At 40.6% G+C, this 144,179-nt stretch overlaps 5 protein-coding genes across 14 annotated transcripts; 2 read left to right on the top strand and 3 right to left on the bottom strand.

The window, feature by feature from the left end:
* Positions 1-3,604: 3,604 nt before the first annotated feature.
* Positions 3,605-19,973, bottom strand: DNAJC5B (DnaJ heat shock protein family (Hsp40) member C5 beta). 7 transcript variants are annotated; one of them, XM_083624160.1, is made up of 5 exons: positions 19,804-19,973; positions 17,636-17,766; positions 12,267-12,480; positions 9,914-10,085; positions 3,605-5,921 (listed from the first exon to the last, which is right to left on the bottom strand). In XM_083624160.1, exons 2-5 carry the CDS (start codon positions 17,740-17,742, stop codon positions 5,827-5,829), a joined length of 588 nt encoding a protein of 195 aa, XP_083480286.1. In that variant the 5' UTR covers positions 17,743-17,766; positions 19,804-19,973; the 3' UTR covers positions 3,605-5,826. The 7 variants fall into 7 exon arrangements, with proteins under 7 accessions (XP_083480286.1, XP_083480285.1, XP_083480282.1 ...); XM_083624159.1 differs by lacking the exon at positions 19,804-19,973 and adding an exon at positions 18,875-19,716; XM_083624156.1 differs by lacking the exon at positions 19,804-19,973 and adding an exon at positions 19,411-19,602.
* A 17,064-nt stretch (positions 19,974-37,037) lies between these two features.
* Positions 37,038-90,260, top strand: PDE7A (phosphodiesterase 7A). 3 transcript variants are annotated; one of them, XM_083623371.1, is made up of 13 exons: positions 37,055-37,885; positions 51,870-51,930; positions 64,947-65,030; positions 74,381-74,532; positions 76,485-76,548; positions 77,969-78,064; positions 79,513-79,613; positions 79,946-80,077; positions 81,625-81,716; positions 82,106-82,250; positions 84,322-84,418; positions 86,941-87,021; positions 88,419-90,260. In XM_083623371.1, exons 1-13 carry the CDS (start codon positions 37,748-37,750, stop codon positions 88,628-88,630), a joined length of 1,455 nt encoding a protein of 484 aa, XP_083479497.1. In that variant the 5' UTR covers positions 37,055-37,747; the 3' UTR covers positions 88,631-90,260. The 3 variants fall into 3 exon arrangements, with proteins under 3 accessions (XP_083479498.1, XP_083479497.1, XP_083479499.1); XM_083623372.1 differs by lacking the exon at positions 64,947-65,030 and having other exon boundaries at positions 37,038-37,885; XM_083623373.1 differs by lacking the exons at positions 37,055-37,885; positions 51,870-51,930; positions 64,947-65,030 and adding an exon at positions 71,712-71,733.
* Positions 90,261-96,174: 5,914 nt separating this feature from the next.
* Positions 96,175-114,703, bottom strand: MTFR1 (mitochondrial fission regulator 1). Its single transcript, XM_083623411.1, has 8 exons — positions 114,596-114,703; positions 109,266-109,407; positions 107,922-108,020; positions 101,183-101,301; positions 100,078-100,316; positions 98,786-99,038; positions 98,246-98,396; positions 96,175-96,313 (listed from the first exon to the last, which is right to left on the bottom strand). Exons 2-8 carry the CDS (start codon positions 109,329-109,331, stop codon positions 96,254-96,256), a joined length of 987 nt encoding a protein of 328 aa, XP_083479537.1. The 5' UTR covers positions 109,332-109,407; positions 114,596-114,703; the 3' UTR covers positions 96,175-96,253.
* Positions 114,659-117,359, bottom strand: LOC310766774 (uncharacterized protein; the record flags this gene model as incomplete). Its single annotated transcript, XM_083623398.1, has 2 exons — positions 114,659-115,079; positions 116,737-117,359. The coding sequence occupies 2 exons, from the start codon at positions 117,357-117,359 to the stop codon at positions 114,659-114,661; spliced, it is 1,044 nt and encodes a 347-aa protein (XP_083479524.1).
* ARMC1 (armadillo repeat containing 1) lies at positions 117,130-134,861 on the top strand. Of its 2 annotated transcripts, none has more exons than XM_083623439.1 (7): positions 117,130-117,368; positions 120,201-120,397; positions 122,721-122,812; positions 126,936-127,125; positions 131,503-131,619; positions 131,720-131,794; positions 132,553-134,861. In XM_083623439.1, exons 2-7 carry the CDS (start codon positions 120,224-120,226, stop codon positions 132,742-132,744), a joined length of 840 nt encoding a protein of 279 aa, XP_083479565.1. In that variant the 5' UTR covers positions 117,130-117,368; positions 120,201-120,223; the 3' UTR covers positions 132,745-134,861. The 2 variants fall into 2 exon arrangements, with proteins under 2 accessions (XP_083479565.1, XP_083479566.1); XM_083623440.1 differs by having other exon boundaries at positions 117,140-117,368; positions 120,198-120,397.
* Positions 134,862-144,179: the final 9,318 nt, after the last annotated feature.

Here is a 144,179-nt window from a genome sequence, read left to right as displayed (position 1 = left end):
GCACAGAGTAATTGTAGAGGAGCTGTGCTTTGCGAATTCTTTCTCCTGCACTGATCTCTCGTTCTCCCTGCAGAGAAATGCAAGGAGTACAGTCTCATCCTCAGATCCGATTTTATTATTTGCTCGTCCTAAACGAGCTTTAGCTAAACAGAGCGCTGTCCGCACCACCATAATGATCATATTTTGTTTTGCGTTGCATATCGCCTGCTCCTGAAGTTGTTGTACCTGTCAGAATGAGTAAGTGCATATGCATTGCAAAGTAAAGAATAAAAAATTTTTTTTCTTTCCAGTAGCACCTTAAAGACCAACTAAGTTAGTTCTTGGTATGGTATGAGCTTTCGTGTGCATGCACACTTCGTCAGATACGTCAGATATCAGATACGTCAGATATCTGTAAAAGTAAAGAATAACACCCTTGCTTGTTCATGGTTTCCAAAACGCTGTTATCCAGCTAACATTCTCTAAATTCTGGTTTATGTTTTTGCAAACAGCCCACCCAAGTGAGGGGCCAGTGGCGCAATGGATAACGCGTCTGACTACGGATCAGAAGATTGTAGGTTCGACTCCTGCCTGGCTCGCAGTGGTCCATTTTAATGTTGTTTTCTAAATTCAACATTGAAATGTTTAAACCTTGTTAAATACTCTTAGGTTGCTCAGAAATCCCGGGTCTTTATCATAGTTGTGATATGCTCCTTTACAGGTATGTGCGAATTTAGATAGTGGAAGACTGAATATCACGTTTTAGGCTTCTTAGGCTTCAATCTGGGAATAAAATGAACTGAATTCAACGGGCCATACTTTTCATTAGATCGCTCCGTTAGTCCTTAAACAGAACTTACTGCTCAGGTTCTGTTATAAACTATTGCCTACATTTTGATGTGCTATGTGTACTAAAATATACCAATTGTTCCCGTATACCTTACATTTCTGGAATCCCCTGGCTTTTCCTGTATGAATGAAGTCAGGGTTGAAGCTGTTTGTTAATATGCACTTTTTGCAACCATGATGCCCTTATAGTAATTTCGAAATTGTATTAGCGAACATTTTATTATAATTCATTATTTACATCTTCTTTGGCTTCTTAAAGAGCATCATGTACTGAGTTACCATCTAGTGGTCTTCTCACTTCAGATCCACATTTTATCTAGAGGAGAAGATTGTGCAGGGGATGGAGAACAGCCTACCAAACTCTGGCTTTTCCCTTCCATAGTACAGTATACTGTATTTTATAACATCTTAAAATACATTCAATGTTGCCGCAAAAGTGAACCACCACCGAGCCAGGCAGGAGTCGAACCTACAATCTTCTGATCCGTAGTCAGACGCGTTATCCATTGCGCCACTGGCCCAGCTTGCAAGAGGGGCTTTGTAAACAACGCCAAGCATATAAACTTAAACATTATAAATCCTCTATTTTGCATCCCCAGTCTGGTTCTCAGCACATTCCGGTCCACGTTTCACCCCCAGTTTGTTAACTCCCTGTGTGCACCCAGGGTAATAATAGGCTATTTCCTCTTTCCTTATCCGCACAAGGATCCACCCCTCTCCACCCCAGTAGGTAGCACTCGGGAGTTTCAAGTGCACGATGCCAGGGAACGCATTCAAAGCCCGCGAGCAACGCCAGCCTTTGCAACTCGTGCACGCCTGCGACTTCAAGCGCCACCTTGCGCTTCCTACATGCAGTCCTAACTTCGGCTTACAGCGAGCCACTTTAGCATGCATTCTTTAGCTTCTCCGACAAGCTGCTCGCCAAGTCCCTTCGATAGCTCAGCTGGTAGAGCGGAGGACTGTAGGAGTGCTCGGCTACTGAAATCCTTAGGTCGCTGGTTCGATTCCGGCTCGAAGGAGGCGTGTTTTTTCCCCCCTCCTCGCACAGATTAACTGTTTTATAACAAAATGCAATGGCTCCTCCATTTCGGAAAAGGTCATTGACGGAACCGGATTTACGGGTAAGTTTTGGAGAAAGAAAATAGCCTTAGCGGCAGAAATGGTCGCCGTGTTGTTTCAGTGCGTTGGATCGTAAATTGATCTCGCTTGCCAACGACGTTTAAGTCGAAGCAGAGCTAGGCCCCGGAGTAGTGAGCAATGGTGCCTCTGAGCCTGTGCAGTGAGCAGATTTCCTCAGCGCTGAGCTTACAGGTGGCAGCAAAAATTTCCACCTATGGTTCGTCCCAGCACGCACGCACCCTCTCCCAGTTAACCACGTGGTATAAATGAAAACATAACTCCAAAACGATTTATTTAAATCAATTAAGAGCTCAAGTAGGTGGCTTGTGGAATTTTATTTTATTGCGCCAGGCGCCCCATTGCTAAGGCTCAAATTTCTGGTCAAACTGGTTTATCTTTAGGCCAGAGTTATAAAACAAGCACAAGTGGGCTTGGGGGGGAAGAATGGTTTTTATTTCGCCAAATAAAGTTGGATCGGGTTTTTTCGTTCCATGCTTTTACAGGCACTGGGGAAAAAATGTGGTGTTTTGCTGCTTCCTTAAAAATGATTTTTAAAGGACATTTTTCATTTCATATGATTCATGAGCATAGCTGTCAACGTTTTCCTTTTTTAAAGGGAAATTCCCTTATTCCAAATAGGATTCCTCGCAAGAAAAGGGAAAAGTTGACAGCTATGTTCATGAGTCTTTTCATGAACTTCATGTGACCATGTATGTGGGTGGAAAGGAAATGGAGGAGAGGTTTGCCCCAATTGCACTAGCCATTTATTTTAAAAACCAGCTATGTAAAGGGAACTACTTGTCTAGTTTGGCCCTTGGGAGAAAGCAGCTAAGGTGCACCATAAACAAAAGTTCCTTAGGAGAGAATACAGTTTGAGCCAGATGTGAAACCCCTGGGGCTCAGCTAAGCTCTGAAGTTGTCCATTGCTTTTCCCAATAATACAGAAGTTAATTGTTATAGGTGAGTGATTTTTAGCTGCCCCTTAATCAACAACACTAGTCCACTGTCCACTCACCAGCCATAATTTGCACAGGGTTGAGTCTGTTTGTAAACTGGGAGCTATTTTGAGCAATTCATTGCTGCACATGGTTACCTCATTTTACAAGTTGCTCTGGCAACTACCTTCTAAAAATTGGCAGTTTGGATATTTTAGGCAGTTATTCCTCTTTTCAAATCGGTATCTTATGTAAAGCACCTAATATATGCTTGGTTCTATAGAGTTGGGGAGATGACACCCCCTCATGCATCCTTGTCTGCAAATTTAAAATTGACCTAAATTTAAAATAAGATTTGCACCAGAGGTCTTGACTGGCTCCAACATAGGAACAAAAATAATATAAGGAAGAAGACAACCAAGGCTGAGAAGCAGCAAAACAAAGAATATGAAATCAAATGAGGCCATATGAGTCTAAATGAGAAAGGGCATAACAAGAGGCAGCAGTAGACATCATAGATTGTGAGAGAAGGGATGCAAAAGGCAGCAGAGAACTGAACAGTCGAAAGCATGAAGAAGTCAAAAATGTTTTGAAACTCAAGGAGAAATAGTGTCATTAACATGAACAAGACAATGTTCTGAAACAGGTAGAGGAAGAGACCCAAGTTTATAAGTATATTTAATATGTTTCATAGCAGGGGGAAAGAACAGTTGGTGCATGTGTAACTCTTGCAATCTTTATTGTTCATGTTATATATTGGACAGCAAAAGTCAACATCAGTGTACATAGTACATTCTGAAATGAGTACAGCAACAAATTCAGAAGTATAGAGTGATGTAATGAAGACAACTTGTTTTATATTTCCAGTTATGCAAGGTTCATTTGTTATCAGTCACTTGATGTGCTTCTGAAATAGTGAACACATCAACACAGATGATTAACAAACAAGCCAAGCTATGTGATGAATGATAAATGATGTTGCCAAATAACTAACATATCAAATACTGAGTTTAGAATATCGAAAATGCATCCTATTCTTGACCTCTTACAAACAATAAGACTGCAACTGTAACAACTGATTGGTTCCATGCATATCACTACATTTGTTCTCAAGGTAGTATTCTGGCTTTTTTCCTGCTCTGGATTCCTTCCATTCTTCAAATGAATAACAAGTTTCCAGCCTAATCCTGTGCACATTTTACTTGGATGCCAGTCTCACCAAATTCACATGTAAATTATCAGGTAAGCGTGCACAAGGTTGCAGCCATGATTGTGTCTGAATTCATCAACTGAAACACTTGCTTCTATGCTCTTCTGCCATGCGTGCACAGTCCAGCTCAACTGAAACATCTGTATGTACACTGAACTACGTATTCTTCTATTGCAAAATAAATCTCAGCTATCAGTTCACAGTTAATCAGTGCTTGTTTGCATTCTTACATATAGGTCATAGAAGCAGGGCTGGTTCAACCCCATTCCCTAAGAAGTAGGATGCTCCAGGAATGGCCTCTTTACCAGGTTTCTCACTATCTCTGGGCAACTGGTTTTTTTTTTCTTTTTTCCCCTTTTCGCTATCTGAAATTTATGATATTCTAATGGCTAGAGATTTTCTTTAAGGAACATGAAGCCCTTAATTAATTAATTAATTAATTAGGTCCTAGGGTAAAACAAAACCATTGATGACATGGACTGCTCACATACATCAGATAAATTGAAATTGATAGATTATGCACAATAGGTGGATCGGGCTGTGTACTTATGAGCACTTATCTGGGAGTAAATACCATTCAACTTCTAAGTAAACACACTTCAGAATGGGCTGTATGGATGTTTCTGTGAGCACAGCTGTGTATGTGTAAATTCTGCTACTTCCCATTTGCCATGCATGCATCAAGTGTGAATACAGGGTTGAAAACTATGGATTGCTAGTTGCAATTTATTTTGCAGTAAAGATGGCTTGTGCTCAAAGGTAGCCTGCTGATCCATCAATGGACCATGCATGCCCAGAACATGGATATAGAGCAGGCTTTTCATCTGGTGAAGAGAAATAAGACAATTTTTGAACTATTTACAGTTGCCAGTGTCTACTGGGAGTCTCTAACTGGACACTAGTTGCTTAGAACTGAACCCCAGCAGACCTGAAAGCAGTTTTATGTATTACTTGAATTGGTGCCTAGTCCTTCTTCTAAGGAGCTGAATCATACAATGATCCTCCATGGATGAGAAGATCATTTAAGCCTTACATCTCACTTTACACATACATATATTCACCAAATGGAACAATGGTTCCTCTTTCCAGTAACTAAAAGGATGGGGGAAATGTACAATGGCTCTGAAAAGATTTTAGGGTTGGGGGGGAGTACACTAAGGCTCATATGGTTGAAGTCCTGTACTACAGAAAGAATCTGACAGGTCTACCAAGGGCTTGTCCACACTTCTGTTTGTTTGTTTGTTTGTTTGTTTGTTTGTTTGTTTGTTTGTTTTCCCAGGGGAAGCAGCAGGGCAAATGGAAGTGTGGACCAGCCGTAAGTTCTAACACTCCTAGGATTAAAGAAGAAACTATGTCCAACTCACCTCTGTCTAAAGCACAACTCAAGTGCAATTATGCCGAAGACTAGGGACATTTTCACACATGACACTAGAACAGCTTTCTATATCTCTGATATCTCTAGCACGCATATTCATTTTAAAAAATGGTTATTTCCCACTTTATATTCCTTGCATACATGTACAGAAACACACCTGATTTGCTCAGATAAGCTCTTACTGTGTTATCCTATGCGTGTTCTCTCAGAAGCTGGTCTCAACTGACTTCAGTGGGATTTGTTTCCACCTAAGTGTGCACAGGAATGCAGCAGTCCTAGTGCCATATATGAAAATGTTGTAACAGTACTTTACAATCCATAACTTCTTTGGTGACCGTCAGACTCCAATGGCTTCTAGTTTATGAATCGGTGTGGTAGCTGCGACGACTGTCTCCAATAAGCTGGGTTTTCTCAGTTGCATTTGTCGGCTGAAGCAGAATTGGAGTTTCCCCATCTAAAACAAAGGAGAAATCAAGCATTAGCAGTCTCTCTGATCTGTTGTCCAAGGTATGGAAAACTGACCTTCAGCCAGGAATGGCTACTTGCCCACCTATGACAGCTATCATATATAGGCACAAGTCAACCAAGGTTAGTCGTTTTAAAGTCCCATTAGGAGAGAAGTAAGCAGTTGCTTAAATTCTTACATTAAGTGAGAGGACAACAATGAAGTCCATTTCAGAAAGGCTGGAGTTTAGATGAATGAAGCCACTGAGCCTGGAAACTTATTTAGGAGCTGAAAGATCCACTCCTTCCTGGCCCTCAGTTAACCTCTAATCTCTGCTGATGTTTCCATGTACTCTCCCTTCTCCCAGATAGTCCCACAGACAGCTAGCCAGCATGTAACTTACAGCAATTATTTAGTAGCATGAAGAGCCCTATGTCTGGAAGCACTCCAAGAACAACTGTCCAGATTCAGTTTCCATTTATTTACCCACAAGCAATCTGCATCACTGCTTTCAAGCAACAATTCAGAACCTCCACAGCTTTCCCCAACCAAGACAGTAAGGAGATGGTACTATACTCCATCTGCATATCAGTGACAGGCATGACCCAGATGATCCCTCCCTGAATTTTAATGTAAATGATAATTAGCATAGAGGACAAAATGAAACCTTGAGGGATACCATAGGTGAAAGGCCAGACAGGTGTCCACCAGCACTACTCTCCATGAAGGACCAACCATACTATAAAATCTTGTACCAAGTAAAATGAGCCAGGAGGATACCATGGTTGATAGTATCAAAAGTTACTTAGAGGTTCACGAGAACCATCAGGGATCCAGTCATCATCTCTAGGAGCCCCTGCAGACATCCTTTTAATTGTACATCCATGATGCTTTATGCTCATGATGTTATTGGGGTGGTCACACACGATCTCATTTTCAAGGCTATTTGCACCTGCAAAAGTTTTGGCGCAATCACACTGCTTCATTTTCAATCAGTGCATGTCCCACAACTTCCTGCTGAAATCCTGTCATTTTTAATATTACAAATGTTCTGGTTTGTTTTTGTCCTGCTTTTCTTGAGCTATGGCTCCTCTGGACAGCAATAATGCTGTAGCATTGGGGCAACATTGTAGAACAAACTGAAGCAGAATAAACTCATTGCTAATGCACTAATGTGTCAAAAACATATTACAGAATACATTTGCAATAAAACACCAGTTTGGAAGGGCCCTACTTTGTAACATAGATTGAATATCCACTAGGTAAATCAAGATTATTCCACTGTCAAAACCAGGACAGAAGCTAGACTGAAATGGTTCAAGATGATCATTTTTATGCAGGAAATCTTGGAGTTGTGTCACCACAACGCACATTCAAGCGCATTTTCTCCAAACTGGAAAATTGAATACTGACTGGTAATTGTACAATACAGTAAGACCTCGAGGAGGTTCTTCAGCTGAAGATGAAGGACTGCAGTTTTCAAACTAGAGTGTACAGTTCCCATTCTCAAGGAAGCATTAATCAGCTTCTCTGCCCATTTGGCCAGTCCCCCTCTGGCTGTCTTGCCAGGATGGGCAAGGTTTGACCACACGTATGTCATAGCTGTCTTCCGAATCTCATGGCAGAGAACATTCCTATCCTAAAGGAATTCATCCTTGAGATTTCAGAAAGATTTGAACTTGAATTCTGAGGACATTCAAGTTTGAATTTCTCATAAATTAAAATTGCCACCTGGTCTACATTTGTTTTATCTCAGCTTCATTGTTAGGCAATTGAAATTCTGCATAAATGAATAAAACATAGATGCAAATTGGCAATGGCCAGTCCTCACACCCAGGAATAAATCCCATGGTAAAGGGATAGATCTCTTAGCATCCTGCAAAGGGTTCACCATTTTCAATCAAGTACATTGTTTCTGCCATCATCAGCCTGTATTGGTTAAAATTCATTTTCTTTCAACTCCCATTTCAGTTGAAATGACACCTCCTTCCTTACAGCAGAATCATTTGCTATTACATGTTCAGATGTAGACAAGAGTGGACAAATCTGATTTCCTGGAATAAGAAACACTGTAATTTCCATCATGTTTATGTAAATAGCCTGAGATCTGAATATGTTTGTGTTTGGGTCTTACCCCTCCTCTCCAAATTTATTATCTCAGAATCAATGCTGTGAAAGTTCTGATGGTCATTTAATTCATCCTTCTGTTAATGTTTCCACTTCCTTTTTTCTTGAAAACGTCTCTGTGCATTTAACTGCTACTTGAAATGCAGAAAGGGCAGTCCCAATATAGTTGTGAAGCTGCAGCAAATACATTTCAATATTATCAGAAGAAATGAAAGGCTCAGAGTCTCCTTGGGAATCTTTGTCACACAGCCCCATTCTTTCTTTTTTACTATGCCTGGTTCTTTCAGCCTGTTCTTCCTGTAATATGAAATATCCCAGGCAGGTGCTAGATTTTAAGTTGTGCATGTTTTCAGTTCAAAAGAGACAGCTTTAGGATAGCTATGTAGAAGAGCTCTCACTCCCCTCAGCAACATGACTGCTGAGTCGCAATGGAATAATGGTGAAAACAGAAACAAGGGGCTGACTTAGTGAAAATGTAGTCCTAACATGTTTGTTGAAATAATGGGGAACCCAGGAGGCATGTACGGCAGGGGACAGGCAGCAGTGTTGTGTAACATTTTCTGCAAGCTCTCCTGCAAATGGCCTCCTCTGCCCTAGCCAGGTTCATGTCTGTTTTTAGAGCCTGACCGGGGGTGGGGTGGGCGAGAACAGTTTTTAAAACTGCACAAGAGACACCTGCGGGGGAAGCATACGGTCAATATCCAACATTGCAGTTCCACTGGCACAACAGTTTCTTCCTCTCCTGTTCACTTCAGCACCTCCAGCGTAACGCCAAAATAAGCTCCAGGGGGTTGGGGGACCCTCCAGCACAGTTTTGAGGGCACATAGGGGGAAGAGAGGAAACAGAAGTCCTGTTCCATCAGCAGAACTATGTGTGTACAACATTAAATACAACCCTATAGGTCCTACCAGTGGAGTTTCCCTCACACTTGACCTTTCCTCAGCATGCATATTAGTATTATAAGGGAAATAATGATTTGAGAACTCAAACCCCCCCCCACATTTTCCCCTTATAATATCCAATTTGCCTCTTAGCTAGCAAAAGCAATTCTTACAAAAAATACTCCATGGTCTTTAGAAACTAACAGGTTCTATGGCATTCATTTTTAGCACTCTTGTTGGTAAGACAAAAACACTGAAAATGAGCACAGTGTTAAATGTCATCTCAAACTGGGGTGGGTGAGTGTTTCCCCTCTAATTCAGCAGCCTCCCCACAGCAATACATTACAGCAAAGCTCCTTGCTTCCAAACATTGAGAAAATCAGAGTCTGTATTCAGCTTTTTGCCTGTCAGAAACATCATGTTTTATAAGTGCATGAGGGGAATAAATTCCACAAGTGCAGCTTTTCGAGCATGAGTAGGGGAGCTGCACCTGATGAACTTTTGCTTCTCATCCATCATGTTTTGTAAGTGCATGAGGGGAATAAATTCCACAGGTACAGCTTTTCGAGCATGAGTAGGGGAGCTGCACCTGCTGAACTTTTGCTTCTCATCAACCAAGGCACAGTAACTCTCTTAAGAAAAAAGGTTATACCAGGTTGCAGTGAAAAAGTCACAAAGGCAGTGCTGCAACCTATGCCTGAAGAAATTAACATCCTCAAGATGTTTAGTTTGAAAAGAGGGACAAACACCCACAGAGATTAACAGTGACATTAACAAGCAGCCGCACACCACTGGGCACTTAAAGTAACCTGTACAGCAGGCTGAGAGGAATTCAATTAACACTTCCTTCAAGTTAGTATCCTTTCTCAAATTAACACCACCAAAGCTAAACAGCTGGAGTGAAACCCCAGGGTATGTATTTGAGAAAATAACAGTGTTTTTGTTGTTTTTGTTGTTTAATAGTATATCTACATCCCCATAATAATAAGCACCTCTTTCCATGTCTGTCTTAATTTGCTCTTCTAGATCCTCTGGAGACAAGCAGAATTCTTGATCTTCTTCTGGTGCCTTAGGCTTGCACTTTCCACAGCAGCAGTTGAAACAGCAGCACAAGCAACAGCAAAAGTAACATCCGGTCAACAGGCCACAGATTGCAAACAGGCCCTTAGAGGAAGCGGAAAAGAGGAAGGGAAATGTGTTCAGATATAGGAATGGGAACCTAATGCCCACAACTGTGTTTCACATGGTTGTTCACCTGTCTTGTGCAAATGCCCAGTGTTTGGTCTAGAGTAGCCTTGTAAATAAGTCCACAGACGGTACTAATGACTAGGCCCTAGGCTGATGAAGCCCTTGACCATGCCCTCCACCCATATTTATGTGAGTAATTTGTGACATATTTGAATATAGAGTTAGTAGGTCATTTTAAAAAAAAATTTGGCCAATTGAATTGATTTTGGCCAATTGACTAAGACAAGCGCATGTCCCAAACGAGGATAAAACAAGATACACTGGACTCTAACCTAGGCATGTAAACTGATGACTGGCTTGGATACTTATGTTATTTGAAAGCTTCTTTTTATGCTTCTTTTTGGCTAAACACCTGTCTTTACTGTGGAAAACAAAATGCTAGACTAGATGAAATTTTAGCACCGTGTGGCAGGATCTCATGGAGCTATGGAGAAAATAACCACAATGGTTTATTATTGCTTTATTATTTATGTACAAGTTTTTTTATTTATAAAAAACACATTTATGAACAAAGATACAAGGTGGAATTCAACATAGTGTTAAGGAGATTGTTCTATCAGTGCAAGCATTTCTGCTTGCTTGATGGAACAATCTCTCCTCTCCTCCCATGTGCTGTTTTGCAGATTCTCCCAATACTCCAGAATGGATTGGGGTGGGGGGAGGGGGAGCCATGTTGTGCTAGCAGACCAGGGTAGCTGAATCTGGCCCATTAAGGTATTATTCAACTTAGGTTTACTCAGAGTAGACCCACTGAAATTAATGAACATGGCTAAGTTCTGTCCATTAATTTCAATGGGTTTACTCTCCTTAGCTGAATACTACCCATATTAAACAACAAATACCCAGAATGGAAACAGGGAGAAGTGAATCCTTTTGTGCTAATAGAAAGAAGTGTCAGCTGTGACAGTTCTGGAACTGATTATATTTAGAACTTATGCCTTTTAAAGACTTTATATTTTTAATAGCTGAATAGTAGGCAGAAATTCAGCAACTCTCCCTATGACCACTTCTCAATGGTGGGGAAAGTTCTATATGCAAATAGCTAACAATCATGTGGCTATAAAAGATTGGGAGACCCATAAGGTGGAATCCCTTCATGAGAGTAATCTGGTAAAACCAAAGTGTGAGGATAGCTCATGGAAGTAAAAATAAATGTATGACATAATATTCATTTGAAAACTCATTCTTCTGCAAAATGGCAAGTCTCATGTGTCTTATGTTCTATTTAAATTAACAATTTCTTCTGGCCCAAAGACTTTGTAACTAGAAATAGCTGCAAGAATAACACATTAGGTGTGAGATCTGGCACATTTTTTAATGCCTTAGGCCTAATGTGTTTGGTCATGCCCTAATTCAAATGCTAATGTTTGTGATATGTACACCCACAAATGACAAATTCTTACAATTACATAACAAACCAAATGAGTAAGGCCTTTGATGTCATTAAAGACGCAAGATTCATTTCCCTTAGTTCAGTTTGTACTGTTATGTTCCTCTTGCTCCCCACATCTTCAACTTCCTATTTCCAGGTCCTTCACAAGGCACCCAAGGTGTGCCATAATCGTACATGGTGTTATGTATTACTATTGCTTCCACATAATCTATGCCATATATAGCCCAGAATAGGGCTAAGTTTGTACTGCAAAAACTTATTAGCTGGTTGTCACACCAAGAGGACTTTTCACTTTGAGCTATGAGTCATTTTCATTTAGTCATTACTGAAAAGAAAGTCAAAATTAACCTGGAGCTCCAGCTTCAGATATAATTAATGTCTTGAGGCGATAAAAGTGGCATGTAGCATATTTAATTAGTAAATGAAAGGGACAAGGAAACATCCTTTAATAAGCACTTTCCTGAAAGCGTGCTTCATTATACTTTTTATAATACTTGTTGAAACAGTTGAGATGCACCAGCCATTTCAACAAAGCCCGATACTGAAACCTGTTTTAGATTGACTTACCTACTAGAACTCTGCAAAGCTTGTCAGGTTCTGTGAAAGCTGCAATAGGAAGAATAGACCAAACAAAACCAAATGTTCTGTGTCTCTGAGTCAATACTCTGAGCTAAGATGAACCACCTTTGCATTCAAGTACTAACCTTTGCCCACCAGCTCGAAAGCATGAAGTATGTATTGACGTTTTCTTCACCAAATTGTTCAGCGATGTAAAGCCCTAACGATCCATATTGGTCATATATGTTTCTTTTGGAGCCGTCAGTTAGTATAGCATGAGCATTATTGATTTCTTTAAACTTCTCTGCAGCCTCTGGGTTATCAGGGTTCTTGTCAGGATGATATTTCAGGGCCAACTTCCTTAAATAGGCAAGAAATGATAAAGAAAACTTTGATGAACAGCAAGAAAAGATGAAGATAAAAAGATTACATTAGAAACTTGGAAGCAAATTTCTTTCCTGAGCAGGACATGCAGGTTACATACTCTAGATTAAGGGCTTGTCCACACTTCTGCTTCTCCGATGCTAGAAAGCATGGGTCTGAGTGCTTTGCCACTTGACCCACACTTTTTAGGCACGGATCCAAGCAGCTCAACTATGTCAAAACTGTTATTCACATATGAACAGATAATGGTAGATTGCTAGCCTAATGAAGTCTAAGAATCCTTAGAGGATAAGTGGCACATGTTAGGAAAGAGATTTCAGTAATATGAGTGAAGAACTGACCAGAAGACATAGTGAATATCTGCAAAATGCATGTATTTGTAATGTTGGAATGCATGCATGCATTTGACTGTTCCAAAGGCATTTGGACATTTCTGACAACTCGTGCCAGAATTCAATGGGATAGAAAGATCCTGCATGTGGCATCAGGATATAGAGATCATTGGAGCCCATTATGAACAAACAAAAAAGGCTTCTTATATAAGATTTGTTGTACTGTTGACATTTTTAATTTATATTTTATTAAGGATTTTCTTGTTTTACGTAAGTAAGTCTAATGCCTCGTATTTTTTCCATGTAACATTTTTACAAATCCGTTTCATTTGTTGAGACATTAGGGGGAGAAGAAAAAAAAGAAAAAAAGATTTTGGAAGGCTAATCTACCTTTTGACTTCTTGTAAACAAGTAATTACAAGGTGCCCTCTGGTGGCGATAGAAGTGATTGACTTCTCAGATCCTTGTTCTTGTGAGACACCCACACCCCAACTCACCCAAAATCCAGAATGTAGTTTGTTTTTAAGCATGAAAACAAAGACCTGCCAGGAAACCAGACAGATCAGCCACATACACCCTTTCAGGAACTTTATCCTCTCAGAACATACCTGCCAAGTAAGCCCTTGGATGGAAGAAAATATGAGCGGGACTTGTATGTTCAGGCACCCTCAGCCCTGCAGAGGGTCCAGAACTGACCTGAGACACTGGCCTGATCTCTCCCCCCCCCCCAATAGCAGAAATCAAGTTCCTGGTGGTTGTGGAACACAAGCTATCTCAGGCTCCACTTCTTATGTCAGCAAGCAGGGGGAGAGAGGAATGGTTTCACGATTAAAGGGGCCCATGGATACTCTGGGGTCAAGGTTCCACAAAAAATTACAACTAGCCTTAAATATGGAAAAATTATTCAGCCATTCAGTGAGGATGTGTTGACTAGAAGGGAGTTGAGCAATTGTGTGGTGATTGTTTGTACCTCTCTAAGAACCAACTCAGTATCCTAGTTTTGGAGAAGTGGTCAAATCTAAGGACTCCACTCCACTGAGCTACATATGATTCCATAAAACATATGGCCTTTATTCCAGATAGTGCCCCTTGTTTTAATCTGTTAGCCCTGGTGAAGAGTCTGAGGACCATAAATATGATGTGGGACAGAATGAGCTTCCAGATTTGCAAGACACCTTTTTCCAGGGTGTGTACACTATACTTTTCCTCCCTGGAGTTATTCTGTGATTATGGTTATGAATATGGATAACCATTAATATCAGTGGTGTTTAGTCTACAGTCCTAAACACCAGTTAACTGAATGTACATTTGTCAGAATTCAGCTGGTTGAATTCAGCAAAGTCATTTTGCACAAGTGGAGCAACTTCTGTTCATGCAACGGAATTTCTTCTTCCTCTTTCCCCCCGGCTTTCTGAAGGGTTGAAAGAACTTGTACAACATATTTGGGAGAGGGAGGCCCATGGGCATAGCTGGGGGGGGCAGGTGCCCCCCAATCAATACAAATAAGTACAAATCTGAGGTTCTCGCCCGCTCCAACAAAAGACTGCCCCTCTAACAAAAATCCTGGCTATGCCCATGGGGAGGAGAAGGAAGGGGAAGTTCCACTGAAGGAGTGGAAACCGTTCTGTGGGTACAATAGCTTCATTGGCTGCAACCCATTAGGATTTACTGTACAGTACTTCCAAGTACACCTATTTAGAATTAAAATGTGAGAGCTGAATTCAGATATTACTTTGTCACTTTTCCTGCACACAACAATATTAAAAATGCAATAAAAAGCAAAATGAAAATGTGTTCTTTCTGACAGAAAAGGTACTAAACAGTTAATAGCACAGATATAGAATCAAACATAAATCAAAATGAGGTTATATTTTTAAAAAGATAAATGGCTTTAAAAGGCTTTGATGAATAATTTTTTTCCCTCTGCAGTAGTGGGTGTAGTGGCATATTCTGCGGTGCAGGTACTCTTCATGAAAGCCTCCTTAGCCATGCCCTTTCTTAGACTATACAACAAAAAATATTTTTTGACCAATACATATCATATGACTTCAGCCCCAAGCCAGTTTGTTTTCTTATTCCTTGCTTCCACTTTTCTTAACATCCAGTCTGATGAAAATGTTTTGGGAACTCAAAAGTTTCCTCACTGTTTTGCAACATTTTGATCATAATAAAAGGATTTCAAAAATTTTCACAATGAAAGTGGCAGCATGCGCTACTTTAACCTCTTTCTTCTTTATTTATTAGGGTTCTCTTTGAGAAAGCTTATTTATTTGGCATGTAGAAGACTGGCAAATAGTCCCCCAAAAAATGACATCATCATCCCTGCTGTGAAATAAGTGACGCAGAAAAGACCATAAATATGGTGCCAAGTGAACCTCTCTGAAGAGACTGTCCCATAATCAGGGCACCAACACCTAGAAAGCCCTTTCCTAGCTGTCACCCACTTCACATGTTTGGAGAAGTATATATAGGAGAAGGTGATCTTGCAGATATATCAATGTGCCCCAGCAATCTACAGTAACCTATTAAACAAAGTTTGTCACTGAAAAATAATGCTAACTCTTCCTTTGGAAGAGCACCACGGTTTTGACATTTAAATAACATAGGTGGCTTTGTTCTGGCAAGAACCAAGCTAACTAATAACAATAGGAAATTTGAAGTCAGGTATTATAGAATTATTATACTGCATTGCCAACTGGTTAGTTCAGCAGCAGGTTTTTAGATTCATGAATCAAATTAGCATAAGTTAAAGGATCAATTAAATGAAATCCAAGTGTCTGACTCATCATTTTGTCTTGCAAGTATTTACAACTATTCCATTAAGTGTGAATCCCTTTGATATTTCCACTTTATTCAGAGGCAGTCTTTGTTTTTACCTGTAATTGCTAATAAAGATGGATAAAACACCACTGTTAGTTTTACCATAGATTGCTATGTAAATCATCACTATTCATGTACAACACAAAATAAAATTCAATTCACTTTGCATTCTTCCATGACAACTCTCTCCTTTAGGGATTAGAGAAACTTTGTGCCCCTCCAATGTGAAAACAACATCAAGACTAAAAAGTAGGAGTCCACAAATATGGTTACCCGTATGGTTACCTATATATGTAACTGTAGAGACCAGCAAGGAAAGCCTTCAGGATATTTTACTTTTGGAGAACAAAGTTTTTACAAATCTGCTCAAGGAACAAGAGAGTGCAGCAATTCACAGAAGAAGCAGAAAGAAAACACACCTCCTGCTGTTTTATTTAAAAAGGTCAGCCATAGTGACAGTCTATGTCTTATGTAAGTATCAAAGGTTGGAAGGGTTGCAATGCTGTACACCAGGAGTAGCCAGCATGCAGGTTAATTCTGTGTCCAGGGCAGAGGTCTACCAGCTCCATCTGGTACGCTGGCTGAGACCCTACTTGCCCGCAGACTGTCTCACCAGAGTGGTACACGCTCTGGTTATCTCCTGCTTGGACTACTGCAATGCGCTCTACGTGGGGCTACCTTTGAAGATGACCTGGAAACTGCAACTAATCCAGAATACGGCAGCTAGATTGGTGACTGGGAGTGGCCACTGAGACCATATAACACCAGTCCTGAAAGACCTACATCGGCTCCCAGTACGTTTCTGAGCACAATTCAAAGTGTTGGTGCTGAGCTTTAAAGCCCTAAACGGCCTCGGCCCAATATACCTGAAGGAGAGTGTCTCCACCCCCATCGTCTGGCCCGGACACCGAGGTCCAGCTCTGATGGCCTTCTGGCGGTTGCCTCACTGCAAGAAGCGAAGCTACAGGGAACCAGGCAGTAGTGGCGCCAAACCTGTGGAACACCCTCCCTTCAGGTATCAAAGAAATAAACAACTATCTGACTTTTAGAACACATCTGAAGGCAGCCCTGTTAAGGGAAGTTTTTATGTTTGAAGTTGTTGCTTTTTTATTATTGTTATTGGTGTTCAACTGGGAGCTGCCCAGAGTGGCTAGGGAAACCCAGCCAGATAGGCGGGGTATAAATAAATTAACAACAACAACAACAACAACAACAACAACAACAACAACAACAATACAGTGCCCTCCAGATGTTTTTGACTACAACTCCCATCTGCCTTGACCAACAATAACTGAAGGGCACATTAGCTACCCCTGCTACACACACAAGGAGCCATGTTCACGTGCCACTATAATCTTGCTGACCCAACATGGTTTATACGTACACTGCCCAATTGCTTCTGCTTCACTTCTCCCTTGTTGTGAGTGGAAGCAACAAATCCTGAAGCTGCAATTAAGCTTGGCTTATATATGTGTTAGGAAACTATTATTATTAAGCACTTGTGTTGATGCTGTGCCTTTATTTCATTTATATGTTTTATTGCAGTGGTGCCATTAAGCAACCTAGAAAATGTTGTCAATAATCACCCTTCTCTTAACAGTGGTAAGTTAATTGTTCACATTGTATGCAAGATTTGTGGGTGTGTGAAAGGGCTGTAGAGGTCACAGTGAATATCTGTTGTGGGTGGGGGCTGGAAAATGCTCAGCTGTTTTTACAGTGTAGAAGTTGCATCAGAGATAGAAAAAAAAAACTAATTTAAGCATGTGCGGGCTTCAAAGCTGAACATCCCAAGATTCCACAAAACTATAGACAGAATAGTTTGAAAACTTGGTGTCCATGAAAGAGTTCAAAAGGAAGCTATTTATGGAAATTAATTGTGATATTAAAGATGGTTGATAATAATGTATGTGAATATGTGTGTGTTGAGAGGGGAAGGTGGTGAAATGACTATCAGATTATGCTAAAAGTTTTATAAATACCTGTAACATTTCTTGATTTCTTCATGGGATGCCCCCTTCTCAAGACCCAGAAGTTCGTAGAGTGCTTGTCCCGATGTAGATAAAGCACGCTGCCTTTGTTCAGCCATCGTATTAAAGCATTTCCAAGAAATCTAATGTGCAAGAAAGAATGCCCACTGGGATAGTGTTTCTCAAGAGAAATATGAAAATTAAAAATGCACCAATACCCTGCATATGCTTTTTCACACTCCACAGTGAATGAATATAGCCAACCAATTCGCCATGTGGGGAGCTGCCCATTTTCTAAATGTGCACTAAAGTGCTTTAATACAGAGAATTTTGCCTGGTACTGAACTATTATGTGGTTGCTGCTGCTCCACACCCAGTTTGTGACTATTTCTGTTGCTGTGCAATGAAGATGCTAGTCCTACCTATCCCTCCATTCATTACTTCAATGTTTTAGCACTACTTCCTGGTTCCTTGCTTAGGGAAGTGGATTGTTGTTCTGTTCTCATGTCTAGTGTTTTTATTAACCGTTGAATACAAGCCTGCAAAGTCCCCTAATGATTTTGAGATGTAAAGTAAACATTTTTATTTTGTTTTATTGCTTTAGTTGCCTACATTGTGACTGTGATCTATGTAATTATCACATCACATTACACTTTAAAGTAAAGATTGACAATTTATACACATGCTCGGCCCAAGCCACCTTATCGCACAAGGCACACAGGAAAGTACTTCAAAGAAACGTCTGTTGTTTCTCACTAAGAGACACACCATCAAGCACACTAACATTTCATCTAATATTTTAAAATACCTCATAAAAGCTTCAGATATTTGAATGTTTCAAATGCACAAACAAAACTTGAACGTGAACTCTGAAGATCAGAAAACCATGGTGGAAAAAAGGGAAGACAAGCCATTTCTTAAAAGGCCACTCTAGCCATGAAACTCTGTAGCTTGGGTGGGGGGAATACCTTCCCCACTCAATAACACATTCCACAGATTACTATTAATTACAGGCAACAAACTTATCAGTTAGTAGCATGACCAAACCTTTACCACACTGGTCACGTGAGGGAACTTGTGACAGAAAGCGTACTCACCATGTTTGCATTAATACTGATTAGCAAGCAACCATGTGGTATAAAGCTTTATCATGTGCACGGGCATCCACAGAATTGTTTTCTGGGAGGGCAAAGCAATGCACTGTAAGGAGGGAGCAGGTTTGTTTCTCACCAGAAATTTGAAGAATGATACCTGTGTATTTAATTTCACGTTGCACAAATGCTAGAAGCTGGGAGGGGTGCCAGATCAACCTACCTCCTTCTGCTGAGGAGCACACTGCTTGCTGCCTCCTGTGCTTGTTGCTTGCCACTGCCTCCTCCTTCCCTGCCTCTTCCTCCTTCGCTGACCCTGCCACTCACTGTGGCTTCCCCAGGCTGCCTCCAGTCACCTCAGGGCAGTGGGGGCGCCATTTTCTATGTTGCCTCAAGTGGCAAAATGGTTCTAGGCTGGCCCTGATTGGGGGATATGGGCACGAGAGAGCAGGTCCTTCTCTCACCTGAACCTCCAAACTGTTAAAATGTACCTCAGGGTCAACCCATACTGAACCAGCTATGCACAGCGGTGGGAACAGGGCCTCACTCTGCTACTGCTAAATTAGCATTCTGTAAGGGAGGCAGATGTATGTGATTTTCCCTGTCTGAAAGGGAAGCCTCATTAGAAGACTTGCTGCTACCTGACAGGGCCAGTGTCAAGACTCAACCTGCCAGCACTGCCTCCATACCACCCACCTCCACTGGTAGAGAAGTGGCGCCCACATTGGCACCGATTTTTGGTGAGATCTTGCTGGAAATCGGCACAGATGCCCACACAACTTCTCTACCAGCAGTGGAGGAGATGGGGGCACCTACAAGGGCACTTCCTTGGGGGCTTCTGTCACCTGAGGTGGCTGCTTCAACCCGTTTCATGGGCGGGTTTGTCTTGTTGTTGAAGGCTAAAACCCAGCAGGAAGCCCACTAACAAGAGACCCCTAGACCTGCCTCTCCTCTTCAACATTGTGGCCTGTTTCTTTGCTTGTCTCTCACTCTGACCCAGAGGGGATGAGCAAGCAAGAAACATCTATGGTGAGAAGTAGGAGAGGACATTGTGGCCGAAGGCTGCCAAAAGCTGGAGGCGGTACTGACCGTCAATTCAGATGCAGTTGTACCAGCCTCCTCATAGAGTAAGAGCGGACCATACCCTTTTCCTGCATCTCAACACCTACCTGTGTATCATAAAGGCTCTTATGCAGTATAGTTGTACCACACTGGGTGGTGGGGGCAAAAGCTAGCACAGCAGTGGTGGACACTGCAACCAGCTTATGGCGCCAGTGCAAGGCCATTCATTGTAGCATCACACTGGTTTGGAATCCTAGGATGCAATCCTAAGAAAAACTGCTACAGAGCCTGGGATTGACTCATTAGTTTCATTTGATTCTGTTTGGACTAGCACAATAAATTACCGGTAGCATATTCTACTTTCTTTTCCACATGGAAATCAACCTGTGCTAAGCACTGTACTCCATTTCAAATAAAACTGGTGCTTAGCCTTTTTCTTCTTCTTAACTGCTCATCTAGAAATAGTATCCTGCACCAATTCATACATTATTTACTTGGCCCTGTTTTGCTAGAGATTCAGATTGTAATGATGACATTTCCTTATTGCATACAGATAATAAACCATGGTCATATGCTATCTGCTTTCTCCACAAACCAACAAATTTTACATAAGGATCACAGTAAACTAATAATTTTAAGAACAACAATTTCATTTCTACTAGGAAATAAAATGTTATTTTATAATTCATCACATCTTTCTGCATTATTGAAATAAACATATTAATGGATAACACTTGTGGCTTATTGATATATTACTTACCCAAAGGAAATAATTTTCACAAGAGATCATGCCTATTAAATTAAAATAATGTCAGTAGCATTTTCCTGTAGGGCCTGAGGGGGTCATTTCAGGTCTCTTAATAATTAAGTTGCTGGGTGCATTGCATGTTATTAAGTAAGAATTATATGTCTGCAACTTGTTTAACATGATAGTTTCAAGGGGACTAGTGTTGCACCCAACAAAACAGATGAGAACAGCATCTGCAATAAGACGAGACCAATAAAAAGTGACACAGAACAGCTTTTGTGAACTTCACAATGCCGTCTGCATGAAACTCCCTATATTTGTATTTAAAATGCAATTCTACAGTATACACTCTTACATAATGCTAATTTTACTATCTTTAAAGTAGAATTCAAATTTCTGAAGCTAGTAGGAAGTGACATGCTACTATAAGCAAGATAGACAGGTAATTACAGCTGCAATCCTAAACACAACTACCAGGGATACAATAGGATTTGCTTCTGAGTATAAACAGGCAGAGGATTGTGTTGCATGGCACTAAAGCTACAATCCTATATACACTTTTTGTCAAGCACCAGGTACACAATAATTAAAGGTTGCTGGGCTCCACTTTCCTTGGTAGGTCACCCATTTTGCAGATTTGCTGTCTGTTCTCCTGAAGGCTGCACCATCTACAGTACAATTCTATGCATCAGACGTAAATTGTATTTTAGCTATTTTGGCTTATTCCCAGATAAGTGTGCAGTGAATTGCTTGCTTTAGAGGAAGCATCATTAAACTCAGTGATATTCAGTGGCGTAGCGTGGGGGGTGCAGGGGGGGCCGGCCGCACCGGGCGCAACATCTGGGGCTTAGGGTTAGGGGGCGCAAATCCACGGGTTAGGGGGCGCAAATCCACGGGTTAGGGGGCGCAAATTGCTTGCCTTGCCCCGGGTGCTGACAACCCACGCTACGCCACTGGTGATATTTATATTTGAGTAAGCATGCATAGGTTCATGCTGTAATGCTGCACACTAATGTGGTTAAAGGTTTATTGAATACAGTGGAACTTATGTATGATCAAATTTATATAGGATTGAGCTTCACAGCACCAACCTTACACAATTTTATTTTGGTTTAAGCAACCTATGTGCAGGATTGGTTAACCATTTACCTACTTACAGAAAGATTGTTTAGCTATCTACACTAATGTAAATTATTCAGAGGAGTAAAAGCAAGAATTTGAGGTCACAATCCAGCCAAAATTAATATTGAAATCTCAAGTTCAAATTTCAGCAGGAACTAAACATATAGTTAAAGGTTCTTGGCTTTAGGTTGACTAGATCCAGTGTTATATACTCATGTAGTCTGATCCTTTGCACATTTTTTCAGAAGCAAGTCACAGACGTCAATGATGTTTATCTCCAAGTAAATGTGCATTGGAACTCAGCTTTAAAGCAGTTGCAAGAGAAATGCCCAGCACAGTAAATGGCCACATCCATTATTCTACATTTTAATACAGAAAAGGATCAAACCTAAATAATGTTAGGCCCTATTTGTACAGATTAAAAACATAAGCATCCTATTCTGATCATTTTTTGTTGAGTATACTCTGCACAAATAATTTAAAAACAAACACAAAGGTAACATCTACAGGACCAGTTACACACATCACTGTCACTTTAGTCCAAATTTATTACATTTTTAATTAAGGGCTAGAAGTACAAAAAACATACCTGTTTCTAAAATAGAGTCCAGTATATGTATGGATGCTTAATCAGAACTTGCTACATTACCTTAGCAAGTTAATGCCTTTATACAAACATTCTTATTCATACAAATAAAAAGAAGGAAAGAAAAGCAAGACAAGAGCAAAGGGGGAAATACTTCTCTAGCTGAACCACTTTTCTCTAGAAAGGATGCTGTTCTTCTCCCTTCCTTCCTTCCTTCCTTCACATATGGGGTTAAACAGGTCAGTGGGGTCTGGTTACTTTTTGTTACTCTAGCAGCCCATTGGCTATCCCTTCTGAAGGCCCATGAAATAATGAATAAAACATTAATGAGTATAAAGGTTGCTATAGCATGATAGCCAATGACGCCAAAAAGTGCAGCACATCCCAGTTTGATTAGGTTTCATCCTTCACTCTGTTTTGTCTGCCTCTAATACACTTGCTGAGCTTATTTAAAAGTAAACTTGTATCTGGTAGCATGTCCACAGCTTTCAAAGGCACTAGAGTCCTCTTTTTTTAAGATGACTAAAAAGCTTGAGAAAATGAATTGGAAACTTGGAATTTCTTCCCAGAAGACCAGGGAGATACTGAGTTAAATTAACAGTAGTATCTGCTCCACAAAGAACAGGGAGATGTGTTTCACGTCTGCTGCAATGAAATAGAATGTGAATCATTACTGGAGAATAATCTGAGTAATTGTTTCCCCAAAAAACTCATTCCTGGAACCTGTGAATTTGTAATATAAAGGAAACACTTCTGTTGATACCCACACAATGCCTTTACCTCTCTACTAGATAATCACACCCTATATCTAGGGCTAGCTGATACAATTGCCAAGTAGATTTCAGCAGTAGCACTTCAACCGCTGGCCATTGTTAGTTCTCTCCTTGGGGACGAGGAACCTGTAGTCCTCTAGATGTTGTTCGACTCCAGCTCCCATCAGCATCAGACAGCATGGCAAATTGGTCAGGGATTGTGAGAGGTGGAGTCCAACAACATATGGCAGTCCCCCGTCCCTAGAATATGCATTGCCACAATTGCAAAGCTATTTAGCAATCCGGGATGTTTATGTTCAGCTCAAGACAAAGTGGGTCAACGAGAAACCACCTCTGAACCCTACAGTTTGGGTGCTTTCTAGGGAAAGGGGTGGGGTGGAAGAATAGCCTCTAACAATTTAACCAGTACAGGGAATTTAATTTGGATATTTGCTTTCACAGAAATGAAAGCAAAAAAGAAAGCTCCAGCCTTACAGTATGTCCCTCAACTCCTTTTTTACCTCCCTTCAGCTTCCATGTTGGCTTTGACATTACAGTTCTGTTTGTCTATGTGCATTCATGATCTGCATGTACTGTAAAATTCCCTTAGAATTTATTCTGTTGTTCCAGAGATTACTGCATTGAAGGTAATTAATGGGAAAGGGAGGACCACCATGTTACACTCTATGTCATGGCTAGGCAAAATAAGACCCGGGGGTCAGATCTGGCCCAATTGCCTTCTAAATCCAGCCTGCGGACGGTCCGGGAATCAGCATGTTTTTACATGAGTAGAATGTGTCCTTTTATTTAAAATGCATCTCTGGGTTATTTGTGGGGCATAGGAATTTGTTCATTCCTCCTCCCCCCCAAAAAAATAAAGTCCAGCCCCACACAAGGTCTGAGGGACAGTGGACCAGCCCAATGCTGAAAAAGTTTGCTGATCCCTGCCTTAACAGATATGCTCCATGATCAGTAATGGAATGTTGTGCAATGTCACAAATGGTGCTTACTCACCCTATATCTACCTTTCTTTGGTGTTTCAGACCTAAATCTAGTTGGAGAGGATAAACCAGCAAAGATGCCCCATGTTGTTACAGTTCTGTGCTGCCTTATGAAACATGATGTTGTAAGGTTTGCTTATTGACCACCTGTCAAGTACATTCTGTAGGCCTACAGCTCCCTCTGGTGTCGTACAGTAGCAAATTATTTATGTCTGATGGTTACTATATCTTTGCAATGTAATGTCCAGTGTGTGTCAAAAGAAGAGAATCATGAGTGTTAACATACCACAAATTTTAACTCCTTATTATTTAGAAAGATGTAGGATCCAATGATGGATGGGGACAAGACATGGGTTTTGATATGCTACAGTCTGTGCAAACACCATACATTAAAAGTATATTTAAAGGCGCCCCCCCCCCCCGATAATCTAGGGAACTGTAGTTTCTTAATAGTGCTGGGAATTGAAGCTCTGTGGGAGCACACTAAAGTTCTCAGGATTCTTTTTGGATGGCGTGTGTTTTAAATGGGACATTCATTTTATTTCTAGACAAATCGGAGTCTATTTTGTATTGGCTTTGCTTTGTTTTAAATATGGATTTAGCCACACTGGAGTTTCCTGTATTGTTGCAACTATTTGTGTTCTTATTTAATTTGCGTAGTTCACATGACATTGCTGTCAATACCAATCTCAGTGCTTCATCCCTGTAGGTTTACCTAATACAGGGACAATATAAGAAGTTTGAGAAAATCAGGCTCCAAACCACTCCACTTAGGGTCACACATGATTTGTTTTGGTGGCTTTGCATGGGTGGATCAATTCTTCCTTTCTGTTACTCCCCGTTCCATGCCTATTACTGGTGCTTTTATTTCTTTCCCAGCTGTGCCTGTAACTAATACCAGTGTACTCCTGAATTGAGGAATATATATTTTTCTGTTGATCCCTCATATTTGCACAAAACCAGAAAACTGCAGAAGTGTGTGCTGAGAATTTACAGTTACCTGTGTGCTTTTGCACAGTTTCTGGGCAGGACTTTTTTTAAAAAACAAAACAAAAAGGGGCTTATCCACATTTGATAAATTGGTCTATTGCCTATCCTGGGTTACTTCAGAACTGGATTACTGCAGTGTGCTTTATGTAGGGCTTCCCTCTTATCTGCTTGCAGTTAGTGCGGAATATTGCAGTATGATTGCTGACAGGAGTGAGACCTTGTCAGCATATAACATCTGTTCTCATAGATCTGCACTGGTTGCCAATTGACTACTGGGCCAGGTTCAAAGTGTTGCTATTGGTATATAAAATCCATAGCAACTTTGGACCACTTTACCTAGCAGATCACCATGCCCTATATCCACCCACTTGACTACTTCGATCTGCAGAACTGGCACTGTTACAGATGCCACATAATGCCCCTCAGTGCTTTTTTTCTGGGGGGGGGGGTGCAGGGGTACGCATACCCCTAAACATTTTGTGAATCTTTGTACTTTTGTCCATTTACTGTATTTATTTTCCCCGATTTGAACTATAAAATGGTGATTTTCTTGAGTCAAAATGAGAGTACCCCTAAACATGTTTTTTTAAAAAAAGCACTGATGCCCCTTCTGCATTTGTAAAAAATCAATATTCTAGTGTCGCAGTGCCTACACTCTGTAAGTCCCTGCCTATTGATATCAGACGGGTGCTTCCACTGTACCCTCTTTGGCACCTGCTAAAAACATTTTTGGTTAGACAAGTCTACCAAGACATGCAGAATGTTCATGTACGTTTTAATTTGTTTTTAGGTTTTTACTGATTTTGTTTTTTGACTGTTTAAAGAGTTATTTTTACTGCCAATTTTATTGTTTTATTATCTTTGTTAACTGTACTGTAAATGCATTTAGAACTGCTGTTTTAAATTTGCCTTGAATACTTGCTGCTCCTTTTAAAGCACACATACAATATAAGAGCCTGCTGGATCAGGCCAATGGCCCATCTCATCCAGATCCAGCAGCCAGCAGCCAACTAGATGTTGCCTGGAAGCAAGAAACCATATACAGTGGTACCTCGGCTTAAGAACTTAATTCGTTCTGGAGGTCCGTTCTTAACCTGAAACAGTTCTTAACCTGAGGTACCACTTAAGCTAATGGGGCCTCCCACTGCTGCTGTGCCGCCACTGCATGATTTCTGTTCTCATCCTGAAGCAAAGTTCTTACCCCGAGGTACTATTTCTGGGTTAGCGGAGTCTGTAACCTGAAGCGTCTGTAATCTGAGGTACCACTGTCTTCACAAGCATACTGCTTCTGACAACAGAGTTGCAACACAGCCATCATGGTTTGTAGTCACCGATAGCATTATCCATGAATTTGTCTAACCCTCTTTGAAAGTAATCCAAAATACATACAACTGGGGTTATTTTTTAAATGCTTGGTAGATGCAATCATAGATCTCTCATAATGCTGACTGAATGCCAGATGGAGACCAGACGTTAGCTCTGCATGATGCCCAAGTGTCTTAAAACTTAGTGTCTTAAAAAAAAAAAGAATATTATAGTTTATTCGCAGCACAATCCCTATGCAGGTTTATGTAGAAGTCCCATTTAGTTCAATGAAATATACTCTCAGGTAGTTGCTTTAAACGCCATCTCCAGCATCTCCGAAAATTTTTACATATCACTTGGGAAGACAGGCAAACTAACGCCAATGTACTGGAAGAAGCAAAGATTAGCACTGTCAAAGCAATGACTCTTCAACATCAACTTCGTTGGACTGGTCATGTTGTGCAGATGCCTGATTATCGTCTTCCAAAGCAACTACTCTATTCCAAACTTAAAAATGGAAAGCGTAATGCTGGTGGTCAACAAAAGAGTTTTAAAGACTCTCTCAAGGCAAATATTTAAAAAGTAGTATAAACACCGACAACTAGGAAAAGCTGGCCTGCAAGTGCTCCAATTGGAGAACAGCCTTTACCAAAGGTGTCATGGACACCTTTACCAAAGGTGTCATGGAGTGTCTTCAAACTCAGCATGAAAGGGAGAAATGTGCTAAGAGGAAGGCACGCTTGGCAAACCCTCACCTTGATCAACTCCTGCCCGGAAACCTATGTCCCCACTGTGGAAGGACCTGTGGATCCAGAATTGGCTTCCACAGTCACTTACGGACTCACTGTTAAGGCCGTGTTCATGGAAAACAATCTTACTCGGCTACGAGTAATCACCAAAGAAGACTCTCAGGTAAGTGTGTGTAGGATGGCAAACCTAGTGACTGAGAAGACCCAGCTTCTTTACTTATATGTGAAGCATTTTTCCTTTGGGAAAAGCTGGTGTTTCTATGAAGAATAGTGAGAATTAATTATACTTTGCTGTCTGTGGTACAGTGTTCATACTGTGTCTGTTTTTCCTGAGTTTTTGCATAAGCTTTAGGATACCATTTGTTGTTTTCCGTAGTGATAGCAAATATTTGCATTTGTGGGTTTGGAAACATATCATTTCACTCAGCTGTCTAATCCTGGGTTCCTGAACAATTCTCTTTAGCTGTTAAATAAAGAAGTAGAGTGGTACCTCGGGTTAAGAACTTAATTCATTCTGGAGGTCTGTTCTTAACCTGAAACTGTTCTTAACCTGAGGTACCACTTTAGCTAATGGGGCCTCCCGCTGCCTCCGCCTCTGGTACCTCTGTAACCTGAGGTACCACTAGTAGTATCTCTAGTTATGAACTAGTTATGAACTTAATTTGTTCCGGAGGTTTGTTCTGAACCTGAAACTGTTTTTAATTAGAGGCGTGCTTTCGATAATGGGGCCTCTTGCTGCTGCTATGCCACCAGCACATGATTTCCATTCTCATCCTGAGGCAAAGTTCTCAACTCAAGGTAACTCTTCCAGGTTAGCGGAGTTTGTAACCTGAAGCGTTTGTAACCTGAGGTGTTTGTAACTTGAGGTACCACAGTATTGTTTTCTGGAGGGGCCAAAGAGTGGGGCAAAAATAAACTAGAACATTTATGGTATAAAACACAGAAGAGAAAGAGATGGCCAAAAGTGACCTGGTATTGTAAAGAAATATGGTGCACCATCAAGCAAAGCAACCTCTTCTTTTAAGTACTGTCATGTGGTAACACTGGGGAAGCATAACAAAATGAAAGGAAGCATAACAAATCTACCACCAGTACACCGTGATTGTGTCAAGAATATGTTAATGCAAACAATAACGTTTGTCTGGAGGGGCCCTTAGTCTAACCAGCAGTGTTAAAAAGTATGAAGAGATCCTAGATCCACAGAAAAACTCACTTAGGAAATTCTAATGAAGCAGGTGTCTCCTCAGCATTCAAGTTATCTTTTATTGCAAGGTATTTCTTGTTATGACTCCATTAACCAATAAAGCTAATCTAGGCATTGGCCTGTTTTCAAGGAAAATAGCTTATCCATGACAGATAAATACAATGCAGTTACAGAATCATAAAGATACAGATGTCTAATATTTAGTCCATGGTTTGGCACATTATGTGGTCTTGAATTTCTTATTTAATCACTAGAAACAAAGACAATGATTCAAAGACACATACTGAAAAACTTCAGCAGTGAAGTGCTGGGATCAGCGGTGCCAACTTGAATAAAACCGGGGGGGGGGCAGCCCAACATAATCAATAATATGACGTAGTGCACCCCCCCATTTGAATGGCAATGCCCATCAACTTGCGAGGGAGGGGAGCAAAGACCCCTCAGCCCCTAGAAGTTGGCTCCTATTCCTGGAATGCCTGTGTTTATAGGTAGAGTTTTACTATGGAAGTAACCCCCTTCTCCAAAACAGGCTTGTAGCCAGAAATATTGTTTTTTAATATTAATTATTATTATTGTGGAAAGGGAACCTTAAGGAGGTAGTGCCATATTGCAGAGCAGCCAGAACATAAATACAAGCAGCCTTGTTTGTTTGAAGTTAAGTCTTGCTGGATCAGACAAAAGGCTTGTTCAGTCCAGCATCCTATTCTCATAGTGGCCAATAGGATGCCTATGGAAAGCACTCAAAGAGCAGATTCACTTCAGTGTTCCACATGGTGGTCTAAATTGCCCTTAAAATTGATTTATGCCAGTAAAAGGGAGCTCATTCATAGATGGTATTTAATACCAAGAAAATTAGCACAAAAACACCCAGAAACTTCACCAAGATGAGGCTGGTGAGGTACATATATTCATATGTGGTGGGAGTGTGACAAAATTGTGGTTGTCAGTTTTATGTAAGATTAGCAAAATTACTAAGCAGCAAATAGAAGTGACACCATAACTAGCTTTATTTAATATATTTCAAGGTAATAACTCAAATCTGCATGATAAAGAACTCATTAGTCATCTGCTATCAGCACCTAGAAATACTATAGCTAGAAAAATTTCTCAGGGGTTTAACTTTACTATGTATGCATCCCCACCAGATTGATGTCTGTGCTTGTGAGAAACCGTTTACATGGCTGAATTGGTCTGCAAAGAGATGGCCAATAAAAATACATATAATGGAATAGGTAAAAATGACCCTAAAATGGAGGAGCTGTAATAACACCCATTCATATGCAACCAGGGCCTTCCTAAAATCTCAGTATTTGTCTAAAAGCCTGTTGAAAAACGAAGATTTTAACACCTGCCCCTGAAAACTTGAGGGGTTGAAGTACAATGAGGTTTATTGGAAGGAAGTTTCAGAGTTGAAAGTCATGGAAGAGGAGCGTTCATAGTTCCCAGTAGTCTCATCTCTCAGCTAAATGCGGAGCCAGGAACATCATCATAATCTCAGATCCAAAGCTGGAATTTAAGCCCAACTAGAATGGATTGAGAAAATCAACTTTACAGATAAATGGTGGTGTACTAAATTTAATAATAATAATAATAATAATAATAATAATAATAATAATAATAATAATAATATCCAGTAATGCCCAAAGCTTGAGCAGCAACCATCTGATTACTATAATGAGTTATGTGTGGAGCTACCTTTGAAGATGGTTTGAAAGTTCCAACTAGTGAAGAACTGTGCTCCGAGAGTTCCAACTGGTTTATCTAAGTGGGGCTATATTACCCTTATTCAGAAGGAATTATATTTACAGCATATTATATTAATTTCTGAGCCCAGTTCAAGGTGTTGTTTTTGCCTTAAAAACAACAACGGTTGAGATGGTTGAGAATCTAAACATCTGATGGACCTCCTTCTCCCATACCAACCTGTGCATGTATTAAGATCTTCAGCTGAGACTTCCATCTCTTGGTCAGGTATATCTGTAGAACATGGAGGAGAGCAATTTTAGCAATTTTCTAGTTTGGGAATACTCTCCCAAAGGAGTTAATGCCCCATCTGCACTATAAACAGTATATTTTCACTGAAAACAGTCAAAGCTTTCCCCAAAGAATATTGGGAACTATGGTTTGTTGAGGGTGCTGAGAGTTAGGAGACCACTATTGCCCTTACAAAGCCATAATCAGCTTAATAATCAATCCCTCTTCCCAGAGAATTGTGTTGTAGTCCAACAACATCTGGAGGGTCACAGGTTCCTCATCGCTGACCTAGCCCATGCAGACTGAAATCTGGCCGTAAACCTGAATTGGCCTCTTTACCTCATCTCCAGTGCCTAGCACTCCTCTGGTGTCAAATAAATGCTAAATACCAACAGTAAATGGAAGCATACTGTTGCCCCAATTAACTGTATCTCTTCCCTTCCAACTTACAAATGATCTGATTCAGGCTTTAAGATATCTATTATTTCTAAGAGGGTTACAATTCAAATGGTTTATTACAGTGCAGATCAAGAAAAATGAACAGCAGTGAAAACTGCTCATGTAGAAAATAAGGAGGTTTCAAGACAAGGCTATAACAAAGAGGGTGCTTTTAAAAAATGTTATCTGTCAGCTTTTGAGTAAGATTTAAAAGCTTGGTAAGCAACTTTTCTTGACAGGCATTACTATATAACCCACATTTAAGCTGTCTTTAAAACACTGTTTCAAAGCAAATTGAAAGTAGACACCTTGTTTGCAGTGACAACATTGTTTTCATATGAAAGCTGCGGGGCTGGAATTTGAGCCATACATTTCGGCCACTCAGATTTTATGTGTTTTCTAAACCTGGCTGCTAGTCAAACATTAGGTGAAACAAATTTTCTGACCAATCTTAAAGAGAAGACAATTCCTAAGATACGTATTTAGAAGAAAAGGACATTGAAAATATGATACAGTGGTACCTCAGGTTACATACGCTGCAGGTTACAGACTCCGCTAACGCAGAAATATTACCTCGGGTTAAGAACTTTGCTTCAGGATGAGAACAGAAATCGTGCTCCGGTGGCTCAGCGGCAGCAGCGGGAGGCCCCATTAGCTAAAGTGGTGCTTCAGGTTAAGAACAGTTTCAGGTTAAGAACGGACCTCCGGAACGAATTAAGTACTTAACCCGAGGTACCACTGTACAGATTTAATAGAACAATCATTCAGGCTGGATCTAGACACATCAAAGAGGTGTTTCAGTTAAACGCGTTGCAAACTTTGTATGAGAAATCGGGTTAGGAAAAATGGAACTCCATAGCGCCATCTGGTGTCACAGTGTCGTAATGCATATGCAACACATATAAAGCGCTTTTTCTTTGCCAATGTAGCTGAGTCCACATTCAGAGTTGTGCTGGTAAAGGCAGGCAGAGTTACCTCTCTAGAGTGCACATGGCATCCAAGCAGTACCTTGGGAGGTGGTGGGAATTGAGTCTTATTATATTTTTTTCTAACTTGGTATAGATTCCTGGTGAGTTTGCTGGCACACCAATGAAATGAAGGGGTTTAGGGTCTGGGATAGTCTGCACTTCTCCAGTGTGTTGACCATAACCCACCCATGACTCTATCCTATTTTAGTGATCCAACGGTGGGTCACCTTAGCCAGCACAGCCATCCTGCAGCATGTGGAGGCATTTCCATAGGTGTGTGGTTGGTAGAGGTGGAAGATTTGCACTTCCAATGGCATTGGGAGCCTTCGTCTCATCCTAATTGCTATGGCTCATCTGTACCAGGTATTCCAATGGACAAGACAGCCCAGAAAGTTCCAACTGGGCAACTTGCTCCAACAAAGGCTGAAGGTAAGGCTGGAAATGAACCCGAAGCCTTGAGTCACTTCACCCAGTCTACCTTTCCCAAGCTCCTCTTCCTTGGTTTGAAGGATGTGGCTCTTATAACACTAATCTATAACACCCATATTCTGTTGGGAGCTGTCCAGAGTGGCTGTGGAAACCCAGCCAGATGGGCAGGGTATAAAAAATTATTTATTATTTTTATTATTATAACCTTCTGGCCAACAGGCAAGCTTGTCTGAGCCTTTCTGCAGCCTCTTGCCTGACACATTTTCTGTGCTGCTAGGCAGGTGTGGTAGAATGGGAAGTATTTGATTCCTCTAAGTCAAACTTGGGGGTGGCATGTGCGAGGGTCCTGGATTAGGCTCTGCAAGTTCCAGAATGTTAGCCTCAGGTTCTGTGGGCTCCAAACCATCAGTCTTTGGCCTCTGTTGACTCAGAAATACCAGTGCCAAGAGCCTGACCTGATTCTCCAGTTGGTGGTACAGTCACCTCAGACTTGTTTGGCTTATTCTCTTTCGTGACCCCATGGACCAGAGCACGCCAGGCACTCCTGTCTTCCACTGCGTCCCACAGTTTGGTCAAACTCATGCTGGTAGCTTCGAGAACACTCTCCAACCATCTCGTCCTCTGTCGTCTCCTTCTCCTTGTGCCCTCCATCTTTCCCAACCTCAGGGTCTTTTCCAGGGAGTCTTCTCTTCTCATGAGGTGGCCAAAGTATTGGAGCCTCAACTTCACGATCTGTCCTTCCAGTGAGCACTCAGGGCTGATTTCCTTAAGAATGGAGAGGTTTGATCTTCTTGCAGTCCATGGGACTCTCAAAAGTCTCCTCCAGCACCATAATTCAAAAGCATAAATTCTTCGGCGATCAGCCTTCTTTATGGTCCAGCTTTCACTTCCATACATCACTACTGGTTAGTCAAATAGTAAATTCCTGTATCGTGGGAAACACCTCTTATTTGCACTCTGCTTGCAGTTTCTGTAAAATTAATTGGCTGAAAATAAGAGTTCTAATTGCACTTTTAAAAGGTTGCTAATTAATTTTAGTAAAGAACAAGATTTGATTTCATATAAATGATGCTACCTCCATTGTGAAATGTGAACCACATTCTAAAATGTTTTGAACCAAAATTGTAATAGCCACTCACAATTAGCATGTTATTTTAAATATTAGACTTGCACATAGTGAGATGTCATTTCCTCCCCACAGTTGTACATGAGTTGCATGGGTTCTGCACTCATGTGCAAATTAAACTCATCCAATAAACACTACAAGCATTGTAGTTAATTAAAACAAATATTATTGTTTGAAAATAAGAACTTTGAAATGTATTTAGCTTCTGATTTTTCTAGGCTTGTATCATAATGTTGTGTAGATATTGGTAATGTACTCACACAGGCTGTCTGTACAGCTGCATGTGAAGTAATGGATAGAAGAATGTAAGTTGCCACAAACTGGTATGGACATACACTTTATGTATTGTAGGTTTACCTGTGGGCTCTCAGCATCCTCAAGCAAACCATAGTTTACTGTATGTTTGCCTATATTTGCATTCCCATTTAGTGTCTTGGGCCCAGACAGAAAAACACCTGCTTTCTCTTTCTACATTGTTCTTTGCTGAACCCAACAAATCCCATGGCTTTCAGTATCACCCATATGGTTATGATTTTGAGATGATGTAGAGATATCAGAGAGATATAGCAAAGGGTCAAATGTCAAATTTGCATAATCATTAACCATACTGTTGACCAGGTACATATAGATGGCTTTATTTTTATTCCTCCGTCTCCTTTGCTTTTAATCCCTTACCAGATAATATTACTTTGCTCTACACAAATGGGAAAAATGGTGAAAAATTTCACAAATGGTAATCATTCTCTGGTAATCATCTCCTTGATACCTTCCTAACCCCATGAGGCTCTGGTAACAGGTGCATCCCAGCCTGGAAAATTCATATCATAAATCACAATTATTACCTGATAATATCAATACTGTGGCCTATCAGTTTACCAATCCATTTTTGCTACAGGGCTAGAGTTCTATATGTCATAGCAAGTGTAAGGTGACAAGCAGAGACAAGCTGAGAAGAGGAAACAAAAGAGGGTGGAGAAAGAGGCGCAGTAAGCTGAGGAAATATTTTCCTTTATCACGGTGCTCTCAAATTTCAAAGAAAAATTATCAGGAACTCTGTTTTCTCTCTCCTTCTCATACTTCCACACCTTCCATTGTGCAATCTTGGATCTTGCATTATACTCCACCTGCGTATTTGCTTTGGCAGCAGGAGCAGGAAGTGGCTAGAGTTCAATGGGTTTGGTGCTTTTGGTGCTTTCAATTGTTTATGTTTCTTCTGGGAATTCTCCCCCTCCCTTTACATATATAATGTTATAGTCTGGCACGTGGGGTTTGTTTGGAGGGATGTTATTACATCAGTTCAGTTGCCCTTTAAACACACGCATACTAATATGGGAGCTATTTCAGCATGATGCAATCTATGTGGTCAGGGTTGTTTTTGAGGGTCTTTTCTGCAGTATTGTTATCCAGAATTGCCAGCAGGGAAGCTTCCAATTCAGTGTGAAAGGCCCATGTGATTGGCCTCCTGGTCATACTATTGACATGTATATCCCTGCAGAGCAGGAGTAAACAATTTTGGAAAATGTCCCACACTACTGGATGTTTGTGTGGAAAGTACTGTACCTTAAAAAAGTAAATATAAAATCCATTATAAACAACCTAATAGCATGTCCAGACATACAATCTTGTTCTTGCTCATTCTTAAGATGCTTTATGAAGGAACATGCATTCTAGGCATTTATAATGTGCCAGTGATTTAGCATTATGTCTCAGTCTGATTAAAAGCCTGGAAATTAATTGGTGGCACCCTTGGATTCAGTAATTCCTCTATATAACTAAAAAACCATGACCACATCATTTGGAGAATAATTATGGTTCCTCAACTACTAGATGGGAATACCTTCTTATATGAATCACAATTCCCCTTTAGGAAGAATGTTGCTTTTTGATAGTTTTCAAGCGATGGCAAAATTGCATATCTTCAATAAGTTGTGTTCTGGCTGCCACTCTTTTAAACTTTTATATTAATGATTTGCTGCCATAATTAATGAAAAAAAAACCCTTTTCTGGTAATTAGGAACGGAAAGATCTCAGTCTTGATGTATGCCGATGATTTAGTGCTCCTCTCTTTCCCGATTGGGCCTCAAAATCTATTTGAGGTATTCAGCACATACTGTAATCAAGTCTATCTATAAAATACTCTCAAGGCCAATATTATGATTTGGGGCAAACATAGTCCTAGGTATAAATGATGCTCAAATCAGCAAGCTTTAGAACAAACATAATTGTTTAGACACCTGGTGTTCTCTTTAGTGAAACCCTCTCTTGGAAGTGTCATATATGTGATGTATACACTGCTAAGAAGGTAACTGGGGTATCTGAAGAAGTGTGCATGCACACGAAAGCTCATACCAATAACAAACTTAGTTGGTCTCTAAGGTGCTACTGGAAGGATTTTTTTTATTTTGTTTTGACTACGGCAGACGAACACGGCTACCTACCTGTAACTAGAACTGGGGGAAATGAGTAAGTTCTTAGGTATTAGGGATGTCTGAAGTGTACCAGTGATTAAGGGCCAACAGCACGCCAGGAGTGCTGGAGTTTCTTCCCAGAAGGCTTACATTGTACTATGTTGTTGTTTAGTCGTTTAGTCGTGTCCGACTCTTCGTGACCCCATGGACCTGAGCACACCAGGCACTCCTGTCTTCCACTGCCTCCCGCAATTTGGTCAGACTCATGTTTGTAGCTTCGAGAACACTCTCCAACCATCTCGTCCTCTGTCATCCCCTTCTCCTTGTGCCCTCAATCTTTCCCAACATCAGGGTCTTTTCCAGGGAGTCTTCTCTTCTCATGAGGTGGCCAAAGTATTGGACCCTCAGCTTCACGATCTGTCCTTCCAGTGAGCATTCAGGGCTGATTTCCTTAAGAATGGAGAGGTTTGATCTTCTTGCAGTCCATGGGACTCTCAAGAGTCTCCTCCAGCACCATTGTACTATACAAAGCTGTATATAACACTAATTTATTTACTTATTTTTATACCCAGATTTTCTTATTTCATGGAACCCATGGTGGCATTCATGTGGTTCTCAAGACAGTCCCAGACTAGACCCAGCCCTGCTTAGCTTCAGCAAGGCTGTGGTTTCATGTGCTTTCTTCACATATACCCTGCAACCTATCATTTTTGAGAGCTGAAGCAGTATGATAAGAGCCATTGTTTTCCATAGCTTACAACACAATTCTTTTCTCATGCTAATCCTTTTTGGGCGAACAGGTTTTGTAGGTAATTGAAGCACTACAAAAACATGCAAACAAAGGCGAGAGTGCAATGAAAGTGAGCAATTGTCAACAATGACTCTTATCATGTCACCTTGAGTCCTTCATCTCCTGCCATCTCGCAGAGAACAGGCTAGAAATTGACAAGGCAGTCGTAGGATGGGTTGAGGGTAGAGGAAAGAAGGCAAGTGGAGCTGGAGCCACATTGCAAAGCGAGGCAGAGGTTGCCTAGGGCGGGCTGAGCCTGAGAAGTGTGGTTTTGAGTGCTGCTGCTGCTGCACCAGTAGCAGCAGCAAACAAAAGAGCCGAGTGCCACATGAATCCCTTCAAAATGTAACTCAATTTATGTGAGATTCTGTAGGTAAGATAATTAAAACAGGGGCGAGGAGGGGGAGGAAAAGTCGGTTGGATGTTGCGGCCATCAAGTCTGCATTTAGCCAGAACATCAGTAGAGATTTTCTCCTCGCGAGGTGCTGGAGAACGAAGAAGATCGAAGCTGAAGAGATATAAGGGGCCTCTAGGGAAAGAAAAAGAAGATCCTATATACTGAGCAGGGAAACAGAAACGATTGTGAAGAAAGCACCCGCCCTCCCTTTACTCTCCCTTAGCAAAAGCAACGGGGGGGGGGGTAAGCCAGGCAGGAGGAATGACGTCACGACGCACAAGCTCCGTCGGCGTCCCCGCTGCGCATAGGCGCGCCGACACACAGCCTGCCCGCCCGGCCGCCCTGGCTGGTGCTTCCCTGGGCGCGTGCGCTCGCCTTCGCTTGGGGCTTGCGCCTGACTGCGGGCGCGGGAGAGGCAAAGGCGGCCTCTCGCTCCTGCACGCGCAGCTGCTCTCCCCCCCCCCCCGCCCGCTGACGCTTCCGTCGCCTCCACCACAGCTGCGGCATCACCAACCGCCACTACCTGGCCCCTCCCCTCGCGCGGGGCCGCGCCTCGTGCCGGACAATAGCGGCGCTGCCGCAGCCGAGTTGTGTCTCACCCAAATCAGCCCGCCGCCGTCGCTGCAGCCACCCGGGCCCGCTCGCCGGCACCCATGAGCGGCGGCACGCGGCCGTCCCGGCTGCGGAGCTGACCGGGGGACTCGAGACGGGACTTGCCGTGGCTGCTGCTTCTTCTCGTCCTTCTCCTTCCTCCTCGGCACTTGCTTCCCCCTCAGCCTTCCCTAGGGCTGCGTCGGCGGGCGCGGAGCGGGGTGGGCCGGGGTGCGGGGAAAGCCCCCTCAGCGCGGCTTCTCCTTTGACCGACCCGTTTCCGGCGCGTGGGGCAGGTGAGGGCGGCGGGCCTGGCCTCGCTTCGCTCCGGGAGCCTGGCCTGGCTTTTGTGGGCGCTCCAGAAGACGAAGCGGCGGCGGCGCCTCCGTTTCAATGGAAGTATGTTACCAGCTGCCGGTGCTGCCTCTGGACAGGCCGGTCCCGCAGCATGTCCTCAGCCGCAGAGGAGCCATCAGCTTCAGCTCCAGCTCCGCGCTCTTCGGCTGCCCCAACCCCAGGCAGCTCTCTCAGGTGAGGCGGCCCCGAAACCCCCCTCCCACGCGCTTCTCCCTTCCCCTGCAGAAATGGGGTGCTGGGGTTGGTGGAGGAGTCCGTGGAATTGGGGAGTTTGCAAAACACACGAGATCAGAAGCAAATATGCCGAAGAGGCGCTTGCCTCTGCGGAATACGCTCTTTGCTCTCTGTCGGTCAAGTTTTGTCATTTGTAATGCTGGGTAGAAATGCACTCCAGAGTACACAGCGATGCCTTTGAGGTGCTTCACTGTACATTTATATTGTCCTGCTTTTGTCGACACGTTTCTTCAAGGAAAGCTAGGGTAGCTTCTGCTTTTATGGTTGTCTTCTATTAAATGTTCCTGGGCTAAATAATACTGCTGAGAATCTGGAGGGGGAGCTACCAGCTGGCTATTGCCAATACACTTGCATTTTTATTTTGCAAGACAGCTGTAGTGACATCTTTTAAAGACTTTTTTTTTACCCTTCATGTCGGAGTAGTTATAAAACTTACACAGGGTGTGATTCAGTCAAGGTTTTAGAGGGAGAATTAGTTGTTTACATTTGACTGGATTGCGCCCAGTCTCTTAAATGTTTTGTGAAATATTGGATTCCTTCCCTAACACCACATGGACTAATGTATATAATGTTCTTCCTTTATCAACCACTGAAAGCTTTTAGACAGAACTGTGCTAGATTTGCAGTGGTTTCTAAAAAAAACCCATTGTTGTCTGTGCAGTTCACATTGATGTATCCCATTGTGATTATAACAGTAACAAATTTATCCATAATAAATGTAGGTGGAGTGTGGAAAAATAGATCTTGTTGCCATTTTTGGCTCTCTTCTCTTCAAATGTTTTCAGAATTCATTTGCCAATCTGTTGTTGCCCCGATGCAGTCTGCTGAGATTTCCCTGCAAATGATAACAAATCTCTGAACTTTAAAGCATCTGCCCAGAATAAGATATAATGTACTTGTTTTATTGTCTGATTTGTGAGTATTCTCAAATAGCATAATCCCATGTAAGTTTACTCAGAAGTAATCGAGTTTTATTTCTTTATTTGTAAAACTATATACTGCAATAGAATATTGTACAACAGCTACAAAGGTCTGTGGTTATAAACAGTACAGTGGGGCTTACTTCAAAGAGGTGGGTACATGATTGAGGTCTAAACTGAGTATTTTCTAAACTTATTTAGGCTTCAGTTTTATACCCACTACCCTGGAAATAGGCCCCATTGAACTCATGCTGAGGTGATATGTATAAGATTGAACTGTTGGGTATCTACTGGCGGAAATCAATCAATCAATCGATTGACTGATTGATTGATTGTATACCACCCTTCATCCAAGGATCACACAAAATGCATAATAACAAAAACAAACACATTTAAAAGGTCATGGAATTTTGTCCTGTCTTTGACATATGTGTTTAAATCTCTTATTAAGAGAAGAGGAAATCATCTAATGTTTTGCTTCTTCCTCTGGTGCATAATAATAGCACCTCAGAGTTTGTTATAGAATATGTTTGTTAGGGAATATTCATTTTAATAGAGAGAACATACATAGTTGGCCCAATGTTTTAAGTGCTAGCATATAGGAATACAGTGGTACCTTGGGTTAAGAACTTAATTCGTTCCAGAGGTCTGTTCTTAACCTGAAGCACCACTTTAGCTAATGGGGCCCCCTGCTGCCGCCGTGTCGCCGCTGCACAATTTCTGTTCTCATCCTGAAGCAAAGTTCTTAACCCGAGATACTATTTCTGGGTTAGCGAGTCTGTAACCTGAAGCGTATGTAACCTGAAGCGTATGTAACCCGAGGTACCACTGTACTTTTATGAACATTGCCTTAAGAGTAGAATGAAAAGTATGCATCATCTAGTTATTCAGAAGAAGTACAGATTTTGTTTTGTGAAGATTCTCTTATTGGGAACTACATGCTATGCATTAACACTTAACTGTTAACTGGGGTCTTTGTAAAGAAAATTAGCTTTAAGGTTGAACGGTGAAACTGTGGGAAGAAGGTGGTTACTTCTTTTCCTGTCTGCCATTTTTCTTTGCTAATCCCCCCCACAACAGGATGCAGGTAGACATTCAGAGGTATTAGCCTCTGTTGCAACATCTGCAAATAGTGTGGTGTTAGTGCTTCAATGACAACATGAAAATGTCCTGTTCTAGCTCTAGTCTAAAATAATTCATATGCTGTGTTTTACTCCTAAAAAGGGTTCATGTAAGAATTCAGGAAAAATTAAATTAAATACCTGCAGTTCCTGCCACAGGAAGTGATATGCTCATGGATCTCCTTGTCTGGATTGTGGGGTGTGTGTGTGTGTGTTGGCACTAGTACATTAGCCCTACATGCTTTTATGCTTTGAACATGTTTGCATGTACAGGCATATCTCAGAGATATTGCAGGTTCAGTTCCAGACCACCACAATAAAGCAAACATTGCAATAAAGTGGATCACTATTATTTTGTGTTTCTCCGTGTGTATAAAAGTTATTTTAAGCTATACTGTAGTCTGTTAAGCCAGGCCCTCCTGGCTGCAGGGGTGGGAAGGGAAAACTTGGTTCCAGCCCTAGCCAGCTCTGCTCCTGTGGCAGAGCTGTAGGGGGGGAGGGGCTAGCCAGTTTTTTTGCCTCTGGAGGGGGCATCATTTAAGCTTCCAGCCTCTGTGTGTGTGTGTGTATGCAAATGCATGTAGGGTGTGTGTGACAAACTGGGTCTTTGACCCAGGTGAAATAAAGCCTAGTTTTGCTCCTGCCAGTGGCCAGAAGAGGGGCAGCGGGGTGTATGTGTGTGCGTGCGTGCGTGCATGCATGCGTGTTTTCTTCCCCTGAGAGTGGCCAGGCTGCCTGCAGCTTCACCCACATCTTAGCACAGAGCAATATCTGAGCACAATAAAATGAGGTATGCCTGTATACACATTTTTTCTGAAGGTTAGTGAAACTTTGAAGTTTAGGCCTGAGGATCATAGTATTGCTTGGCTCTGATGTTTTTAGCCGAAGCTGCTATCCCTATTATATATATATATATATATATATATATATATATATATATATATATATATATAAAATGTCTGTGTACTAAACGTTATTTCTGCCTCGGTCCAGGTATCTATTACATAAAAGCAAAAGGCCTTCAAATGTCTTTTGTTTAACAGTTTTAACTATTGTAGTGTGAATTGAATGCCTTGTTATTACCAGTGAAAACCTTAACCTGAAATGCTGATTTAGAATTCCCCTGAATAACTTCACTGAAGGAGGAGGGTGAGATCTTTTATTTTACAAGTCAGGCAAACCTCTTTACCACATAATTTTTATTGTTATGAAGTCCCCTTCTCAGTTTAGACCTTAAACTTTAAAGACTGTAGAGTTTGTCATTTGCATCACAAGAAGTGTTCTCCATAAACAGCCAGTTTGAGAGCCTGAAATAGAGATAAAAGTATTGCATTCAGAATCTTTTTCCATTTATGCTACCCAAAACAGAAGAACGTACCAATAGATTATGATGAACCTTTTGTAACTTGTTTTACAATTGACAAATCAGTTCTAGTAACCAATCAGGTTTAAACAACGTGCAATATTCAGGAGGGTTCATAAATAGTTCTAGTATTGTGTTTATTGTACATATGCTGGTCTTGGATGGTGTAGCAGGGCAAGGTCTTATCTTTAAAAGAAAGCATACTTTTAGACACATTGTGCTAGTGTGGTTAGAATCTTCTTCAAGAGCACTTTCAGCCCCCTCACAGCTGTATCAAAACAAAAGTGAAATACCGTATTTTTCCGTGTATAACACCCCCCCCGTATATAAGACACCCCCTATTTTTGGGGACTCAAAATTAAGAAAATGGGGGGAGATTGTCCCTGTGTATAAGACTACCCCCTATAACTCAATTTTAAAGTAAAAAAACCCTAGTCTTATGCACGGAAAAGTATGGTAATATTAGCAAACAAAAAAGGCAGAGCTTTCCCCACAATCACTCTGTTTTTAAAGTCACAGTTTCTTTGATAGGCAATATGCAAACACAGGGTAGATGGATTTCTTTGAACTCAAGCAGGCAATGAGATTGGATCAGTTGAAATAACTTTGATAATATCTCGGTTCCTTGACTGTACTGTTGTGTTCTATTGTCAGCTAATCTGCACGTCCTGACTGTTTCTGTTTTATAGGGATAATGACATCTTTGGGTTCCTTTCCTTCTGTGTTTCAGAAGTAACCTGTGCTTTCACATGTTCCTTGGTAATGGATCAAAGTAGCTGTCAAATGTTATAGAAGCTTCAACTTCCTTCTGCACTGAAGCTTTGCAGGTTTGGGGGGGTTTTTTTGCTCCCCTAAATTTTATACAACAGTATTTTTCTACCCTGGCCATTTTGAAGTTCTGATGCAGGGAACATTTGCAGCCATTTAAGTTTGTACTTTGGGCTGTTAACATTATGCCTGTGGGTAACCTTGGTCTGAGTGTGAGAAGTTTTGTGACTGATCAGCACCACTATGCTGCTTTAATAGTTTATTTTTGCAGTGATAACTAGGGAGTCTGAAGTTGAGGCTTCAGTAGATAAACATGCTTACTAAATTTTCAAGATGAATTGTACTACAGTTTCATACTGAACCACTGTATTTGAGTCTAACCAATAATTTTGGCAGGCTTTTTCTTGAATGATAAATTGTGGCAGGTTTGGTGGTGGTGTTTTGTTAAAGACAACAATAAGGAGACAGTGGGTTAATTAGTGTGTTTAAGTTAGCAGTGGATTAGTGTTGAAATATTTTGTATATTCTTAATGTTGAGGAGCATTCTAAGGTCAGATAGTAGAGAAAATAAGCAGACATAACCTTCAGCCTCTTCGTTTGATCTGGCTTCATAGTCTGATTTTGTGTTAGTGAAACATTAGACCACCTAGTTTTAGAAAGAGTGCAAGCTTTTAAATTGCATGTTCTTAATCAAGCTCGGGGTATTTAGAGAGGGAATGAATCTTGTATGTGGAAGCTGATAAGTGATTAGTTTTTCTAAATTCTTGATTAGAATTTAGAATGAAGTTGATGAGAGTAGGCTATATCTTGTGCAGTAGTAGTATTTTGTGCAGTAGTAGTATTTTTCTGAAATTTTTAGTAGCTACCTCATAGACTTGCACACTGTTTGTTCTCCCATGAACATTTCATCTTCCATCCTGGCCCCGGGAAAGGTGGATGTGGTTTGCCCGAAAGAGCCCGGCAGGCCTAATTACACCCATGTGCCAGAGGTTCCCCACAATTGAGCTAGAGCTAATTATGGTTAACATTAGGGTAAATGTAACCTTACATCATGGTTAATGTAGGGAATGTAGGATGGAATTTGTGTGGAAACAAGGAAGATGGAAGGGAGAGAAGTTTGTGTGGCTCTACATTTTTGATCTTCAAAGAATGAAAGCTAAGAAAGGTTGGTCTCAGCTGTAGCTCCTCCCATTTGCTTCAAACATTCAACCTGTTTCCACAACACTTTTGAAAACTGCTCCCAAAATACTTTGCTCTATACAAGTACAGTAGTACCTCTGGTTAGGTAACCCTCTGGTTACGTAAACTTGAGGATGCGAAAGCGGCAAACCTGGAAGTATTTGATCAGTTTTGCCACACGTGCATGCGCAATGGAAACCTTGGGATCCGACCGGACCTCTGGAACAGATCCCTTCTGCAACCGGAGGTACCACTGTAATGAGGCATTCCAAATGTCGCTAAATTTTTGATACAGTCTTTGCAAACAATAAATGGAATTCTGATACTGAGCTGCTAGTGAATTGCAACTAATTGACTAGAATAGTCTGTTCTTCCTGGGTTGCACAATTTTACTGCTGCCCTATGCACAATACTTAACTTATACTCACAGTCCTTTGGTAGTTATTGCTGATTAGTTTCCAAAATCATCAACACTTCTATCAGGAAGTCAGGAACCTGCTATTTCCTGAACTGCCAGTATGCTGCTGCCAGTATGGAAGGTGTCCTGTGAACTGTAAGCACACTGTATACATTTTGGTTTATTTATTTCACAAAATTTATATACTGCTTGATCATAGTAAAATCTCTAAGCAGTTTACAAGAAATATTAAAATTATTATTATTTTATTGTCAGCAGTGAAAAAGATTAAAATGTGTCAACAATTATGTGTCTGGATAAAGGTAAAGGGACCCCTGACCATTAGTTCCTGACTCTGAGGTTGCTGTGCTCATCTTGCTTTATTGGCCGAGGGAGCCAGCGTACAGCTTCCGGGTCATGTGGCCAGCATGACTAAGCTGCTTCTGGCAAACCAGATCCCTGAGTAGAGGTGTTATATGCTGACAGGATCATACTTACTGTGCCAGCATATTGCAGCAGTGTTCTGCACTAACTAGAGTTTCCATGTCAAGTGCAAGAGACGATCTACACAGAGTGCATTATATTAATGCAGTCTTGAGTCCCCAGTGCCTGAACTGCTGTGGTCAGGCTCTCCTAGTTCAGGGATCTTTGAAATTGTTGTACTGTAACAACTTGTAAAAGGCACTTCTAGCCATGGAAGCTACCTGGGCCTCCAGAAATGGGTAATATTACTGAAAATTATATTATTATTTAATAATGTTTAGCGTGCTTCAAAAATATTGTTGATGGTTTGAAAAAAACAGTTTGACTCCACATTTAGGTGATCAGCTCAGTTTGTATTCTGGCCATATAACAACATTGATAAACAATGGGTACAAAAATATTAACTTGAAGTAGTCCTTATTGGCTTCCTTGATAACCTATAAATGGTTATTTATATTTTTACACATTTCTTCTGAGAAAGTATTTCAGTTCTTAGCATAAACATTTAGCTGCTTGAATAACTAGGAACCCATAATTTTTTCAGACTTGATACAATACTGTTGTTGCCCAAATCAGGTTACATACTACACCCACAGCCTGCTTCCTGATACGATACTGATTCCGATATTTTTATTATCTTAGTGGTAGGAGATTAGATTAGCAGGATTCTTAAGAAACATTTTCCAGTTGGTCAGAGTTAAGTGTTGTAACAGTGGGAACACAAATGAGGATTGGGAAAGTTATTTCTCCATTGACAGTTGCCTCCATCTAAGCAAAGATGGAGGAACTTTTTTCTAAGTTTGATACACACATAAAGAGAGGTTACTTTCTCTATCTCCCCCGTACCCTGCAGCAAGAGTAAAACTTGCAGCAATCAATAGGAAGATCACATGTTTTTGTTGATCCCAACCAATCGCATGCCTGTAAGTTTCCATCAATATCCTCTGATATTCTTAATAGAACCAACACCCCCTCCTTTGCCATTAATTATCCAGTATCAATTATCTCCTTTAAGAGTCCCTCACAAAGTTCTGTAGATGCAGACCTCAGTAGGCAGTTGTACCTCTTGTAGATATTGCCTGTGAAAGCCATTTTCATTTTACAGGATATGTAATTTTTTGAGGTAGTGACATAGTGTATTCATTAGAACACTAGACTTCTGGGAAATCTTATAACAATTACAGAGCATTATTTGTCTCATTAGAGATAACTTCATAATGAACCAGTACTGTACTTTGATAGGATTGGAATTTGTGTCTCCTTTCCCAAATGATTCAAAACATGAATTTTTAAAGCAGATTTTTTAGTTGGCTTTTGCAGGCATCTCTTACATTCGTTTAAAAGGAAACTTAGTGGATAATTCCTGTTAATGTATAAAAACAGCATGTAGCCTTTAAAATTATATCGCATTAGAATAGAATTAAAATATGATATTCTAATCTAACCAAAAATTCTTTTAATAATAATATAAAAAGTACACCATAAATAACAGCTTGGATCCAAAGATCCTGCTGAACATGGATCATAGATTTTGTGTTTGTGTGTTTGTGTTTGTCTCCTCCCCCCCCCCACCTCTGCTTTTGAAGTTCTTTGATCTGCAGGATATTGTTGTGTGGGTGGGGTGCAGACAGGAAAATTTGGTGACTCTTCCCATTGTGAATGGATGTACCACTTGAGTAGTCAGATTCTTCCTGTTTTCTGAAGTAGTGGGATATTGTGCTGAAATATGAATAATAATAATAATAATAATAAACAGAATAAAACTTCAAACATTAAAAACTTCCCTAAACAGGGCTGCCTTCAGATGTCTTCTAAAAGTCAGATAGTTGTTTATTTCCTTGACATCCCTTGACATCTGATGGGAGGGCGTTCCACAGGACAGGCGCCACTACCGAGAAGACCCTCTGCCTGGTTCCCTGTAATCTCACTTCTCGCAGTGAGGGAACTGCCAGAAGGCCCTTGGTGCTGGACCTCAGTGTCTGGGCTGAATGATGGGGGTGGAGACACTCCTTCAGGTATACTGGGCTGAGGCCGTTTAATAAAAACAGTGGAAGCTGGAACATTTGTGCTTTCATTTTGCACTAGTACAGATAGCACTCTCTTTGAAGCAATTCAATTTAAACAAATTAAAGACTAGATATAAGTTGCTTGTAATCAAATCCCAGTGTTAAAAAAAAAATGCCCAGTATTGCAAATACTTATGTCTGTATTTTCTAAGCTAGTGTTGAGTAATCTGTGAGCCTCTTATTATTATTATACTCTACTTTTCACATAACCTGGGTCTCAAAGTTGCCTAATTGTCTAGTTGCCATTCCTGACTCTTGGTCACGCTTTGCATTACAGTCATACCTTGAGTTGAATGTGCTTCGGGTTGAGCGTGTTTGACTTGTGCTCCACGGCAACCCGGAAGTAATGGAACGTGTTACTTCCGGGTTTCGCCGCTCGCGCATGCGCAGACACTCAAAATGACGTCACGCACATGAGTGGAAGTGGCGAAATGCGGCCCGCGCAGACGCGCCGTCGCGTCTTGCGTTCCGTTCGGGATGTGAACGGGGCTCCGGAACGGATCCCGTTCACATCCCGAGGTACCACTGTATATTAAGAAGGTGGACGTCCTCTTAAATTATTGAATCTTATACTGTATTAATATTTGTACATATTATTTTCGTGGTTGCATGGTTTTGGTTTTCGTGTGGAAAATGTAGTGATTGGTATTTGTTCCCTGTCATTCAACAAATATCATATTATAGAGAAATCCCTACTAGGATACCACTATGATATCTGATATTTAGGAAAAGAGAGTTAGGGTTTATGTGTCCCTAAGAAATTAAAAGACGCCTGCTTCTTGGGAGAAAAGCAATGACAAACCTAAACAGCATCTTCAAAAGCAGAGACATCACCTTGCCAAGAAAGGTCTGTATAGTTAAAGCTATGGTTTTCCCAGTAGTGATGTATGGAAGTGAGAGCTGGACCATCAAGAAGGCTGATCGCCGAAGAATTGATGCTTTTGAATTATGGTGCTGGAGGAGACTCTTGAGAGTCCCATGGACTGCAAGAAGATCAAACCTCTCCATTCTTAAGGAAATCAGCCCTGAGCGCTCACTGGAAGGACAGATCGTGAAGCTGAGGCTCCAATACTTTGGCCACCTCATGAGAAGAGAAGACTCCCTGGAAAAGACCCTGATGTTGGGAAAGATGGAGGGCACAAGGAGAAGGAGACGACAGAGGACGAGATGGTTGGAGAGTGTTCTTGAAGCTACCAGCATGAGTTTGACCAAACTGCGGGAGGCAGTGGAAGACAGAAGTGCCTGGCGTGCTCTGGTCCATGGGGTCACGAAGAGTCGGACACGACTAAACAACAACAAAATGTGATGAAGTAGTATGTTAAAGAAACTAAGTCATAGTTCATATTCTGAATAGTTTTGTGTGTGTGTGTGTGTGTGTATGTATCTATATCCTATTTATCTATATCTACCGGTATATTGGGAGTGGTAGAGAGAGAATATAATCATGATGCTTGTGATGATTTGCAAAAGGAAAAAGTTGTGACAAAATTTGAAGTGCCATGATTTCCAAGGTAGCATTTGGTAGGTAATAAGTTGGCATGTTTCATTTATATAGGTAACTCCCCATTTGCACACATTCAATATGTGTGTGACCACACATACACACATTGCGCAGAACTCAGAAGTGACCCAAAAATGTCACAAAAAGGGGCATGGCAGAACAGAACAGGGTGTTTGCTGGCTTTTTCAATGGTCTTTCAAATATATGCAATTTCACTGATGTGTACGATGCCTTGGAACATAACCCCACATAAAGTGGGGTTGCCTGTATATCCAATAATTAATGGGCGATCATCCATTAAAATCAGTGGCCATCCATTAAAATCAGTGGACTTAATTTTGTCCCACTTGGGCTTTCTGAATCTGCACAGAGCTACTTTAGGAACTTTCTAGAGCAAGGCAAGTATTTTGGTGAGAAGCCTGCGCTCTTGAGTCTTGCTCGTGTGCATGATCAAGGGGTGTGACTTTTGCTTAGACTGCCATAGCCATGTGCATCCTGGTGAATTTTCACTTGTTCATTTCTCCTTAGAGCATGAGCTGGGCCTCTCTCCTTCTTTCACTTCTCTTTACTTTTCTTTCTAGTATTTACTTTTTTATTTTTTTGTTTTAGTTGTTTCCTTCAGTTTCTCTGTGCTGTTGCCACCCTTATGAATGAGACTATTGCTCAGAGAACATCATTTTGGAAGTGTTTGGGCTTGCAGCAGCAAGTACCTCACCACACTGATGGGTGCTGCCTGTATCCCCTGTTTGATTGACATGTGGATACCTTCCTTAGTAATTAGTAGTTTCCTCAGGGTTTTTCATCAACTTGGGGTCAAAATTCCCCATAGGATTCAATGGAAATTTTTGGCTCGTTTTGGGATAGCAAGACCTGTGTGTATTACTTTTTCTGTGTTTGAGAAGTCTCTCTTTTGATAAAATTATTAGTCATTATACCAGTCCCCATCTTATTATTCTCCTGTTTGCTTGCCTTAGCAACCAACATACCTCACACTAAGCGAAAGGAGTGAAGAGGACTTGGGACCAAACAGGCATGGAAAAATAACTTTCAAGAATTAATGCAGACATACAGAAGTGAGCAAAGACAGTAGTGCTGCTGTCTAGGCTAGCCAACCTAGCGCTCGTTAGATGTTGTTGGATTCCATGTCCCATCAGTCTCAGCCAGCAAGGCCAATAGTCGGGAATAGTTGGAGTTGTACTTCAGCAACATCTAGAGGACACTACATTGGCTTCTTCAGGTCTAGAAACACAACTATGTCACAGTTTAAGTTTTGGGAAGCTGGGACACAAATCTTGGCAAACTTGGCCAGCATCTTACTAATATAGTCAAAGAGATGGACTTAAGCCAAATTGCGGGGTGGGGTGGGGAAATACGGAAAACAGTTAAAGAGATGTAGCTGTAGCCACAGACATGTACAATGGTCCCAAGGAATGGGGAGAAGGAAGCAGGAGCCAATGGAAAGAGAGAGGATAGAAAGCAGTTGGCTTAGAGAAATGCCAGGTTACTAGTACAGTGGTACCTTGGGTTACATATGCTTCAGGTTACAGACTCCGCTAACCCAGAAATATTACCTCAGGTTAAGAACTTTGCTTCAGGATGAGAACAGAAATCATGTAGCAGCGGCGCAGCAGGAGGCCCCATTAGCTAAAGTGGTGCTTCAGGTTAAGAACAGTTTCAGGTTAAGAACAGACCTCCAGAACGAATTAAGTTCTTAACCCGAGGTACCACTGTACAGTATATTTTAAAGATGCTTGATTATGATTGGTTCTTAGTTAAGAATGGGACTTTCCTATCACATGGAGTTTGATTCCATATTTGTGTCATTATTGCTGGAAAGCTCTGGTACATATGCCTACTTCAGCACCACAATGGGAATTTAGACACAGGTGTTCAGGTACAGGCAGATTCAAATCCAGGAGGTCCTTTAGGTAACTTGCTTTAGGTAAGGGCTATAATGGTAATCACAAGCACTTTAAATTGGCACAGTTGAGTGGCATATTGCAGTGATAAGCGTTTTGCGTATAGAGCAGGTTAATAGTGCTCTACTAATTAGCAATCTCTTTCTACAATAGTTCACAGTGTTTCATCGCTGTTAGTCGTGAGCCCATCCTGTATATGCCGGATGGACTTCACTATTGTGGGCTTGGGAGGAAGAAAGCTTCCTATACACATTTGGAGGTCACTCTTCCATAGCTAGCAGTAGGAGACTTGAATGTACATAGCACTCCGGTTTTTAAAGAAAGACTTTAAAGTAAACCTTTAATTAAAATCTAGACACAAGCTTTAGTTCTGTCATGCCAGCATTCTTTTTATATAAGCTCACTGGGAAAAAATGACTAAAAGGAATACTTATTCTTTATATGTAGAAAATGGTTACCAAGAGAACAGGTGAGAATGGATGATGATTGTCATTCAGCTAATTCTATGCATGTAAAATGCAAATTCATGTCTTGCATTCACTACATGAATAACTGTAGTAGGATTACATTCCTAGTGTTTAAAGGTCTCTTTGGGTGATGTAGACTTTAATTTTCTCCAACCATTAACGATAGTTAAGGGATTATTATTACTTATATTCTACTTTCCCATACAAAATAGTTCAAAGCAGTTCAGAAGGACAGAGGTTGTAAAGATTGGGTTTCAGCACTGTGTGAACTTGCACAATAGAACACTGACCTCTCCCTCTTGCTGTAGCCTTGGTTAACAGCTACATCAGTGCTGACATTAACTGTAATTGACTTACAAGTGTATGGGTAACCATGTTAGTGTCCTATAGATGGGAGATATGTTGGGAGAAGTATGCTTCAAGTATCTAGCGTGGATAACTGACTAGCTCTGGTAAAAAGCACTCCTAATTAGCACTGCCACTGGAACCTCTGCAAACACTGCCAGTCAAAAGTAACCCTATACAGTGGTACCTCAGGTTACAGACACCTCAGGTTACAAATTCAGCTAACCCGGAAGTAGTACCTTGGGTTGAGAACTTTGCCCCAGGATGAGAACAGAAATTGCGAGGCAGTGGCACGACGGCAGCAGGAGGCCCCATTAGCGAAAGCATTCCTCAGGTTAAGAACAGACCTCCAGAACGAATTAAGTTTGTAACCTGAGGTACCACTGTACTACAGTGGTTCCCAATTAGCTAAGTACTGCAGAACCCCTGTTTTTAAAAAGCCAAGCCATGGACCCCCTACTTTGAAAATTTTGATAGTTTTCTTCAGGTGAATGGTGCTATGGACCTCCGGGGGTCTGCGGATTACCAATCTGGAACTACTGCCATACTGCAAACTTGATCAAACTTGATCAAAGAGAGCGGACTCTGTCCAAAGCAGGCTAAACCTCAATTTCTTTTAATACCAGTACAGTCATACCTTAGTACTTGAATGGAATCCATTCTGGAAATCTGTTCAACTTCCGAAAACGTTTGAAAACCAAGGCACAGCTTCTGATTGGCTGCAGGAGCTTACTGCACTCAGTTGGAAGCTGTGTAAGGTACGTCAGATGTTCAGGTTCCAAATAATGTTCGCAAACTGGAACACTCACTTCTGGGTTTGCGGCGTTCGGGTGTCAAAACGTTCAAGTTGCAAGTTGTTTGAGAACCAAGGTACAACTGTAGTTATACAGATAGTAATGAAAGCATCAAACAGCACTTCAGATAGATTTGTTTGGGATCCTGGTAGCGTGCTGCTAATCACTGAAACCATTTATTTATTAAAGTGACTATAACCAATTTTAAATTCTTATAGCAAAATATTTGGTCTTCCATCTTCATCAGTTGCTCTGATAAAGCAAATAGTGAATAAGATATAAATATCTCACTATCACTATCTCACATCTTTTAGAGCATAACAACTATGTGGTTACATTCTAGAAACATATCAGTGGTTAGAAACATAAGAATCCAGAAGCATAAGTAAGCACTAAGTCTCAAGAACCAGCAGTCTAAAAACATTCTTAAAGAAAGGCAGATTGGAGCAAATAAGCCTCTAACCATGGTTAAGGTGTGTGTGGGGGTAGAGGTGGGATCGTGCAGTCTGCTGACCCACTCCTTTAAACATGATTAATGGAGGTAAACCATCCAAAGCCTAATTTCAGAAATAATAATTTTTTCTGTTTTTTTTGTTTCCAGAGACGTGGGGCAATATCCTATGACAGTTCTGATCAAACTGCATTGTACATTCGCATGCTAGGTAAGTGTGGTTGTTTGTTTCAACACCCAGATGTATGTATATACGTGTGGCTGTCTGCTGTTAATTAGATGGTGTACACTACTGCATTTTAAAACCTTTCTGGTTTTTATTCCTCCCTCTTCAGCTTTTCACAACGTGTGTTGCTGTTGCTTGCTGTTTGGCTCTTAGTATTTCAATATTGTTTAGCACAAATTTCACACATTCGGGCACTGAGCAAATGCATAAGGTAAAGGTTATCACAAAATAGGAGATCACAGGCTCCCCAGCAATGCAGATTTAACAGAGAAGCGATGAAGGCATTGGGGTGGGTGCAACTATTAGAGAAAATATTATATTTCAACATTTCATATTGCACATTTTATGTATTAAGGCTGATATATTTGAGTAGTAACAACCTTTGCTTGCTTTAAAGGTTAGTTCTTGTAGCCGTGTTTCTTATTTCAAATGCACAAAGAGACTAGCAGAAACTTGGCACATATGAGATTAAGAATTTGTTTTCTTAAAGTTGAAGTTGAATGACTCATCCAAGCAAATATTTGTATAGGAAAGTTTCAGCTTAAACTGTAAACTGAATATTATTATGTGATAGCAATCTTGAAATAGCACAATGGTGACTGATGGGAAATGGATGAGTGGGAGGAGTTTCAATTAAAAACATTTAAATTGCTTGCTATAAATATTAAGTAAATGTTGGAGAAAATTCCAGCATAATATGTAATCAGTGTTCTGTGCCTCTTAAAAAAACAAAACAAAAAAGCAACAATTTTTGCTTAGGTCGTTGGCTTATTTATGTTTGGCAGGGACTTGTTAATAGGATTTTAGCTTTGAGATCATTGGATCATGAAGTTGCTATTGCTGAACTGTTAAATATCCTAACAGTAGTAGAAATTGATGGCCATCAGTAAGTTACACATTTTTTACCTTTATATTCTTGTAGCCTTTCTGAGCATCTCTCATTTTAATCATTCTCACAAGTAGAATAATATGTCCATTTGTGTCCATGCATTTATCTTTGTCACTCTTTGCGCTTTACAGTCCAGCCTTGGAAAATTAGCTGCTCTTTCCAGGACTCCATATGGGATACCTTCATCAGACATAGCTAGTTTTCAGCTGCACTGCAGCCATTGGTGTTTCTGCTCATTCTCCTTTTAAAAGGAATGTAATTGTTGGTGTCTGTGCTTCCATGGATCTCCTAGTGTTTACATTTGTGGAGTCAGCTTTTCCTTACCATTCAATGTAAACCAGTTAGCTTCTGTTTGGATTATTATATACTCTTTCACAGAGTTATTTTGAGCTATTTGGATAAAATTCAGTAGCCTTATGTACTATTAATTAAATATGTACATGTAATATCAATGAGTATCAGATCTTTAGCACTAATAGTCATTTACGATCTTTTAATTTTGAAGTTAAAGTTTATGGAGATAAATCATATTATAAAGGGGGGATTAAACCATTCCATAGTCATTATACATTATATGATACAAGGGAAAATTATGGATTTTCTTAGAGACTAACATCAAATCCAGTTATTTTATTAACAGAATTATATATCATTAAATGATATTTTATTGGGGCTACACTATGAATTACACAAAAGTTTGAAGGGGCAGCAACATTGGTTTAGCTTGCTGATAACACCCTTGTGTATTGCGATGTAAGCAAAGGGGTCTTTAGCCCACCAACTTCCTTCTGTGTGAGCTGAAGGGTGGTCTTTAAGTCAGAGTAGATCCACTGAAAGCAAGTATTTTCTGAGTATGATTTGGTTGGATGTCCCTGTTAAGAGTTGTCTCCCAGAACTTCTGTTTTGTGTCTGAGTTTAGATATAGTCAAATAGAGGTTTAAACTCATATGCAGAAGAGCTCTGCCAAAGCCTCTGTTGCTGCTCACAGTGGCAAAGAGGCTGTTTAAATAGCCCCATAGGAGTAAATTTTTGAGTGCTTAATAAAAGGGGGCCTTGGGATTTGGGGCTGGGCTGGGCTCATATAGCTTCAAGGGAATGAGCTTGCAGGTCACCAGTTGCCTACTCCTATTATAATTGACTTAGGTGTTCTATTTTGTGATGGTACTGATGTTTGAAAGTCATTTTAAAAACTTTTCCTTTCCATCCAGACTACATAGCCCATGAGGGGATTGTTAATTGTGTAGCAAAAGCAACTTTCCTTATTCTATTTATCTTTAGTGACTGTGGAGGTATATTTGCACAGCAGCCTATTTAATTTATATGTGTCAGGAGATAACATAGAAAGTTTTAAACTGTATTGTGGAATTGTTTGTACCCTGCCCTGGAGCTTATGATAAAGGGTGGGTAATAAATTGCAACTAAATAAATAGAGATAGTTTATATACTCCAGTTTAACTAAGGATTTGTTCAGTCAGAATTCGTTCTCAAAGTTATACTAACAGTGAAATCAGAAATGGGTCATAGGGCTTGCCTGACTCTTCCACTTCTGTGCTAACTGGGAGAGCTTGTATCAGTTGGACTATGCAGTCTCTAGTTCAAAGAAACAGAGAAGTTAATCTGAAACCAGTGTATAATAGAGAATCTATTGGTCCAAAATGCTGATGAAATTTTGATAAATAACTTGGGGGCAACTGTAGATTTTAAAAAATGCAGACTAAACTAACACATGCAAATGCTATTCTATGAAATAACTAGATTACTCTCGTAAAAACATTGGCGTTCAAAGCAGGTAGAATGAGGAAAGAACATTATGCAAGTCATAACTGCTATAAATGCATAACTGCATAACTGTCTATAATCTTGGATAATTCTTGGACAACAGGTGAGGTCCCTGCAGATTGGAGGTAGGCAAATGTTGTCCCCATCTTTTTAAATATAATTTTTATTAACAATTTCTTAGTTTACAAAAACATGTGCATTGTCTCTTTGGGTAGCGGGGGGTGGGGTGGGGAGACCCAGGTAACTACCAACCAGTGGTGAGCTTGACATTGATACCTGGAAGGTTCATAGAACAGATAATGAAACAATTGGTCTGTGAGCACTTAGAAAAGGATGTTGTGATTACCAAGATCCAGCATGGGTTTCTCAAAAACAAGTCATGCCATTTCTTGTTTTGATAGCATTACAAACTGGGTGGATCAGGGGACTGCTGTGGACATAGTGTATCTTGATTTCAGTTAGGCATTTGACAAAGCCCTTCATGATATTCTTGTGGAGAAGCTGGTAAAATGTGGATTGGACAAGGTAACTGTTAGGTGGATTTGTAGCTGGTTGATAGACTGAAACCAAAGAGTGATCACTAATAGTTCCTTGTCATCCTGGAAAAAAAAGGGACAAATGGGGTGTTATTCAACAGTGGAAGAAACTCCCATGAGAGGTGGTGGACTCTCCTTCCTTGGAGGTTTGATGGTCATGTGTCATGTATGATGTAGCTGAGATTCATGCATTGCAGGGGGTTGGACTAGCTGACCCTCTGGGTCCCTTCCAACTCTAAAATTCTATGATAATATATTGTTATATTGATCAATTATAAAAGATAAGTGCAAGTTAATTGTCTTCAATCTATCCACTTTGAATGCTGACTTATTTTTTTAAAAAGATATCTAACATATCATAGAATGGCATTGTTAAATACTGATTTTATTCTGCATTTGTTGGTGTTCAATCTCTCACACATTTATTGCATGATTGGATAATCTGTATAGATCCTTCTTTGGAGTCCAGTTTACTTCCATTCTCTTTCAGTTTTGATGCTGCTGTCCTTCTGTTTTTTGGATCTATAGTATGGCCATTATGATTAAATTTTATTTATCACTACATGTGCAAGTTGAGGAGTGAGTATTGTCTGAAGAAGTCCTAAGTAAGCCCTTATGTCTATATTTTATTTAGTCAATAATCTGTTGTGGAATAAATGTAATTTGTGAATGCTATTAAAAGAAATACATACCTTACTTTATATCTAACAGTTGATAGCTACTCAGTTGCAGTTTAATTATTTTTCACAGGACATAATCCCTGGTATAAGTAAACAAATGGGCACATGCTACTTTAAGTGGTCTACTAACAGTTTTGCTTATTAAAAACCCTCTCTTCTGTTTGATAGCATGGTATTTTGCAGAATCTTGTAAAACCTTTTAAAATGTAATAAAAATTATTTAAAAGAAGTACCCACTCTCTCCCAATTTATTCACTTGATATTCCAAGAGGAAAACTGTATACTGTAATAGACATCCTTAGTTATCCTTTCCTTACTTGAGGTTGCATCTGTTACCAAGGAAAGTGCCCATTCTCTCTCTATTGCTTGGTATTTCAGTTATTTCTGGTGTGTTTTTTTTTAAACATTTTCTCTGTTCCTTCTGTGCTAGATATATAGGGTGATACCAAGTCCTAGTCATACTCAGTCTATTCATTGAATCAAATGGATTTAGGTTACTTAACTCAGCAGGTTTCAGTGGATCTACTCCGAATATGATTTAGTTGGCTATAATCTACCCCCCCTCCATTATATGAGCTACTTAGATACAACTTGTGCAAAATTATATCCTGGATAGATATTTAATTATGTCCTCTCATTCTAAAGTCCTTTATCTTGTGGATTTTCCCTCCCCCACTCTGGAAAAGTAAACAAGTTGGAGGAATAATTGTGTTGGTCTAGTTTGCTGTTCTTTGGTTTTTTCCAGGATTTACCATTTAAGTTTTTTTTAAATTCCCTTTGTCTTTGTCTTCCCTGCAGTTCAAACTTTTTTTTTTAAAGGTCATGGGAATTGAACGTATTCTGAATGGAAGCTGGGTTCTCTACTATTGGGAACCTGGAATTCTCACTATTTAAATAGGTAATGGTACAATAATTACTAGAGCAGGGCAAAGGTATATGCAAATCCTCCTAGCTCGCTGGTGTTCCAACAAGTGCTACTATGCAGCTCAATCATCTGTCCTGGTACTGACTGTTGAAGCAGCTGGATTAGTCTGTCATAGGCCAATACTTCTTCACTTGGGTGGTGGCATCTGCTACTGTCTTTTACAGGAGGCAAATTCCCTTCCAGTCCTCAAGTACACTAACTCTCAAACTTTAGAGAGCTAACAATTAAAAAAGAAGGATAACACTTCTAAACTTAAAGAGTAACAGAAAGAAACACAGATGCCAACAGCAGCACTACTGTTGCCAATTCAGAAATATATGCAAATATATGCAAAACTTTTTATTAAGCCAGGAGAGATGGTTTTTTTCCTGGTATACTTCGTATCTTGGGGCAGTGACTTTTAAAGGCCTCCACTTCCTACTCATAGATATCCTTAACTTCAGTGAGGGGAACTCTGAGCAGGACCTGCCCAGAATATCTTATTAGAAGGAGGTATTTGTCATATAGAAAGTGCACTGGAATGAAAACCTCCCAAAAACTGAGGTAAAAGACATGTAGGTTGTTTTAAAACAATAAAAGGAAAATTACCATATTTTTCGCCCTATAGGACGCACTTTTTCCCCTCCAAAAATGAAGGGGAAATGTGTGTGCGTCCTATGGGGAGAATGCAGGCTTTCGCTGAAGCCTGGAGAGTGAGAGGCGTCGGTGTGCACCGACCCCTCTCGCTCTCCAGGCTTCAGGAAGCTATCCGCAAGCCTCGCGGGCAGCCTTGCGGGCAAGGCTCGCGCAAGGCTTGCGGGCAGCAGTCTGCAGCCCGAAGCATGGGGCACGTTGCGTAGCACGCCCCGTGCTTCGGACAGATGTCAGCAAGCCTTGCGCGCCCGGCAGGAGGTCCCGCCGGGCGTGCAAGGCTTGGGCTGGCAGCCTGCAGCCCGAAGCAGGGGGCGAGCTGCGGAGCCTGCCCCCTCCTTCGGCCAGATGTCCGCAAGCCTCGCGTCCCCGGCGGGAGGTCCTGCCGGGCGCAAGGCTTGGGGCGGCAGCCTGCAGCCCGAAGCAGGGGGCCAGCTGCGGAGCCCGCCCCCTGCTTCGGGCAGATGTCCGCAAGCCTCACGCGCCCGGCGGGAGGTCCCGCCGGGCGCGCAAGGATTGGGGCGGCAGCCTGTTCTGGGGGCTGGGTCGGGGGAAGCTCAGGCTTCCCCCGCGCCAGCCCCTGCGCCTGGGGGGGAAATAAATTTTTTTCCCTTTAGTTCCCCCCAAAAAACTAGGTGCGTCCTATGGGGCGGTGCATCCTATGGGGCGAAAAATACGGTAGGTGAACTGGCTATGTCTAGACAATAAACGTAGGTGGTGTAGTATATTTTACTGCTAATGAGTGGGACAACCTGATTAAGTGATACTACTTAAACATGCACCACGTAATTTGCTCTAATTACCAATTGCTGAGGGTGATGCTAGCAGAGTGAGTGATTTGTCCTGGGACAGTGTGTCTTACTAGGCAGTAGTAGTACACTGATCAGCTTTAGCTAAGTACGTAAATGGAAGTGGTCCTTGAACTTGAGAAAGCATATCCTTCGTGAAGCACTGCTTTTTGAAGAGCTCAAACATAGGGAGAAAAAGAACATTCTGACTTTTGAAACCAAGCAGTGGAATAAGCAAATAATGAGTGGAAAAAGCAAAATATTTAAGACAATGACTCTGAAATTCAGACCTTTTAAAAATCCCAAGTAAGTTTTTGTAGGAACATCTTATTTGTAATTGAGTTCATTATCTGTTTAGGGTCAACTTAGATGCAACACTGTGGTGAACAGTTAGTGCACAAACACTCTGGCATTCTTTCCTTATATCTGATACTAAAATGCTTGATCAGTGCCTTCCCTGGTTCCACTCGCATTTGAATTTCCAAAATTTTGGTAACAGGCTTAGATGCCATGGTGAAAATTATTAATATTAACACTTAACATTTTAAGCACTTTGTATGTTAAGATAATAAAAGTATAAGACTCCTGTCTACTAGCTCACAATCTCAAGAGGCGCAAGACAGAAGGAAAAAGGAAGGGGGGGAGCATTGGAACAGCTGTTATTTCACTAGTTAGTAGAAGGGACCAAGTTGGTTACTCTCACTTGCCATGATGATCTCCTTGGAATAGGGCTGCCCAAGACATTTTGTGTGAATGAATATCTACACCAGGAACAAGCAGGGAATAAAGATGTACATTGGGAGCAAGGCAGGGAATCAAATCAACATTACTTGACAGTTGAAGCGGGAATCAAAGTCTGTCGTGGAGGACAGGGCTCCTTCTCTGAATCACACTGGGCAGGTGTGGATCCCAGGAGACCCCAGAGGGCAGTGCCTGTCATTTCCTCCCAAGTGTGAGAAGAGACCAGAATCACCTCCTATTTGCCAAGAGTCCACTGTATAGGGGGCATGGGGTGGGGAGCCTGCCAAGGACGCAGCAGATCTGGCCTCCAAGGAGTGTGTTGCAGCAGCAGCAGCAGCAGCAGCAGGCGGCAATGTATTTGTTGGCGGCCAGATCTGCTGCCCCTTGTGGATCCTGCCACCCGAGGCAGTTGTCCCACCTTGCCTTAAGGGTGGGCAGGGCTGGCCCCACCCTGGAAGACAGGACATACAGTCCATGGTCTGCTGGCTGGTGACAGAGGTTAGAGTTATATCTATTACTGTGAAATTGTGACAACATCCTCCTGAGGATATGTTTTTATAACTGGTGCTTGCAAAACTCGGGGTGCTTAAATTTGATGCAGTGTTATATAAAATGCTACATTTGAGGTTGCTTTTTGTCTTTGAACGTGTCTTCTGTGTAAAGCAGAGCAAAACTTTTAAGATAACAATATAAGTAACAAAAACATTTTATTGAGTTGGAAAAAGATGGATCCAAAATAGTCTATGCTTTGTAAGAAGGAACAATTTTCACTTCCAGCTGCAGCACTGAATGTGAATTGTAGGGGAAGGCAAGGGGGTAGCACAGTGGGCTGAAGTAGTTGGTGGCTCCTGAAAGCCCATGTACATGCCCAAGCCATCAGATGCAAATGTAATGTGGAATCCACAATTCAGTGTTGTAGCCATTTATAGTAATAGTTTATTATCAATGTTACAAATTTTTTTTTGTTCTCAATACAGATTGTATCTTGTCTGTATTGTAATCTGAAATCTAGCTTTAATTCTATTTCTCGGAGAGTTTAATAAAACTCAGCTTAAACACATTCAGTAGCCAAAGTTTGATTTCTCACTGTATATTTGCCAATTTCCATGCTGAGCATAATGGCGTGCTCTTTAATGTTGCAGTAAATGGTAATAAATCTGACAGATAAGTGTATATTGTGGCTACAGTAAAACACACAGAATTGAATCAGTGCTTATGATTGAAATATGCTATATTTACCAACATTAAATTTTGTACCAATAGAACAGAGGTGGGGAAACACATGCATGGGGGCCAAATGCAGACTTCCAAACCTCTCTATTGGGTCATTGGCACTCTTCACATGCCACACCCGTCACCAGCTTTTTTTCACTCTCTCCTTGCGTGTTTTTGCTTAACTGGAATGTGTTCTTGAACTCTTAATAATAAGCTTAATAATGAGCTCTTAATTGAGTATGTGTGTTTGTGTAGAACCTAGCCAACTGTACAAAGGTAATTTTTTCTTGGTCATCCTGATAAATAATGTTTATTGGGGAAAGGACAGGGGAATGTGACCCTGTTATTCTTCCTAGGTCTCTCAGTTGCTTTTGATACCATTGATCATAGCAGCCTTCTGAGCCAACAGTGGGATTGGTATTGGAGGCATTGCGTTACAGTGGTGATGGTCTTTTGGCTCCCTGGTAGTTGTGATGTGGGCTGCTGCAGGGTATAATCCTGTCCCCAATGCTGTTTAACATCCATATGAAGCCATTGGGAGTGGTCAGTAGGAAATGAGGATTGAGGTATGCTGATGATATCCAGCTTTACTTCTCTGTAGCATCTGAACCAGGAGATGCCAGGCAAGCCCTGGACTGGTGCCTGGGTTCAGTGGTGGGATGGATGAGGGCCAATAAACTAACTCTGAATCCTGGTGAGACAAAGGCACTGTGAGTGGCTCCCAAGTCCAGATAATTGGTCAATTGCCTGTTGTAGATGAGGTCATAGGTCCCCTGAAAGAGCAGCCTAGTAGTCTGGGGGTGCTCCTGGATCCATCTTCATTGCCAGAGGTCCAGGTGACCTCAATGGCGAGGAGTGCTGCCTTTTAAGACCGCTAGCTGCAGCTGGTGCAAAATACTGTATGGTTACTGGGACAGGATGTAGCCAACACACCCCACTGTTGAAAAAATTACATTGGCTACCAAGTAGCTGCAGGGCTACATTCAAGGTTTTAGTTTTGGTGCATAAAGCCCTATACAGTCATACCTCGGGATAAATATGCTTCAGGATAAGTATTTTTGGGTTGCGCTCTGCGGCGACTTGGAAGTAACGGAGCGTGTTACTTCCGGGTTTCGCTGCTCGTGCATGCGCAGATGGTCAAAATGACGTCAATCGCATGTGCGGAAGTGGCGAAAGGTGACCTGCACAGATGTGCTGTCGCGTCTTACTTTCTATTCAGGATACGAATGGGGCTCCGGAATGGATCCCGTTCACATCCCAAGGTACCACTGTACAGCTTAGGTATAGAATACCTGGCAAAATAATATTATCCTATATATGCCTAATCAGTCACTGCACTCTGCAGGTGAGGGCCTCCAACAGGTACCATCTCATCAGGATATCTGTTCTACACAGCGTAACAATTGGGCCGTTAATGTTGTGGCACCTACCATTTAAAATCTCTCCCCTTTGACAGCTGCTGTTTGTTTTCTTTTTGTCCTTCCTTTCTTAAAGAAGCATTTTAAGTTGAGATCTTCCCCAGTCTTCAGCTGTATTGGAATTGTTTTAAATATCACTCGTTTCATCACACGTTTGCTGCCCTGGTCTCCTTTGGGAGGAAGGGTGGGATATCAATTTAATAAATAAGTAAATAATTTGTTTAGATTTTACCAGTGCCATTTAATGCATAGATAGAGTTTGGCATAACATGAGCTAGCCTTAAACCTCAATCAATAGACGTGTCAAATGCACAGTGCTAAAAGTTCATAAAATGCTTATGTAAATGTCTCACAACTCCAGTTCCAGATACTCCTTAGCCATTATGACATTTTGATTTCCATGTGGTGTTTTAGTGCCCCTATACTTTGAATCAAGTGAAATACAGATTTTTTTTTTTATTATAAAAGTATGTGGAGTCAGTTTTACCACTACAGTGGTGCCTCGCAAGACGAAATTAATTCGTTCCGCGAGTCTTTTCGTCTTGTGATGTTTTTCGTCTTGCGAAGCACGGTCCATCGCAACTGCGCCTCTTCAAGCGGCTTTAAGAAAAAAGGGAACAAACTCGCAAGACGTTTTCGTCTTGCGAAGCAAGCCCATAGGGAAAATCGTCTTGCGAAGCATCGCAAAAAACGAAAAACCCTTTCGTCTTGCGCGTTTTTCGTCTTGCGAGGCATTCGTCTTGCGAGGTACCACTGTACAGTGATACCTTGGGTTGCAAACACCTCACGTTACAAACATATCGGGTTACAGACTCTGTTACCCAGAAATAGTACCTTGGGTTAAGAACTTGGCTCCAGGATGAGAACAGAAATTGTGCAGCGGCAGCAGGAGGCCCCATTAGTTAAAGTGGTACCTCAGGTTAAGAATGGCTTCAGATGAAGAACGGACCTCTGGAATGAATTAAGTTCGTAACCAGAGGTACCGCTGTATTGTGGTGACTGACAGAACTTAAAAATACACCCACATAAAATCCTAGGGATTGAAGTGTCCATGAAAAATGCTGCTCAGTTTCTTTTCATGGATGGGATCCAGTGTTATGCCTGCTCACACCATGGGTCTACTACTTCTCCTTCCCCTATAGTCCCTCTCATCTACCGCAGTGATGTAGGAAACCCGTTGGAGCAGATTTTGAGGGCTTGTAGGGTGCTGGAATATGGGGATAAGAGAAACCAGAAGACCTGCTGTGCAAGCAGATTTCTGTAGTGGATGCAGACAAACATAACTACAGATGCTTAGCCCAGAATTTGCTCTTTTCATATTTTGTAAGAAAAGAGAAAATGGGTTATTTGAAAACAATATTTTCATAATCATAATCAATGGACTTTAGGTGATCCCTTTACTCCTATAGGAATGAATTTCCAAAATACGTTGTTGAAGGTTTCTTCAGGTATTTTTATAACCAGCCAGCTCTAGCAGCTAAAAACATACACCAGGCAGTGGCTAAGAAATGAACACATTTGCGGAGAATGGAATGTAACAACTGCTGACTTTGTCATTAATGTGCCACTAGCCAGTGGACAAAGTAAGGAAAACTGTGGCCCGTTGCAAGGAGGGAGACTGACAAGAAATTCCCTCAAGATTCTTTACTGACAAATTCTGGAATATCAATACCAACTAGCATTTTTGGTTCTTAAGAGAGAAAGAAGATGATTCTCCCTTTTTTAAAAAAATGCTGTAGTGAAGTTTTGGCTCATAGGCCTAAATAGGTCTGCCAGGGTCAAAGCGTAAGCAGCATTTCTCTTACACTAAATCTTAGCACTAAGATTAAAGATAAGCTTTTTTCTGCTCTGACTAGTTGAATTTTGAATCAGATGATATATAATGTCAGGTAACTGACAGCTGAGCAATCCTGCCCACCAGTCAAAATAGCCTGTAGAGTGTTGGCCAGTTCTGAATTTGACCCTCTGTGCAGATTAGATTATTCACCCTTGCTTTAATGCAGAATGTTGCAGCAATCTTAGGCCACAAGTTCAAGCCTGAGATCATCATTATAACAAAAATGCTTGAGATCATTTCTTTCATTATAATGAAAGTAAAAGTGGTATGGATACTTGTGAAGTGATGAGTCTCTATACCACATTAAAACACTTAATGAAATGGGGGCCACTAATGTATTTTTTCAAATGTAGTAGACATTACCTGTTTAAATGCCAGTACTGTTTAGAAGCTAACAGCCACAATGGAGTGAGTTTGGAGTTGGTTATACTGTACTCTGAGATGAATACAGAAACATAGTCATATTGTCTGAGATGTCAAGGGAGGAAGCTTCAGAATTGGTAGGGCCTTCCACCAGGACAGCATAAAAGAGGAAGCTATTGCTTCTGTTGTTAATGCAGCAACAGAAAATTGCAGCAACAATGTGCTTCATGTAACCATTTTGTCTGTTCTACTCACGCAGTTGTGAAATGTGCTGCTTGAGTAATGTGTGCTATGGTTGCAAGGTCTGTAAGATTTGTTGTTGCAGGTAATTCACAACTCATGATTATTGCACAGTTATACTTGTGTAACTGTTATAATATGTATGTTAAAAGCGCAGTATGTTTTATGTTTTAAAAACTGTGGGGTCAGTTAGATCCTACAAACTGTTCTTGTAGCTTTATGTACTTTGAGTTGTGGGGTATTGTTGACCCTGATAATTTATCAGCAGGTTTTTTTTTATACTGAAAATAAAGTTCTCAATGAAGGCATACTTTAGCTTGCAAATGGTGTCATGCTTAATATAGTTTTATTGGGGCACATTTGACTCAAAGATTGTAATTTGAGGGTTTTTTTATGTTGACAGCGCTAAGCTCACATAGACCCTCCCCAACTTCCCTTGTCAAAGCAAATAATAATTTGCCATTATGGCTGATCAAACTATGATTTGTGCAAGCCAAATTAAAATTTAAAACAAATGAGGAAGTTGGGGTAGGAGTGAGTGTGTTGGTCAAAGGCTAGTTCACATAACATGGTTTGCTGCTATTTCCAAACTGGATAATACCGTGAGCTGTTCAGTTGTAGCAAGAAGCAAAATAAAATTCTATGTTCTCGTTTAGTTATTTTCACCTCATTATGGTGATAAAGCATAGCAGATGCAACTTCATCTATGTACTTATGGCTAGATTTGATGAGGTCGGAAAATTTTATGGAGAGCATGCAATTGCATGTTTGAAAGATTTTAAAGACTTTGTTTTGAACTATCATCTTTAAAATAAAAGGCATTGATCAGGGCATTTAGTAGGTTCACTGTATGACTGTTACACTACATACAGAAACATCTACACCTTGCAACTGTGCTTGGTTGCAATTTTCTCTGTAGCTCTTCGACACGGTGTATTTCACTTTTGACCCTATTTCTAGGAGATGTACGAGTAAGAAGTCGGGCAGGATTTGAAACAGAGAGAAGAGGTTCTCATCCATACATTGATTTCCGTATTTTTCACTGTAAGTATTTAAATAATAGCAGAACAGTAATAAAGGGTTCCATTTGTGTTTGGCTGTGGGGCTTCAAATAATTGATGGCTGATTTAAAATGGAAATTTACATAATTTTTTTCATTTCCCTGCAAATAATACAGTATCTGTTTGGAGAAATTAAGAATTTACACAGTAATATATATATATATATATATATATATATATATATATATATATATATATATATATCTCCATGTGCTACAGAGGTGAAAATAAACTGTTTCTTTTAAATTAATGAATAAAAGGTCCATATTCTCCACGGTGCTATGCAGTCAGCTTGATATGAAGCTGGTCTGTTTCATATTCTTATTCCCAAGTATGTAACCAATACACCAACAATACCTGTGCACCAATAACTTCTTTCTGTATAACTGATAGAAGAAAATTCTTATGTAGCTATGCATGCTGAATATTAAAAGTAGGTTGGATTCCAGAGATGCAATTACTCAGCTAACTGGACACTGTTGGAAGATATTGACTTTTTCTAATTCCCCCTGCTGCCTCCCCTGAAAATTTCCTCTGAAAATCTGCTGTGGTAAGGGGGAATCCTTCAAAACAACATGGGAGATGACATGGGGAAAGGTGAAATTGTTAATTGTCTCCCCTTCACCTCTCTTGGATCAGACTTGCTTTTGTGAATAGAGTGAGCCCTCTGTGGAGGGGCAAGTCTGTATTCACTCCATTGCCTATGCTGTTGTAATTCATTTGGTAGAGCTTTCTTGTTTAATTGAAAATTCCAATGGTAAAACTTCTCAGCAATACAGCTTTTGGTTTCTAGCAGAATCTTGCTCCCAGTAATTCAGGTTTCCTGAAGTTTAGCTTATCTATTTTTTCTGCAACATGAAGCCTGTTTCAATAAATACTCAAAAAACAGAGCTGAACCTAACTGCAGTGCATGGAGTCTTCATCTACAATGTCAGGTGTTAAATTTTTATTTTATTTTCCCATTTTGTGTTGATTGTTTTATGTACACCACTTAGAAATGCACATAATTAACCTGTATGCCAATGTATTGAATAAAAGAAGAGAAAGTAGTTTAAATTGCAAAATAACCTCCTCTTTGTGATATTCTTCTCTCCCCCCTCTCCCTAAAGTTAAGAACTGAAAGATATGACAAAGAATGAATTATCTTTGTCTGTTTAAGCAACCATTATCTTTAGATGGAAGTGGAGATATTTGTCCTTTGGCATGAAGGTTTGAGAATAACATTGACAAGTTTCTTCAGAAAGAGAAATCATTCACTATCCATAAGTAGTAGCACAACAATGGAATGGTACTTGATAGGCCTTGGTAAGACATTCAAAGCAATTTTTTCAGATGCAGTTATCCCCATAGTTTCCCTCTTGGGCAATACTACACCAAACACTAACTTTGCACATATATATTTCTTATTTGAAAAATTATTTGATTAATTTTCTTATCTTCAAAATGAAGATGCATCCATATTCCACAAATATTTTAAAATGTTTAGTTTGGTCTGAATGCTGCTTCCTAATGTTGATGTTTCTGAGAAGACTTGGCTTGGCTTCAGCTGGACATTGTATAAAGAAGCAGCATTATGCCTGAGATGTTTTTCTTCCAAGGGATACTCTTAAAGGCTTATATAAATTTGCAAAAACATCCACCTGATCTCCCACACATTCTGTGTGCAAAGCTTTATTTATAAAATGCTTGTGCTACTTAATATAATAATAACATCTAAGTTGTTTCTGTTGATATAACAATTAGTAACATTTTATAAAAGCTAAATAAAAAGTAATACAAAAGTATAAATTGCAAATGAAACTCAGCAATGTGCAAGGAGAAAATTTAAACTTTTGAGTTGGAGTCCAGAAAAGCTTGAAACAGTCAGGTCATTACTGTCTTTGCATTCCAATTATCTGATGGAGGGTATGTGAGAAGCTGGGATGCCAAACTGTGAATAACTTGGGGTCTAACTACTTGGAAGAGTGCCTCTCCCTGTATAGTCCTGTCCTGGATGTTAAGGTCTGCCATGAAGGCCCTTCTTAGCATCCCGACCACCAGGTATTATATATTATGCAGTGATGTAGGAGAGGGCCTTCTTCCTGGTGGTGCCAGTTTAAAACATGGTTGTTCACCTCAGCCTTTGATAAAGATGCCTTTAATGTGTAGCTGTAACTTTCAGCTGATGTACGTTGTTTGATGGTTTAGTTAATTTTATTTATTGTAAATTAACATTGATTTTATACGTGTTTGTTGTTCTCTACCCCTTTCTGGAGATCACGTGGTGCATGGTGGGCTATCAGTATTTGAAATAAATAAAGTGGAAGAGCAATATTGAAAAAGTTTGTCAGTTGACATGATAACACTTGTCTGAAGGGCTGTTGCATAGTAAAGGGCAAATACTTGGTGCTGCTTCAGTGGGCAGGAGTAGATGTAATGGGCTTAATTTACAGGAGTTAAGATTTTGGTTGAATAGTAGGATAAACTTATTGACAATGGAACCAATTAACTAGAGGCATGGTGGGTTTTGCCTTGCTGAAGATCTTCAAGAAGAGATTGGACAGCTGAATCTTCTTGCTCCGGTTTCCTGTTTCTTTAAGAACCTCATGCTGGACTTTTGTCACAGTTGTGGAGACAGGACCAGACACTGTTTTCCAGAAATTAAAGTTTGTAGCATTCAACTTGTGTTTATAGTCACAGAAGTCTCTTAAATTCCAATAAGGTACTTTTTAAAAGTCCCATGCCCTCATCTATCTTTCTTCTTTTTTTTAAAAAGGCTTGCCTTTTCCAAACAGAATTAACATATGAAATACCAGTTTCCTTCTGTAACAAGTGATGAGCAAAGTTTGAATCTTATAATGAACTGCATATTCAATTAAAAACGTGTTCTGTTCCATAGAGGTAATATTCTTGTTCCCTGGTCGTCTGCTAATTCTTACCGTATTTTTCTCTCTATAACACTCACATTTTTTCTCCTAAAAAGTAAGGGGAAATGTCTGTGCGTGTTATTGAGCGAATGTGTGGTCCCTGGAGCCGACTGGCCCGAGTACAGGGGCAAAAATCAGGCAAAAATCAGATCGCGGAGGAGGGAAGGCTAAAGAGAGGAGGTTGCTGCTTTCCTGCATTCTGCCTTAGGGTCTTACTGCCCACTGTTTTCGGTTGCTGTGTTTGCTCAAACTCCAGCCCCCCCGGCTCAGGTTCCGTCAGCTAGGAGCGCAGCCGACAGCCACCTCCTCCTCCTCTCCGTGCTCCGCTGCTGCTGCTGCTGCTGCTGCTGCTGCTGCTGCTGCGTCCAGCATCGCAGGCAGCCGGAAAATGCAGGTGGGAGAGAGAGAGAAAGAGAGAGAGGGGGGGCTGGCTTGGGTGGGTGGGGGGAAACTTTTGCCTTCCTTTCCTCCCTCCCGTTAAACCCCTCTCCTGCATTGTTAGCCAGCTGCTTCTCCGCATGCAGGAGAAACATGCAGGTGGGATAGAGAGAGAGTGCTGGCTTGGGTGGGTGGGGGAAAACTTTTGCCTTCCTTTCCTCCCTCCCGTCAAACCCCTCTCCTGCATTGTTAGCCAGCTGCTTCTCTGCACACCCCTCTCGTGCTCCTTGTCCCTTCTGTGTTTTTCCTTCCCTCCCCACTTAAAACGTGGTTACAAAGCACGGATCCACATGGATCCTCAGGATCTTTGCATTGGGTCACCCCAAATTCACCATCAGATCACATAGCATGTCCATGGCTACAGCCTGCACCAAAAAAATCACGCACCCACTGTTCCCTGGGGCCACAATGGTGCAAAAACGTGGTTACAAAGCACAGATCCACATGGATTCTCAGGATTTTTGCATTGGGCTACCCCAAACTCACCGTCAAATTACATGTCTGTGGCCACAGCATGAAGCACAAAAATGATACATCCACTGTTTCATTCAGAATTTTTTTTTCTTGTTTTCCTCCTCTAAAAACTATGTGCGTGTTATGGTCAGGTGCTTGTTATCGAGTGAAAAATACGGTAATTTTGAACTGAACAGATGGAGAATTTATCTCTAAAAATTGAGACACAAGCAGAGGGCTTTCTAATTTCTTCCTCAATGTAAACAGCAATAGAGGGTTTCTCAGGGTTCTCCTCTTACATTCCCACACTGCTCACTCCCCTACACAAAGCAAGACAGGTGAATTGAAGTGAGCAGCCAAAGCATGTAAAGGAAGAGTGCTTAGCAGTTGCTGTTGTTTATCTCTACTCCAGTGCATCATTATTAGGGTGCAGGTTTTGTTAGCTACGGTAAATCTTAGGAGGCTGCCTTATGTTGAATCATACTGTTGGCCCGTTTAGGTCAGTATTGTTGTATTTGGAAGCAGCTCTCCAGGATTTCAGAGAGGCCCACATGGAGGTGTTGAGAATTAAAACTCTGACTTTCTATGTGCCAAGCATGTGCTTTATCATTGATGTATGCTCCTTCTTTTAAATGCCAATCCCAGATTATGGTATTTGTGCTAGGGGTGTGCAAAACATTTGGACAAATGAATAATGGGGCTGCTTGGGGCTTGTCTAAATCAAGCAGGATATCTCTGAAGTGTCCTAGACCAAAGCAGGGCGTTCCAAAGTGCTTCAGAGATGTGGTTGCTGCAGACAGTGTGTCTGCAAAGATGGAAACCTTTCTCCTGAACCTTGCCATTAAAGGAAAGGCGTGCGTACTTGGGTGGGAGGGAGGAAGAAGTCCTTTGTGGCTGATGGGTCTTGATTCTGATCAAATAAAATGATTTTACCAGGGTGCTTCAATCACAATGCTTTGGGGAAGGAATGTTAAAGTAATTTATCACTTTGTTCTTCTATCTCCTGTCCTATAATTGTTGTTCTGGGGGTGCTTGCTTGGAACACAATCAGCATCCATTTCTCTGTGTCCACACATTCACTCCTGTCAAATTAACATTGCACTTTCTATGGGCAGAATCCAACTGATACGTCTAGTGCGAGGATTTCCATGTGTGACATAACTTCCCTTCCCTTTCATCTTCTACCCTCTCCCCTGGTCCTCCAAAAATCGGCTCAGAAGGATTGGGGCAAATGCATGCATTTAAGGGGGCATGCAGGGAGAGGAGAGGAGAGGAAGGGAAGTTCCTTTGTGCAGGCCAAATTCCTTGCACTAGCAGATCTACTTAGTTTGATACCACCCTATAACTTTGGGTGCCAGTTGAGCAGAACACAAGCCTGAAGCTGCATTTTTCATTAATCAGAACTTTCTAGCCTCTGCTCTCTTCTTTTTGAAATTTTGCAATTACTTTCCTTGGGCACCTCTATAATGTATGACATAGGGGAGAAAGCAGATCTCCCCTCCTAGAAATCAACTTTAAAGGCAACTAGTACAAAACCCCCTAGACCTATTTGTTGATAATTAGGCTAGGTTCTTACACTGGGGTACCTCTTTCCATGTATGTTATATTTTAATGCAGTTCCTCACAAAGCAATGGGGGAAAATTAAGTAAATCTGTTTTACCCAACCTCAAATTGTTAAGGTTTCGTTGCAGGAAAACTACTACAGCTATCCAGTGCAGTGAATTCATTCCCTCAGAACTGGCAATGATGCTTTCAGTTATCCCTCTAAATAAAAATACTATTCCTTTTGGGGGGGGAGGGGGCAGTATCACATTTTAAAGGTGCCCAGTAGAGAAAATCCATGAACCTCTTAGAAATTCAGCTGATTTTATCTGCTCGAGATGGATAATAGGTCTGCAAATTTCATTCATTTCTATCAAAACAGAAAAAGTTGAAACTATTTTTAAAAAATTCCTCATGAATGTGAATGGAAGGAGCACAAAGCTTCATTTTTCTCCCAATCAGGTTTTGAATTCAGACCCTGAGCTCAATTTTACAACTTATGAATTGGTGTAAACAACAGCAGCAGCATGTTGGTGTATAATAGTGTGTAAACAGACTAAGTTTGTAAAGGGTGCTTTTGATCATTGAAACATTAGTTGAGTTGGAGCATAGAGATATTGAGTGTGTGGAATTTATAATTTTAAAGCTCAACCTATTGTATATTAATATTCAAAAATGGTTATCTTGAGATATACAGTATGCTCACAACTTATGCACATTTAACTTGTACACATTCAGCTTGCTTGGCAATGAAAAAAATTAAAAAGGGGGTTGGGAAGAGGGTAGTTGTCCAGGAAAAAAGACTTTGGCAGTCCCACCCTCCATTAAACCCAATGTGTTTTGATTATGTACAACTTTGACTTTAGATGTGATCTACAGAACATATACCCTGCATAAGTTGTGGGCTTACTGTATTTACCTTTTTATATGCTTTCCCATATTTCTCCACTTTCCTCTTCTTCCTCCTATTTGAGTGACTTATTTCATTTGGGCTGATGGTGTTTATTTTTAAAACAATAATGTGTTCTTTCCCTGTTTTCTCCAGTTTGCATGCTTCTTGTGTTATACTTTTTCACTTGGATACATCCCCAAATAATCAGTGCTGCTTTGGTGTTATTATAGACAGACACAGACTCATTATTTCATTCGTGTAGGTCTTTTAAAAACTTGTTCTAGAATGAATGGAAGAGAACTTTTCAAACCTTAGGTTCCGATAAAAAAACAGACTGACTGGTTTTTATCTCTGATCAGGATCATGGGATCTTTAAGTAGAGGTGAAAGATTTAAAATCCTGTGGAAATGTCAAGACATTGCCTTGTAAAAAGAGAGCCTGGGGAAGATGAAAGGTTGTGTTCTTGTGAGAACAATGTGTCTTATTAGCAATGAAGAGTGCTGAAATTCACTTTTTAGTATGTTGCTAGGAGCATGTGTAAGGTTTCCAAACTGCTGTCTACTATTTTTGATTAGCTAAAATTAATGTTTCATGTGTAAACTTGGAAGGGTGGGTAGGGTTATACTGTAAATTCTTCTTTTATTTTGGGAAGGATAAAAACAAAATGGATTTCAGAATTTGCTTTTCACACTATGAAGTGTAGCTGTCTTAGACTTAGAGGATTTGATGTTCACCACATAATTAACGTTTTTATTCCACTGAAGGAAGCAGACGAAAGAACCTTGAATTTAACAAACTAGATCCATTATTAATAGTTCACAAACTGAAAACACAATAAAACCCACAGGGCAGTTTACAACATAAAACCACAAAATGAGAACACAAAATACATAATAAAAGCAAAAACAAAAATGTAAACAAACCCTTCCCACAAAGGCCATAGAATGTTAATGAACTAAATGCCTGGATATAGAGAAACATTTTTGTCTGCCCCTAAAGATGAAGCTGCCAGGCGATCCTTCTAGTAAGTAAACCTGTAGTGCAAACCATTGCAGAGGTGGAGAAACTTCAGCTGTGTTGGCTCTTCTTTGGTTTCTTTTTTACTAAAACCCCAAGCCAAGTACAAAAGATATATAGTTGAATTAAATAACATTGTGCCTCTGAGTCCATTCAAACCTAGGAATTAATTCCACTACAAAACTGAACTGAGCTCATGGTCCTTCCACACAAAAAGCTTTCTTTTAGCTTTATTTCAGCATCATAATTTAGATGGGAAAGTTGTTTTGTTGAAATTGTTAAACAATTGGGAGTAAACAAAAAAAGATGATCTACTGCAAATCATCCTGAGATATCCGCATTCTGCCTTCTGTACACCCTTGAGTTAGTGAATTTAAGAAATTCTGTTTTTATTCTGAAGTCTGTATTTGTTTCATATTGGAGAATTGTACAGTATAAGATAATTCCTTATACTGTAGTTACAGGTAGGTAGCCGTGTTGGTCTGCCGTATTTGAAACAAAATAAAAAAAATCCTTCCAGTAGCACCTTAGAGACCAACTAAGTTTGTTACTGGTATGAGCTTTCATGTGCACGCACAAAAGGTATCTGAAGAAGTGTGCATGCACACAAAAGCTCATACCATTAACAAACTTAGTTGGTCTCTAAGGTCCTACTGGAAGGAATTTTTTTATTTTGTTTCGACTACAGCAGACCAACCCGGCTACCTACCTGTAACTACAGTATAAGATTTTAGTTCAGAGAAAGCAAGAAATACTTTAGTTCCCTTTTCATGCTAGCTTTTTGGAGGGTGGCCTCTTCCCATGCTATTCAGGTAATGTGGGGCACCCTTGTTCTGTGGGAATCCAGATCCTAGAAGAGAAGATTCTGGTGTTTGGGTAATCCACAATGTGATCTCCTGTAGGATGGGCTGGAGTTTCTCATACACTCTTGAGAGGCCCAGGAAGGAGGTGACTTGCAGTGACTCTCATGACAGAGCCCCAGGGGGACAGAGTGTACTAGTAAAAGATGAAGCAGAACAGTTGTTTTCCTGACCAAATTGTCTCATAACTCCATGAATATTAGGAATGGTCTGTGTTGGGGAGTGGTTGTAGTGCTTGTAAGGGACCATAGCAGGAACAAATAGTAAAATGAAAAGTACACTTTGGAAATAAGTGCTTTCTGCTTGGTGCAAATGAAACAGCACCTAGAGACTGGGAGCAGGTATGGGATTGTTAACTCCCTTTCCTACCCACCTCTTTATGTGTTAGTTCCTCACTCCCATCACTCTCCATCTCAGTTTACTGTTAATGTTTAGTGATGCTTAACTCTGTTTCAAATTTAACCTGTGCATAATCCTAAGATTCATTTCAGAACTAAACCTTCCCAGTGTATTTTACTTTTTGGTAGTGTTATGTCTGATGCAGATCTCAATAATTTATTCACTGTAATACATCAAACTATAATACATCAAATATACCACAGTAGTGATTTGCTAACTTAATCTTGAAACTGATTTTAACATGGGATTGGGTTTTGTAAATCCACGTTAACAGTTTAGTTGCAATTATATGATAATTGTAGTACAAGGATAGCCATTACAAGCCTAACAAGTTTTCCAATAGCTTTGGTGTGTTTGGAATTCAAGAGTTGGACCCTAAGATCCCCTGAATGAAGCTCCTTTTATGGAAAACATGTTCCCAGCATCTTGTAACAGAAGGGGGACCATGCTTTTCACCATTCCCTTCCTACACCTTTTTGCAGGTGCTTGCACTTTCTGGAACTGTGCTGTGAATCCTCCAGAATAGCAGGGAGAAGTACTGGTGGGGTGGGGGTGCTATAGTGAAAGGGAAATGGCAAAAAATAAAATAAAAAATGTCTCCTCCCTTCTGTTAGTGGTTGACTTTGATAGCTGTAACCCTAAATGTGCAGTACTGTTTTAGGTTGCCATGGTTCTATTTATAAATATGCTGAGGTTAGGGTTAGGTTAACCTGTGTGATCACGGTGCAGAACACAATGCTTGAACTGAATGCTGTTCTTATAGATCTATTTTTAAATGTTTTATAGATTCATCATGCATTTAAGACTCTTTATTTCCCCCCTCAGCAAATTCTGAAATTGATGTTTCTGTGTCTGCAAGAAATATACGAAGGTTACTGAGTTTCCAGCGGTACTTGAGATCTTCCCGTTTCTTCCGTGGTATCACTCTTCCAAATTCTTCAAACATTTTAGATGATGATTATAATGGACAAGCTAAGGTCTGTTTTTGAAACTACCATATAACTTTGCCATGAAAAAAATATTGATGTGTGTTAAGATCTGTAAGTGACCATATATTGCATGTACTAAATACTTTTGGACTTATATTTATCCTCCATAGAAGTAAATAAAGCAAAAATAAAAATGAGGGTATGAGAATAATCAATAATAAGATTACTACAGCTGGTAACAGGAAATAGTTTGAATAATCTGCTCAGAAAATTCATTCACTGTGATGGCAAGCTGAGTGTGTATTGTTTTAGAAATTATAGTTGATACTGTACTAGACTTGGCCAAAATGTCTTAAAAGGCAATGAAGTATAAAACCTAATTGGATAACTAAGTCAAATGCTGAAACTTCATTATATGTTTGCATTTAGTTGTGTTATAATTGGCAATACCTTATTCAGTCTGCCTCTTTTTGTTCTCTAGAACTAACATTATTTCCCTCAGATATCTCCCCTCCCTTTTCACTTCATTAGCAGTTTTAGAAACTGGACACCTCTTGAGTAAGAACAAATATTTCTAGATAATCATACATACAGTAAACTGAAGTTTTCCTCTTTAGTATTGCTTGTAAGGGAGAAGTCATGTCTGCCAATGCTCTAGAAAAAGTCTTAAATTATGGTCCAAAGCCACTTGTTCCACTTTTTCTTCCTGCCCTGGTATAGTTTGTGAATGTGCTCCAGGAGCGACAGGCACAATATGATGCTCTGCTCATTCTGTGCATAAATATTTATATGCGGGTATATGTATATGTATATTGGAATGCGGGTGGTGCTGTGGTCTAAACCACTGAGCCTCTTGGGCTTGCCAATCAGAAGGTTGGCAGTTCGAATCCGCACAACGAGGTAATGCTCTGTCCCAGCCAGTGCAAGTAGATAAATAGGTACCACTGCGGCGGGAAGGTAAATGGCTTTTCCGTGCGCTCTGGTTTCCGTCAAGGTGTTCCGTTGCACCAGAAGCGGTTTAGTCATGCTGGCCACATGAACTGGAAATCTGTCTGTGGACAAACGCCGGCTCCCTCGGCCTGAAAGTGAGATGAGCGCCACACCCCAAAGTCGCCTTTGACTGGACTTAACCATCCAGGGGTCCTTTACCTTTTTACCTCTACCTTACAAATATATATAATGACTTGTGCACAAGTTTGGCCCTTGTTTCCACAGGGGGCTGCTTAAATCAGTCTTAGGGTATTGTTACTCTGTACAGTGGATTTGCCACATCTGGCACAATATAACTATTCTCTGTGATAGCATATTTGTTCATGTGGATGAGAAGATTGAAGGAGTAGTGTGTAAACTGAACATTTTCAGAGCCCGTGATGAAATCTTTTTAGTAAGCCAATATGTGCATGAGCTTCATGTACTCACATACAGCCCCCTTTGCTTCTCCCTTTGTGTGAACTGAACAAGCCAGGAAGCCACAGTTAACCATACTTCCTGTTGAGAGCTATCTGGAAGCCAACTTTAAACCATGGGCTCATATTCTAGCTTGTCCTGTCCCCCAATGAAGGGAGAAGTGAAGTGGAGGCAAAAGGGCTACATGAGAGTGCATGAAGCTTTTACACATCCCTGTTTATTAAACTGAGATGTGGCTATGTTTGGGTGATCAGTGTATCTTAAGGAAAGAGTGTTTATCAATGCTTTTTCCATATAAGATAGTATTATAACTTCCAGATGAGAGAACATTGTGGCTGTAAGAAGCCAGCTAGCTGCAACTTATGACCCATTAGGCAAGATCAGTTGCAGAATGACAGTTTCTGGGGTTTGTGAAACAGAAATAAGTAGTGTGGTTACAAATATGCTACTGATCACCTTTTACATCTTTGCTAGTTCATTTTCAGTATCCTGTCTTGATTTGTGGGGGGAAAGGAAGGTGAATCAGATATGCAATGTATTCAGATAAGTGCTATTAACTTACTTGTGAAACTTTATTTTTGTTTTACTTTCAGTGTATGCTAGAAAAAGTTGGAAACTGGAATTTTGACATTTTCCTTTTTGACAGGTTAACGAACGGTAAGATTAGTGTTTTTTTAAATATTACTCTTTAAGTCAGTTGTCCACTAAGCCAGTCCCTTACTCCTACTTTGCATTGAAGAAAGTTCCTTTTTAAAGTTGTGAATGAGTGGCTGTTTCATCCAAACATTAAGTGCACGCCCCAGGCTCACTACTGATACTGTATTATTCAGGTATGGATAGCCCATATGACCTTGTTATTTTCAACAAAAATATGCTAATTCCTTACATTCAGCCCTTTATATCTTGATTACGACGTATCCTGTGTGGACTTAAATTTGTAGTGTTGGGAATAACTTCTCTCTGAGAAAGAAATCCTGTGACTTAAGCAACTTGAAACAGCCAGTATATTCAGTTTTAAATATCTGTTTTACACTATATATTTGAAATGGACAATATTTTTGTAGGGTATCGTTACCATATTTTAAATTTTCTTCCTCTTAATGTAAAAAATATTACCATGTATATTAAAACCCACTGAATTCTCATTGATTAGCTTTACAGAATGTAGTTGATTGTTAAATTTGACCACTTGTCCTGAGAAGCATTTGCTAGACACTTACTCTGTTTCTGTGAAATGAGATAAAGTTACATTTTTTAAAGGAGACGGTACATTCCATGAAGTCTGAATTTTTAAAGTGGTTCTCAACCTTTATGAGTATGTGTACCCCCTTTAAAACCCCCCCATTTATTTATTTTTACAGACTTGTAGAAGCTTTAAGATTGGTGCCCCCCCTTATTTGAGCATCCAGAGGCACAGATGGCATTGGGATGGGGGTGCTGTATTAAAGCCCTTGGCAAAATCTTTCTTTAAAGGAGCCTCTCCCTCCTTTAAACTAAAACTGTGTTACATTTCACAATTTTCATATTCATTTGAGTAGATTATCCAATACAGAAATTTCGTTTATATGAGATCTGTGTTTTTATAAAATTCTGAAGAACTGACAAATGCTATTAAACTGATGGGTTCACTTTGCATTACCGAGAGAGATTTTTCTCAGTCCCAATTCATTGCTGATGGATTAGATGTTTTACACTGAAGTAAAAACACTAAATCTTAAAGCTTTAATTACTATTCTGCATGAGTAAAAAATAGAAACAAAATGTGCTTGAAATTCTTAATCATTATGTTGAATGAAACCATGGTTGTTCTGTGGATCAGGAGGAATAATTATGGTAACTTAGCCTGTGATGGTAGTATACCACAGAGGTTTGCTAGTAATGTGGATAATAGAGATAATAGAATATTAGCTGTCAGTTACTTGCAAAAACTAGTAAGTAAGATTTCTTGTCTGGAAGCATGTGCTATATGAATGACTTGCTTCAGGCCCATGCAATAGAGTGCCTTAAAACATTTAGCCTGTCTACATTTTTGATGCTTCCCATTAAAGATGATTTTGTGTTTTTTGGTTTTTTTTAGGAAACAGTTTAGTTACCTTAACCTTCCACCTGTTTAATCTTCATGGACTTGTAGAGCACTTCCAACTAGATACAATGAAGCTCCGCCGATTTTTAGGTAAAAATTTTCAGAGGTTCACTTAAGTCAGTTTTGCAAAAATAGGGTACAACAGCCCATTTGCTACTTTAAATTATGCTGTCCAGCATGAAGAGCCCTAAGGAACTGGGGAGAAGAGAGAAAAGGGTGATAGACTGATGAAATGATGGGTATTGCTGTTACTGTCATGCTAGTTCCCAATTTATTTTGCAGGTTTTAAAGTGTTTCTGTTAAAAGTGGACACTCATCTTCTAAAGACTTATTTAAAAACCTGCTGTATACCATTTACTGGTGGGTGGGAGGAAAGAATGTTGCATGGCACAGGTGCTAGCCAGCAGTTGCCATGTACCCCACCACATCCAACCATGCTTCACAAAGCACTGCAAACCACAACAGATGTGCTAACTGTATGGAAGCCTGCATTAAAATATTACTGAAAAATGAGAGGAACCCACATCTAAAATGCTTTGACACGTATAAACACTTTGGGTAGTACAGTGGTACCTTGGGTTAAGTACTTAATTCGTTCCGGAGGTCCGTTCTTAACCTGAAACTGTTCTTAACCTGAAGCACCACTTTAGCTAATGGGGTCACCCACTGCCGCCTCACCGCCAGAGCATGATTTCTGTTCTCATCCTGAAGCAAAGTTCGTAACCCCAGGTAATATTTCTGCATTAGCGGAGTCTGTAACCTGAAGCGTATGTAACCTGAAGCGTATGTAACCCGAAGTACCACTGTATCCAGCTGAACAATTCTTCTAAAGCAAGGGCTTTTAGAAGTGCAATAGAACTTTCTCTCCCCCTCCCTACATACTCTCTAAATCTGTTCTGTGGGGGTCCCACAACCCTCTGGAGCAGATTTACTGGTCATGTGGAAAAAGGGAAGAGCAGGGAAGTTCTCTTGTACTGGCAGAACTGTTTATAATTGTTTAGTAGTCTGTTTATAATTGGATACTGTTGTTTAGTAGTCAACACACACACACACACACACACACACACACACACACACACAAAGATGGTTCTGCTTAAATAATATACTGGTCTGTTGAGTTGGAGGCACAACTGTATATGCCTTGGTTTATACTTTTAGTTGTGTCTGGAATGCTGCAATAGTAATATGGTTGAGTGGTGTAAGTTTCTTCTACAATTTATATGCTATGTAAAGTGTGAGTTTGATCCTCTATGCGAGCACCTGATAAGTGCAAACGCCTGGTTTACATGATTACTCTTCCACCATTTTTTGATGTGGGGGAAATAATGTGCACTGGGACTTTATGGACAGATATTCTAGTGCAGACAGCCTGATTTGCACTGAAGATAATCTGCATGGTGGAAGGAGGATCATGGGCTCAGACTGCTGCTGGCTGAATGTGTGACCAAAGCTGTTTGGTTTTTCAACAGTAACTTATAACATAAAAGTGCACGATGATATGAAAGGTAAATTAATGCAAAATTTCTTCTCATTTGTAGTAATGGTTCAAGAAGATTACCACAGTCACAACCCATACCACAATGCAGTTCATGCTGCTGATGTGACTCAGGCCATGCACTGTTTTTTAAAAGAACCTAAGGTAAAAATATCTCCTTAACAGTTTTCAGCAAATAAGTTACACAGTTTCAAAAGCAGATTTCATGTGGCATAGGACCAGCCTTTTTAAAAAACAAATAAGTTAATATTAGTTTTGTGTAATAAAAATGTACACCTCCCTTACTGCTTTATTATTGGTCTTCCTACAGAGAACTCTGAATCCTATATTCTAGATAAAAGTATAAATAAATGAAAGAAGAATTTGATGCATTGAAAGATGAAATTCAGTGCATTTTTAAAAAGAACAGATGCAACCCAAGTTTGCTTCAAGTGTCAGTAGTGAATATTCATGTGGCCATGCTTTATATATTACAGCTTTCCCAGTCCCTGACTCCATGGGATACTCTTCTTGGCTTAATTGCAGCTGCCACTCATGATTTGGATCACCCAGGTGTTAATCAGCCTTTCCTTATTAAAACAAACCATTATTTAGCAACTTTATACAAGGTAAGTGAGGAAAAATATTTCTGTTTAGAAAAACATAACCAAGTGCAAAAATGCTCACTTGCTGTAGTCACAAATTCTTGGTGGGAGAGATTTTTAAAGGAGTGATTTAATTATTTATAGCAGCTTTGGGGAATGGATTGGCTCAAAAAGTGGCCACACCTCTGGGAGCAATCTTTGACTGGTGGGAAGGCCTAAATCTGCCAGAAAACATTGTGTCTTGTATTTGGTGTTGTTTCAGTTCAGCGCTGAATGCAAGCCATGCTGCTTTCAGCAGAAAACTTCCCCACTTAGCAGCTGCAATTCCCACGAGGAATCAATCCAGCCGGGGTTGCGTTTAGCATAATAATTAAATAGCACCAAATGCAAGCTCTGCTGCCAAGGAACAGTTGGGATTGTGCTTTACGTGTCAGTTACCTGATGCCATATGATTGACAGCTGGGCATGGCCAACCAGAAAAGGTGTACAGTGGTGCCCCGCAAGACGAATGCCTCGCAAGACGGAAAACCCGCTAGACGAAAGGGTTTTCCGTTTTGGAGGTGCTTCACAAAATGAATTTCCTATGGGCTTGCTTCGCAAGACGAAAATGTCTTGCGAGTTCCTGGAGGGTTTTTTCCTTCCCCCCCCCTTTTTCGCAAGCCGCTAAGCCGCTTATCAGCTGATCCGCTAAGCCGCTTAACAGCTGATCCGCTAAGCCGCTTAACAGCTGATCTGCTAAGCCGCTAAGCCGCTTAACAGCTGATCGCTAAGCCGCTTAACAGCTGATCCGCTAAGCCGCTTATCAGCTGATCCGCTAAGCCCGCTAAGCCGCTAATAGCGCTAAGCCGCTAAGCCGCTAATGAGCTTGCTTCGCAAGACGATAAAACCGCAAGACGAAGAGACTCGCGGAACGGATTCTTTTCGTCTTGCGAGGCACCACTGTACAAGCTAAATTGTCCAGCTTGGGGTGCCTATTGCACAACAATCTGAAGCCGAAGTTGGTTGGGGCAGAGCTTGTGTGATTTAAGGTTTTTAACATCAAAGCCAGTGCCTGGGAGCAAACTGGTAACCAGTGAATTCCATAGAAGAGCTATGTAATGATGGTCTGAATGGAAAGCTTCTTCCAGCAGCCACATTCTGGAATCCAAAGGTGTAAATGAGAGAGCTGGGTAGCATCTTCTGCATACTGATGATGCCGTATCCCAAAGTCCTGGGTAACCTCCCAGTGATTTCATGCAGATGTTGAAAAAGCATGGGAGATGAAATTAAACATTATGCCACCCATAGGCCCCTGCACCACATGCTGGAATTTTCCCCTACAGTAGGCCTGGAGCCATTTTGAGCCACAATATTGCCTAGTCCCAAGTCAGAGAGAGAATTCTGAAGGATGTGATCATGGATGACACTGAAAGCCACAGAGACAACCAGGAGAAGTTGTACTCCCCCTGTCTATCCCCTAGTGAAGTATTGGCATAAAGGATTGTTCATTCATGAAAATACAATTCAGAATTCAATGAATATTTGATAACCATAATTCTCTCTCTTCCTCTTCCTCTTCCACTTCTTTTCAGAATACCTCAGTATTGGAAAATCACCACTGGAGATCTGCAGTGGGATTGTTGAGAGAATCTGGATTATTTGCACATATGTCACTAGAAAACAGGTATGTGTCAGATTTGCAGTATCACATGCATCTACGGAAAATATATTGCGGAACATTTTAAATGGATGTGAAATGGAAGTAAAAACACATTTCCAAATAATATAATTTACTGCAGCTTCATATCCACCTCAATCAAAACAAAACAAATCTTGATGCCTAACTTGCTACACTTGTACAGTGTACACTTTTCATGTTTATCACAATAATTTTGAGTGATATGAAGACTTTGTTAAATTATTGAACTGTTGCACTGGGTCTTAGTTTGTTAACAAAACTGTATTTTATAGTAATTTAATCAGGGTTGGCCTGAATTTTGTGTAAAGTTAACAAAGACTGTTTAAATGTTGGTCACTTATTTCATTCTTCTTTCTGTGTATCTCCAATTTAAGGCAGCTGATGGAAAGCCAGATAGGAGCACTGATACTTGCCACTGATATCAGTCGGCAAAATGAATATCTATCCCTATTTCGCAGTCATTTGGACAAGGAAGATTTATGCTTAACAGAGGAAAATCATCGTCATCTCATTCTTCAGGTAATTGTTTGGTCCCTAAATAGAAAAGTAGTACAACTGTTCAGTAACAACTGCTTTGCCGTCTACTGTATGAAATAATTTTTGGTTGATGCACATAGGCTTGAAGATGGCCTTCTGTGTTCTCTGATGGCATACTTCTAACAAAAATAGTTTTCTAGTACAGAAAACTTGGATATTCCATTTGCCAGCAAAATGGTTGCAACTCAGTAGCAAATGTTTATCTTACTCTGTTCACTACAATCTTAAAACAATTGAAATTATTTTTTAAAAAGATAATTCTTTAACACTTTAAAATCCTGTTAATTATCTAAGTGATCTTCCTGTTTTTGCAGAATGTTGGGAAGTGAGAGTAGCTTTTTTTAACTGAGCACTTAGGAAAAATGCTAGCTACCTGCTTTTCTTACTATTTTACCTGTACAAGTAAAACAATTAAATTGCTTTCCACAGCCTCCAGCCCCAGTGGCTACAGGCCTAAAATAACTCCTTAGGAATCAGTCCCCTGTGCTCATTAACATGGAAGTAAGCACCATTGAACACAAGTGGGACTTGTGCGTCTAAAGCATGCCATAATCAGGCCGGATTAAGATTCATTGAAGCTTTGGAGGTATGCTAATTTGAGTGAGAGAAAGCTGAAAAACATTGCCATTTATAGTACAGAAATGCATTGTTCTGATTAAAGGAACCACAATTTTGTTGCCTGCAAACATTAAATCCCCATTTGCAGCCATTTTATACTTCCTTATATGTATTCATAGCAGCCTTGTAGTTAGGCTAGGCTGGGAGTTGGTAAGTGGCCCAAACCAAGAAGTGGTCAGAAACAAGGATGAAAAGGGGGCCCTATTCTGGGCATTTCAACAGACCCTCAACCACCTTAATCCAGTCTTGCTTCTGAAACTTTTCCAAACAAGGAAGCAATAGCTTAAGAATGTAAGAAGAGCCCTGCTGGATCAGGCCACAGTCCCATCTAATCTGTTCTGCTCTCACCATGACCAACCTGATGCCTATGGGAAACCACATGCTGGACCTGAGTGCAACAGTATTTCCCCCTTTGTGATTCCCAGCACTGGTATTTAGATACAGATAGGTAGCCGTGTTGGTCTGCCATAGTCAAAACAAAAAAATTTTTTTCCCTTCCAGTAGCACCTTAAAGACCAACTAAGTTAGTTCTTGGTATGAGCTTTCGTGTGCATGCACACTTCTTCAGATACTTCAGATATTTAGAGGCATACTGTCTCCAATAGTGGAGTCATCATGGTTGGGAGTCACTGATAGGCTTATCCTCCATAAATCTGTCTAATCCGTTTTTAAAGCCATCCATGTAAATGGCCATCACTGCTTCTTGTGGGAGCGAATTCCATAGTTTAACAATCCGTAGCCAAAACAGTGTGCTCTGCTGCCCTGGGCTCCTTTTGGAGGAAGGCTGGGATACAAATTTTAAAAAGAAATAAAACAACATTGCATTAATTTACAGGCAGGCATTCGTAAATGGTGAAGGATGAAGTGCAGTGTATTGATGAATGATCTTTCATGATAACCAGACATAGCCATATTAAATTGATAATGCTTGCTATCAGACTTCTTTATTGGTGCTATGGAAGATGAATGTTTTCATAATTTTCCAGGATTGCACTGATGTTTCTGGGAGAGGTTAACTCATATATGTTCAAACATATTTCCTTCCCAAAACACACCGCTTGTTCAGCTAAGTTACATTGGATTTAGTGATAGTGATCCACATGTGTGCTGCATTGTAGCCCCCTTTGTTACTCAGTATCACTTGTCCATTACATATTGTTAAGGATTTTAAAAGAACCTGACTTAGAAGTCACAGAATCAAGGAGTTGGAAGGGACTGTCAGGGTCATCTAGTCAGCCTCCCGCATTGCAGGAATCCTGCTCACAGTCATCCCTGGGTGGCCTAAACCACCAACCTTCTTTTTAGCAGCGAGATGTACTGACCCATTGTGCCATGTGACACTTTGCATCATCTGAAGTTGCAAAACTTAAGTGTGTAGTTGTTAGCAGGCCACAATATCTTGCATAATATGTTGATGGTTTGTCTTATTTACTAGATGGCTTTGAAATGTGCTGATATTTGCAACCCCTGCCGGACTTGGGAATTAAGCAAGCAGTGGAGTGAAAAAGTAACAGAAGAATTCTTTCATCAAGGCAAGTAGTGAAAAGTGATTTCATTATGGAACGTGAAACAAAATGATAAAAGAATTGTAGTGAAGCATGGCTCTTACAGAAAATAGAAAATTTTATTATTTGCAATGAATGCACCTTGAATGGTTTCCTCAGACCATTTTTACTGTATAGATTGCAGCTTTGTAGAACACTTGATATTTCTGTTTACCTAACTTTAACTGGATGAGAAGCTATTTCACAGTAATAAAGGCTTTACTTTCACCTGCTGCTTCAGTCCAAAGCGACATGTATTGAGAAAAAAAAGCTGAATTTATCTCTGTAGAATTGCTTGATGATTAAAAATTATTTAGCACTGTGCTATGCAAGTTAAAAGGTTGGACACACCGTTTTGTGTACATGGATTTAAGTTGTCAGTGCAATTGAGACGAATTGCAGTTAGGTTTCTGGAATCTTGCACTTTTTGAAATTGTATATAAAATCTTTTAACTGTGCAGATCTTCACTGGTATTGCATTAACTAACTTGGGCTTGCCGATCGAAAGGTCGGCGGTTTGAATCCCTGTAGCGGGGTGAGGTGAGCTCCCATTTTTCGGTCCCAGCTCCTGCCAACCTAGCAGTTCGAAAGCATATAGTGCAAGTAGATAAATAGGTACCTCTCCAGCAGGAAGGAAAACAGTGTTTCTGTGCGCTGCTCTGGTTTCGCCAGAAGTGGCTTAGTCATGCTGGCCACATGACCCAGAAAAACTGTCTGCGGAAGTGGACAAACGCCAGCTCCCTTGGCCTGTAAAGCGAGATGAGTGCCGCAACCCCAGAGTCGTTTGCGACTGGACTTAATTGTCAGGGGTCCCTTTACCTTTACCTTTAAGCTATTAATGATATTGATAGCAACCAATGCCTACTCATTAGCTCAGCTTTTGAGTACAATATACTGTTACTGGATCATTATCACTTCTCACAAACATTTTCCTTCAAGTAGCAATCAAAGGTTGGTTAAGTCTTGTCACTTTTCTCACTTAGGATTTTTTGTTTTTGAAATGCATTTATGTATTTCAACAATATGGTTTTTAGGCAGGGAGTGGAAGATTTTGAACCTGAAGCAGCTAACTTGGCCCTGTGGTTTGGATCTACAGCCTGAAAGTTCACCTACAAACTTTCCGCAAAATATTCTTGTATGAGAGATTATTACAATAGTGATAATTATGGCATGCTACAGGTCTTGTGAAGTAGTTCAACTCGTGATGTATTTTTTAATGGAAAAATTCATAATGGAAAACATGCTACTGATCTTTCAAGTTACATTTGCTCATTGAGAGATAAATGGGTAATTTTCTTGCTGGTTAATTCCATATCAAGTGATCCAACTTTTTTACCTCATATTATCCAATTTTCTCAATATTTTGTACACTTGTTGAATGATAAAAAACTAAGTTTAAATCTAAATTTTAGCATTTTATCTCATCTTGTTGCTCAGCCTAGCATTGAGATAAGTCAAAACTAAAAACACCAATCTCTTCAGAACCTCATGGGCTTTAATATATGTCACAAGATGGACTTACTTTAAATTTTAAATTGAAGTTACAAAACTTAAAATTTTTCAAAGAATAGATACGATTAAAAAAATTGAAAAAAAATGTATTATTTAATATTTCTAAGAACTACCTGCAAAATTTCATCTTGGGATCTCAATGGGATCACATTGAAAAAAATATTTTGTATATACGTGTCTGCCTTATTGGGTTCTGTTTAGGATAAATGGGGCTTCTTGGAGTAAAACATAACAGAAGAAACAAGACTTCAAACTATAATATCAATTAATTCAGGCAGTTCTTTAGAAAGTTATGCAATTAAAAGATATCTGAAAAGCTAGTCAGGGTTTTCTTCTAAAAACGTGTTCCAAAGCAGAGTGACAGCTTGTTGCATTATAGAATTAACATTTAGAAAGAATTATTGTTAGTACTTCATTTCATGAGCATTACAACAAAATGCTAGATCATATCTGCTAGATCATTTATATTTGTAAACAGTTATGAAGCTAGTGTTCAAATGATAAAGCTGTGGTTTTAAATACAGTGGTGCCTCGCAAGACGAAAAGAATCCGTTCTGCGAGTCTCTTCGTCTAGCAGTTTTTTCGTCTTGCGAAGCAAGCCCATTGACGGATTAGCGGATTAGCGCTATTAGCGGCTTTTAGCGGCTTATCGGCTTAGCGGATAAGCGGCTTAGCGGCTTAGAAAAAGGGGGGGGGAGGAAAAAAACCCCGCAGGAACTTGCAAGACATTTTCGTCTTGCGAAGCAAGCCCATAGGAAATTCGTTTTGCGAAGCACCTCCAAAACGGAAAACTCTTTCGTCTAGCGAGTTTTCCGTCTTGCGAGGCATTCATCTTGCGGGGCACCACTGTACGGCAGCTATATTAAACAACTGAAGTTACATTTCTTAGATCTGTCTGGTATCTGTTAACATTAAAAATTGTTAAATGAAAAACCTTAACACTTTAAGTTTTGTTGAATTGTAGAAAACGGCTTATTAAATTAGTATTCTGTTTGTAGGAGATGTTGAGAAAAAATACTGCTTGGGCGTGAGTCCACTGTGTGATCGACAGACAGAAACCATTGCCAACATCCAGATTGGTAACTACAGATCTATGTGATAAGTTACTATAGTTTCCATTAATATATAATATAGGGAAGATAAACTGTGTGATGTTTAGTTTTAAAAGTCTTTGACAGTTTTTAAGAGAACATTTTGGGTGGTATTCAGCTTAGTTTTACTCAGTGTAGACCCACTGAAATGATGAACATGTCCAAGTTAGGTCTATTAATTTCAGTTAACTACTGTTGAGTTAAGTTTAGTGAATGCTACCCTATGTTTTGTTGTTATTGAAATTTTCATTTCCATGAAATAGGAAGTGTATAGAGAGAGTTTTCTGTTTTCTCATCTGGCATTTATATTTCTTTGCCTGGATAAATTGTGACAGCTGCTTGTGAAGAGGCTTTAATTGTGACTTTAGGTCAGATTCAGTTTTGTGGCAAATTATTTATTTTAAAGAGGGTGCTTGTTTTCTACTGGGCTACTTATGAATCGCCCTGAGATTCATGGATGAAGGACGGTATACAAATTTATTATTTTTACTATTTTTAAAAGATGGAAATTTAAACAACATTGGCAGTATTCAGTGAAAGAGTTGTGCTACTGCAAGTGGTGCCCCCTCTGCCCTCCCAGATCTGCTCAAGAGGGTTTGGGGAAATCCACAGAACAGATTCAGGAACTGCACAGTGGTGGGGATGGAGCGGTGGGAGGAAATGTTCCATTTGCTTAATGCTGTGTTTCCAGAGTTGGAAATTTGGTTTGAAGTGTGTTTTTTAATTCTGTATTGTAGGCAAACTATGGTCAGCATGTCTTATTTGGACATCACAGCAAACCATGGAGACTTGCATGCACAACTCCTTTCCGCACATCCTGGTTTGATGTGGAGGAAGGAGTTGCTATGCACACAAGTCTCCAGCATGTTTGGTCTCAAGCAATTGAAAGCTAGTAACAAAAAGAAGCAGCATTTAAATTTCTTGACCAGTATTTACCCATAAAGTCCCTTACTTGATTCATGACTGCACTACCACATGTTTCCTGTCATAGCAGCATGGTGAAATCAGAGGGCTTTCCTTTACCTGATCAGTTTGAAGTAGCAAATGTTTATGGTTACTGATCTGACCCATATGAGATCTTTTGAACCCAGCAGTTTTTGTGTGACTCAGTAGCAGCCTCAACTACACAAAAAAATATGTTGTATTCCTTAGGGCTTGAGAGAGAGAGCTTGTGTGCTGCTTTATTTTGCATTTGTACTAAAATGTATATATTTTATTTAGTTTATAAATTGCCTTTCGAAAAGCACTCTGGACAAATGTAATAAGTACAGGAAGATAAAACACAGTAAACTCATTCAAATAACTCTTAATACGGAAATGTTACATGGAAAACACACAGTCTCTTGTTTCTGGGGTTCTAATTCCAAGGTGTTTTTTCTCATTAGGTTTTATGACCTATTTGGTGGAACCATTATTCACAGAGTGGGCTCGTTTCTCAAACACCAGACTATCTCAAACGATGCTTGGTCATTTGGGATTGAATAAAGCTAGCTGGAAGGGTGTGCAGAGAGAACAATCCAGCAGCGGTGACGATACTGATCCTGCATTTGAGGAAATGGACTCTGAAGTTATACCTCAGGAACACCGACTATCCTGACCCCAGGATCTGCTTAACAAAAACTGCCTCTTGCCTGGTATCTATGGAACAGGGTTTGAGGATAAATTTTGTCTGACTGCCAAGGTTTCAGTGTAAACAATGCCAGCATTATTTATTTCCAAGTTTTTCCTTTGATAAATCATTTGAACCCAGTTTTCAGTTACAAGACCTGAACATAGAGCAATATGCATATGCCTTGTTTGGCTTCTGCATGGATCCTTGAATATGCAAACCAGAGGAGTGGTTGAAGCTTGACCGAGGGGAAAGTACGAGAAAATATTGTTGCGTGCCACATCGCTTTGTTTTTATTTGTTTTTAGAGAAAATTTGAAATCAGGCCTTCAAAGTTGCCACATGACATGGTGGATGATTCCTTCTCTTGGAATTTAACAAGACTCATTCAGTCCTTGTCCAAAATGTGGAAGAGTGAAGTGCCCCTACTTGGATGCCTCTGGCAAGAACTGATGTTTACAAATGTACTTGGAAACTATAGGTTCTAAATTAATCTTTCTGCATGGCTGTGAAGGAACCACTAATTTTTTAAAAAAGGAAAACAAAGAGATCAAATCTGAAACTGCAGCTCATTTTCCTGCTAGTAAAAAAGAAAGTATCCCATGTGTCATAATTTTGGCTGTGCATTGGAAAGAGCATTTTTTTACATAAAGCACAGCCAAGCTTTTACTCCAGTGCAGAATGGGAATGCAATTACAGCGGGCAGAAATACTTCCGGATTTTGGGAGGGGATGTGGGATGGTATAGAGGAGGAGAAGAAGAGTCTTCATTGTGTTAAGATTCTGCCGTGGAAACATTTGCATGTTGTTTTCACTATTGTACACTTGAACTGCACATGCAAGGGAAAACAGGTGGAATGATTATGAACACCAGAAACAGCTCAGGGTATTTGCCAATCTGAAATAAAGTGGGATGGGAAGTGTGTCCTTCAGAACAAGGGTACAAATGCCCCTTTCGCTGCAGTGTGTGTGTATGTTTGTGTGTGTGTGAGGGAGAGAGAGAGAGAGAGTAAGTGTGTGTGTTTGTGTGTGTGTGAATACTTGGGGATGGGGGGTGGGTTGGGGAGGAAGGGAACAATAGGAAGGATTTGAAAGGCAATTTTTTTTTATTTATTCTTTTTAGAATGTGACATTTTCATGAGCAGCCACAGGGGGGAAAGGAACAGGTTGCTACAGCTGCCTTAAACTATGCACAAAGCTAAGTGACCAAATTTTGTTGTTGATTGAAAAAGTGCATTGTTTACTTATTCCTCCCTCTACTGAAATGCTCCCCATTATGGGGTTTTTTGATGTGAAAAGGAGAAAATGTTTTTAAGGACAAATTTTAAGGACTAATTTTTAATCTTCAAGCATTCCTTTTTTGTAATTTGTTTTTTACATTGTTTTAAGTACTGTAAGCACAACTGTAATCTATTTTGAGGAATTGGTGCTTTCTTTTTGTTCATTTGTAATTCCCTTGTTACTGTAAAGACTGTTTATTCCATTCTGTTTACAGTTTGCAACAGCCATTTTTGGGAGAGAGCTTCAGTGTAAAGCCATTTGTAAAAGGCTTTGCCATACTCATTTTAATGTGCCTGTTGCTGTTAACTTTTGATTAATAATAAAAATCTTTTCACATTACCTCCTGAGTCCAGCCTTAGAAAAGTAGCTGAAACCACTTTAATCACATATTCTCCCTTTGTAGCTCTTTTGAGACTTGTTTAAACAGGTCATTACAGTGTTTCAAAGTTACTTTGATCATAAAATTGAGAAGGCATAGGAAGGAAACAAGTCTTTTGGGTTGCAATCCTATACCTGCTTACCTGAAAGTAAGGCACATTGAACCCAAAGGGGCTGGCTTTTGAGTAAAAATATATAGGATTGCACTGTCAATTGCACTTCCTATTTCTCTTCAGTTTAGTTACAATCCAATTTCTTGGATTCAGATAGACCAGGGGCCACCAACCTTTTTAGACAAGTGCGAACATTTTGAATTTTGAGTAATGACAGCACCAATCACAAAATGGCTGCTGGGTGGTGGGGCATACCACAAAATTAGAGTGCCTAGCAGTTTTGAACCTAGCAGTTCAAAAGCATACCAGTGCAAGTAGATAAATAGGTACTGCTGCAGCAGAAAGGTAAACGGCGTTTCCATATGCTCTGGCTTCCATCATGGTGTTCTGTTGTGCCAGAAGTGGTTTAGTCATGCTGACCACATTACCTAGAAAGTTGTCTGTGGACAAATGCCGGCTCTCTTGGCCTGAAGCAAGAGTGAGTGCCGCACCCCAGTCGCTTTTGATTGGACTTAACCATCCAGGGGTCATTTACCTTTACCTTACCGTCATAGTGAAGCTTTCCCCATGCTATTTCCATACGTTTAATTTCTGCCTGCCGTGCAGATGTTAAAGGCACAAGAACCCTGGTTTTCCCCAATGCCAAGGCTGCCGTCCTGTGCCAACTTACCTGAGAGTAAGCCCCATTAAACGCAGAGACTAACATCAAAATAGTCCTTAAACGGGTTAGCTATGTGGTAAATTCTTAATAGCGGCCTGATCTTTAGCTCCTGCACAGCAGAAGATAAGCTTAAGCCCCTTTGCAAAGTTTTCATATTTGCCTTTTGAGGGGATGGGGATAACTGAGCATCCACCCACATCTATTGTATAGAACATAACTTATAGATAGTAACAGATGTCAGACAAATCTAGCTGTAACTTCACTCATTGGCCAGAAACACTGACGGGGGGAGCAGCCACTGGTGCATTATCCTGAAATCCCTTTTAAGGTACTTGCAAATTTTGCTCCATAACTTTCTAAGAGGACTAGATACTTTTTTAAAATTAAAAGCTGTCTTCAGCCTCTGGCAGTCTTTGTGGCACTGGGCCAGGGACTCCTGAGAGAAACTGCATTTCAGTGGAGAGATTGTCTTGCGATTAGGAGGTAGAATTTTAAAAAATGCCCTTGTTCTGTGTTTTGAACCTGACTACCCCTGCAGAAGAACTGACCCAAATCCTTATGGTCTGAACTGTAGTAAATGAAAAGCAGCATTTGGCTGAATCTTCCAGTTGCTGAACTGTTGCATATCATCTCTGAATGAGCCACAATTCAAGTCCACATTTATTTTGAATTAACCGTTGAGAAGTAGTTTCTGCCTCTCTAAATGTTCTCAATATCCATCTGTATAATCATTTTAATCTTTCAGGCAATTCTGGAGAAATCTTCAACAGTGGGGAAAGCTTATTGCAATTTGCAATGATGCAAGAGTAGAGTTCTGAGACAAAGTATCAGTAGCTTTTAAATATGGATTTATATTTCCAGTCATTTTTTTCCTGATATGTGTGGATTTCTGTAATTCCTATGTACTGGAGGCAACATGCCTATGTAGCCTGCTGTCCCTTTAAATCAATGTAGGGCTACTTACCTGTGGTAATGTGAGACAGACATGCAAAGCTGTCCTTGCAAGGAAACCAGCACTTTTTTTGTATGTTGTGAGAGGCAGATGTATAAACTCCTAATGCATCTCACCATAAGATGTGCATATTATGTGGCACATGCAATAGCAGGTTCATGCTTAACTTATATTTTTACTATTTCTGCCACTTGGTAGTATGTAAAGACACCTCCTTAGTGACAGGTTCTAAACTCTAGGTGGCTTGATAGTTACCTGCGTCATCATGTGCATAATCCAAGTTTATTCTGCTACAGGTAACATTCTCAATTTTACCCTCTCCTTATACTGTATCTTAGCATTGGGAATATGTTTGGGAAACTGAGAGGATTACTTTAGACCAGTAATGGCCAAACTTGGCCCTCCAGCTGTTTTGGGACTACAATTCTCATCATCCCTGACCCTGTTAGCTAGCAATGATGGGAATTGTAGTCCCAAAACAGCTGGAGGGCCAAGTTTGGCCATCGCTGCTTTAGACAAATGCTTTAAGTGCTCAGCTAATTTAGATAGAAATCATAACCAAACCAACATAAAAAGCAGTCGGCTATTTACCATCAACAATTCAAGCTTTCCCACAAATTCCTGTTCCATTGGGCACATATTTTAAGAGGCAGCAAAGGTTGGTATACTGAATGACTTTCTGCTTAGACTCCCTGCAGTCACTTCACATGCAGTTACGACAGGTGTGGAGAACTTTTGACCTTCCAGAAGTTGCTGAACTGCAATTTCCATCATTCCTGTCCATTGGATGTGCTTACTGGGGCTGGTGGGACTTGTAGCTCAGCAACATCTGGAGGGCCAAAAGTTCTCCAGATCTTAGGAGTTGCATCTAATTATTATACATCCTGCCCTATCCCTAGTGTTGCCATTTTGTTGTATCCCTTTTGATAAAAACAATTGCTAAGGTAACTGCATTAATGAAAGACTAGCCTTGTATGTTACATTTAAGTAATTTGAAGAACAAATCAGTACACCTTAGAGGACTCATCAATGCTTATAAAACGTTTATATCTACACTTTATTTTCTTAGCTGGTGTGCTAAATTTTGGAGAGCATTTAACTGGCTTGTACTGTCTACTTTGAAAAAATACTGGAATACATTGTTTATCTGAAAATAAAGTGAGGGAGAAATAAGAACGGAAACAAAGAGAATAAAGTCCAGTATGGATTTTTAAATATAAATTTATATACAGTCTGTAGGCACCACTAGAAAGAATATTTCAAGTTGTCAAATATATGAAAGAGTACCCAACATGAACACAAATTACTGCTACTTGGCATTCTTGGATATAGATGTGTATATTTTATGTATTTATTAATTGATAAACTTTTAGAATACAAATAAGTCAATAGCTTATAACTAAAATATAGCAACTGAAAATGTTCAACCAATTGTAAACTATGCTTTACATTGTTTTAAGCAAATGTATCATTTGTCAACATGAAGTCACTTATAGAAACGGATTATCAGGGACTAGGTTTGGTCCAAGCGCCATAGAGAAACATGGTGGTGTGACTTCAAACTTCTATAACTAATAACCAATTAGCACAATGCATGCTATTTTGAGGAATTCAAAGCTGTACATTCTGGTTCTGCACCCATTTATTTTTGGCATTTAAATATTTTTAGGATACATTTTCTTATATACAAGATTCCAGCCTATGTCTGATTTTATTCCTAAATACATAGGTACAGGATTACAGCCTTCCTTGACTGACGTAAGAAAATGTATCCTAAAAATATGTATACAATGAAAATCTGGATTTAACAGTTTTAAAAAAATGTTTCAAACTTACTGAACAGCCACCTATCACCAAGTGTCACAGTGACATGTACAGTGGTACCTCAGGTTACATATGCTTCAGGTTACAGACTCCACTAACCCAGAAATAGTGCTTCAGGTTAAGAACTTTGCTTCAGGATGAGAACAGAAATCGTGCTCTGGCGGTGCAGCGGCAGCAGGAGGCCCCATTAGCTAAAGTGGTGCTTCAGGTTAAGAACAGTTTCAGGTTAAGAACGGACCTCCGGAATGAATTAAGTACTTAACCGGAGGTACCACTGTACTCTTATTACCTCTACAAACACGATGTGGAACCTGTGACCCTCCTGAAGATGATCGACTCCCACCAGCCTGTGCCACAAGGGATGATGGGAATTGTCTCCTAGTAACACTCCTGATTTGAATCTCACTCTTCCTGGGCTTAAGCAAGTCCTTCTGTCTTGACATTCCCATATGGGGAATAATACTTGCATTACAGGCTTATAGTAAGGATTATAATTCGATAATGCACGTGAAGTTGTTTGAAAACTCAGTAGCAGCACTATACAATTGTTGCTGGGCAATTCAGGTCTAGGGATTTTTCCAGAACTACCTGAAAAGAGCTTTATAGTACTTGTTATCTAATTCTACTATGAATTTGTGCCTCAATAGAGTTAATTACTCTGACATTCCTTCCAGTCCAGTGGGACTTTCTCTGCTATGTACGCCCTTAATGGATCAGATCTTTCCAGATCCTATTCCCAGTGTACTTGTAGCAGCTGCCTCAACACTGAACTAATGCCTGCATACATTAGTCATAGGATCATAGAATTGTAGTGGGAAGGGACCACAATGGTCATGTAACTCAATCCCCTGCAATGGAGGAATCTTTTGCCTAACGTGGAACCTGAACCCACGACCTTGAGAGTAAGAGTCTCATGCTTTACCGACTGAGCTATGTGATGTACAAAAAAATGAAATCAAGAGCTGGTAAGTATCTTTCTGATTTTAACTTTTTACATTGGTGGTACAGGGCTAAATGCACATGAGCGTAGAAAAACAACAGTTGGCGTTAAGGCATCTTGCAGCATTCTACAGATCAGATGAAAAATAATCTGTAAAACAAAGTTCTAAATTAAAAAACTTAAAAATGAAAGTTTCCAAACATTTCAGGGACACTATACCACCTAGATTAAATTAGCTCTTCATAGAAAAACAGTGATAATTGTTTGATGACATGGGGTGTCAGTGGACTTGCACATGAAAACAGTTATTCCACTTCACTCCCCTCAAACATGCTGTTGAGGGTTGGAGCACATTGATGGGCTACAGGGGGAGGAGGTGAAGTCTCACTGTATCTGCTGTTGCAATGTTGGATCTTGCTATTGTAATCTAAGTAACAAGCATTCACAAAATAATTGCCTTCTATTTCTAGAAATGAAATTTTATGCAGCACAAAAACAGAACGACACCGTACCCTTTTCCAAATGCAACTTTTTAGTTTGTTGGTTCCCCCACCCAAAAAACCTAGCCAGGATGGGTCATGCTCTACATCTTCAGTTGCTTGTTCCCTGTAAAAGTGCAAACTCCTACTGAACTGACTGGACTTGGTACCAGACAAGTTGCTGGAACAAATACTGCAGATGTTGACAAGAATGATCATAAGAGAACTAAGAAAACTATAACCCAGGCTCTGTAACCTGGCAGTTTAAGGTCTGAGGTGAAGAAGCCCTGCTTATCCTTCCATTGGTAAATTATATATTCTGCTCTAGTTTCCTAATACAGAATATGCAGCATTACTTCTATTGCAGTTGTAATGTTTAGTCCTGTACAAAAATATAGTCCAAACTTTGGCTAATTTATTGCCTATAAATATGCTGCAATGTAACATGTGTTTTGAAGCAAAAATGAGTTGCTTTATTGAAAGATAATTACTAAATTTTGAAGTTTGTATTGCTGGAGAATAAATAAGGTTTTTAAAGCCATGCCTCCTTCAAGGTTAGTGTTTGAGAGGTAGAGTAGCTTTAGTAAAGTCTGAGTGCTTCATTTAAAGAAGCTGAAAACACAGCATGAGATTTCTAAATGCAGAACATAGTTCAAAATTAATGTGTAACAAACTAAAAATAAGTCATTAAAAATTACCCTTACATTATACCAGTTATTGCACTGGAACTATAATAACTTAAAGTTAATTATTGTACACATGGTGTTTAAGAGTGTCAGTCATTCTTATATTGTCTATTAATACTCTAATACCACATTGACATTTCTGTACTAAAAAGCTGTGTTACCACAATACAATATTTATATTCTTAAACCTATTACTCAGCCCCCTGAATTTTTTTTAAAAAACCAAAACACTTGTTTCTCAAAAAAGCAGAAGTAGTTGTAAAAAGTCCTTTTGTAGTGAGGTAACTCCCCCCCCCTGCTTAAGAGTTTTCAATTAGATTCTTCATTTTTCCTGTAGGCTTCAGCATGTGTGGCCCAAACTATAAAAAGAGAATGAGAGTAAGAACAAGGATTTGCACATACTGGGAGTAAGTTCATACACCAAGGCTACAGGCTACCGCTAGCATGTACTCAGAAGTCATTCTTACACATTTCTTCTACTTGTGGTTTTTCCTGATCAATTTTAAAATTGAGAAATTTAAGAAGCAAACCCAGAACTGAAATAATGGAGCTTAAAAACCAAATAGGGTTTATAAATATTTACATTTGTTTTAAAACTGCTGATTTTATTTATATGAATGTTTAGCATTTGATTTTTAGTTTATGCTTTACATAAACTGTTTAGAGGTTTTTGTTGATTCAGTGGTATATAAATCTTGACAAATAAATAAAAGAGTGGAATTCAGTTAGTGGTCTTGCACTTCTATAAGGGCATTTGATGCAGCAGACACATTTGCTGACAGAAGAGCATGATGTGGGTAAGTTTTTGACAAATCCCCTTTCTTCCTACACCTTCCCTGCTACTCCACAAGGCCCCTCTACTCTCTGGGGCCAATCTCCTGCAGGTGCTAGGGGAAGAGCGATTTGGCAAAAAGGGCCTCATCTTCTGTTAGCAGAGGCACCTGCAGGATCAAAAGCACTTCTGTTAGGACCAGGGCACCAAATGGAGTCAACACTGTGTTCAGCATTCTTGAAGTACAAGTAAACCTTTGTTTGACAAGAAGCTCTCTAGTTAGAATTAGGCTTCACCATCATGTCCGTCTTGCCTTCCAAACCCCCTTAAATTCTATGTACCTCTAGTACAGTGACCAGTTATTTCATTACATACTTGTTCTTGCCCACCAACTGAAATAATGAACAATAGTTGCAACATACCCTCTGATGCCATTCTGCCTAAAGACCAACTAGCAATGGGACAAACTGTGTAAGTTAGCCCAGTTATTGGTGGTATGTGACTGTTACAATAGAACATATTAGGGGGCCTTCGTAGCTGGGAAATCCCCTCTCCCCAGTGCAAGTGTTGCTCTGAGACTAGAAAAAAAGCTTCCTGCGCACCTTGCCCTCGGTAATCTAGCACTATATTGCAGCTGCTCTATAGAAGGCTTGTATTTAACTACTTTTCTGGTTGCCATTGGGGATCAAGAATCTGCACGTGGGTATGTGAATTGTGCTCAAGGATGAGCAGGTTTTAAGAGACAGTGAGACCCCTTCTCTGCAGCTACTGTGGTAGCAAGGCAGACTGGCAAGGGGGGAGAGTGCTTTGTTTCCCCTTTGCCAGCCTGCTGCATTGCTAGCCTGACCCTGTGAACTACCCTGAGAACTATGGGTATAGGGCAATATACAAATTTAATAAATAGTAAAAATTATAGAAATTTGTAGCAAACTGGTAAAAGAGGGGCTCCTTTTAGGAGAGAAAAAAAGCAGGATTAGGCTTTTTGGGCAGGCTACTAACTTTTATGGGCTTAAATACTATAGGGCAACCTTATTGTTAACAACTTTCCTAGTCCATATGTAGCAAGGAATTACATGCAAGTGAACAAGTAGGCTAATGGAGGGACAGACAAATGACATCATGCTAACTTCACCAGTCTGTTTGGTACAAGATAAGACAGACTAGCAGCCTGCATCTTCATGCTCCCCACTGCATTTTCTGTAGATAGACCCATTTTATAATTCTACACTTCACATGTGAGAAGGGTTTCACAGCCACACAGGCCAGCCCCTCCATCAGCTGGCTGGAGCGCATGTCAGAGTCCAAGTCAGAAAAGCTCTCCTCAGAAATTATGTGCATAGGGGGCAGAGATACTTCTACACATTCCAGTGGCAAGCCGGGTCAACTTCCAGTGCATGATCCTTAAGATATATGCAGTTGGCTACAACTACAGTTTTAAAGGTCAAGGGAGAACTGGGAGGAAGGATTAAAATCCTAGTCACTAGAGTCCAGTGAATCATAAATTGGATGCAGTGCTTACCAGCCTTGTGTCAGATTCAGGAGCCTGTTTCTCAGTTTCACTTGGGCTGTCACTTCGATATCGATAAGCAAATTTCTTTTTAAGAGCTTCAGCTATTAGTGCGGCAGGATCTGTTGGGTCGGCTGCTTTTCGTTTGGTGCTCTCCTCTGGTCTTCAAAAGAATAGAGCAAAACTGTTGAGTTGTAGACACTTCAAATGCCTGCAAAGAGACTGGCTTCCCCTCTCTCTCTCCACCCCCCCAACCCGGAAGGGTTGGTACTACCAGCTACAAGTGCTACAACACATCTTCCAGCCTCTTATCTGATACAGCACATCTCCTGGCCCTGAACTGCTAACTTTACCTAAAGAGGGATGTGATGTGCCTCCTAATCCGAAAGAGTGCATGATGGTGCAAGAGGGGGCTGCAGTGGGGTATGTGTTACCTTGATTAAGCAAATGAATGGCTACCTATGTAACCTAAGGAACCATCCATTGTTAAGTTTCCTCACTGAAAGCCCCATCCCCCCAACCTTCCTGAACAGAGAGCTGTAGTAGATTCACCTTTTCACAGATCGCAGCTTTACGTTGTTCATATCTTTGAGAATATCTAGCATGTTTGGTATTTCAGGCTTCTTTGAATCATCATCTATAAAAGTCCGTCCGGAGTTTACTCTTTTTCCTTTGCGCTCCTTAATAAGATCAATGGCAGAAGTGCTCTGCTGGAGCGGTGGTGGAGGTGGAAGGGGTGGGGGCGGCGGGGGCGGTGCTGGCACTCCTGCTAGGACAGGAACTGATGCTGCAGAACTTACTCCAGCTGTAACAAAATAGTCCATTTAATTATGCAACAATATTCTTCAGTAAATAATGATTATCATTTCAAAAACAAAGCCCATCAAAGCAATGTAGTATTTTTCAATTAGGGACAGACATCTATCTAGGAAGGAAATACAAGAAGAGTAGAGGGTGCCAAAAGGGCTTGGAACCCCATTCTCTGGTTAGGCTTACTAGTGTTGAACAAGTTTTAAAATTTCTACCCAATGGGTGTGGATTCTGTTTAAGCCACTAGAGAATCTTTAAGTATGACAAATGTATAAATAATAAGCCATCACCAGCCATCTTATAAAATGATGACCAAATCAAACATATTTGAACAGTGCAGCAGTGCTTTAGAGCTTACAACTGCAGATACTGGGTTGATTTTGGCAGCAGTCTCAGAAAATTTAACGTGCAACACTAAAGACCTTGCCAGCTAGGAAACAAGGTTGTTCTTCTCGTCCTTCCAATACCCTCCGCTGTCATGTTCAGATTGCTATGAAAAAGTAGATTATTAAGAGGGGATAAATGAGACAAAGGAAAGGGAATGCAAGGCAATCAAGTAGTTAATGTCTTTATACTTCTTCCAAGAAGTACTGGCAGTCTTCCAATTCATGTTTAGCAGTCACTAATCAGAGATGAATAAGTTGGAAATATGGCTTAAAGAATAATTCAACACCCAAAATGTGTTAACTGACGCTTTCATAAAGTTGTTTTTAGACATCAGAATAGTAATCAGACAAGCTTTTTCAACTACTGCCATTCAGCACCTTTAAAATCAACAATGTCAGATAACACAGCAATGGCTCAATATCACCTTGAGCCTACGTTTCTGCAATTGTTTACGAAAGTATGAATAGTCCAGTGGATGGAACAGCAAAGTGTGACCCTCTCCTGTCAAGGTGAGTTAAGAAGTGAGATACCACAACAATGGAAGTCACCACTTCTAATGCAAAGAATAATCAGACCCATTGGAATGAAAGTCAATTTGAAAGAAAAGTTATAAAATTAGCTTTGTTATATATTTTTTTAAAAAATACCTGCTGTCATAGTCTGCTGTTCTTGTAAGCTTACGATTTTGGCTATTTGCGCTCTTAAACTGGCAAGTTCATTTTCTAGCACACTGATTTTCTGCAGAGCTTCATCATTTGTGGCCACAGCAATCTTGGAGTCTTCTTTTTCTTGCAATGGCTTTGGCAAAGGTACTTGAATATTTGGATCTCTTCCTGAGCAGCCTTCACCTCTAGGATATGTTTGGGATTTTGACCAAACGTCTGATCTGTAATCAACAAAACAATATACAGTAGTACTTACTTTTTAAAAAACCCCATTATCAAACAAGCTAAAGGGAGCAATGGTGAGGAGAAGAGGGGGAGAGGAAGGGGAAGTTCTGTTGTGTGATTGGAACTCCATGTGCACAGCATCTTATGCAGCCTAAACCTTCTATAGGCACGAGGTGGTTTTTTTTACTACTTCTTTGTACAGGGAATGGCTGCATAGGCTATTAAGACTGCCACAACTAGTTAGTTCTCACTTCAAATTGAATTCCCCAAATCTACCCCTTTCTCATCTTTCTGTAAATTTAATGTATAATGGCAGCCAAAATATTTTCATGTGCCACAAAGGAATACACATCAACCTATAGTCACACTTAATGTGAAACACCTCATAACAGCATATCAATTTCTGCAGGAATGAATGGAAGAGAGCACTGGCAAAACTGTGGCTTTCTCTGCAGTCATCTCTTGCTTTATGGACTGTAGGATCATCATTCAGTAATGCAAAACGGGACCAATGTCCTCCCAACCCCACTTCACCAATATGTCAACTCTCTGCTTCTCATATTGTCAAAATGAAACTGGTGCATCCCAGAGGCAGTTCTTTGGGTTTACATCACATTACAGAGACCTAGCCTACACCCAATAATCTAAACATTGGAAGCACCTGCCTTTACATTGTTCATTCCCTATCTTCCAAGTGCCAGGGGTGCTGAAACTTGTGACTGCTGTTTCTCTACCCATGAAAACAACACTTGACAGCATTCAAATGAGCAGGATATCTAGTTCAGTTCAACACACTGCTGCTTCCCTTGACACAGGTTGACTTAAAGAATCAACCACAGAGGGGCAGCTTCAAAAAACATACCTGAGCCGTGTAAAGACTTCACTTTCTTCTTCAGCAACCCACCCCACATCTGCAAGGGAGACCACTCCATCATCTCTCAGTGGGTTAGAATGACTGCCTTCTGCAGACTGAGATGGAAGCTAGATTTGAGTGGACAAGATTACATATTAGAATTCAAATAGCACTAAGTCAACAATGATTTCACACATAGTCTTGCTTACTTGAGGGTAGTGGAAGGATGAAACATCCTCCTATTATGTCAGAGAGAAATAGATGGAAAAGGAGAAAGATTTTACACCAGGGATAAATCCCACAAAGATCACTGCATGTGAACTAAACACAGAAATTTTAGTATTAGCACAATTAATCTATGAAATACAAAACATGAACTAATACAGTACAACAAATTGCAAATAAACCTATGTTTTCCAATGTGTACAACGCCAGGCAAGTTTCTCTTTAACCTGCACCATAAGTCACTAGTTGCAATTTGGAAAGTTACCTAAGCTAATAGTTACTGACTACAGTCCATGGACAATTCTCTAATCTCACCAAGCATCTAGCAGTGCCATTCTTTCCAAGTGCCCAAAAGGAATGTTTTCATGCAAAAGAAGGTTCAGATTAAAGATTAAAGTAAACCAGGGAATAATATTCTACATGGCAGAGCTAGCAAGAAACCTGGTCTGCATTCAATGTGCCCTTCCAGTTAGTAATACTTTGGTGAGAAATAGGAGTAAAGATAGAAAGTGCAAAATGTACACTGGGAATATGCACTATATGGCCAGAGGATGTGGGTGCAGTTCTAATGTCAAATAGTATCTGTTTCCAGATTTGCCAACAAAGCTAAGAAAGCACCATGATCAATACATAAAGGGTTGATACTGCTGTCTAGCAACTGTGGATTTTTTTCCCTAGGCCAACTCCAAATATATGAAATATTTTTCCAGCCTTAAAGACTTGGAGCCAAATTTACAGGCCTAAGCAGAGGTTTGCTATTACATATTCTGTGTGGATCTAGTTGTTGAGACAGACAGACAGACAGACAGACAGAAAGAAAGACAGAGATTATCAAGTGCACCTATCCCTTAGCTATCACTGGGTTATTCTGACATGACTTCCAAGGTGACTAAAATAGCAAGTTGTAGTATAGCTTTAAACTCTACATTTGAAGCTCAATTAAGACATGCCACTCAACTGTGACTCACACTAACAGTAGTTTAATGTAAACCACATTTGAGCTCCCATAGTGGTTTAGAGCAATGCTACTCAAAGTGGCTGAGGCAACCCAGCCAGATGGATGGGGTATAAATAATAAATGTATTACTGTACTATTATTATTATTGTAACGTGGTGGTCCATGGACCAATGCTGTTCTGTGAGTCGTCAGTTGCTGGCCCCTGGCAACTCCACACAGCCCAGGTTGGGTGGGGCATTTCAGGGACCAAATATGTTACTAGTTCTTAGCACATTAGGGGAGGGAATAGCTGATCTATCACATCAGATAACCTGAGAAGTGCTGGTTTAGAGGTTTTCATCTTCTTAGTGCTTCAGTCTCAAGGTTATGGGCAGCTGACATGGAAACCTCCAGATGTTAGATTACAACTCCAATTATCTCTTTCCACTGGCTGTGTTGGCTAGGGCTGATGGGAGTACAAGAGTCCCATATCCCCGTCTGTGGCAAGCATCCAAATCACCCACCACACATTTCTTTGTCCAACTATACTACAACTTTAAAGTCACAACGTCTTATTCAAGCCGCAATCGTATGCCCACTTGAGCAGAATAAGTCCCATTGAATATAGCGGGTCTTGCTTCTGAGTAAGTGTGCACAGGACTGCCTCAATAGTTTCTCTCCCACAGTTGCAGAACAAAAACTTGCAGCAGTTAAAGCCCCCTATGTAAGCTCAAGCAGAAAATTAAGGCTCTAAAAGTTAATTTGATTTATAGTTCTTAATAGCAGTTCATTATGATTACAAGCATGCACTAATAGCTTAATCAAGTTTAATGAGAAAGGACAAAACTGACTTACTGCAGGTTCAGTGCACGATCCTGTGATATAATAGCTAAAGCAAGAAAGAAAGAAAAAAGAGGGAAAGAGAGAACACTATAGAAAAGTTTCAGTGTAGCAACAATCTAGAAAAAAGCAAGAGTTCAACCTTGGCACTGATTCTGTTGCTGAAACACATATCAAATCCTCACAACTAAGTAATATAAGGCTGTTCAATTTAGGGAATGGATATAATACCCCTTTCAGCTTGGAAACCACATTAACTGTACCCAAAGAATATGTTTGCATACTCTCTCCTCTAGCTGCTTCCCACTTTTGTTGGAAATATCTGTAGGGTTCACACATTCTTGGCTCAGTTCCAGAGAAAGCCATCATTTGTGCTCACCATCGATCCTCCCTGGCACACATGCCAAAGGATTTACAGAGGGGTGTTTGTCTCTGTGGTGCTGGGCCTCTGGAGCAGGCTGAAGCCAATCCCTTGTGCTGCTTTAGCATGGTCAGCAGCACAGAAAGAACCAACCTCTCCCCACTTCTGCAAGTGAGAGGAAAGGTATCATGTCCTACTGAGCTTTCAAGCAATAGAAGCAGGCTCAAAAGCTCAGTGTCAAATAATAGACTTCAGTGAGTGAGGATCCTCTCCATTATCAGGAATCCTGGCTTACCAGAGGGCCAAATTATTCCTGGTGAATAATTTTATGGATGCAGGCCAGTGAGAAAATTTTGCAGATAGAGATGAAATATTATTCCTTGCTTCCTATTCCTTTCTTTCCCAAATAAACCTTGTTGACGCAGTCCATTTTCATGTTAAGAGGTAACATCTAAACCTCAAAGCCCATTATAACTGGAAACAGGTAAGTGTGTAACAAAGAAGTTTGAATGCAGGTGGACCAACAAAGGAAGGAAACATCTGTTCTTTTTACCTTTTATAAAAAGGCTAGAAACTATGCTCATTTTAATGCATCATACAAGTGCATTTTGAAACAGCTAACTTCAATGTAGTCATAAATTTAAAATCATTACTATACTTGAATATATTTTCTCTTCAAGAACAATTTAGAACCCACAAGATTTCAGTAAAATTAAATGCTACTGTCATACGACTACAATAAAAACACAGAATTCACAACTAATGTAAAATTCCCTGTAAGATTTCTTTCCTCCCACTTTCAAATTTGAAGAATGAATGCTATTGTAAATCACGTTTAATTAAAACAGTAACTTCAGAACTGCATGCATCACAAGGACACAGTTTTATTTAAAATCTGTGGAACTATTGTCAGAAACGTCGCAGAAGAACAAGCATATGCAAAACCAGAATCCTGGGTGGCAGTGGCACCCTCAGCCTACAAACACTTATCACAATATGACTTGTATTATTACAGAACTAAGATTCCAAAAAGGTTACACTTGTTTATATTGAAGGAACACATATTATTCTAAAAGTCAAAATAATGCTCCTTATATTTGAAACATGTATTTCTATTACATTTGTTTGCCCTTCGAAGATTCTATGTATCTATTTCTCTCCACCTTTATATGAAGTGCCAACACTTCTTCCCCAGCCCTGTTTCACCAATTTGTTCCATCTGATTTTCACTTAATTATAAATAAAAGTGTCTATTATTCTATGTATCATTAGGACTCTTCATCCAACTCCATCCCATTTAACTGTGTTTCCACAACTCAAAAATGCACTTATACAACTCCAGACTAACACTGAGAAGAAATAATTATGAAAGTGTATACCTGTATATATTAATCCTCCAGCTGGGAAGCAATGTTAGTACTGTATCTTACAGCAAAAATGAAGAATTTTGTGGCACCCTAAAAAGTAACACATCATAATATATACTTTTGTAAGCTAATCTGATTTAGTGGAGTGTAGTCCATGAAAGCTTATGCCATAAGAAATTTGTTAGTCTTTTAGGTGCCACAAAGCTGTTATTTATTTATTTATTTATTTATTCTATTTAATTGTAATTATGCTGTGCCTTTCCCCCAGAACTAGGACTCACAGCTGCTCACAAAAATTAAAACAAATACCAATAAAACACAAATAGCTAAAAACATATAAATGGTTATTGTTAAAAAGTAATTAAATTGTATTCTGAATTAAAACAATGTAAAAAACTACTAAAATGCAGATAGTAAAAAACCGTACAGCACACTATTAAGAGGCCTTTCCTTAAGAACAGCCAGTTTCCAGAAGCCTAGGGAAAAAAGACTTCACTTGCTGGCAAAAGGACAAGGAGGAAGCTAGTGCAGCTTCTTTAGGGAGTTCCGAAGTCTCAGAGCAGCCACCAAGAAGGCCCTCTACTGCATCCCCATCGGGCATGCCTGTGAAGGTGGCAAGACTAAAAGTAAAACATTCCCCAAAGACCTGAGCTTGGACATGTTTGTATAGGAGAATATGGTCCTTCAGATGGCCTGGACCAAAGCTGTATAGGGCTTTAGATAACACAACCACCACTTTGAACTGTGCCTGAAAACAGACTGGTAGCCAGTGAAGCTCTTGTAACAAGGGAGTTGTGTCCCTATCAACTCTCTAGTAATTATAATAATATAATTATTTATTTTTTGTACCCCACTCATCTGACTGGGTTGCCCCAGCCACTTTGAGTGGCTTCCAACAGAATATATGAAAACACAACAGAACACAACACGTTAAAAGCTTCTTGATACTTTTTATCCTTTGTCTGACCTTTCTTAACACAGCTGAATCACAAGCAGCTTTTACATGGCAATGTGTGGGTTGAGTAAATGCAACTGGAGCTCTCCCTTCTAAGCATATAGAAAGTCTTTGTGCAAGAGCTGGCTATATACAGATTTTTTTCAACTCACAGTGACACCTTAACAAGCCATTGCTGAACCCCATTTCCAAAGCTTCATAACAATAACATAGAATGGGAATACGGGTATGCAGTGAAGGAAACATCCGAGAAGATAATTACCATTTACTCTGTCAACATGCCAAGATTTAAAAAGAGTCATAGATATGACTCCTGGGGCTGTAGACAAAAGGAGCTCTGTTTCAATAAAAAAATTCCCAAGTTCAGAGCCAATTTCTAGCTGCATTAGAGACAATCACTCACTCAACATTTGCAGTAATAGGCTCTGCTGCTCCACAAAGTTACTCTACAGCAAGTTAATACAACATGCATAACCTCTCTACAATAGGAAGAAGACTGGGACAAATCCCTCTTCTAAGATGACAGAGACACAGCAAAGTTTTAAAACTGCTTAACTTTATTTTCATGAAAGCAAACTTTTCAAAGCATAGATCTACACTAGGAAGTGCACCAGAATATTCATTGGAAGAGTTCGCTGAACTTGTAGGCAGATGTTTAATGACAGCTATCTCTACTATTCCCCAGAGTCAATACTATTAACCTTCCAACTCACAATATCTTGCTGAATAAATGTTTCCATAAGATGTATTTTAAGACATTTCCCCATGATATTCAACAATTTTAAAAACAACCAACAGAGGTACAGTTTTAAAGGAAGTTATACAATGTGCAAAACCTGTCTGTTGGGTTAGCAGGCTGCTCAGAAGATAGAGAATGTAAACTATTAAAACATAATAACAAAGGTAAATTTTATACAGAACCTTCAACAAAATGGTGTAGTGTGTCTCCACCTCCAAAGAGGCAGATTCTTTGAGGTCTCTTCGGACCTTCTAAGTGGCGTATAGCACAAAGAGGTGAGTATTGTAAGCTCACAAACACATTTGCTGTAAGTTTTAGGTGCTTCAACAGGTCCATTCTCTCTCTCTGACTCCCAACACCTCACCTGACACATTAGTACATCCTGAAAGCTGGTCCTTTCAAGCTTTTTTCAAGAATATTTTTTCCCTTTATTTGACAATATTTATATTGTTTCCCTACCTGGAGAAGCCTCCCCCCTATGTAAAACATCAAGGCCTGCTTCAGATACACTGTCCCTTCTCCCTGCCCACCCCGGAGTCAATTGACACCATCTGTCCTGTGAGGAAGAGATCAAGGGAGGCATGTATAGACAAACTACATGGCCTGCTCTACTCGCCATGTTATATTGTTTCTTTTCATACTAAAAATTGTAAACTGCCTTGGCAGAAAGGCAGTATATATGAATGCAATGAATGAATGAATGAATGAATGAAGGATCTCTGCTTAATTTTTGATGGTTACTGTTTTGTTTAAAACTGTTGGACAGTTGTAAAAGGTAAAGGTAAAAGGGACCCCTGACCGTTAGGTCCAGTCGTGACCGACTCTGGGGTTGCGCGCTCATCTCGCTCTATAGGCCGAGGGAGCCGGTGTTTGTCCGCAGACAGCTTCCGGGTCATGTGGCCAGCATGACTAAGCGGCTTCTGGAGAACCAGAGCAGCACACAGAAACGGCGTTTACCTTCCCGCCGGAGAGGTACCTATTTATCTACTTGCACTTTGACGTGCTTTCGAACGGCTAGGTTGGCAGGAGCAGGGACCGAACAACGGGAGCTCACCCCATTGCAGGGATTCGAACCGCCGACCTTCTGATCGGCAAGTCCTAGGCGCTGTGGTTTAACCCACAGCGCCACCCGCGTCCCTTAGACAGTTGTAGTAGTTTCCTATTAGAGAAAAGTATGCTGGTTATGAGATATTTGACACAGCTTTCAAATTCACAGATGAAAAAACGTACCAACAGCCTAGACCCAGATCCCATTAGTTTGCTCTGACCACTAAGATTAATTTAATTTCCCTCTGGAAAGTGAAACAAATATTTAAAATCTTACCTGAAACTGAACTCTTGGACATTGTATCAGCGAGAGGTTGGTGCCAATTTTCCTTACAATACTTCTATCACGACCATAAGGCTTACTAGACCAAAGCAACTGTAAGGAAAAAAGAAAAACAATTTTATTACTGCCTAACATGATCTGCCTAGCATGAAAATAATTTGTTTCTTTAAGTTTCACTGCAAATCCAGATCACCTGGGAGTAAGCCCCAGTTAATGCTCTTTTGAATAAATATGCAGATGTGCACTGCAATGCCTCTGTATCAAGAAAAGTACATTGTGCAACATCATCCATCAACACACAAATACTTGTGCAATGGAACTTTTTCGTTCTCTCCTCCCCCCCCCCCAAAGGAACAGGGCAGGTTTGGGGATGTGCAGGGGGGAAGGAAATCTGTTCAGCTGTCAGAACAGCTACCATGAGATTTCATGCATTATGTTTTAACAAGGATGATCTACATGGAATTCTCATGTGGACAGAAGACTAGAGAAGGATAAGGAAATGAATCTGGCCAGTGGGCCAGACCTTGAGTTCCTCCACCGCCACCGGACCATTTTGACAGTTTTGAAATGGATGCAGACAAACAAGCCCACTCACTTGTCAATTCCTTGACGTAAGGTGAGTCATTTCTCTTTTGTAGCATGACAAGCCATGCTAAAAACAGAAATACAAGACCAATTAAGCAGGTCTTGAGATTACTGATGATCAGTAGTGACTTCAAGCTCCACTTTCTTTTAAATTATATTTTAATTGATGTTTTATTGTTTTAATTTATTCTCCCAGTTTTAAGTAATCCTCCTTGGAACCTTAGGGTGAAGGATGGAATCAAAGCCTGAATAAATAAAAATTTTAAGTGTTTATAATACAGTGGTACCTCGAGTTACAAACACTTCAGGTTACAAACTCCGCTAACCTGGAAGAACTCTGCCCCAGGATGAGAATGGAAATTGTGTGTCGGCAGTGCAGCGGCAGCAAGAGGCCCCATTAGCGAAAGCACACCTCTAGTTAAGAACAGTTTCAGGTTAAGAACGGACCTCCGGAACGAATTAAGTTCATAACTAGAGGTACCACTGTACAGAGATTTGTCTACCCCTTCTAATGTAACATTCATCTAACTCCTGGGCAAAAAAGCATACTGTGATGTGTTGACAAAACGTGTATGATGGCAAGGCCAAATGCACTTTGGAGGAGAAGGAGTTCTATAACCTGGGGGCCACAGGCACAAAAAGATGCTCTCAAACACTACTGCCACATGACCCTCAAAAGGGTGGCACTGTCAATAGGGTATTTCACACTGATCCTAACAGCCAGGCAAGTCTGTACTTCACTATAACACTTACTGATTCCATAGTTAATGCTGCTTTCTCAAATATCACTCTAAGTAGGTGCTTAATCCAGTAAATCATCTGGAACAATGCAGGGTTTCCACAATCTTGTTAGCTAACCACCTCAGTTTGCTGGAATGCAAATGTTCCATAGTCACTCTGGGGAGAAAAAACAAAGTGTGAAACCATGAGTATCTGTGTGCAACTCTTTCAAACTATGAGAAATGATCTAGAAGAAAACATATCAAAAAAAGCTAAGTCCACAATTTTCACTGCAAGTAAGCAATCAGTATTTATTGATTGTAATTTGTAAACTCACTTTCAGGCGCTGTCAAAACTGTCAAGTAGGATTTCCATAAATTGAAAATAAAGTTCTAGGGTGCAAGCAGGTTTGGTCATCAGTATATTGATGTCACTTGGCTCTACCTTTCCTTTCCATGTTCAGTTCCCAAGGAAGCTGTTGAAATCTTAAACCAGTACAGTGGAACCTCGGGTTGCAGACATAATCCATGACGGAGACACGTCCGCAATCTGCAGCGTTCGCATCCTAAAGCGCAGGATCTGTGCAGCCGCAATTTGGCGCTGCTGCGCATGTGCAAAGCATGATTTAGCACTTCTGCGCATGCGTGAGTGGCGAAACCCGAAAGTAACCCATTCCAGTACTTCCGGGTTTCCCGCAGTCCGCAATCCGAAAACACATAAACTGAAACATCCATAACATGAGGTATGACCGTACCTAGTGGCAGTTCTGGGATGGATGCAGCAAACAAGCTAAAACTGAATCAGAGCAAGATGATGCTGTGGGTAGGGAGTTCCCCAGTTCCAGAAGATAGTTTACAACTGGTTTTGGATGGACTGGTACTCTACCTGATAGAAGAAGTATATAGTTTGGGAGTGCTCATGAATTTGGCACTGACTGGGGAAACCCAGTATCAGTGACCAGGAGTGTTTTTGGTTTTTGTTTTATCAGCACTGGCTCGTATGCCAACTGCCCCACTAACATGAATGGGATGACTCTGCCACAGTCATCCACATTTTGGTCATATTCCAACCAGACTACTGCAATGTGTTCTATGTGGGGCTGCCTTTGGAAACTTCAGGTGGTTCAGAATGTAGCTGCCAGGATTCCACTCTGAATGTGTGTATCTGTGTATGTATGGAACATAACTGACAAGAAAGTACTAGTGATAATTAAAAGACAAGATTCTTAAGGGCTTATGTTTTCAAGAAGCTTATATTTCATTCAAACACCTCTCACAAGGAACGTTAGTTATATCTTGTACACATCTAAGCCTTACCCCACAATGTTTCAATTTTTAAAAATCTTACACTGCTTCCAGTCCTGTGACAAATGCCCAAAATTTGTCATTTAATTTTTTTTATAACAGAAACAAATAATAAATGATAAAACTTGATTTAAGATAGCATGAAATAGTTGGTGAGAAAGTTGTTCAGAAAATAGCCTTGAGAGTTGCAGTTCTCACCATGATTCCATTTACACTTTGGTCTTGCATACCCACATATACATGGCAACTTGACTAAGGGTCAATATGCCTTTGGCCTGAAAATGGTGTATTTCAGGATTTTTGAATCAAATGCATACATCATCAAAAAACCTACAAATATCTACTGCTCTCAGTTTAGTTCCTCTAAGAAAGACGAATTTGATAATGTGAACATAATTATGATCATTTTGGAAACTTGTTAAACTTCTTAGTCTGCTACATAATGGAAAAACTGAATGGTATTTTTTTTAAAAAAATGACAAGTCAGCAGACTACAAGACACGTGGGACAGTTCTAGCAAGAACTGTTGTAGTTAATTCATTGCTAGTGCTTTCATTACAAGCTTGTTTTAGTCAACAGTTTACCACTCCTAGGTAATAATATCTTCATGTGTAAACTTGGCACAGGCAACCTCAGTTGCACTGCCTTGAGGTTTACCGTTTATGGGATGTTTGAGATTCTGGTGCAGCTGTTCAGTTGACAGTTTCTCACATGCAGTACATGGTATGCACTTCAGGGCTGCCATTTATTTTGTATCCCTTTGAACCTGGAATAATTTTCTTAGACTTAGATGGATCATTCCAGAAGACTAAAGCATACTTTCTTAAGAAAGCACAAATATCTGCTAGCAGCAAGTTCTTCTCTGACCCATCTGGGAAATAATGTATCACCCCATTCTCAAAACTAAACATGACAATACGTACTGTATTTCCATGTTTCTATTCTGGAAGCCGTAGAAGGGGAAACTATTAGGAGCCCTCTTTGCAAACTTTGACTTCCCCTTGGCTTCTCAACAAAGCAATCTGAAATTATTATGGGTACCTGCATGGCTTTCTACTGCCACTTATTTGTGATTATCCCCCTACCCCTATCCTACCCCCCCAAAAAACCCCACCAATGCCACCTACCCACATTTACATTTAAAGAGTAGCAAATTTAATATGACATAAACTTTCAGGGATTAGACTCATCAGATGCAAGTAGACTTATTCATCAGATGCAAGTGGACTAATTCATCAGATGCAAGTGGACTTATATTCATGAACTCTTACGCCATAATACGACATTTTCTGCTTTTTCTGCTACAGATTAACATGGCTAACTTTTTGTACCTATCTGTACAGGAAAAGATGGAACAGTGTTCCAGGTGAGCCTTTCTGACTGGAATTGGCTCTCTAGAGTCTTGGACAGATTTTCTTCCACTACATTATTCTTCCAAAGATGCCAAAGATCAAAATGGGGACTTCATACATGCAAAGTATGTGCTCTTCTACCACTGAGCAACAAATCCCCTCCTTGGCCTCTACTCATCTGCCATATCCTAACTGTGCTTCCTCAGCTCTTTAAATCTAAGAAAAGCAGCTTACAGAGCCAGGCTGCATTGTCAAGAAAAGCAATATTTTAAAGTACTTTTTTATCCTGACCTTTAAAATGTTCTGTCCAGGAGGAGGAAACATATAGGATGGTAGTCAATGACAGACCTACTTGGAGTAATTAATTTCAATTGGTCTATTCTGAGTAGAAATAGAAATTCATGAAATAAAACTCATAGTCACCTTGTGTTGACACAGGAACAAATATTGGTATCAGAGTTGGAAGGGACCACAAGGATAATCTAGTCTAGCCCCCTGCAATGCAGGAATCTTTGACCAATGTGGGACTCAAACCCATGACCCTGAGATTAAGAGTCTCATGCTCTTCCGACTGAGCTATATGCTTACTACATTTGGTTTATTTGAAACAAATAGAGCATGGTCCAAAATCAAGCTACACAGCAAGTCATGTTATTGCTTATTTGAGCTGTGTGGGTGATGCACAGGGGGAATGACATAGGAACCCACGTGACAGGCATTCACAATTAAAACACTGTTTAAGATGAATTGTGACTTATTGTGACATGCAAACTAGGCCAATGTAATGGAACTCCCAAACTAATGGAAAAATCAATTTATATACCTCAAAATGCAAATGGCTGATTTGGCAACAGGGGACACAGACAGTTAACCTTCACTACATACAGCAGCCAGCAAGTGCAGTTTGGATTTAAATATCTACACTCCTGTCTTTCTTCATTCCTTCCCCCACTTCTTCTTTTTTAAGTAGGTTGTAAGCCTGCAGCACCTAGATCCCTGATGTGCTTTAGTGTTTTCTAATTATACCCAGTAATACATAAGATACCAAGAACATAATATATGTATTATATCTCAGAGTACATAAGCAATCCCTATTCACTTTCCATTTGACTTTGTGGTCACTAAATGAGGATGAATCAACCTAATGATCTGGCTAGAGGTGAGGGTTTGCTACTCAAAATTACCAGTTTTGCACATGTTGCTCAGTTGCAACCATTCTTATGCAGTACAGAGATATGTTTTCTTGAACTGCCACTTATTTTGGCAAGCCCCATTTTAAGCTAGATAGTCTGAAACAATAATGTTCATATTTTAAAGTCCTACAAATACCTATGATAATGAAACACAAATGCAAGGCTTTTATATTCCTTTTAAAGCATTTGCCTAATTTATAGGAGCAGAGAATTTTCATTTGCGGTACAAACACTGGTTGCCACAATAAGCACAGTATACTGGAAGCTGCTTTGTTCAGAGATCAGAATACTTCCATCTATCCCAGTATTATCTCCCTTGACTCACAGCAGCTCTCTGGGGCCTCAGGCATTCTCATCACCTGCTACCTGATCCTTTTAACTAGAGATGTCAGTTTCTGCATGCAAAACATGTGTTCCACCATTGGTCTATGGCTCCTTTGCCAAAATGCTGTCTGAGCTTTAACAGAACACACAATCCTGAAGAACAAGGAGTCCTTATTTTTATGTCACCTTAAAAATACTTGTCTCAATAATAATAATAATTTTATTATTATTTATACCCCACCCATGTAACTGGGTTTCCTCATCAGCATTAGAAGACAGTAACTTGCAATTTCTAAATGGCTTCCACCTAAATGCAACTATGTATTCAAATATGGCAAAAACAAATCTTGATCTCAGTACCGACAAAAAAGTCAAAATGCCTTGCTTCCCCGCCTCTGCTTTTTGTTTACAGAAGTCACCACTCAGCTGGCACAGGTAGGCAAGTTTCAAAGTGCTAGCAACGATGGCCCACAGTGTTGTTTACTAGGACGCAGTAGGAGAAAAGAACAGAGCTTCTCAAGGTTAGCCGCTGTCTAACCAGTGTCCTCACACTGGAGACAAAGAGAGAACTCAGACGGCGGAGGATTTTGACCTTTCACTTGACTCCTGAAAAAAAAAGCAAAGCAAAAAAAAAAAAAAAAAAAAAAAGCAGCAGTGCCTATTTTGTAACCCAAGGAGAGGCCAGATTTAGGCCTAACCCTGGAAATCAGGCTTTTCTGCCTACTCTGTGCCCTTATTCCTCGACAACGCGATGGCGAGTTGCGATTACTCAAGGGGGGGGGGGGGAAGGGCACTGCACATGCTCAGAGGCACCCTCGCCCCCATTTTTTTTTTTTTACTACAGTGCTACATGCTCCCAGGTTGGAGTGTGCCTCGGAACAAGGCCCGCTTTTAGGAAAAGCGGAGGGAAAGCAACAGTGCTCTCAATGAACTGTTGGGACTAAGCGGCACGCGGTGCTCTGGGGCAGCGGCCCCCGCCAAGCCACTCGCTCCCACCCCGGGCCGCACCGGGGCGAGATTGGCGGGTCCCCTCAGGCGCCTGTGTGGGCATCCTCAAGTCCGGACGGCCAACTTCTCCCTCAGCCCCCTCCGAAGCCGGTTCAAAAGCTCCTCCCGTACCAAGGGCAGCAGCGGACCCCGGGACCGCAGCACGAATGGAGAGGGCCGCCGCCCTCGCCGCTCAGACTCACCGCCTCGCCCTGCCGGTAATACTCCTTTCTCAGTCACCTCAGCAGCCGCCAAGTCCAGGCAGTTCATTCCCACACACGCTCCTCATCTCTCCCCCGCCCGTCTCCTTCAACAACCAATCCTCCAGCTGCACCGGCTACAGCTCTTGGCCAATCATCGTTTGCCGTTGCGGGAGGTGAGGCTTCAGCTCCCGCCTTATCCGGGTCACAAGACGTTAGTCTACCACCGAGACGGGAAAGAAGACGGGTGACTTGGTTTGCGGACACGCTGGGAAATTCTTGCTCTTCGCGTGAACAGTACTGAAGGATCGCGCGAGAGCGCCATCTGCCGATGCGGAGCGCTCGGTACAACAGCCAATGATTACTTAGCAGAGCGTAATAAAGCTGTACAACTGTTGTTTCTTTTCTCGTCCGGACTAGGTCCCTGTCCGCTACGACGGTAGCATTTCGCAACTCGCTTTTATCGGTACTGTCGTTATAAAAAGGACTGCAATATGCAAATTAAAAATTATTTTAGTACTGCAGTAGCCCTGTGCAATAATATGGCTTGATACGCTGTCAAGCGTTTGTTTTAAATACGTAGTTGTTTAGATTATATAATATTATATATTTGTATTGTATTTTATGACTTGTAAGCTGCCTTGTGAGCAGCCTAAACATGCCCTAAGCCTAAGGTATAAGACAGCTTCCTAAGTTCCTACTACTGTACTTTGATGAGGCTTACTCCCAGGTATGTTTAGGCTTGGATTCTTATACCAGGGGTGGCCAACTCCCAAAAGACTGCACTCTACTTACAGAGTTAAAAACTGGCAGTGATCTACCCTGTATTTTATGGGTACAGGTAAAAGTTGTTGAGCTTAGATCGTAGAATTGTTGAGTTGGAAGAAAGCCAGAGGATCATCTAGTCCAACCCACTGCAAAGCAGGAATATGCAGCCGTCCCATATGGGGATCAAACCTGCAACCTTGGCATTATCAGCACCATGATGTAACCAGCTGAGCTATTCAGGTATCTACCTCCTTTTTAAAATGTATTTTATTACTATTATTTGTATTTTTAAAGATTGCAGTGTGTTTGCAATAAACAATAACTTTGCAATACAGTAACGGAAATTCCCAACTAAAAACTTTACACTAAACTGAAAACAACATATGGCTGTGTTGTCATTATACTTCCTATTTCAATACATCAAGAAAAAGCCCATTTCTCAATAAATTTATGGGGAGTTAAATACCACTGATAAAACGTCTTATAAGTATGGAAACTGATAAAATGCATGTTGCTACAGAAGAATGTATCCTAGTCAAGACACTGCATAGTCTTCCTTTGATGTGGTCCAACTTTAGATGGAGTCCAACAGGGTGGCAACAGCTTTGCCACAACGCCCCCTGGTCCTGACTGATTTGTTAAAGTCTTATGGCAAAAAAAATCAAGACTTAGGAAGTCTGCCTGATTTCTATCAGTTAAGATAGCTGATAGCATGGAATGCTGTTTATGTTGTCAGTTTGAAAATAAGGAAGATGGAAAGCAGGGGAAGAGAGGGAATTGACTTGCTCTCCCCCCTCTCCCCGGAATAATTTAAGGGGTGTTTCAAGACAATACCATTTTTTCTTTCCCACTCTCCAGAACTGGATACCTCCCCTCCTATTTCATATAGGGACTCACGTTAGGAGCTAGGAGCCCCCTATTGCTATATGTACTGTATAGTACAGCAGGGGAAAACTTCAGAGCCTTCTCCTCCCACCCCTCAATTCTTCCTGCTCTAACCTAAGAGCACTCCTGTGGAACAGATCCCATTTGTAATTGTTTATCTGTTGAAGTTTTATCCTGCCGTTACTCCAGGGAGCTAAGGGTAGCGAACAGGGTCACCCCACGCTCCATTTTTTTATTTTGGTTTTTACGAGTGAAAAAAAATGTTTTTATTCATAAAGCACTCCAAAATTCGTATATTTTTCAGACTCACGGCATGCTGGTGAAAGAGGAAATTAAGGCTGCTATCCAAGCCCCACATGCCCAGGAGTAAGCCCCATTCAATTCAATACGACTTACTCCTGAGTAGAACTGGCTAATAAGGCTGCCTGCATTCCCAAACTAGAGATGAAGAGCTATTCAACGCAGCGGGGCTTACTTCCGAATATACATACACGGGACTGCGCTGCGACACTTCCTTTTCAACCTGCGGTAGCAAACCCTCGTGGGAACACACACGCGCCCACAAATAAATCCCGCTGAACAGGAGCGGGACTCGCTTCCCATAAGCGCGCACAGGACCGCTCTGTTTACCCTTTTCGCCTACAAGCCCTCCCTCGCGCCATACTCTCGCGTGACAGCGAAAGCTCACGACGCCGAGAAAGGTCTCCCTGGGACTTGTAGTTTCTTCGGTCCACCTTAAAAAAAAAAAAGCTTCACCGGCTCCAACCCACAATGCCGCGGAAGTCCAGCCAGCCGCATTTAACCAATTAGAGACGCGCGTAACAAGGCGAGCCGCGACTGGCCAGGAGGTGCTTTCGGCTGCAGCCAATAGGGTCCCCCGGAGCGCCGAGGTGCCGGAGACCTGTGAGCGCCCGCCTGGCTGGGTGAATGTTGTCTCCGGGGGTAGAAGGTTCCAATCCTGCTGACCTCTGGCCGGGCGCCCCGGGGTGCAAAGCGCCTTCTCCCCGCCCGGCCTCCTTTCGCACGAGGGCGGCCTCCGCGGCAGCAGATACGTGACCTGGACCGTTCCTTCTTCTGGCGGGGCGGGAGCAAGAAAGCGCCTCCCCTTTCGCATCCTATGAAAGTGAGGGCGGGGAATGGGGGATCTTCGGAGTGGGGAGTCGGTGGGGAGAAGGAGCCTGGTGAGGGTTAAGGGCTATTGGGCCCCTGAAGGCAGGGGAAGCCAGACCAAGGGGAGTGACCCCGGGCAGGGTAACATAAGAGTCCTCTGACCTCTTCCCACCCCAATCACAAACTCTTATTTTAAATCACCAAAACATCAGGGGTTTCTAATGGCTGCTTTTCTTTCACAGTATCAGCTTATGTATGTTTACTTTGAATTAAGCCCAATTTCGTTTAGTGGGGCTTAGTCCCTGCTAGCCTAAAGTGTGGTACTATGTGGGTCTACTCAGATGGAAATTCCATTGGGTTCAATGGGCAGCCCTCCCAGGTAATTGGGGATATGATTGCAGTGGAAGCTGATTTCAGTTATCTGGCCTTGGGGAATGGGGAGGAGGTTTAGGCGCTGGCGCGTAAGGTAGCAGTCCCTTGTGTACTGAACTTCCGATATTTTTGCGATACAAACCAGTATGTGAAATAGTACAAATGACCAACATAGCACCTGGGATGTCCACATCTGGGAATAAGTTCCGTCGCAGTGAGCTAGATTTACTTTTGGCTGACTATTTGGTTAACGGTTGTTTCATTTTAGAAAAGGCTTGCTGCAGCATCTAAGACTTGGGTGTTTGAATATAGCCACAGTGCTATATGGTGAGTTGCTTTTGTTTTTCAAAAGAGAAACAAAGGTGATTTCTTTGGGTCTTGATTTTTTTTTTATCAGACTGTGCATATGCTTGCAAGTAAGTCCTATTGAAACAAGTAGGACTTCTAAGAAGGCATGTGTACACCTGGCAGTGTTTGAGTATGAACTTGTGCATGCTTACCAGGGAGCAAGCCCTACTGGCAGAGTGGGATTTATGAATAAACATGCATATAGGATTGTGCTATGTACTGAAGTAAGTAAAAAACAACTGTGAAATAGATGAGGCATATTTGTTTTAATGAATTACATATAATTCTTAATATGAGCATGTTGTCAGTCTCTGGCTCTGGTTGTGGTCAGAAGCGGTATCAAGTTTCTTTGGTGATATTTGTGTAATTCTGAATCAGTAAATAGCACAAATGTTTGTCTGTGACCCTAAGGACCATCAATTTCAGTAAAAGCCACATACAGTATTTAGGGTTGATCCTAAGCACAGCTTTTGAAGTTAGCCTCATGGAAACAAATATCCTGATTTCCAGACCAGTTTAATTTCTGAATACTTTATTCATGGTGGAGTTAACTCATATTTTTAGCTCAGTGGTTTTCAGATTCCACCTTCAAGGAGCCCTTTCTGCATTGCTTTGTCTGCTGCAGAACTTGAGGGTGTCGACACTCAAGAACCTTGTGCATTCAGAATTTTCTGGACCATGTTTACTAAGGTGAACCGACATTTCATAGAGGACACTGGTCATATTGGTCCCCATTGTTGCTGCATGTGAGCTGTGAGTGCACCCTGGATTATACTCAACAATGTCCTCATACTATGCAAGGAGAAATAGGCAAGCTGTCTGTCTAGGAAGCTTGGGTTGTTGTCAACATTAGCCATACTTAGAGTAGACTCATTCAAATCATTGGATATCATTAACAGGTCTGTTTCAGTGGGTTTACTCTGAGTATGACTTGGTTGGATTCAATCCCTTGACTGTCATCATGGCTCTTTCAATAGAGGAACCTATGATAAGCATATGGGGATTCTCAGGAGCAAAGTTTGAAAATTGCTATTCTAATAATCTAGTTATTGAATTTAGGTTCTGGCGGTGCGTTGTGTTTTGTTTTGCTAGGGGTGGCATGCAGCAGTTGAGAAGGTTGCCTTTCCACTACTCATGCCATGATAAATACATATGCTGCATGAAGCTCTTTGGGCACTGGTCAAGACCTGAACAACCACATGCCTTCATTTGCTTACCCAAGAGAATTCTGTTCTGTTTACTGTATAATAGTCCCTTTAGGCACTTTTGAAAGCTGTATATGAAATGTTATGTTCACAATGCATGGAAGCCCTTGTTATATCTAAAATAGCATTTTGGATTTAGACTGAAGGCTTCACAACATTAAAAACTTGGGGCCAATTCTCACTATGTTTTTGTGCTTTGTGTGTATGTGAAGGTGAAATGCAAATGCTTTAGTGATTATTTCACCCACCTATCCCATTTACTTGCTTTTGGGGTACAGCTGGGAGTCCTTGCATATGTACAAGATGGTGATAACTGTGGATTAGGAATAATTCTTGCCCAGCAAGAATTATTCTATTACTGAGTGAATGGCTAACTTCTGATGTTAATAGCTGAAATAGCGATAAGATGTGCTATGTATTAGATTCTTTGACTTGCTGTCTGGTTTTGGTGGAAGGAAATGGGAACTTTGAGTGCATTAAAATTTAAAACAATACATACTGTGTCTTAGGTTTGCCTTTTTGTTGAATTTTGAATAGTGATCTGAGCAGCATGTGCTGACTAGTGTCTACATGTAGTCTTTTAAAAACTCCTAAAGAATTACCGTATTTTTCGCTCTATAAGACGCACCAGACCACAAGACGCACCTAGTTTTTGGAGGAGGAAAACAAGAAAAAAAATATTCTGAATCTCAGAAGCCAGAACAGCAAGAGGGATCGCTGCGCAGTGAAAGCAGCAATCCCTCTTGCTGTTCTGGCATCTGTGATAGCACACACATTTCCCCTTACTTTTTAGGAGGGAAAAAGTGAGTCTTATAGAGCAAAAAATATGGTACTTAAGGAAATATAATTTGAACCACACCAAGCTAATGACGGTGGCCATTAACTGCACAATATTTCTAATAACATTTCTTTTCCAGCAGAATTTTATGTATGACAAGCAAAAATGAACAGCAGCATGAGCGAAGAGCCTGATGCGTTATCTGTAGTTAATCAGCTGAGGGACCTTGCAGCTGATCCCCTAAACAGAAGAGCAATTGTCCAGGATCAGGGATGTCTACCAGGCCTTATTTTATTTTTGGATCATCCCAATCCCCCAGTTGTCCATTCAGCCCTACTGGTAAGTATCATCTGTTTCCTAATTGTGCAACTTTCCCCCTATGCATTCTATAGCATGACTATGTGATTGGCACTCTAAATTTCAGGATTTAATATTAAATAATCACTCACTGGCTGTTGCAACCATATTTTACACCAGTGTGTTTCCATAAAATATCTTAAAACAAAACATCTTAGAAAATTTTACTGAAGAAGAAAAGATGTAATAGCACAGATTCTTAGCCAGAGAGGATCACCTAAACGTGACAATCCCAGATGCAACAAAACTGAAATGCTGATTATGCTCATGTCACTCTGGTACATTCTGAGAAACTATGGAATTGAAGTGGAGGATTTCTTTAAAAAGAAAGAAAGAATTTTATTGATGCAAGTTTGAATGATACCGAAGTTTAGCAATGTATATCAAATATGAGAGTTCAGGAGCAGTGTTAATTCTGTTTGATGCCAGGTCCCGCCCCCACCCCAAGGTAAAAATAGTCATAGTTATCATCTTCCCACTCTCCAAATCAGAATCCAGTCCTACTGAATTAAATGGGCCTTACTCCCAGGTAAATGTATAAAGTGTAAGTTGGCAGTCTAAATTAATTAATAATGGAACATAGCAGAAATACTATTCAGCAGGTATTAGAGCAATGGACATGCTGTATCAGAGCTGTTAGGAACTAAGCAAACATTAACGTTGGCACAAGACCAATTACACAACACAATGACAACTGGTTCAAGGTCCTCTTTTTTCTGAATGTCACTTAATCGTGACACGTGCAGTCTTAGAGCTCAGAGAAAATGTGATGCTAAGTAGAACAATGAAAAACCCAAATTGTTTGTATGATAACAATTTACCTCCCAAAAGCAAACACCCATATACATACAACATCTGTCAACTAAACTTATCCTTCTCCAACTGAACAAGCTGACAGGCTTGCTCTTAAAAGTCTATTCATCTTAAAGATTCAGTAACATCTATCAGCATGGGATGTATGTGGAAAAAGGGTTGCAGAATAGGAGAGAGGAGGCATGGAAATGGAAGTGATCTGTGCCAAGGAAGAATTGAGAAAAGGAGGAGGGTAGAGCAAAAAGGAGTGAAGGTGAAAATGGGAGTGTAAAGGTGGTTGAAAAAAGGAGGAGTAAGAGGCATGGGTTTTCCCAGTAGTGATGTATGGAAGTGAGAGCTGGACCATAAAGAAGGCTGATCGCCGAAGAATTGATGCTTTTGAATTATGGTGCTGGAGGAGACTCTTGAGAGTCCCATGGACTGCAAGAAGATCAAACCTATCCATTCTTAAGGAAATCAGCCCTGAGTGCTCACTGGAAGGACAGATTGTGAAGCTGAGGCTCCAATACTTTGGCCACCTCATGAGAAGAGAAGACTCCCTGGAAAAGACCCTGATGTTGGGAAAGATGGAGGGCACAAGGAGAAGGGGATGACAGAGGATGAGATGGTTGGACAGTGTTCTCGAAGCTACCAGCATGAGTTTGACCAAACTGTGGGAGGCAGTGGAAGACAGGAGTGCCTGGCGTGCTCTGGTCCATGGGGTCATGAAGAGTTGGACACGACTAAACAACAACAACAAGAGGCATGGGAATGGAGCTGAAGATGAAAGGGGACGGAAGGTCTAAAGAATAGGAGGGGATGGTGAAAAGGGTGCTTTGTAGGTGCATTGTGTGGGAGGAGGAAGCTGCAGGAAGTTACCATGAAGGTGTGCAAGGGGGAATTGCGCAAAAGGAGGGGGAGGAGGCAAGGACATGGGGTGAAGGTGAAAATGGGTGTAAAGCAGGACTGCAGAATGAGAGAGAAGTGGCTTTAGAAATGAGGTGACGGTGAAAGCGAGTTTAGTAGTTGCATAGTTGGGATGGGGAAACTGGTAGGTAGGTTGATGAGAGGAGCAAGCAGAAGTGCAGCCCCTAGTTTTATACATATATAACACAAAAACATTCCTTCAGCAGCAACAATGCAAATACAATGCTTTGAACAGCTGCACATTTAACATTCATATTTTGAGTTATCCCATTATACGCAACTTGCTGGAAATGTTAACTTAGTTTTATATGATACTATATTTGCTGATAGACAACTGAAAGAATCAGTTCTCTTAATTCAATATTTAGTCAAAATCATATTTATATAATTACTGGGATTTTTCTAGACAAGAATACACCAAAAATATTTTGGGGTGCAGCTTATTAAACTAAAATTGCATATGTTCTAACCATTACATAAAATCTCTTCAAAATTGATATTGTTTATTTTTGAGAGATGTATAAAAGAAAAATTAGAAACAATAGCATTATTCTATTAGATTACTTTAACTTGCCCTTTCTTACAGGCTCTCCGCTATTTGGCGGAATGTCGTGCCAACAGAGAAAAGATGAAAAGTGAACTAGGTATGATGCTGAGCTTACAAACGGTCGTGCAAAAGTAAGTATAGTGTGATATCTATAGTAAAAGTACACGATTTATCATAGAATCCTAGAACTGTAGAGTTGGAAGGAACCCCAAGAGTCATCTGGTCTAACCCCCTGCAGTACAGAAATCTCAGCTAGAGCGTCCATGACATCCAACCTTTGCTTTAAAATCTTCCAATGAAGGTTGGAGTATGTACATATTTCCTTCCTACCACCACCTTACGAGGGCGTCTGTACCCCCTTACAAACTATCAGATTATTGCGGTATATAGTGCATTTCTGTCTTAAAATTGTTTTAAGAATAAGGGACCTGGGAATTAGATTGCAAAGGTGGCTTCCTTGTGTAGGTTCAAGCAGATTTCTTTCATAATCTCCAATACAGTGGTACCTCGGGTTACATACGCTTCAGGTTACATACGCTTCAGGTTACACACTCCACTAAGCCAGAAATAGTGCTTCAGGTTAAGAACTTTGCTTCAGGATAAGAACAGAAATCTGGCTCCAGCGGCACGGCAGCAGCAGGAGGCCCCATTAGCTAAAGTGGTGCTTCAGGTTAAGAACAGTTTCAGGTTAAGTACGGACCTCCGGAATGAATTAAGTACTTAACCCGAGGTACCACTGTACATAAATTCCTGGCTTTGCATGTAACATTGAAAACACTGTGAGGATACTGGTATGTTCAGTAGTTCTTGATACTAAGTGGCTAGTTAATGAAAGCAAAAATCCAATTACTTGGCTCGAAGCATTCTATTCCAAGATAGTATGCCTCTTCCAGAGTCTCATACTGAACTACTTGAACTGAACCGATCTATTCACCCCCCCCCCCAATTTATTATTTGCCTAAAACGATTAGCTCAGAAACTATGTATTTAATTGCACAGGAGTCCCTTTCAGGTATGATAAGATGCACACAATCCTGTAAACCAAGCCACTGCCTCAGTTTTGATTTAACACAATTTTACCTGCTTGTACTTCTCACAAATAATTAATCATGGTTACAAGGTCACAAGTAGCCTTTTAAAATTGGACCCTTTGTTATGACACCTTCCCCATAAAAGGATATTTGAAGAAAAAGATGCCCTCTCTGACACTACAAACAGGATTATATGGTATACTTTTAAATGGGTTGTGAACATTTTATACACTTAGCCGAAAGATAAATTATTCATGCACACTAAGAGTATTGTGCAGAGTTTGAGAATGCAGTGTTGGATGAATTGCAAGACATCGTAATAAAAGGTAATAACGCCATCTAGTGTGTCAAATTAGAACAGACCAAAATAATTCTACTTGATCAGACGATACACCTTGTTTTGTTATATGTTTTGTCAGAATTATAATTGTTGGTCGGAAGGAAATACATACATACTACAAATTTTCAGAATTGAAAATATTTCAGGAAGTTCAGTAAGCATTTTGCAAAACAACTTAAACACCAACTTTTGTTTTGTGATCTTATACAGATATTATGTTCTGCAATCATGCTAAACATTAAATCTTCAAAACTGGTTAGGGGCTCATCTATAGCTGTACCAAAACACTCCCTGAATATCATTGTCCCATTCACAACCTGCAAATTTGGGTGCCATTTCTCCACTTTCCAGAGGGGAGGGTATGTGCTGAAATTCACTCTTTGCTTTAAGCAGTCATGTCACTCTATTCTTTTTTTTTTAGTGGAAACCATTACCCCCCCCCCCAAAGTACCTTCAAGTAATAATTTTGGGCTTCACTGCATAGAATTGGAAATAGGTGATGATGATGGAACAAGCAGTATTTTAAAGCATCCATTAAACTTGATAGCTGGGCATTGTCTGAATTCTGAGATGTTAGAAATGCTGTAGTCTTCCGTGCAAATCGAAAAGCTATGAAGGGAAAATGCTGAAACAGGCTCTTGTCTGATATGCCGTCCTTTCTTGACAGCTTGCTGGAATAAAAAGCAAAGATTGCTCAAGCTGCTATTTTTAAAAGGGGCAGCATATTTTAATTTGACGTTAGTGTATGTGAAAGATGCCAGACTGACAGTATTCCTGGCTGAGGTCAGTACCTATGGAAGGGAAATAGCCAGACTGGCAGTGGCCTCCTTCTTTTCCTCTTACTCCTTTGACTCCTTCGGGTTTTTGCAGTTACCCAAAGGAGAGCAATGTTGCTTGGTCCCTTGGTCCCTCTTTTGTCAGCTGATGCAGAAAAGTTGCTTGTGTCACTAAATACTCCCCCCCCCCATCATATTTTCAGTACATTAAAATGCGAAACCCATTGCTTTCTGATCAAATAAAGAACCACCCCACTTCTCTGAGGAAGAAATAAAACCCTAGTTGGGGCAATGCAGATAAGTTCAGTTGGTTTTCTGTTGGTCTAATGGTGCTGTTGGACGGCATTCTGTCAAAAGTAAGTGGCTGCTGTTCACGCTTATTGTGAAATGCAGAGTATCTGTGGGGAGAAGACAACAAGGAGATCCATGGTTTGAGACAGGAGGACGAGAATGCTGGATGGATGTTATGGGCGGAAGAGGGAGAGCAAGAGGAATATTGGAGAGAGGAGAGTTCCAGAGAAAACTTTGCAGGGAGTAGTGCTGAGGTGAAGAAGCCCAGTTCAATAGAACTCCTAGTCGGCTAGGGCTCTCTGCATAGTATGGGCAAGAAACCTCAATGGGAATTAAGTCGGTGCATACAGTTTTGATAGTCAGATGAAAACTTTTCATATTGGGGCATTAGAAGGGTCATGCAGACAAGGTATGGAAACCATGGATGTCTGCCTGGTTTTCATGTTGTTTGGAGGGAGGCTTGTGTTGAGGGGGTCTGTTTCTGTTGCTGCTGTTGGTTTTTTTTTTTGGATCTTTATATTTTGTTGTGATTTATATGGAAATTGTTCAGTTTGGTTGTGTATTTAATGTTTTATTTATTGTTTATAAATACTGTAGTTACGTTGTAGTTATGGGTTTTGTAATGTTATAAACCACCTTGAGGGGGGTTTGTACTGTGGAAAGGCAGCATCCAAATAAAATTAGGTATGTATGTATGGTTCCTAATTCAGCTAAAGATAACCAGACAGCATAAGGGGAAGTTAATGCATCGCTTAGCTTCATATTGAGAACCTTCATTTTGGAAATTTATAAAACCAGTACTGTACTGCTGAGGCAAAGGGTGTTGGGATTGTGATGTGGGTGCCTTCCTTCAAAGTTTTTCTTTTTCTTTTAATTCCTCCTGTGTGGTTTGAATTGTCTGTGGGCAATTCTTGGTGAGAGGAAGGAGTACCAGGTGCAGGGGGTGCAGTTCATCTGTGTGGCTGATGAGTGGCTGCCTGCCTTGTTATTTATACTGCTCTGTCAGTGAATGGTTTCATTGTCTCCCTAGTTTTTGCAGTACACTTTTGTGCAGTGGAAGGACTTGACTGGTGAAAGTGGTTGGTGATTGAGTGTGAGTATTGGAATCACTGAGTGGATGGCGCGTTTGTGCATATTGGTGGGTATGAATGAGGTGTGAGTGTAGGTTGGGAAAGTGATACTGAATAAGTAGTAGGTATCATTGATTTGTGTCGATGTAAGGCAACACAGCTCCTGTCAACCTAGCAGTTTGAAAGCACCCCAAAAAGTGCATGTAGATAAATAGGTACTGCTCCGGCGGGAAGGTAAACAGTGTTTCTGTGCGCTCCTCTGGTTTTGGTGTTCTGTTGCGCCAGAAATGGCTTAGTCATGCTGTCCACATGACCTGGAAAAACTGTCTGCAGACAAACGCCGGCTCCCTGGGCCTGTAAAGCGAGATGAACGCTGCAACCCCAGAGTCGTCTGCAACTGGGCTTAACTGTCAGGGGTCCTTTACCTTTACCTTTAAGGCAACACTTGAGTGTGATGTGTAGTATTTGGTGAGTCAGGATGTGCCTTGGTAAGAGGAAGGCTGAAGGGGGAAGGGAACCATGATTCTAAAGGTGTTTCAGATACGGTGCCATGTTTTTGTTCTTTCAGATTTTATTATTTTATTTTATTGCATTGCATTGTACCCTAATTTCTGAGTTATATATATCATGTTATTTGTAAATTGCTTAGAGACTGTATTAAGCTGTTAAGAAATATATTTAACAAAACTAAAATACAAAGGATTGTAAAGCAAAATCCATACAAACCTCAGTTTGCTTTGCCTTAGGACCACCACACCAGGAGAGACAAAATTGTTGGCTTCTGAAATCTATGATATTCTTCAGTCTTCCACAATGTCCGACGTTGACAATGTGAACGAGATGAATTCACGGCGCCGGAAAGCTCAGTTTTTTCTGGGAAGTACAAATAAACGTGCTAAAACAGTCGTGTTACACATAGATGGCCTTGATGATTCGGTAAGAAAAGGGTGTTTTGGGGCATACAATGCACACTTATGTATCAAGGTGTGTGAAGGGCACCTTGTTTTCTGTAAGCATTCCTTGAGTTTACAGCTTAGACTGCTCTGTACTAAATGCCATAAACATAGTAACATTTATGAAGTCTGTACCAATCTCTTAGATGTCGGTAACTTGTAGGAGTTGATCTTAGTAGAATTTACTGTGCATCAGAATTTACTGATGCAAAACGTTAAATACCCCCAAGAAGCTGACAGTATGAAGGTCACATTAAATAATTGACTGCATTAAGTTTGGACATCAGAACATCACAAGCTGCCTTCTTCTGAGTCAGATCATTGGTCCCTCTAGTTTAGTACTGTTTGCACTGATGGGCAGCATCTCTCCAGGGTCTCCCAGCAGCAGTCATCCCTACCGCTACCCAACAAGTGATACTTTATACCGGAAAAGGTTGATCAACCTAGCCATCAGATGAATGGTAATTCCCCCCCGGTGTTTTTTCTTCTTCACATCATGAGACATTCATAACAATTTATCAACTTTCCATTGTTCAGGCCTAAGGAAATGTTGAATTTTCTTAGCCTGCTCTTCCTAACATCTTTTCTCATTGCCTGAGATTTCTCTTGGCTATTGGATAACTGTTGTAATAATGAGGTCTCAGTGGATTCTCCATGCAATGTCAGAATAACTTCTATAAATTTATCCTCCATTCCCCTGTAGATAACACCCCAGGGTCATGTTTGCCTTTTTATGGCTGCCAAGCAGCATGCAAGGCTGTTTGAGCATGTTATCCACAAGTGCCCTCAGGTCTCTGTTTCAGTTTTGTAGCCTTTTAAATTATCTAACCTGATCTTCTGCTGCACTGGCTTACATTTGTTCGGGGGTGGGGGGCCTAAGTAAGCCTTTTAAGAGAACCAGGTCTGTATATAGATCCCATCTTCTTTAATAAAGCCAGTGGCTGTTAATCGGATGAATAATGAGCATATGTATACCCTTGCTTTCCCAGAGTTACCTTCCTCCTCTTCTTGCCACCACCATTTTGCTCTCTCCTTATATTTCTCTCTCCCCTCCTCTGCCCGACCCGCTTCTTTAAGCCAGGTTTAATCAGTTCCAGTAGTCTTGTCCTTATTATGTTTACTGACTTGGTAGCTCATTTGTTTGCCCATCACTGTCTCTAAAGCTTCTCTAAAAGCCAGAAAAATGCTGCCTGTTTCTGTTTTGCCTGCCAATTTAAATACGCGTTACCACTGTAAATGGTCTGTGGTCAGCATATCTCAAAGCTGCCTGTATTGCTCTCCTAAAACAATGCTAATGCAGATCCTTGCAGTTTTACTCCTCTCTGTTTAGGTAAAGCTGCTTGTTTCTAGTAGCCAGCATGCAGTAAGAAATGTAGACACACTTAATTTGGAGGGCTTCCTTAACTGCTGATGGCCTGGCAGCATATTCCTTCAAAGGCAAAAAGGGGCAAATGTGTATTAAAGTTTATTTGGTTTTTTAAGCTGTCCTCAAAACCTTCTCTGCTCTTAGGGAGATTTTTACTTGATTTTTAGTTTGTGCACAGCATGCCATTTCAGTCTACAAAGGGCAATGAAAAACACTGTTTGTAAATCATTTTGACCTCCAAGTGCTATCTTAAACTATAGTCAGCACTTGCAGCAGTTCTGAGTTTCAGGTAGGTGCTTCTAGCATGGGCACCTACATTCATCCATGAAACGTAGGCCATCTTCAAGTGTAGAAATAATAACAACAGCAACAACGACAACTGGGATAATCATGTTCTTTTTGCCTCTTTTTCTTAAGATTTTAGGCAGTTAAAAAAACCCGGAAGAACAAGCAAGCAAGCAAATGAAAACCCTAAAGGACAATAATAACTGAACAGCTGTACTTCGTTTTTCACAGAAATGATACTAATTGGTCTCTCTTGTGAAATCTTATGTAATTACTGTCTAAAGATCTATGTATATCCCAGCAATATACTTTAGTGGGCATCATGAACTCCACTCCTTGTCACCACTCCTGCTTGCCCTGTCATCTCATAATCACCACCATAATTTGTTTTGTATGCTGCCTTTCCATAGTTAAAAGCATGGTCAAGGCAGCTCGCAACGTGAAAAGATTTGCATAATTACAAGCATAACAAAAATAATCAAACAATAAATTAAACGCATCAAAAAGTGCACAGCCATAATTGAACCATTTCCACATAAATCATTATAAAATGTAAAAATTAATATAATATCAATAACAGTCACAACAACCCCTAAACAATATTGGTGTGTGTATTTGTGTGTGTGTGTGTGTGTGTGTGTGTGTGTGTGTGTGTGTGTGTAGGACTTTCCTCATAAATACAGACTTCCAATGCATAGTCAGGTGTATCTGCATGTTACTCTTGAGGCAGAAACCCTGATAAAATTCAGCAGTTTGACTTAATCTTGCCAAACATGAACTTGTTGGATTTTAGTTCATTTTTCTTCCAGCCTCCGTATAGAGGATGAACTTGGTGTTGGTTATCTATGCCCCAGTTACACCCCGGCTAGGTCACTGTAATGATGCTCTCTGTATGGGGCTGCTTTGAAGCAAAAAACACAACTTGAAAATCAGAGCACATTTGACTAATCTTATTTCACCTGTGTTGGCCTGATGTACATGCTGAAGTTTTACATATTGTTTCAATGGGTGTATTCTCTGGTTCAGTGGTAGAACACCTGTTTCCCATGTAGAAGATCTCAGCTGCAGCCTCTGGCATGTCCAGGTAGGGCTGGGAATGTGTCTTGCCTGAAACCCTGGCGAGCCACTGACATTCAGTGTAGATAATACTGAGCTAGCAGATGCACCAATGGTATGACTCTGTTTGAAGCATCTTCCTATGTTCCACTGTGGTTTCCAGTTCTCATGTAATGTCAGACCATAGTTTGATACTACTTATGAATGAGTCTCTTGTTTGTGTGCTCCCCACGTCTTGTGTTGTTTGCGAGGAGACTGGGAGTTCCCCATAAGGTATGGACTTGGATTTGTACTTTGGCTAAACTTAGTTTTATAAACAGACTAGGCTCTGAAACCATGGTTTGATCCTTTCTTGCTCTTAAAGGAACCTGCATCCCTAAATTTGGATGCAATGGGAAACTGGCGGCTATGCAAAATAAGAGGAGGAGGGAAGTGTGTGAGCCTGAGGCTTGTGTAGGCTTGTTAATATGGCAGAAACCATGGCTTCCTGTAACATCTGAGCCAACCTGCTGCCTTAGCCATAAACCCTGGGAGCTAGGCTTGAGGAGGGAGTTAAGAATGCAGTGCTGGTTGAGAAGAATGTGTTCGTGTAGTAAGACACCAAGCAAGCAGCTCATATACATGATTATGTAGGCCAGGCTGTGTTTCATACAGTGGTGCCTCGCAAGACGAAAAGAATCCGTTCTGCGAGTCTCTTCGTCTAGCGGTTTTTCGTCTTGCGAAGCAAGCCCATTGACGGATTAGCGGATTAGCGCTATTAGCGGCTTATCGGCTTATCGGATAAGCGGCTTAGCGGCTTAGAAAAAGGGGGGGGAAAGGCAAAAAAACCCGCAGGAACTCGCAAGACATTTTCGTCTTGCGAAGCAAGCCCATAGGAAATTCGTTTTGCGAAGCACCTCCAAAACGGAAAACTCTTTCGTCTAGCGAGTTTTCCGTCTTGCGAGGCATTCGTCTTGCGGGGCACCACTGTATTGCGCTTGTGATAGTTCTAAGAGGCCACTTATTTGTATGCTGATGTCTTTGAGACACTCAGTAAATGCATGGAAGCACGCTGAGCTAACGTAGAGCAGGTGCAACTAGCACAGGTCAGTGTCGTGTTGTTGCACAGTAGGCCCTGTCACTTGCTTTAAACATAACCGTTCACTTGTGTGTTTTGTGAGCGGACATTTTCCTTTGCAATCAGAGTTCAGTTTGTGCAGTGCAGTGATGTCCATGAGCTGCCACAGATGAGGTAGCTGAAGGATACAACAGCTGCTTTGATGCATTCAGTCAGTATGGATACAAGGTGTCTGATAAATAGCAACTTAAACACTAACTGCTCATCAATGAGCATTGCAGTCAGTCAGAACTTAACCACAGGGGACTGTTTAGCTGATCATACGGAGAAAAGCTTGCTTTGCTTTTCAGCACTTTCCCCTCATTATTCACAGTTGATTCCATTCTGGTTTGTCGTCAAAATGTAGGCAGGAATGATGTTTTTAAATTCTCTTATGGCTAAATTCAGAGCCATTCCCTCTCCTCTTTTAAAATATATATATATTAAAAAGCATCATTCTGCTTCAATTCATGTGTCTTGTTTCTTAACTGATCTGTGTTTAACGTACGCAATTATTTATTAGGTGTTTGCAAATAACTGGTGCCGTTAATTTTTAGTCTCGGAGAAACCTTTGCGAAGAGGCCTTGCTAAAGATTAAAGGGGTCATCAGCTTCACGTTTCAAATGGCAGTTCAAAGATGTGTAGTCCGAATCAGATCAGATTTGAAAGCAGAGGTAAGGTTTGCAGCCGTTTGCCTTTTACATTCTTCTGACGCTGAGTAATGACTTACTCACCTGCTCTTCTTTTCTGTTTTTCCATTTTCCTGTTGTATAGGCACTGGCAACAGCAATAGCATCAACCAAAGTTATGAAAGCCCAGCAAGTTGTGAAAAGTGAAAGTGGAGAAGAGGTGAGAGAACGCTTCGTAATTTAGAACGCAAGCCTGTTGGTAGCGTTGGCAATTAAAGAAAAGGAATTAAATGCAATTGGTCTATTCTTTGGGTGCAGCAATAATCCCACCGGCTGAACATACATGAAATTGTATGCAGATGTGGCTTTTTGGGGGATGTGTGTGTGTGTCGTCTCCTTTAATTTCTATTTTGAATCCAAGGCATGTTATATCTATGCAATGTAAGCAGCAGTGTGTTCATACAGGGTGCCTCACTTCCTGAAACAAGAGAAAGCTGCTTCTTTTGTGGAGCTTTCATGCCAACTGTACATGGAAAATCTGGTAGAAGTTGAAAGTGTGTCATAGGTTTAGCATTGTAGAATATTGATTTCAGTTAGCAAGAGGTGCAAAATAGCCTTATGTAATGAAGGCATTAATGTCATGTTGCTAAGAGCGTTTGCAATCTTCTGAATTACAGTGATTATATTAAGCACAAACGTTTCGGAAACTCAAATTAATTACACAGGTCTCCAAGAGCTTGGTCCAAAGCCTGCTACAGCGTAGGTAAACTCTTCCCATTGGTTGAGGGGCATGCTTATCAGGAAGTGAATGGAGGAGTTATTTTTTTCCAGACTTATAAAGTTATCTTGCATGTCACAGTTCCTAGTTTTGCTAAAACTCTGAACTATGTCTAAAACAGCAGTTGCATGAATGAGTGATGCTGAGCTTCGCAGCAAGGTCAGGTTGGGTAAAACGACTTTCTGAATCCCATTAAACAGATGCTGGTTCCATTCCAAGATACTCCTGTAGAAGTGGAACAGAATACCGACCTCCCTGAGTATCTGCCAGAAGATGAAAGCCCTTCAAAGGAGCAAGACAAAGCAGTGTCCCGGGTTGGATCACACCCAGAAGGTGCAGCCAGCTGGCTGAGCTCAGCTGCAAACTTTCTCTCCAGATCCTTCTACTGGTGACTTTGAGTCAAGGCTTACAGGACTGTGTGAACCAACAGGGGGCCAGTTTTCCATTGGTGTGGTGAACTGCCAAGTGCAATTTGCAATAAGTTATCACAACAGATTTTTAGACTACACAAAACATATGCTGTCTTTTACATTTTGTTGGACATTTGGTCTTTCAGGCCAGTGAGAAAGATGGAGGCATTTGTTAATGCCCTTGCCCTCACCTCTGTTCTCATATGTTTTATTGCCTCACTTTTTAATATGGGTCCATGATTAACCAAACTTCGTTGAGTGTATAGAGCTTTAAGTTAATATTAGTGATAAACACATACAGAACCCATTCAGTACAAATCTCAGGACATCTGTACAAGGAAATTATTAGCCCTTAATTTTGCATAGATTGAAATGCCTTTTTTATTTTTATTTTTGCCTTATTTCAGATTATATATTTCCCCTGGAAGGTCATTCTAATGGGGGGAAACCCGAATTGTTTACCATTTATTCCCTCCCCCTGCACACTTGGTTCATAGCTGGTATGTCATTATTCCACTTGGTGCATTTCAGCAAGAATGATTCAAACTTGAACTTTACAGCCCTTGATGTGCTGGGATTTTTGTTTTTGTTCTAAACTGTCAGCCCTTGACGACTCGCAATTTGAACATTAGTAAATAAATGGAAGGTGGAAATGTGAACGTGTAAGTAAATAATCTGTAAAAAAAATATGCTTGTAATGATGCCTATGACTTTGTAAATATGATCAGAAACCACTGATTGCAATTTAGTTGGATAAAGAAGCTCTGGTTTCAAAAGTTGCAACCTGCTCCAGTGACATCTTGGTTGCAGAATTTGTCTGTGGTAGAATGTGTGACGTTGGCCTTACTCTGATAGTGTTTTCAATCGGTTTAATGAGAGCTAAAAATGTAACATAGTGGCCAGCGGGTGGGTGGGTGGGAATAAAATGCCTAATATGCCATTGTGCCACTGCCCTACAATCTAGACTTTTGTCGCTTGGTGGAAATTTCATGTATAATCCCAGTTGCCTTTTTATGCTTCTCAATTCCACCCTTTGGACAACCATTATGAAATATGGAGCAATCCAAAAATTGTTTGTGAAGCTTGGAGCAGGGCAAAAGCCAGCATGTGCCTGATGCCCAGAGGGGGGTGGGCATCCTGGAAAAAAGTGCACTCACCTAGTCTAGACAACAAGGAAACCTGCGCCTGAAGAATTGGCTTCATTTGGCGATCTTGCAGACAATTAAGGTGCTTGGACCATCGCATCTTGTCTCCGCCTAGCTTCCAGAAAGGATCATGCAAGTAAATATTCAGTAGGCAAAATATTAAGCATAGCAATTAGGTTACTGAAATATTGTCTGGGATGTTTCTCAGTGCATTAGAAAACCTTGTACGCAACTGCACCACAGGAATACAGCTGTGACACTGCGATGCGACCCTAAAGTTGATTCTGCAGTGCTTCTTTTTGTGGTGTGATCCATACAAATTTTTACTTAAATCAGTGACGTACATGTATCAAAGCAGTGCTTTTGCCCCTTTGGAGGTCTTATCTCTGTGTCTTGCACAGTAGCAGTAATTAAGTAGCATCAAGACGCTTATTAGTAAAAACAAAATTGCAGGGGGAAGTGTAAAGTTCTAATGACAAATCAAAGTTCTCATAAATTCAGCCTACTTTTGAGATAAAGAGCTTACTTTCAGATTTTATTTCTATTTTTTAACGTACCTAGTTTATTTGGTTGAAGTTTACACGCACATAATACAAGCTTTCTAAGGCATGTATTAAATTGTATTAAATATGTATTTCGAAGCATATTGCTGTCTAGAATGTTACAGTACCAAATGTGTTTGCAAAGCCCTCTGTTGTGTAGCCATGGATACAATGTTTACTTTTTGTTTTAACATCTCTCTCTCTCTGTGCAATTTGCATTGCCGCACACCCACTGCACTACCTGACACACCCCTTTGGATATTAATGGTTCAGTACAAGTAGATATTAAAACTTGTGTAATCAATCTGTAGGTATATATTTTTTTCCTTTGGTCAGTATTGCAGCTCTCCCAGTTAAAGCATCTATAAAAGAGCTTTGGAAATACTGTAAAATAAAAGTGTAATATAATGAACTGGCATTCCTCTAGTTTTATAAGAGTTTTTAAGGGTTTTTGTCTCTAGAGCAGGAATGGGAAACCTGTGGCCATCCAGATATTGCTGGATCACAGCTCCAGTCATCCTCCCCGTTAGCGACACTTTTTGGGACTACAGGGAGAATATCTGGGTGGCCACAGAGTCTCCATCCCTTTCTTTAAAGCTGGTGCTTTTTGCTTTCAGAATTCATGAGGATCAAAATGTGCTCATGGTCACAATTGAGGGAGCAGGACTGCACCTTGTATTGGGGGTGCCTGTGTATTGATAACGAGAAACTATTATTATCCATGGAAGTAGAGTTCAGGTTGCCATGTCCGTGGATGCAAGCTACAGAAAGCTGCTTGTTAGCAGAAACAAGGTGTGGATTCTAGTATATGGTATATGAGACTTGATTCAGCTCTACTACTTACTATTCCATTGTTGAAGGCCTTGTCCCCTTGCCCTTGGCCCCCTATTATGATGTCATGATTGGTATCAAAACGCTATCGGTTTTCTTTATTCTTCCAAAAGTCAGATTACTCCATTTAATTTGCTAGGGAATGTGTATTCTGATTAGATGCAATGTCCTATTTTTAATAGCTCCAAATCTCTGTGTGTCAGAGTTGAAATTTCTCAGCATTCCTCTTAAGCCCTATTCTTATGTATTCTTATCAATTGACAAGCACAAAGTCTTGGTTTTATTTTTGGCTCCCTCTTTACTTTGCCCCCCCCCCCCATATTTAGCCTGTAACCAACTCTTGTTTTTCAATATTGCAGAAATGCAACCTTTCCACCCCTCTCAGCAAAAGCCAACCTTCACACTAGTCCTCTCTCACCTGGATTACTGCAACGGTCTGCACTCTCATCTTCTATTCTTGTATGTCATCCCACAAATTGAAGTTTTCCTTCCAAAGCTGCTTTCTGGGAGGCATCATATTTTAAAATAAAAAGTCTCCATATTGGGGTTCACTCTTTTTCTTTTAAATTCATCTTGAAATTTCATACATGTTCTGCCAATGCTGCACTAGATGGCAGCATAGAAATATTATTGTAGAAACTCAGTATCTGAGAAAGAGACTGGACTGCAAGCTTTTGAATTGCACTTAGTTTTGATTTTTGGATGCATGATGATTTATCCTGGCATTTTGCAATATGTAGATTAGCAGCAGGATAGGCCTATGAACTGATGGACTACTTCTGTCTGTCTGTCTGTCTATCTGTCTCTCTCTCTTTCTCTCCGTCCCTCTCTCAGTATCTGGTAGTAGATTCCTCAGGGTTTTTTTTAGAGTTCTCATAGAATTTTAATTTTTTTTATGCTGAGGTGGAGAGCCAACACAGGAAATGTGTGGTTTTCATATGTTCTTTCTTTTTTTGACATGAATAATGTATATGGCTAAGATGGGAAGAGTTGGAAAAACTGCACATTGGAATGACAAGATATATAATTTCAAAACATAATGCCAATCCACCTATCCAAGTAACCTGCAAAATATTTGAATATTCAAAAGTTTTGGTATTGGGCTGTCTATATCATTTTGTAAATCATACAACAGTAAGTCTACTGAAAAAAGGCTATCATGGGTGCAATCTATCATATTTTTTCCTGCACAATTTTCCTTTAAACAAACAAATGTATTTTTTTTAATGAACCAAAGTTGTGCAAGAGCAACCTGGTAGGTAGATATTGCCTTGTGTGTGTCTATATATTCTAGTTGCTTTTGCTACTAAAACATCCTCTTATGTTCCGTACCAATCTTACAGCACAGTCCTAACCATGTCTGCTTAGAAGTTAAATCTTATTGGACTCATTGGGGTTTACTCCCAGGTAAGTCGGGTTAGGACTGCATCCTTAGATGTTAGAGAGCCTGTGGAGTGTTGGGGATGGGCTATTGAACTTGAACTGCAGATGATGTATGTCCAGATTTTGCTCAGTGATGAACTGAATGGTCTAATCACTTTTGGACCCTGCTTTGGGATGAGGTAGCCTCTTTTACCCCCATCAAAGTGAATCAGTCAACTGACTTCCAAGATCTTTTATTTTCTGTTTACAGCAGGTAATTGTGTGCAGGTATTTGGGGCCGTTTTCTCACATCAAAGTATATTCTGACCATGCTATCCTTGCTTGGGTACAATGCTGAGGTTATTTATAGGCCAGTGGTGTAGAATACGACCATTTTATGGAAAAAAAATCTGGACAGGGAATTGGTACCATATACACATTTGAGATATAATTGTATGTATAATTAGAAAGAATCTAATAAACCTAGGGTCTCGTTCCCCATTTCCTTTATATTTTCAAGGCTTCCAAGATCTGTGCTTAGGATTTTGCAAAGGTTAGAATTTTATACCGGTTGGGTGCTTAGTGATCAAAAACTGAGGGGAGAAAAAACCAAACAGTTTTTTTCCTGGCACACTAGGAAAGGGGGCTCCTGAATGGAGAGGTAGCCAAAAATCTTATTTCCTTCCCCAGACTCTGAGTTGGTACTTGGTAAGATGTTTTAATGAGCGCTGGCAGTTCCCCAAAAAGCAGAGTTGAATGGTACATGAAGTACTCAGACAGGTTGTGTAGAAGGGATTGTAAAGGGGTTTCAAGAGTTGACTGTTTCACCTCCTGTAGAAATCAATGCTTGTATAAGACAGTAAAAAACGCATCGGTAAGAGGCCTGGTTTGCAGAAGCAACTGATAAGGTGGCAATGTCAGCCTTGTTTGGAAGTTCATCTCATTGCATTGAAAGAAAGCAGGGCTGTGCTGGCTAACTGTGCCCCAACTTGCACCCTAGCTAGCCCTGCCAACGACATCTGCACATGCAGCACAAATGTCTGTGGGAAGAGAGCATTCTCATATGCAGCTGTATTGTGTGAAGGCTTTCATACACTGTGGGACCCACAGAAAACCACAGTAGGTCCCACATTAGGTGGTCCTCATAATTTTCTGCTGAGGCTTTGCAGCAGCACTTTTTTCAAATTAAGAAGGTGTGCCCATATTTCTGTGTGGTAAACCTCCCCTGAAACTCCCTACATATTTAAATACTCTGGTGTATTGAGGGAGGCACTATAGACACTTGCATTCCCCTCTCTTCCTCCCTCAGCTGCTAGATATATTTGTGTGTGTTTTGGGGAGTGAGATGAGAGTCCTATAGACTAGCAGGTAGGAAAGCCTGGAAGATGTCTCCCTTGGTGACGGAGCATTTTAAAGGGGTAGTCACCATCTCCGGTGAGGAAACTAAACACTGTATTTGGTGTTCTGGTCGTCCTCTCAAGGTGAGATAATTTAGGCTTCTTGCTTCTTTACCTAAGTGTTTTGTGGAACTGTTGGGACTACCTGGAAAGGACAGAGCAGATGCAACGACCGCATAATACAGATCAGTGTTTAAAAAGGGACAGGGAAGCTGTGGCTCTCCTGATGTTGGTCTCCAACTCCCATCAGTTCCAACCTAGCTTGGCCAGTGCTTGGGACTGATTAGAGTTGGAGTTCAACAACTTCTTAAAGACCACAGCTTCCCCATCCCTCCTCTGAGTAATGTAGTTGTATTCTCTAGGTGAAGCTAAGTCTTGAGTCCCATCAGGGGAAAGGGTGGGGTATAAATATATTATAATGGTTAATAATAATAATAATAATAGTTGGGGAATATATGTCAGAGATTAGCTTTTTAAACTCATCACGCAGCTCCACATCCTCACTTCCATTTTATGAAGTTGCTGTAAGGAAATAGAATCTTAGAATTACAGATCCCTGAGGATGATTTAGTCAAATTCCCTGCAATGCAGGAATATGCAGCTGTCCCATACATGGATTGAACCTGCGACCTTGCTGTTATCAGCACCATGCTTTAACCAACTGAACTATTCAGGCGTGCACACATATTTCATCCCTTATAATGAGAGCCTCATGATGTGTCTTTATTTGTCACTGATAGATCTAATGCTGGACTTCTTGTTGGGCTCAGTCTATAGCCACCAGCTTTTCCGGAGATCAGTGGTCCACGACAGATCTACAAAACTCGATCCTAGGAAAGCTGCAAACATATATAAGTTTCACAAAACTGCACAGGGACAATGCAATGCTGACGGTTCTCCAAAATAAATCAAGCCAGCGGCACTCCCACACCCTGCCGAAAACGTACAAGGAAGCCCTAATGTTCCATACTGGCATAAGGCAAAGTGGAAAGTTGTGGGTGTTGTTGATTCTGCTACCAAATATTTTGATACCAATTACAGAGCGGTGCAGCTAGGGATGTTTTCAGCACAGTTATGAGACAGAAGTACAAATACTGAGTCAGATCATAAAAGTGCAGAAAATCGCTTGCACCACAACAGATGTATAACAGCAGACGCTTATGTATAGCAGAATATGAATCAGAGAGGCCAGGCACAACACTGCATTTTATGTAGATGGTTGTGGCTTATGTCTTGCATGTGGAGGAGTAGGAATGAATGATTAAAACAAAAATATTCTGAAGATCTGCTACTGTCTTGCTCTGTTCCTTATAATGCAGGGCACGAGGAAATGGGTGGCCCTCCAGATGTTCGAATCTAGCTCCCATCAGTCCAAGATAGCTTTGTGTATGGGCAATCTATCCCAAATATATTTGTGTTTAGAGGAGTTTAGTGATCTAACTTGGTTGCCCTCTTCCTGCCCCTGTTCCTTCCTTTTCTTCCTCTCTAAGCTCTTTGATGGCTGAAGAACAGCCTTTAATTTCCTAGTCCTAATCTGTTGGAAGAAAGTGATAGTGCTGAATACCTTCAACTTATTTGATGTTAGACGTTGTTTGAAGAAAGTAAGGCACTGGGAGATGTGGTTAATGAATAATCTGCATGTAGCTAGTAGCATGTAGGCTGTCAGGCAAGCCATGCAGGCTAACAGGTTAGCTATCTATAAATGGGGTACAGTTTTTAGAAGCTCATGCACAGACTGATCAATCACAGGGCCCTGCAAACTGAGGCTACTTGTGGGAGTCGCTTCACCACTTCTTGAGGGCTTCCAAGTGGCAGATCGAAGTGCTTGTTTGGTAATGTATATAATGCTTGCTGTTTAGAATAAAATACTTAATCTTCTCACTCACTTGTGTTTGCATTGCCTCCGATTCTCATTTTAAATGAGCCACCTTGCATTTGGCAAGACACTTTGTCAGGGATGATAGGAGTTTCTACCCCAGCAAAAATTGGGGAACCACAGACTGCCATGGAATTTTCACAATGAATTGCGGTTGTTGTTTTTTAAAAAAGTGTAAACTGATGTGGAAATGTGGAGAATGGAATTTAAGATTGGAAAAATGAGAAACCGAGATTGACATATTCACCCATCCCTTGTGATTATCACTACCATGCCGCCATCCTCCCCTTGATGTCCTCCTATCTCCAATCACCCAATGGGTGGTGCAAAGCTGAGCAACTGCCCTCCAGGCACCTGCGGATCTTCACATCATTGCTATCCCCATTATACTTTTTCCAAGAAAAGCTGTAATTTGTGTTTACGTCCAGTTTAACAATCCAGTCCGGGTGGCTGCATCCTAGTACGCCTTGAAGCTTCCCTTGTAGTTTTGAAGAGACAACAGCATCCTGTCCTGTCTCTTGTTAAATGGCTGTCATGTTATTTATTTTTAGAGGTTGAAGTTAGCCTCATGGATAGATGGAAGCAGTTTGGGATTCTTAGCATTTGTGCAGAGCCTTTTACTATCTTCACACAAGTTGGATTAAGCCTCCTGCTTGAGGAGCTGTCAGCCTGAATGCCCTCAGAAATTAAGCTTTCACAGTTTTCCATCTGGGTCTTGGATGAAGCTGAAAAAACTGTTTCAAATTGCCTGTACCATTTACTTAGAGAGAAAATTAAAGTCATACACACACCTGCTAAGTGGTTATATTAGAGTCTTTCCAGATGATAAAAAGCCAATAACCTCCCCCCACCTCAAAAAAATAAGTTTTTTACTAAAAAGAAAAGGAAAAAACAACAACCAACATTTCCCTGATCAAGTGCATAGCAGCAGGATATCCTATTCTACGTAATGAACAGTGGGCAGGGGAAGAACCTATGCACTACCTTAAAAGGTAAAGGACTCCTGATAGTTAAGTCCAGTCGCGAACGACTCTGGAGTTGTGGTGCTCATCTCGCTTTACTGGCCGAGGGAGCCGGTGTTTGTCCGCAGACAGTTTTTCTGGGTCATGTGGCCAGCATGACTAAGCCACTTCTGGCGAACCAGAGCAGTGCACGGAAATGCTGCTTACCTTCCCGCCGGAGTACTACCTATTTATCTACTTGCACTTTGACGTGCTTTTGAACTGCTAGGTTGGCTGGAGCAGGGATCGAGCAACGGGAGCTCACCCCATCGTGGGGATTCGAACCGTCGACCTTCCATTCGGCAAGCCCAAGAGGCTCAGTGGTTTAGACCACAGCGCCACCCAATTAAATGCAAGAGAAATGCTCTGAAGAGTGGACAGGATTAAAACAAAGTAGCATTATAAAAGTAAAGCAAAGGGAGAACAGAAATTGGTGGAATGCTTTGGAAAGGGCCAGCCAAAGGCATTGTGTTGCTTGAAGCACATGACAAGACAACACAGTCCACCTGCCTCATTCCATGTCCAAAGCTGACCACACTGGCAACTGAATCTTATTTTGACACTGGCAATGGGGCACTCATCCACCACTGCACTTGAGGGCAGAATTCTAGCTTAGAGGGTACAGGGCAGATCATGTGTGTCATGCACAGCTCTGTTTCTGTTGCTCAGCATCTGCTGCCTGAGGTGGCTGCCTCTCTTTGTCTAATAGTAGGACTGGTCCTGGCCAGGGGAGTAGACTTCCACATAGCCAATACTCTTCCACCCCACTTGTGTTTAAAATGGTTACATGAGTCAGGTTGTGTCAGTGATTGTATCTGGTTATCTGTGTCAGGGGAGGGGCTGGTGGACACAGTCCCACTCTCCCTCCCTCAGCATTTACTGCATGCATGGGGGGAGGGGGGCTATTCTTGAGCACAGCCTTTCTATGAATTGTGTCTTCTGCCATGGATACATTGATTGCTCTTGAGTCTAGTCACCGCCTCAGATGTAAACCAGTGTTTTGCTGTCCACTGTATTTATAACCTGGGGGAGGTATATTTTACCTCAGACTGGCAAGGGGGAAAATACCCTGAGCTATTCTTGGCCCTTGGGGGAGGGGGGATATATTTTGTTACAAATAGCCTTTGACAACTCTAGGTTCAGTTTCTTCCTTTTAAAAAAAGCTTTTGCCAAAGACCTTGTGGAATGGCCGATTCCATTCATATTCTCCAACAGGGTTTATTTCACTTGGGTGATTATCACATAACCATCTTCTATGTGCAACGGAATTAACAGAGATTCCATTTGTTGAAATCATATGGAGACTGCAACTGTACTCTGCCTTATTACCAAATGAGTACAGCATGCCCTTCAATAATTCTCTAAACTCTCAAATGCCTTGGAAATAATATGCTGGAATATTACTGAACTGTGACTGAAGCACCATTTGTGCTAAATGTGACAGTGCACAAATGATATTCCTCAATAAAAGTTCAAACTACATTAATCTTTCACAGAGGTTCATTGACCAGGAAGATGCCTTAGATACAAAATAAACTGGGGACGGCCCCTTTGAAATTACTTCTACACATTTTTGCTGTGTCTGTTTTTCAGAATCATATACATTAATTTCTCCCTTGTACGCATAATTTTAGCATGGGACATTCTAAAAAGCAATAAATTATATTGTTTCTACATCAGTATTAGCAAAAACATTAGGTCTCTGTTTGTAATACAGAAATCCCTCTTGGATCATGCTATCATTAAATATAATGTGTAATAGTCGGCAATGTAATATACTTCTTATTTTCATTCCTTTGGGAAGAGCAGACATAACTCACTAGCAGATTTGCTCTCCTTGGCTAGATTGAGTTACAACCATTCCTAGCACAGGGGTGGGGGGAGAGAAGGGTTTATTGTGCTTGCAGTTAGACATTCTTTCTTATGTTTGCTATACAACCCCCTAGCCTCACACACAGTGGTCTTCCTACACTACTTTTAGGAGAAAGTACGTACTCAATGCAAGTATACATATTATAAAAGGGAATTAGTGCAAACAGTCTGTGCAGTCTGTAATGTCTGAAGCCTGGCAAAATATTCACCACTTGTGTTTGCTATGCACTTCTTTTCCTTTATGGAAATGATACATGTGGTGACAATGACCATATAAGTTCCTTAGGGATAAATAAGCTGTTTCCTGACATTGGCAATGGTGTGTGTGCATACAATTTCTTGAACGTGTCAACAGCCTGCAGTCTCTGAAAATATGGACATATCTGCAATTGATCACCCAATGCTGGTGCACATTTTTAACACTGGGCTAACAGTATAGTAAGCTTGTCCAAAATTCAAAGTGTTTAAGGCCTATCAATAGCCATGAAGCATTGAAGAACAGTGTGTTCCATACAAACTCACCCAGTTTTGGATGGAAGAAGCATTGCTCAGGAGTGGATTACATGCTTTGCATACACAAGGGCCTGTCTTTGACCTCACTAGTTAAATGTTCAGGGAGCAGATGGTGGGTAAGTTCCCCACCCATGCTGCAGCTAATTCCATTGTGCCAGTGGATAACTTTATTTTGTGACTTATTAACCTCATTAATTTACATTTAAAGCAGTATCACACCACTTGAAGCACAAAAACATCTTGGGAACTGTAGTTTGTCAAGGATGCAGAGAGTGTTGGCCAACTCCTATTTCCCTGACAGAGCTACAATTGTTAGAGTTGTTTAACAGTCAATCCGTCTTCCCAGGAAACTCTGGAAATTGTAGTTCTTTGAGGAGAATAGGGGTCTCCTAACAACTCTCCGTACCCTACCACTTCCAGGGTTATTTGAGGCAAAGCCGTGATGGTTAAAAGTGGTATGATGGTATTTAATGGATAGTGCAGATATACTGATGTTATATAAAATGTTTATCCCTGAACGAGAGAGAGAGAGAGAGAGAGAGAGAGAGAGAGAGAGAGAGAGAGAGAGAGAAATTAACGGAAGAGCAGCTCTTTCAGGAAGCCAACTGACTAGGGATATTCAGCTGCTCCTGATAAAGATGAGTAACAACATTTTTGTTCCCTCATGAGTTTTACTCATGGAATGTTTCTAGTCAAATGCAGCGCAATACATTCCTTCCTACACTCTATATTATGAGCTGTATTGGGTGAGGAAATTATTAATATGCTGGTGGGCGGTAAGTAAATATTTAACAATATTTGTCTTGATGAGCCTTGCATGAAATGAAATATTTGATCTGCGATATTACTTAATTTCCTACATTCCTCTCCTCTACTAC

This window comes from Podarcis filfolensis, assembly GCF_964270895.1.
Source record: "Podarcis filfolensis genome assembly, chromosome: 7".
Classification (NCBI taxonomy): Eukaryota; Metazoa; Chordata; class Lepidosauria; order Squamata; family Lacertidae; genus Podarcis; species Podarcis filfolensis.
Note: the sequence above shows the minus strand (reverse complement) of the source record. Positions and strands in the feature narration are given on the sequence as shown.

What these genes read in the sequence shown, in the direction of transcription:
- DNAJC5B (XM_083624156.1), bottom strand. Translation starts at nt 19,587, where the DNA reads ATGAAACGGGTTGAAGCAGCCACCTCAGGTGACAGAAGCCCCCAAGGA. An exon ending in TTTCGAGCTGGTGGGCAAAG is followed by an intron (nt 10,086 to 12,266) that starts GTTAGTACTTGA and finishes GCTTCCTCTAAG; the next exon opens with GGCCTGTTTGCAATCTGTGG. An exon ending in TAAGACAGACATGGAAAGAG is followed by an intron (nt 5,922 to 9,913) that starts GTGCTTATTATT and finishes CCTTTGTTTTAG; the next exon opens with ATGGGGAAACTCCAATTCTG.
- PDE7A (XM_083623371.1), top strand. Translation starts at nt 37,748, where the DNA reads ATGGAAGTATGTTACCAGCTGCCGGTGCTGCCTCTGGACAGGCCGGTC. An exon ending in TTTTGACAGGTTAACGAACG is followed by an intron (nt 76,549 to 77,968) that starts GTAAGATTAGTG and finishes GGTTTTTTTTAG; the next exon opens with GAAACAGTTTAGTTACCTTA. An exon ending in CATATGTCACTAGAAAACAG is followed by an intron (nt 81,717 to 82,105) that starts GTATGTGTCAGA and finishes CTCCAATTTAAG; the next exon opens with GCAGCTGATGGAAAGCCAGA.
- MTFR1 (XM_083623411.1), bottom strand. Translation starts at nt 109,331, where the DNA reads ATGATTTACTGGATTAAGCACCTACTTAGAGTGATATTTGAGAAAGCA. An exon ending in ACAGCAGACTATGACAGCAG is followed by an intron (nt 99,039 to 100,077) that starts GTATTTTTTAAA and finishes ATTTTGTTACAG; the next exon opens with CTGGAGTAAGTTCTGCAGCA. An exon ending in CTGAATCTGACACAAGGCTG is followed by an intron (nt 96,314 to 98,245) that starts GTAAGCACTGCA and finishes CTCTTTTTATAG; the next exon opens with TTTGGGCCACACATGCTGAA.
- ARMC1 (XM_083623439.1), top strand. Translation starts at nt 120,224, where the DNA reads ATGAACAGCAGCATGAGCGAAGAGCCTGATGCGTTATCTGTAGTTAAT. An exon ending in TTACAAACGGTCGTGCAAAA is followed by an intron (nt 122,813 to 126,935) that starts GTAAGTATAGTG and finishes GCTTTGCCTTAG; the next exon opens with GACCACCACACCAGGAGAGA. An exon ending in AAAGTGAAAGTGGAGAAGAG is followed by an intron (nt 131,795 to 132,552) that starts GTGAGAGAACGC and finishes CCCATTAAACAG; the next exon opens with ATGCTGGTTCCATTCCAAGA.